This window comes from Lampris incognitus, chromosome 5 (genome assembly GCF_029633865.1).
Source record: "Lampris incognitus isolate fLamInc1 chromosome 5, fLamInc1.hap2, whole genome shotgun sequence".
Classification (NCBI taxonomy): domain Eukaryota; kingdom Metazoa; phylum Chordata; class Actinopteri; order Lampriformes; family Lampridae; genus Lampris; species Lampris incognitus.
In genome coordinates, this window is record NC_079215.1 from 25,153,824 (window position 1) to 25,283,292 (window position 129,469).

A 129,469-nucleotide genomic window follows, 5' to 3' on the forward strand; every position below is an offset into this window, starting at 1 on the left:
GCTTATCCTGCTTGGGGTCGCGGGGATGCTGGAGCCTATCCCAGCAGTCACTGGGCAGCAGGCGGGGAGGCACCCTGGACAGGCCACCAGTCCATCACGGGGCCCACGCACACACACACATTCACACCTAGGGACAATTTAGTACGGCCGATTCACCTGACCTACATGTCTTTGGACTGTGAGAGGAAACTGGAGCACCCGGAGGAAATAATAATAAATAAATAAAATTCCAGTATCCCGTGACCCTAATTAGGATAAGCGGCTTGGATAATGGATGGATGGATGGCTATATCATCTATATCCACTTAAAATTTAACTTAGGGTCACAGCAGACTACGGACCGTCTCTGCATGCATTTGCAGAAGGCAAGGAGAAATTCTGGACATTTCCAGTCCAACACACACACACGCACACACCGTTCACACATATGAGTCTCCAATTTACCTTACATGGTTGTCTTTGTACTGTTGAAATAAACCAGAGGCAACCCAAACAAATGGGGGAAAAGGGATATCTCGCAAATTAATGTAGTCAACTGATAAATCTTTTACTCATAATCGTCCAGCCCCATTAGGCCGAGGTCCAAATGGGTTGTTTGTTTTGTTTTTTTAACATGCAGTGTTTGTGTGCCATATCATACATGAGCGTCAAACAGCTCTATACATACTCACACCTGCAATTGCCAGGACAGGCTTTCAGTGACCCTTCTCCTGTTATAGTCTAGGTCTTTCCAGGCCAGCTACAGCTTACATAGTTATGTTGCATGTTCTTGAATTTTTGGTATCAGATTATTGAATTATATAGCTGATTGTGTAGTTCTCTGTCTTAAAGTTGGGTTTTACATATCTGTATATCAGTGAACCGTGGGGTCTGGCAGTGGGCCTTCAACGGCGCAATGATATTGTAATCAGCCAAATTTTTGGGCATTTTTTAATATGTGAACAGCTCCGACACACAGCTCTAACACACACACACACACACACACACACACACACACACACACACACACACACACACACACACACACACACACACACACACACACACACATACACAAAGTGCACCCAGCGCAGCACCACAGGTGAAAACCTCTGACACACACAGCTCACCTACACACACCCACACACACACACACACACACACACACACACACACACACCGCCAGTAACTCGGTGCCTCAAGATCCACCAAAATCAAATCCATTGGATATCAAATAGCCTTTGTCTCTCTCCATACTTGGAAACAATGAAAATGCACATGACATGGTCTCCGCTTCTGGCTTACAGCATCATCATGGACAGCGCTAGCATGCAGCATCATAAAACCTCTTCTTCACAAACTGACCAGACCAAGTCAAAGCAATTCATGAGCAAAGACTAGAAATAACGATAAAATCAACCTTCACATGCAGAATATACCATGAGCAAAGTCGCAATACAATTATATGCAAAATGTGCCAAACCTTACACCATAATATTTAGTATAGTAGGCCTAACGTTACATGAGCAAAGTGTGGTATTAACCAGCTATGAAGTGCCATCACAATATGTAAAATGAAGACATCAGCTTTGATTTGGAGTAAAATAAAATTAGGCAGCTTACCTTATTAGGCTACTTGAATATAAAAGCCATCCATCGTTCCTTCTTTGTGAAGTGGGCAATGGCAGCATCATGCAGTTTGTCCTTGGATTTAAGTTCCATTAGAAGGCCTTTTTCTATGGACATCAGTGCCAAAGCTCCCAGTCAATCCTGTCCCATTGTGTTTCTGGTGTGCGTCTTGATGCACTTCAGGGCCGAGAAAGACCGCTCAACTGAAGAGGTGGATACGGGGATGGTCAACATCAGACAGGTGAGGTGATGAAGCATAGGCAAGACAAGAGCGGGAGTTGGCCTTCCATTTCCAATCACTTGTTGCTTTTCCCCGAAAGCATGTCTTGAGAAAGGTAACGCTAACAAGCTAGCTACAACATCGCTCTCGTCTCCTCCTGTAGCCATGCTTTGTCTAACTAAACTAAATTTCATTGCACTCGTCTGATGCACAGACTAATTTTAGTGATGTGCGGTTCGATTGGTTTAAGTGAACCAGTAGATTTGGATCGCCAATGTGAAAGAGTCAGTCAATTACAAGTAATGACTCCTCAGCAACTGCACATTATTCTTTTATATGAGTGAGCCCGCGTCTGGATAGGTCTGGACTTCTAGAAGTCATAGGGTGATATTCTTTTGTCCCAGCAGCTACAACAGCAAACTATGATTGGCTGATTCACCTGTCATTTTCTATATAAACACAAGCACAAGGACTTCTAACAGTCCTAACCAATGAGGGAGCCAGCCAGCTAACCCTTTCTCTGCCAAGAGACAACATCAACAAAATCTGATTGGATAACTCGATTTTCATGGTTTCAGGACAGTAACCCTTTCATTACTGAAGCAAACTTGAAGCAAACTTGATAGAAACTACGGCTAAAATTAGAATTAGAAGAGAGAATTGTTATTAAATGAAATATTTTAAATAAAGCATTTAAAATGCTGACATGTTGGGCCTTCTCTGAAGTCCTAGAAGTCCCTAACGGTTCCACTCCCCCAAAAATGATCCTAAAATGGTTTTACATTATTGTGCTCAGCAATGCCTTAGATTCTTTAGCTTGATCAGTGTGTATTCTGTTTATTGTGGGTCACTGGGGAAGGTCGATAATAGATGCTGTAAATTACAGTTAGTATTTGTGCGACACCACACCTGTCAGCAATGGGTAAAATGATGATGCAGGTAGTGTCCGTGATCACTATTTACTGCTCCCTATTAAGAGTTTAACTATGCAGAAAGAGTGAAAGATGTCGCGATTTCGGATACAGCTACATTTAGGCCGGGAGCCAGGACCAGCCCTCACGATGTTTTCTGCTACCTTTTTAAAATCACCCTTTTTTCTTCACGACTACTGTGAGCTGTTTTGAGACACACCAATTCGCGGCAATTTTTTTGTTGTGAATTAGTGCTTCCGGGTGACGCAAACCACGCGCCTCTTGATTGGTTACTGCTCTGAACGCGCCTGTTTCTTTTTTCAGACTCGCTAGTGCCCTCTCTCTCTCTCGCTCTCTCGCTCTCTCTCTCTCTCTCTCTCTCTCTCTCTCTCTCTCTCTCTCTCTCTCTCTCTCTCTCTCTCTCTCTCTCGCTCTCACACACACACACACACACACACACACACACACACACACACACACACACACACACACACACACACACACACACACACACACACACAGGAATTAGGCCGGGAGCCAGGACCAGCCCTCAGGATGTTTTCTGCTACCTTTTTTTCACTATTATTTCTTGTTAGCCTATACCTTGGGCCATCAGAAGTTGATAACGAGCACCCCCAACTCGGCCCCGTTTGGCCACAGGGGGCCAAAAACCCAATTTCTGAGCCATGTTCCTGGCGAAATTATGTACATGCAAATACTAAGGTACTACAATGGCATAAATAGTCATACAAGAATGAAATTTGGCAGAGAGTATCCTGATACATAGGGGGAAGCAGGAAAATATGATTCTGGGGCTTGCTGCAACTCAATTTTAAGACATCACCCACACCATCCCCAAAAAGACAAAAAAAAGTACTGTCCGCCTGACAAATTATCATCAAAATGATTATTCTTCAGCACTTTATGGTGAATATGTATGCCTCACTTGTATATAGACAACTTCCCTAGTTCTTAAGCTTCAATTTGAGCCCAAGATGACCTTTCTATTTCAAAAATTACTCTTGCTGTGGCCGAAAGTCTTCTCTATACCTCAAATCAGAGATCATTTAATTTTTTAGTCACTAGCATTCCAAATGGGGGTAAGTGCAATTTATTGCATTTAACAATATGTTCATATGTACTGCTTACTACTGCTATCTGAAGTGAACATGAAAAGTGAATACTAAAGAACCTGTAGGAAAACAAATGCTTTTAAATGGTGTCTCATAGGCCTATAGCAATGGGCCTATAGGTCCAAAGCAATGCACTCAAGTAGAAGCCAACCACCAATAGAGTACAGTACACATTTTTTATTATAATATTTTTTTTCAGAAAACAGATGGCTTTCATTTTATTAACAACAATGAAACATTAATTCCTACCCTCTTACCCCATCCCATCCCACTGTCCCCAAAAAACTACACAAAATATAGGCAAAGGGAGAAACAACAACAGAAGAAGCCAAAAATTCACCTTAAAAAAGAAAAATAATATAAAATAAATCATAATTGGTGGTTCACTGGGATAGTGCACATACCACAACACTAGTCCCTAACGCATCAGCATGGGTTTGAATCCGGCCCACTTCCATATGCTGCGTGTCCTCCCTTCTCTCTTTCCCCACTCATGTCTCTTTCAACTGTACTATCTAATAAAGCTGAAATCCGAAAAAAATCTAAAAAAATAAAATAAAATCTAAATTGCATTTGATATCTTAATCATCCCCATATTCCTCCTCTTCTTCATCATCATCCATGTTAGTGTGTATTTCCTCAAGGTCATCCTCATCTGTCCCCTCTTCTTCCAAGACATCAACAAGGGCCTGGGGGATGATGCCACCCTCAAACCACAGAGGTTCCAGCTTGCCATCGTCATTTACATGAAACCCATGGTCCAAAGGGGATGGGACTTCTGGGTGGTTTTCATGAGCCCTTTTCCAGATTCCTACTTGGTAGTTCACTCTCTTTATGTGCTGCAAAAGGACTCGCTTGCACGGTGGAAAGGTGGAAAGGTCAATAGAGAGACCTTGTCGCAGCTCGAGGCTTGAGCCACATATTTTCTTGACCTTGACCTCTCTTGCCTCATCAACCTGCTTAACTCGAGGACCAAAGCCATAGAGGCGACAGGTGAACTCTTCGGCACCACTGAGGACAAGCTCATCAAGCTCCCAAGAGTTCCCCACTGCAGCAAAGATCTGAATGAACTTTGAATTTTGATTCAGAATCTTGATCGGTCGCACCTTTCCTTTGCCTTTGAATGCTGAAGTGCAGTCGGCACCAGTGAAGGCATGCAAGGCCAGCAGAGCTGAAACATGTTCTTGTGAATAATTGTCAGCCAGCTGGTTGATATTGATCAGCTTATTTCCCATGTCAAAGATGATGTCAACTGTGAATGATTTGGCGTAGTAGAGGAGAATGAAGAAAATGTCAGAGTCTTTTGCTCTGACTCTGACTGTTTTGATGTGAGGCATTTTGTTTTGGAAATAATTTATGTAGAGGATCACCCTCACATCAGTTTCCTCATGGTTTGAACAGATCTCAGGTAGAAGTTCTTTTGATATTACTCCAGCATGACATTCTATTTTGAAAGCTTGACCAGCCTCTATGAAGATGACAGGCCTTCTGAGGATCTCTTCCATCATATCTGCAGAGCTCCAGTGCTCGAGAAGTAAATGAATGAATGATTTCTTGTTTTCATCATTTGTGAGGAAAACTTTCCAGTCTGCAGGTCGATGAACATTCAGACCACTAACTATGAACCGTTCCCCACAACCTCTACGATCCCGCTCAGCTGATTTTGGTGAATGAAGACGGTCTGCATAAGTGTCTGTGCTGAATACTGTTTCAGCTGCAGCAGGTAGACATGTGAAGGTGCGCTCTGATATAGTCTTCATTGTCCGGGGCACATCGTTCATGTAGAATGAGGAGTTTCCATCTTGAATGAGAGCACATTGGCTAGGAGAGGGGAGCTGTGCATTCTCAGCATCTTTGATCATGTAGTTCATCCCTTGTGCCTTGTTGGTTTTTGCAAAGAAGCCATCGATTGTTGAGATGGAATATGGCGTCAGAGTCAGGGGATAGCACATCAGGTCAGAGATGCTGATTTGTGACCTTAGTAGCTGTGATTTGATGAAAATCTGAAAGATAAATCCACTTGTAGCCTTATACTGGATTACTCTCTGGTTTGATGCCATAAGCTTCCTTTTAGGTGTTGTGGAAGACATTGTCTTGAATTTGTTTCTCTTGATAGGATTAAAAAAAGGACTTTCTTTGTAAGAAGACGATCACGGATGAACTCTTCTTTTTGAGTTTAGCCATTTTTCAGAGCATTCAGCACATCAGAGCGCACCTCTTCTGGCATAGCAGCGCCTGAAGTCAAACTTGTCAAGGGTTGAGAAGTCTCAAGCTGAAATGGGTTGATGAAACTCTGAAATGCTTCTATTGTTTGCTGCACTTGCTCCTCAGACCGATTGATTTCACGTGGTCTTAGATCTCTTTGCTGCTTCTCTGAATGCTCACCTCGGCTGCTAATCATAGTCCACATGGCCTCTACAAACTCTCCTTTAGCATGGGCAGTCAGGATGTGACGTTGACTGGCTTCATAATTGCTGGTGATTCCACAGATTCCAGCTGAGTATGTTCCAGAACCCGAGTTTGACTTAAGCCATTTCATAGCTGTCTCCTCTATCTTTACTCCAATCAGTAATTCCCATCTCATAAACTGAACGCACTGTCGTCTTCATAGATTCTTGGCATGTACAAAACACTAATGTGTCTTTGTATGGGCAAGATGAGAAGTCGATACTATCTTTGAGATCAGGACAGCATTCGATTTTTAGTCTCAGGTTATGGCTTGTTATCTGAGCAGGAGCTTCTTCTCCAAATTGTCTCAAGGTTTCATTATACAAAACAGTAAGATGAGCAAGTTTCACAACCTGACCCTTTTGAATAACTTCTGTTTTTATATGAACATACACCCCATTGAAAGCTTTACCGATCATTCCCTTCTTTGTAGTTATTTCATCCGCTGAAGCTGTAGTGTCAGGCTGAGGTGCTCGCTTTACTAAGTACTGCTTGTGACAGCAGTCATGAAATTGAGCCTCCTTAGCAAATAAATCAACTCCCTGGATTTTGCACAACAAATCTTCATCACCTAGTTCCATAGCTTTTTGCTCAATATTTTTGTATGCATTTGATTGGAATTTCTGCAAGCTATATCTATTGCCAGAAGCTTGCTTCACTGTGCCACTTTTGCAGAATATGCAATAATTTCCAAACAAAACGGAAGAATCTACATGCTCACGTGTTGGTCTAGTAGCGTATTTTTCTGCTGGACAGTTTCTTACTAAAGCATGGTTAGCATTACAGAAAAAAATACGTCGACAGTTTTCATGATACCCACAATCAGCAGATAATTCATCAGGAATTGAGTCACAAACATCTGGCATGCCACCACAGTCAGACGTTTGTGTCAAAAGTTTGTTTTTCATGTCGTGGATTTCAGTAAATGCATTAAGTGGATCAGCCTTAGAAGAAAAGCTATAAACTTAACATTTACTGTCCCCTTACAACCATGCAGAATGCAATTTCCCAGAGGTGACTGGGGCGGTGGCTGTTTCTTCTGCTTTGAAGAACTCTGGCAAGGTGTCCAGTCTTCATCATCTTGTCGTCTCTTTGGCATCTTGACTGATTCATATATACTGTAACAATGCAACCATCTTAAAATCAGTATTGCAATAATGAAATAGGGAGTACTATTCAGTGTGCCAATTCACATTGATTCAAATATAATGCTTTGCATTACAATTATTTCTCTTACCACCTCAAATGTGCAGACTGATAGTATTCCAACTGTAGCTACAACACACCTCATGAATATTGCAACCTCGCTAGCTTGATTGCAAAATTGTGCTTGCTAGCTAGCTAAAACTAAAGAGACTAGCTTAAATCATGTTAAGGTTGTTAAATATCAGTTTAATAAATATTCTAATCATTGTTACAATGCTTAGTCACTGGTCTAGAACCTAATACATACCTTCAATCTGTGGTGGCCTTGTGGTATTCAGGCTCCTTCTGATACAGCCCACAGTTACCATGGCAATGGAAATTATACATATCTGCTTTTTTCATATTTGAGGTACTGTAGGTCTATAGTGAAGACTTTCGGCCACAGCAAGAGTAATATTTGAGATAGAAAGGTCATCTTGGGCTCAAATTGAAGCTTAAGAACTAGGGAAGTTGTCTATATACAAGTGAGGCATACATATTCACCATAAAGTGCTGAAGAATAATCATTTTGATGATAATTTGTCAGGCGGACAGTACTTTTTTTGTCTTTTTGGGGATGGTGTGGGTGATGTCTTAAAATTGAGTTGCAGCAAGCCCCAGAATCATATTTTCCTGCTTCCCCCTATGTATCAGGATACTCTCTGCCAAATTTCATTCTTGTATGACTATTTATGCCATTGTAGTACCTTAGTATTTGCATGTACATAATTTCGCCAGGAACATGGCTCAGAAATTGGGTTTTTGGCCCCCTGTGGCCAAACGGGGCCGAGTTGGGGGTGCTCGTTATCAACTGATGGCCCAAGGTATAGGCTAACAAGAAATAATAGTGGAAAAAAAGGTAGCAGAAAACATCCTGAGGGCTGGTCCTGGCTCCCGGCCTAATTCCTGTGTGTGTGTGTGTGTGTGTGTGTGTGTGAGAGAGAGCGAGAGAGAGAGAGAGAGAGAGAGAGAGAGAGAGAGAGAGAGAGAGAGAGAGAGAGAGAGAGAGAGAGAGAGAGAGAGAGAGAGAGAGAGAGAGAGAGAGAGAGAGAGGAGAGAGAGAGAGAGAGAGAGAGAGAGAGAGAGAGAGAGAGAGAGAGAGAGAGAGAGAGAGAGAGAGAGAGAGAGAGAGAGAGAGGGCACTAGCGAGTCAGAAAAAAGAAACAGGCGCGTTCAGAGCAGTAACCAATCAAGAGGCGCGTGGTTTGCGTCACCCGGAAGCACTAATTCACAACAAAAAAATTGCCGCGAATTGGTGTGTCTCAAAACAGCTCACAGTAGTGAAGAAAAAAGGGTGATTTTAACGACATATCTTATAACACCAGTGCAAATCAACAATCCCGTTTTCGCGGCCATGGACGAGTATGATGAGATGTATGGGATAGAGGACGACTACGAGCAACAGTTCGCCGATGAGCTGGAAGTGTTGGCCGAGATGGACGAGAGTGAGCAAATTCAGTTTCGCCGTCATATCTAACTTTAGTCGTCATTACTTTACCCGACGACTTTCCAGCGACTTGCGTTACACTCTTTCCCCTTAGTTGACCCTAATTCAAATCTTTTTAGAAGTTAACGCCGCTGCCCAGTTGTCACTTTTCTCAGTGCTTGGTGTTTTTCAAATGGTGTGCTCATCGATATGTTTTCATTCACTTGGTGTCTACATAATGCTTAAACACATGGTGTATATATATGTCTGACTGTCTGCAGTGGACCACTGCCCACCATTCAAGCGGTCAGGGCTTCAGAAGCAGAGTCAACTTGCCGAGAGTTCTCAGCCTCCGAAACAGCAAATTGATGACATCGAGCATCTGCTGAATGACGGGCTCATTGGTGAGTTCGGCGGAGTAATAATATGTTTTTTTTTTGTACAGAAAACAGTATATTTGTTGATGTAAGAATGGCTGTTAACTCTTTCCTGGTTTTTGCAGCTCCCAATGCAAAGCGGCAGAAGCATGACGCAGGTGTGGTCAAGAGGCTTTTTGAATCTCGGCAGACTGTTGACATCACACCCCCATCTTCCCCTGAGCAGTATGAGCCCTCCAACACGATCAGGTTGGAAGGATTTCAAGGGGAGGAAACGTACTTTTATTGCACGTTTTCTCTGTTGGATAGTACTATAAAATTTCTGGTACTGGGCATAGACAGATTATGATACATGGATTTGGCCACAGGTTCGTAAAAGCCCCCCTCCCAGCCACAGGTACATTCAGTCATAGCAAACAGCACAGTAATTTTGAATTTACCAGTGTTTCAACAAGACTTAAAAGGCAGGTATACTCAAAGCCAACAACACGGTAACAAAATACAGCTCGCTCAATCACAAATATGAGATTAGTTAAAGCCACCTGTAATAGTGGGATAGCCTTAAAAAACTGAAAGCAAGCTGTTATTGACACAAATTACTGAGTGCCTCTACTTTGTAATGAAACGTCAATAACAGTGACTTAACGCAGAGGCTTAAGTTTAGCCCCCCCTCCCTCCCCGAGGCCGGTGCCTTGTAGGCCCATTAGGTAATCCATCCATGATGGTGGAATTGTCAGTGGAAGGCAGATGCTCCAGCAGTCTCCACAGAGTACATCCAGTGGTGTGGCAGTCTGTCTGTTGATAGGGACATGCACAGCATTGTTCTTCTTTTGCACCATGTAAAGGAATCCACCACAAAACAAGAGTTATGAATATGTTAAATTTGTGGTTTTCAGGTCTACTCCAGCATTGTTGGACTTAAGTGGGTTTGGCACACTTTTAGAGTCCCCCGTGCGACCTGTCAGAGCAGTAACGTCACAGTGTGTGCTCAGGCGCCCCCCTCTGGAGGGAGAATTCATCTCGGTGACAGACTCATCCGGAAACCGGGTTTACCTTCGGCAAAAAGAAGACACAAGGGAAAAGGTAAAGGAAACATTCATTTGCTGCTTGCATGTTATCTTTCAGTAGTCTTAATTACATCTATCTCTAAATTTACCTATGTTTCTCTCCAGATAGTAGATCCCAGAACAGTGCGTAACGAGCAAGGTGCACTGGGGCTGCTGGCGACACCATTTGAGGTGCTGAGAGAACAAGTGGCAGAGAGGGTGAGTGACCTGCCTTTTAGATGGCTGTTTCACAAAACACATCACTTGCATTTGACAGAATATAGGTTTACCAAAAGGTTAATCACTCAACCAAAACTCTAACATATGACTTTTATAAGCCAACTGGTTGTTTCAACACATTTTTTTGGACCTGTTGTGTCCAAATAATCAGTAAAATATTCTGGTGTTTTTCAGTCCAGTCTGACCAGTTTTTCAATGACCATATCAAAGAAGGTTGAATGTAGAAGGCGTGATCTAAAAGGGATTGTAGACTGCAATGTGGTGACAGGGGAGAACGTAGCTAGGCAGCATCGGATGGTGGTCTGTAGGATGACTTTGGAGACCAAGAAGAGGAAGCGAGTGAAGACACAGCCGAAGATCAAATGGTGGAAGTTGAAGAAGGAAGACTGTTGTATGGAGTTCAGGCAGGAGTTAAGACAGGCACTGGGTGGTAGTAAAGAGTTGCCAGATGGCTGGGCAACCACTGCAGAAATAGTGAGGGAGACAGCTAGGAAGGTACTTGGTGTGTCATCAGGACAGAGGAAGGAAGACAAGGAGACTTGGTGGTGGAATGAGGAAGTACAGCAAAGTACACAGAGGAAGGGGTTGGCAAAGAAGAGGTGGGATAGTCAGAGAGATGAAGAAAGTAGACAGGAGTACAAGGAGATGCAGCGTACAGCGAAGAGAGAGGTGGCAAAGGCAAAGGAAAAGGCATATGTTGAGTTGTATGACAGGTTAGACACTAAGGAAGGAGAAAAGGACTTGTACCGATTGGCTAGACAGAGGGACCGAGCTGCGAAGGATGTGCAGCAAGTTAGGGTGATCAAGGATAGAGATGGAAATGTGCTGACAAGCGAGGAGAGTGTGCTGAGAAGGTGGAAGGAGTACTTTGAGGGGCTCATGAATGAAGAAAATGAGAGAGAGAGAAGGTTGGATGATGTAGGGATAGTGAATCAGGAAGTTCAGTGGATTAGCAAGGAGGAAGTGAGGGCAGCTATGAAGAGTGGAAAAGCAGTTGGTTCTGATGACATACCCGTGGAGGCATGGAGATGTTTAGGAGAGATGGCAGTGGGGTTTTTAACTAGATTGTTTAACACAATCTTGGAAAGTGAGAGGATGCCTGAGGAGTGGAGAAGAAGCATACTGGTACCGATTTTCAAGAACAAGGGTGATGTGCAGAACTGTAGCAATTACAGAGGTATAAATTTGATCAGCCACAGCATGAAGATTTGGGAAAGAGTAATAGAAGCTAGGTTAAGAGGAGAGGTGATGATTACCGAGCAGCAGTATGGTTTCATGCCACGAAAGAGCACCACAGGTGAGATGTTTGCTTTGAGAATGTTGATTGAGAAGTATAGAGAAGGCCAGAAAGAGTTGCATTGTCTTTGTAGATTTAGAGAAAGCATACAACGGTGCCGAGAGAGGAGGTGTGGTATTGTATGAGGAAGTCAGGAGTTGCAGAGAAGTATGTAGGAGTGGTGCAGGATATGTATGATGGAAGTGTGACAATGGTGAGGTGTACGGTTGGAATGACAGATTGGTTCAAGGTGGAGGTGGGATTACATCAAGGATCGGCTCTGAGCCCTTTCTTGTTTGCAATGGTGATGGACAGGTTGACGGACAAGATCAGGCAGGAGTCTCCATGGACGATGATGTTCGTGGATGACATTTTGATCTGTAGCGAGAGTAGGGTGCAAGTTGAGGAGAGCCTGGAGAGGTGGAGGTATGCACTGGAGAGAAGAGGAATGAAAGTCAGTAGGAGCAAGACGGAATACCTATGCGTGAATGAGAGGGAGGACAGTGGAATGGTCAGGATGCAAGAAGTGGAGGCGACGAAAACATATGAGTTTAAATACTTGGGGTCAACTGTCCAAAGTAACGGGGAGTGCAGTAGAGAGGTGAAGAAGAGAGTGCAGGCAGGGTGGAGTGGGTGGAGAAGATTGTCAGGAGTGATTTGTGACAGTAGGGTACCAGCAAGAGTTAAAGGGAAGGTTTATAGGATGGTTGTGAGACCAGCTATGTTATATTTTTTGCATTAGAATTTTGTTTTTATTCAAATGTTATACCTTCAAATTTTGAAAAGAAAAAAAGGAGTCCCTTTGGTCTCATGAAGTGCTCTAGACAGACAGATCACAGATGAGCAATTGTATTTTCTTATTTTCCAGCATTATTATTAGTTTAAAAAGATCTGAAAAGTCCTGAAATGTGCACATGCTTTTGGCTTGAGAGTAAGTAGGAATCATTGTAAATCTGATTTGTCTTCAGTGTCTGTGTTTTCTTACATCATGCAGCGTTATCAGCAAGTTCTGGAGAAATCTCGGCACCTAACAGACCTGTTAGCTAGGTAATTACCTACCAAACCACTCACCTATTCGCCTCTCCTCTGTCTATTTTATGTACACACAGCAGCTGCCTCATGATGTTTTACGTTTCTGGATGTGTTCAATGCATTGCAGCAGTCTAAATGAGGAGTTTGGTGAGCTGAATAGCAGAGATGGAGAACCGGGAGAAGATAACGATGAAGAGGAGGGTCAGAGCTCTCAACTCTGGGTTGACAGATTCTCTCCTAAGCATTACACGGAGCTCCTCAGTGATGAAGTGAGTGTCGTGTGGTAAAGTTGCATCTGTGTATACATTTCTGTAAAAGTAATGTGCCGTTCTGACATGCAAGTACTATGCGAAAGCTGCTTTAGTATTCTGTTCTGAGGTCAACTGTGTGTGGTTGTGTGCCCAGTTTACAAACCGCTGTTTGCTGAAGTGGTTGAAGCTCTGGGACACTGTGGTGTTTGGAAGAGAGAGAAAGAAGTCCCGCCCTCTCGAGCATGACAGACAAGCCACCAATCAGAATGCAAATCGCTTTAAGTCCAAGAGTCAAATCACTGAGGAGGTCCTGGAGGCTGAACTGGATCAGGATAATCGTCCTAAATTCAAGGTATATACACATACCTATTATTTTCCTTCTTTAAACCTTTACTGGCCGAGGAAAAGTCAATTCTTCATGCATGCCTTTTCCAGCATCACTTTGCCACTAATTTACAGTTATGTGTATTCCTACCTCAACGCCTCTGAGTATCACTGCATTCCTCTGTTGTTGGCCACTGAGCATCTTAACTAGAACAATTGAGGGTTCTGTGTCTTTCCTTTTTAGTCTTTCCTTTTCCACAACCTTTTGCCAATCAGTGCATCTAAGACATATCTGTACCAATATAGTTTCAATTTATTAATTTATTTTTCTGTTAATTCATTTTTCAGGTGGCATTGCTGTCGGGTCCTCCGGGGTTAGGCAAGACCACCCTGGCCCATGTCATAGCAAAGCATGCTGGATACAATGTGGTGGAAATCAATGCCAGGTTTGGCAAATTCAATGACCGATGCTCTTAATCCTTAACTTGATGTATGATGATTTTCCTAATTTTATCCTATCGTATGAGGGGCAGCATGGCTCAGGTGATAGAATAGGTCATCTAGTAATCGGAAAGTTCCTGGTTCAATCCCCAGCTCCTCCAGAGAGCATGTCGAAGTGTCCTTTAGCAAGACACTGAACCCCTATCTGCTCCTGATGAGCAGGTTGACGCCTTGCATGGCAGCCTCCGCCATCAGTGTGTGAATGTGTGTTTGAATGGATGAAATGTGAGGCATACATTGTAAAGCACTTTAAGTGGTCGGTAGACTAGAAAAGCGCTATATAAATGCTGTCCATTCACCATTATTATTGCTGGTATTGTCTCCACAGCGACGACCGCAGTGCTGAGGTGTTCCAAAAGCGTCTCGACACGGCGACTCAGATGAAGTCGGTGTTGGGTGCCAATCAAAGGCCTAACTGCCTCATAATTGACGAGATTGATGGAGCACCAGCAGTATGGCTTACCTTCTTCTTGACTGAGTCAGAATAAAATATGAAGGATTGGTACATCAGTACAGTTGTTTCACAAGTTCTTAATGCATCTTTTTCTTTTGTGATGTTTGGCAGGCTGCAATCAATATTCTGTTGGCTACTCTAAACAGAAAAGATGGACAGAGTGGGGAGGCAGGAACAGAAACTGCCAAGAAGAAAAAAAAGAAGGAATCTGTCCTGCTTCGGCCCATAATCTGCATCTGTAATGACCTGTAAGAGTGATGGTTATCTTTTGTGTACATAACCAATAGAAGTGTACATGTAGGGGAGATTTTGACATTGCTTTAGAAATTTTCACAACAGCTCTTCTTTGATTGTCTGACTTTTCTTTCAGTTATGTTCCAGCTCTCAGACCGCTGAGACAGCAAGCATTTATGCTGACTTTTCCCCAGACTCAACCTTCCCGCCTGGCACAGAGACTTACAGAGGTTGGCATGCGCAGGCACTCACTAACAATCCTGGTGTTGGGTGTCTTGTATTGTATTTTAGATGCAGCTCAACTAATGGAGCTTAATAGAACTCAGTCTTAGAAGCAACTCAGCTAATGGACCTGAATAGAACTCAGTCTCTCTCTTACTCATTCACACACAATTAGCTAAAGTAGTCTATCTTCTGTATGGGAGAGAGATGAACAAAGAAATGTGTGTTTAGTGAGGGTAGATAAGCTTGAAAATGAGAACAAAGAATTTATGAAGAACAAAAATTTTAAAGCACAATGTAAAAATGAACAACTCGGTGTTCAGGTCCCTGCAAAGCCCCCCCTCAGATGGATCATACCATTTTATACTACTATGAGCTGCTTGCAACTCTATAGTTTGTTTACTGAAAGTAAATATTAGTGCTTATCATCTATGAAATGATCCTTGTTTTTTTTCTTTAAGTTTTATTTCATCGTTATGGTGTTGTTGGGTATTGTGTGTTTTTGGCAGATCTCGCGTCAGCAGGGGATGAAGGCAGACACAGGCACTTTGATGGCTCTATGTGAGAAGACTGACAATGACATCAGGTCCTGTATCAACACACTACAGGTGGGTGACAACAGTGTAATTACCAGTGTGAGAAAGCTTCTATGTATTGATGAAGAGAATGACACAGCTGTATCGTATTTGATTAAGTATTAACGTGCGTGCGTGTGTGTGTGTGTGTGTAGTTCCTTCATGGTCGAGGCAAGAGACAAGTGGATACCAAGACAGTCCAGAGTGTGTCTGTGGGGCAGAAGGACCAAAACAAAGGCTTATTCCATTTATGGCAGGAGGTCTTCCAACTACCCCGTATGAAACGGTATGCCCTAAAATGAGCACACATACCACCTAAATTTTTTGATGATCATTGCACTTTAAAATGTGAAGTGAATTAGTTTTGTGACTATAAAAAAACAAAAGGTAATTGGCCTGGTTCACTGCATTTGTTAAGAAAATAAAAGACTGGAAAATCATAAAGGAGGAAGTTGCAATATTTTGCATGCTGACCTGTGCTCTGATTACAATGTTAATTGTCTTAAAATTGACAATTAACAATTAAAAGACAATTGCAATGGTTTTCCCTAACAAAAAATAATTTGTGAGGCTCTGCTATACTTTACCTGTGGCACCTAGATGGAGGAATAATAAAGAAGACGGGACCAGATCTTTATTGGTAGTGAGATTGGGGGAAAAGATTATTTGGCCAGACTAAGCAAAAAGAACTGGGGCAGTGAAGGTTCAGGAGGCATTTTTGGCAGTTTTGAGTCATCTGCTGCAATCCCCACCCCCCAGTTAAGTAACTGTCTCCCTCACTTGGCAAATTTGGTGTTACAGGAAGCGTGTGGGAGACGGGTTTGAGGAGGGACTGGGGGAAGGAGGTAGCGCTCAGAGGTTTCATGGCGTTCTACAATTGGCCATGTCCAGCGGAGAGTATGAGAAGGTTGCACAGGTAACACACACACCTCCATCTCCTGTCTTGAGCCTTATCGTGACATCACTTTAAGCCAGGGACCTCCTGTCTCACTTAAACAGATATTTTAAATATATCCAAGCATTTCCATTTTGTTTATTGTATGGTTCTGTTAGAGTAACTTCTGATAACACCCATCAAAGGTTTCAACTTGGACCACCCCTAGATTGCAAGATAATCTGGTTTGGATAATCTTATCTGCTATTGTAATGCACATAGCTATATTAGAATAAAATATTCACTACTGAAGACATTGTAACGCAGGTCATAAAAGCAGTACAAGAAGTGTCTGCGAGTGTTTTAAAAATTTAACATTTTAGTGAGCTGTAGACTACATTGTACTGGATTTTTTTTTCTCGTTTTCTTTAATAAAAAAAAAAGCTACTCTGCTTTTCATAATATTCTATTTATCACTATGTTCATGGTGGTTTATATTAACTTATTTTATACTATCATAACTGTTTCTCCATTGTCCTCTCCTTCTTACCCCAGGGTCTGTATGATAATTATTTGTCCATGCGGTTGAGGGACCCCAGTCTGCACAATGTGTGTGAGGCCCTGGATTGGCTGTCCTTTTCAGACCGGTTGAATCAAGTCATGTTGAAAGGGCAGCACTTTTCCCTTCTGAGATACCTCCCCTTCCTGTCTGTCACATTCCACTTCCTCTTTGCTCACACACAGGTTCCTCGCATCAACTATCCCCAGAGCCAGCATGAGGTGCGCACATACACACACACACATACATACACAATGTGAAGAGTTTTAACTGTTGAGAAAATCAATGTGGAAATGACAACTCATCAATGTATTCTTGGATCCTGTCCTCCCTAGGCTTTATCACGCTTACACAACAGCAAGAATGCTCTGTCCACCATGCTGGGTGACATCCCAGCATGCATCAGGAGTAGGATCAGTGAGCTCAGCCTAACCATCGATATTCTCACATTGCTGCTTGACATCCTCTGCCCAAAACTGCGACCTGTATGTAGAATTTTTTTTATCTTCCTATTAAATATAAAGTTTCCTATGGAATGTGAAACTGAAATGTAAAGCTTTTGTCATGATTTGATTGAGATAAGATATCAAATATAAAGGCGGCTGTTTCCTCTAATCCCTGACAATGTTGTTAATCCCATTTCAACACCAGGGGGCACTTTTTGCAGCAACACTGCCAGTGATGGGGACTTACTGAGCAATGTAGTGTGCAGGCTGAAGCCCTCAACCTGTGATTTTGACTTGACCCCAGTCTCTGCCAGCTTTTTCAGAACATTTTTGGCTGTCTATTTTTAAATATTGTCAGCCGATCCCAGCAGACTGGACATTTTCATTCTGCACTTGAAACTGCTTTTGTGTGCCCCCAATTAAAAAATAGGACACTAGACTCAGATATTCTTGGCACCTCCTGACCAGTTTCCAAGCTAATGTCTCCAACCAAAATACTTACTATAAATTAGCCTACCTTTAAAAACAAATAGTACTTTTTAGAAATTCCAATCTAGTTTCTGTGTAATGCACAGCACAGAAATACTCTAGTTAAGGTTATTAATGATGGCAAAATTAATTTTTGGGGGGGGGGACTCTGTTCTGGTGCTTCTAGATATGAGTGCTGCATTTGATACAGTTGACCGTGATAAATCCTTCTTGGTCACCCAGAAAACTGGATAGGCTACTCGAGCAGAGCTCTAAATCCGTTTCTGGCAAATGTAAAAAATTGGGCTTTCTTGGTTTCCATCTGAGATTTCATGTCAGTTAATGTTGCATATTGTTGTACCCTGACCATGGTTCATTACAGTTTTTTTTCCAATATATCTTGGTGTGTGTGTTTGTGTATCTATCATATTTTCCTGAAGACAAATTAAAAAATCTCCTGACGTTAGCCTGGGAACCAGACGAATCTGCGAGCTCATGTTTTACATTTGTTGTGACATATTAGCATATTCTGGCATATTAGCATTTGTGAAAATGTCTGGCCCCCAGGCTATCCTGATGGGATTTGGTAGTAACAAATTTCCTATACAGTTTCACCTATTTCAAGAATTTTCTTTAAACATCAAATGCATTCTTGAAATACGGCAAATTAGTGCAGTAGCATAAAGATTTGCAGTGTATAATTTTTTCAAACTTTTTTTATTTGTATTACAAAAAACTAAGGTTAAAAAAAAGATTTTTGACCCATCACTACTATAAATGACTTGAGATGAATATTTTTGGAGTCTTAAGTCGATGCCACTTTTTTCTGTTTTTTTTTTTATTTATTTTTTTATTTTTTTATATAAACTCAGATTTTTTTTTTAACCTTTTTTATTTTTCTCTAGTCACTTTTAAAGCAGTGTCTGGATTAAAACAGCTTGGGGAGCAAGATAAATTTGGTTTGTAACTGATAAACACAAACCAAATGGCTGTTTTAGACTTTAAGTTGGCAAAATATACTTGTCAGATTTCCGTGTAGCTACAGCACATTTTCTCTGTGACATAACATTAGATGAAAAAGATACCAACTACTGGAATCACATTAAATGTGTGTAGGCCACATGGTACTTACTGATCAAAATAGTGAGAAGTTTTAATTCATGTGATTATCCTAATCAGTATATGCTGTAGGCAGGCTATGAAAGACCTGGAAAGACCCGTCTATTGTTTTTAATCCTGACAAAGACCTACTCTTTGATAACCTGCTAAAACAAGCCCTGTCTTGAGCCATTTAATCAAAATGACTCTGTAGCATGGGAGCCCAGGATTACCAGATAGGATGTGCTTCATTCTCATAGGTCGAAAATAGGTCTTTCTGGGGGGAAGGGACAAAAAATGAATACATAGTGTATGTCAGTGGTAAGTGTGGAGGGCTGCATAATAAATGAAAATGAGGAGACCTCACTGACTTATATTTAGTACTGAAATGCCTGACTTGGAAGAGGCTGCAATTCTTCTATACAGATGTCCCAGGCAGCCTCCAAAATGTTTTATAGTTCTATGCAGAAGAAATCAAGTTGTCCTTTGGAGAAAACTGTTTGCAATATCGAAGCTACAAATCACACCTGTCTGAACAAAATGGTCACACATGGAGAAGAAAAGGGGCTTAAAAATCTGTCAAGAAAAATGTATTGCAATTTGTAATATTTTTAAAACCAGTGTGACTGCTAGTGTGATGTATGCTATGTTCTCTAAATTCCCTTCAGGTGAATCCCCAGCTTTTCAGCAGCAGGGAGAAGCAGCAGATGTCTGAGCTGATTGACACGATGCTGGCCTACAATCTTTCATACAGACAGGACCGCACACCAGAAGGACAATACATATATGTCCTCGAGCCGTGAGTACACGCACGCGCACACACACACACACACACACGCAGAGCTATATCTACAGATTGAGAACAGATGTGCGATTCTGTGGTGTTGAAGGTCAATGCTCATGTCCACATGGTGGGATTCTATGCAGGCTTATTTTAGTGAATAATCCCCTTAACACTTTGTGTGTGTGTGTGTGTGTGTGTGTGTGTGTGTGTGTGTGTGTGTGCGTGCGTGTGTTTCGGGGGGGGGGGGTCGCAACAGTGTATTGATGCCTGATTGGAGCAGAGTAGCAAATTCAAAAGTCGCCTGCATGGTATAGAATGGGTATAGAATGATGGAAGGATGAATGGATTGATAGATAAGACTGGATTGAGAGAGCAGTTTAAGAAACTTGGGAGACGTGAACCACTTATGAGGAGGAAGAAAGGGAAGAACATAAGAAGACCAGGCAGAGTGGAGCAAGATTTTGTTTAAACTTGGAACGTTCCTTTTTAACTTGACAGACCGAAGGATACAAAAAAATCTTCTTTTAATGTCTCTAGTTATTGAGGACAGGAGAGGATCCTATATTGGTAAAGTGGGATGGCTAACCTAGCCAAGCCATGCAGGCCCTGGCTGAGGAGAAGGGTCGGCGCCAGGGTGGGTCCTTCCTGCAGGCTCGCTGTGATGAGGTTCTGGACACAAATGACTGGTGCCTGCCTCTAGTGTTAGCCCTTCTACTACTGTTATTGGTCTATACATTCCTGTACCTGCCATCTTTGGAACACCACAACACCACTCTCTGATGCAGACACACAGACATGGGTGGAAACTGTTTTGGAAATTGGTTTGGCTCAACCAATTCAACAGTTGCAAGTGTCATGTCCAGGAGACAGTGGTGGCAACGACAATACATGGATACTCCCAGCCACAACAGGATTCTTTTATTGGATTCACGCTTATTTGGACAACACTTAAGTTTGGTCAGGATCTTGCAGAATCTCGGACAAAGCTTTGCCACCAGAGGCCGAAAGAGGCACAGAGAAAGAGAGCAAGAAAAATGGCAAGATTATGTATATATATATATTTTTTTAGAAACTAGTCTTGGTTATTTACTGACTCAAAATTTAAACCGTGCTTTCTTTAAGAACCCTTTGCCTTGCTCCTTCATGGAACATTCCTTATCTCTAAAATGTCAGAATACAGTTGTGGGATTTTTGCAGAAAGGTAGTATTGTAGGATCATTCGGAAATTCTTGAATTGGTGTTGTGAAAATGTAAGTGTGCTCATCTTACACATTACAAAACCAAGTTCAGAGATGTTTTTTTAAGAGTAAACGTAATCACATATTTTTTTACTCCAAGAGCTAATGGACATGGCTCAACTCTGCCCACTGATGGGTGTGCACCGTTTTGCGCTATTTGCAACTTAGGACGGACCATTTAGTTAGTAAGTAGCCTGTAGTTTGGTGTTGGTTAGCCCAAGTTTTGAGATCAACACCACTGGCAGCTCAGGATGATAATTCAAAAATCATCTCTTTATGACTTGTGAGTATGAGACTATGGCGTATTTATATATATATATATAAAATATACTCTTAGTGTGCCTTTGTGTATATGGATCCGTATGTGTTGGAAAGAAGGGGATAGGCTGTAAGAGGATTATGATATTAGAGAGTGACAGAGTCTGGGTTTTGCTCAGGAAAATCAAATCCATGGTAACAGTAATCATATTTATCATCTAACAGCGTACACCTCCGTGTCCGCTTGGTGTTTTTAAACTGGAACTCCCTGGGGTAATGTTTTTTTTTTTTCATTTGTTTTTGTAGAGCGCTTCTATATTTACTCAATAACATTTTTGGGGCTGTGTGTGTGTGTGTGTGTGTATGGTTGTGTTGTGTTGTGTTGTGTTGTGTGTAGGCGTGTAGAGGACCTAGTGAAGTTCCCAGGCCTGCCCCCTCGGCGCCAGCTGACCTATCAAGCCAAACAAACCATCAGCAGAGAGATGGAGCAGGAGAAGATGAGGAGAGCTGAGCAAATGATTCTGCGACGCAACCCAACAGTGGTATACACAAACACTCACACACACGATACTTTTATTTATGTGCATAAACTATACACAGTAGCTGAAAATAAGCAGCTAAGGATACAGAATAATGATGCATGTTACTCTGCAGACATGCATAGATAGTAAAGGCAAAAGTCTACTAAAGGGGCAAATAACAAATTGGGTGACTTACAAGAACTGACATGGAACATAACAGATTACGTGGATGATAATAACAATAATAATGATAATAATAATATCAATAATTGTGTGTTTAATGCAGAAGGAGGAGACAAAGCAGAGTGCTGGCCCAAAATCGGCCATGAACCATAAACAAAGGCTGGACAACATTGTCAGACAGACAACGGTGGAGATCAGGGTGAGTCAGTCTCTCTCAGAGAATTATCCCTTGTAATTGGTCAGACACACACAGCCTTCTGCAGTTGTGTCTGTCAAACTCAGATACATCTATGACCTTTTAAAGAGATTGTAAAACTTTTTTAAAGCATGAACTATATTTGTATGGGCCAAAGATGGTTGAACTGATTTTCCTTGTAATTGCCTGTTATCCTTGCGACATATGGTGTCTGGCTCGTTAGACCAATAAAATATGAGTCAAGTAGAAAGGCGATATGCCAGTGTCAGCCAACTAAACTCTCTGGATGGACTTGTGAGAAGCTGCAGTGTTCTACTACAACACGGCCAACTTCAGACCCCCCCCACCACCACCACCCTCGCTGTCCTCTTCATCTACACCCCTTTGTTGCATATTTTACAACATTTGAATAGATGGCGACAGACAAAAAACAAGTGCTTACTTAATCTTTAACTGTTTGGTTACAGATGTTTGTAGGTAGTGCCAGTAGATGGCGCCAGAGAGTGTCAGTTCAAATAAAGCATCGGGTGGATTAATACTATAAAAGCAAGGTCTCATAGTGAGGATGCTTGTCAGAAATGGTGTGAACCGGTGCCTGGTCCAGTAAAAGATTAACAAAGACAGACTCAAGAAAGTTAAAAATGAGGATAATGAGAAGCAAGGTTAAATTCCCTAACGGTGAAACTTGAAAATTAGGCTAATGACAAATTGTGTGTGTGTGTGTGTGTGTGTGTGTGTGTGTGTGTGTGTGTGTGTGTGTGTGTGTGTGTGTGTGTGCGTGTGTGTGCGTGTGTGTGCGCATGTGTATTACAGCCAGAAGTGGATTTCTTCGGTCGAACCATTGCTCCCAAACCCCAGAGAACCCATTCCATTTCAGATACAGGTAACGCAGTCTCCCTGCTGGAGCGTTGAGTGCGATGTGATCTTGTTCATACAAATCCCTTGAGAAAGGCGGTCATGCAGAAAAGTCAAATGTCATTGAAGGCGCTGAAGACATTAATACGTTTGAACTGATGATAGATATGGGTGTTTTGATGAGCCTTTGTTTGGTGCCCCTATGGCCCATTGGAGGCAGGTCTCGTATATCAAACCCCACAGCGTTATTACATCAGAATAGATTGACCAGAAATGTCATTAAATGCAATGTTTTTAGTCTCTAGTTGATGCTCTGAATTTTTCCACCTTTAAGCATTTTATTTCATACCCAGAAAGTGCCTAGACATTTTTGGATTTGCACATTTGTGTAATGTTTAAAGGCTTTCTTTAAAGGTCTTCATTAGCATGTATCAAGGATTTAGCCTTTGAATTTGTAAAGGTGTATTTGTAAAATTTGTATTTGTAAGTAGTAACTGCTTTGGGGACTTCTATGATTTTATTGACAAATAATGGCAATTTGAAGACCATTTACAGCCTTCTTGACATTTTTGGTGGGCTCAAGTGTCATAAAAACATCCTGTTTTTCCTTATAGGTGAAAAGTCTGTAGAGCTTGTGATGGGAACGGCAGTGGGGAATAGCGATGTGTGGTTCCGGTTCAACGAGGGTGTGTCCAACGCTGTCAGGCGTAATGTGTACATCAGGGAACTGCTCTAAGCCCCAACCCACCACACACACACACACACACACACACACACAGACGGACGTCACGTCATTCTTAAATGGGAAAAAAAATCATATTTTTCCCCTGTGTAAATTAATATTCACCCTCAAGTCATTCTTCATTTGATAAATTCAAAACAGTCTTTATTTTGATTTACAGTGTAAACAGCCAATAAAAACGTTTCATAACAATGCTTAGTGGTCCATTACTAACAAAAACTTTTAGACAGCTCTTCTCAGTGCTGAAAACGCACACACGCAGCCAAGTAGTCTGTCACTCATCAGCACAAATTAAATGCATTCGTGGGACTTAAAATAAATAGACTGAATTATAATGTGTGAGAGTGCATCATGATTGTGTGGGTGCAAATTTTTTTTTCGTTTTTGTGCATCCATCGTGTGTGTGTGTGTGTGTGTGTGTGTGTGTGTGTGTGTGTGTGTGACCATTAAAGGATCACACACTTGCCCTTCTCCACCCAGGGATTGGCTCTCATTAGCTCGGGGTTCAGGAATGGGTCTTCACACACACAGCCCTCAATCCACTTCACCAGCCTGCAACATACAAAGACAACACAGTCACTGACGATCAAGTGCTCAGGGGGTCAGGGTCAAAGACTTAGCTTGTGGATTTCTGTACACACTCGGTGACGGTGATAGAGGACTTCTCTCTGTTGATTGCCAGCTGGTACTGGAGACTCTCGATCTCTCTCTTCATCTGTGGAACATCTAACTCATCCATGGTGCCGCCGCTATCGATTGCACGCAATCACACACAGTGACTTGATGGTCTGTATTTTCCCTCTGGATGCCTAACAAGACAATTTACAGAGAAATATTTTATTTAAAGTTGGTTTTTTTAAAGGCAAAATCCCATTTGGCTTTTATAGTCAAGGACCAATGTGTCTACTTATCCATGCACGTTACATTATTTTATGTAACAGCCGCTTTGAACCTCAGTTGCATGAATGTCTATAATTACTAATCTGCAAGGTTTTTCGCGATCTCGTATCCGTTTAAAATCACTTCCGTTTAAAAGCCGTTCAAAGTTTACAAGCCCAAATTATATTTTACTCCTTGTTCATTAAGATGTCGTCCACTCTGAGAGCACCAGCAGCCCTGCCGAAGGAAATGCACTGAGAAGAAAGTTCAGGCTAACAGGACAATTTAATAAGACAAATGGAAAGTCTCTCATCCCGTCTTTAGCACGCACACACGACGCGCACACACACTCGTCTACTTAATGGATCTAAGTAGGTCGTGTGCGCAGCCCCGATGTCAGGTAACCGCATCTGTCAGCATCTGTCAGCCGGGTCCAGCCTCCGCTGCTTGTTTGCACCCAGCTGTTTCCTACTGAAGCATAGGCCTTCGTAATACAGTGCTACTTGCACCGGTGTCCGACAAAAAAATGCATAAAAGCACATGACCCCCCATTTCATAACCATCAGCGATCCACCGCACGGTCCACTTTGCCTGTACGAGCAAACAAAAACATTTTTAAAAAAAGCGGACAGTGACATTCGGCCCGTCTTGTTTCGTTTGCTGCTCGTATTCTGTCGCTATGGCATTTCGCCGTTTAGACAAATCGGCTGACGGCATTGGTCCGAAATACCGTTAACGGGGTTAAATAACGAGGCGGAAATGATTTCAAAAACAAAACACCAGCGCCATAAAATAAGATCGGGGTGATGTTAGCGGTCTTACCGTGGGGCCTAGCGAGGAACGCGGTGGTGTGTTCGTTCTTTGTTGCTGGACTTCCCGGACAAACCCGATGGATGGAGGTTGTGAATGGGGGGGGGCGGTGGCGGTGAGGGGGGGGGGCGGCTGCAGTTCAACGCGCAGACCTCAACATGAAGGACTCTGAGCTCGATCCGTCGTCCGCGCAAAATCCCGTAGTTTTGAACCGTCGGCGCAAACCAGAACAAGGGTCCGTGTGCGCGGTCTGTGCGCAGGTCGGGGACACTCCCTTGCGCTCCTCCCTGGTTGGTAGCGGCCCGGCACGAGGAGGCTGCGCTGCGCAGGGCGGCGGCCCGATGCTTTGTTAGTCAAACGAGCGGCGCTCCATCCGACCGGGAGCACCTGTATGGAAATCCTCCGAGTCCCCCCTAAAACACGCTAAACCGTGGCGGGGGCCACAGTAAGCAGATGAGGATATATTACCCCTAAGGACTCAAGGGTGTGTGTGTGTGTGTGTGTGTGTGTGTGTGTGTGTGTGTGTGTGTGTGTGTGTGTGTGTTTTGGGGGGGGGGCAACCGGGAGAAATGTCGTTTATCTTGATTTCTCTCTGGACCACAGGCGCCAATTTATGAAAATGACCGTGGGAGCTCATGTAAAACTATATACTAAAAACCGCTCTTGTACTCCCTCCCCCCTCACCCTCATTTCCTCCCCGAAAACAAAAAACATTTTAACTACTGTCATAGAAATAGGCCACACCCGACCCTTTCGCACACCGAAACACCACATATAGATTAATTTGTCCATGTTTTTTAATACCTATGAAAAATGTAATATTGAACATTATTAAGTTAAGTTTATTTGTACTATAGCCCAAAGTCACAAGATAGTATACGACATCCTCTATCATTGGACCCTAGACATTACTATTAGAATAACATTACCCCATTACATATGCAATGCATACAAGCTGCACTAGTGTTACTACACTATGGTGAAAGTCTTTCAGATTTTTAGGGTAGGCGAAGTTAAAATAGGGCATTTGGTTTATCACAACCAATCTAATTCCAGTTCTTACAGAGTCGGCTCCTCGGTGTGTTTTACGAAGTGCATCGCGTGTTAGGATGTCCTGTGGACACTGTAGGAAATGAAAGTTGTGACCAAGTGACTTCTGGAAAGTAAAATGACATGGTCCGCAGAAGCACTAAAACATAGCAAAAAGGAGGAATCAAACCACCAAACTATACAATAATGCCAGAGAAATGATTAAATAAATCTGGTGTATGAAAGTATGGCATGGTTAATATGTGGGCCAAGAAACTTTAAAAGATGATTGTGATTTTTGGAGCCCCCCCCTCCTTGATAATATATTACAAATCGACCACTGACTGAAAGTACAAATGCCCCGACCCAAAATCACTGAGTGAAAGTAAAAGTACCTCACTGACATTTCTACTCAAATAAAAGTATATAAGTACTTGCTCTTAGATGTACACAAATTTATATTCAGTGCCCTGATATAACAATAGCTATAGTACAACTTGAGCTAACGCATACCCTGATCACACTTCACAAAAACAATACAGCGTAAATTCACAAGGCGTTCGACTCAATGAATCATTGATAAACTCCTAAATAAGCCGTCCTTTTAGATATTTGATAAATTCAGTCCGTTTTTTTTTTACCCTGAGACAGATAATACAAGCCAAATTTACCCTTAAGAGCACAGAAGGTTTCATAAAGCAGAATATGATGTTTACTCCAAGCTGACTTAAGCTCTGAGTTGCATTCAAGCATAAGAATTGCTAACGAAGCTTAAAATTAATGATTAGACTGAGGATTTGATCTCACCCCCCCCCCCCCCCCGCCATTGACGAGATTTTCCGGCAATCCGTATTTTCACTGTTATACGGTAGGGGGCGCTGTTACGGAGCTTGTGAAATAGTACAGCACTTCTGGAAGTGAGGAGACGGAAGGATACAACTGTCAACGGTCTGTCACCGCTGCAGTGGGCGTGTCGTGTAGAGTTCGTGCTGCGGCTGCAGCTGGATCTACTTGGGCCGCTGACCGCGTCACACCGCTTCCTAACGCACAGCAAGCGAGCGAGCTCTACCGGATGGAGCGGAAGGTCCGGATATACCACGAGCGACGTTGCAGCGCGAGGGGATGAGATTTTGTTGTTGTTGCGTCGTTTGTGATTTCTCCCTCTGCAAATGAGCAAGCGTTTAAGTTGTTTATTCACAACTAACGTCATTTTCTTATGTTTTATAAAATCCCTGTCTTTTAATGAATAAATGGCTGGTATTGCAGCTGACTGGAGGGGAAACGGAAACGTCAAGGACGTCCGCGTCGATTTTGACCAATGAAAATAGGTTGGACACGTCGCTCGCCTCTTTGCCGACGCGCGGAGCAGACTAGAGCGTATTCATTGGGGAAAACGGAAACTATCGCTCGTTCTCATCGAGTCCAGTTAGGAACCGGTCTTACGCGTGCCGGTCGGGGTTTCCGGGAGCACGGCAGGCTTTCGGTGTCTCCGCGGCTCGCGGATCCCTTTCTCGGACGGCCCAGTTTGAGCGGAAGTTGCTGTCCACCTTGACACCCCGACCCCTTCTCGCTTCGGCGGACAGGGAACCATTGATATTGTAAAGGTTGTGGTAACATTATGGGGACTGTAACACTACTACTCAAATAGACTATATATATATATATATATATTATACAATTGAAGTTACCATATGGAAATGATAAAATGAAAAATGTAAATATAAAATCAATATTGTGCTTGAAAATGATGGGCTTTGACAAAAATACAATTTTCAGCTTTTTTTCTTTTTGAAAATTAACAACTTTTAAGTGTTGATAAAAAAAGAATGAAGTTAGAATGTTTTTGTGTGTGTATAAAAACAAGCTCTGTTCTTTCAACATATTAAGTGTTTACATATACATAGAATGAAATATACCAGGGGTCTTGAAAGATTAGTGAATATGATCAAAATGCTGGCAGTGGCTGGCAAGTTAATACTATGGAGGAGTATGTGTTAATGAATCGCCTGATTGGTTCCTCTTCACACATACATATAGCTGATTTAAACGAAACTTCAATGACACAACTGTGTTGGAAATACAGTGCAAGTCTAAAGTCCCCAAAGTTTAACGTACTTGAGAACAGAAGCTTGAAAAATGCAGTACAGTAACAAAGTGCCTGTACTTTACTTTCCACCACTGCCTCAAAATCCCAGAATCAGAGGCTTTAATCTGGACAGAAAACAGCTGAGCAGTGCACTGCCATAACAAATAAAAACATAACATAAAAACCAGGACTTTTGTATCCAGTTTATTATACGCACATTAGGGAATATATGTACATCTTTTTGTCTTTATACATTTCCAATAAACCAGGTAAGAAAGTTTTATCAGTTCATCTGTGATGTACCAATCTATAACTCAGTATACAAGCCATTTGTGAAATTTATCATCTTCCAGCCCATTTCCTGGTGCCATACAGAAGACTATTCATCCGACAGGCGAGTCAATCAAGGAACACAAGGAAACCAAGGTGTAAAAGTATTAAGAGCTAGGCCGGTACAAAACTTAAGACAGGAATACATTTGTTAACTTGTGGTTTGATAACATATTTGCAAGTTTGTATACACATTAGCAAATGGTCATTACACACTTCAATTTTTGCTATAGCTAGATTTGAATGCAAGTTTAACAAATATACACATTTACAAATCTGAGCACACAGCTGAAGTACTTCTTTCATTCTAAATTCCTTGGATACAGTGTTGAGTAGTTTGCATTTACTTGACGCGCTTGTCCTACAGAAACCTACAAACTACACAAGGGAACTCACAGCCCACATCAGCCAACAAGGCATGTCAGTTTATGGCTCTGGAACTCTCGTAGGAGATTTAAGTTGTTTCATTGGATAATATATATTTAGTAACGACCCAAATCCCACAAGACAATTACATCTTGAAGAAAATTACAATTAGTACTTTATTCATTTTTCATTAGTGTTGAAACTGCAGTTCCTTCCAAAACACACAGACTTTACCCCCCAGGTCTGACTTCTTGAGCTCCATGACAAATCCTCATGAGTGCATCTTTCAAATCCTTTGTGGAGATCATGAACCGTTGGGTTTGTGGTGGGGCACCTGTAAGAGATAAGCAGATTAGTGCAGTCCAACCTCCATTAAAAAAAAGACAAACAAAAAACAGACAATGTAGTTGAGTTTAGCCTCAGATCAGAGTTAGAATCAGGAGCTGAAGTCCAGCTCTCATACGAGGTGTCAGAAAAAAAAGTTTTGTCATCACTGGCTAAAACACAGGAAAGCCCCCTCTCGACAAGCATTGGTGTTACCAGTAGTTTCTGGTGATTGACAATTACCCCATGACAACATACATTTTATCCTGTTTGAAATTATCTGAAATGCTGTCAATCTATTTTCAGTCAAGGTTAACGTCCTAGAATAGTTAATCCAATTCAGATTTACGTGCAATGTTTCTGTTGCATCAGTTACCAAATGATTGTGTTACGTGTGAGAGTTTTCTGTTGTATGTGTTCCAATTGTAAAGTGATATTCGTTTTCCTGATGTCTGGATCTTTTTTTTTTAAAATATCATTGTTTTGGTCTCTTTGATGTTAATTGTCAGGGCCCAGGTCTGACAGTAAGATTCAAGCATGTTCTAACTCTGCTGAAGTCCATCTTTTGTTGGACTTAACAGTATTAAGTCATCTGCGTACAGCAGGAATTTGATCCGAGTTCAAAGGGTAAAAAAAAAAAAGAAGATATGTGTAAAATTTGTTGTGTCCAAAAATCACATTTCCTCTAGGACCACTGGTGCTATAGGGGTTTCCATTTGAGACTACCAATTTGCATGAGTAAAAACGACAAGACAAAATAAAAGCTTACTTATCTACCTTTGTACCAATGCTGTCTAGAGAGGACTACACACAGGCAAACAAAAGGCACATAGATTTTTACTGACTTACCTTTGTGTTAACTGAGTCTGGCAAAGAAGTCAGAAGGAAGATCGAGGCATTCCCCCCTCACCTTTACTCAGGTATTTCCCTAAAAAGTAGATCAAGTGGTCAACAATTTGGCTGTAAATGTAAAATATACTGGCTTCAGATGTATAAAAAACATTTGGGAGCCTCAGACCAAAAAAATAATCAGGAGCTACAGTTCAGCTCTCATACGAGGTGTCAGAAATTATTTGGTTCGTCATCAGTGGCTTTAACAATTTCATACGCAAATTGGTGAACTCACCAGCGAAACCCTCTGCTCCTCTTCCATCATCATCATCATCTCAACCCACATTTGACTGAAAATTCTGGTAGGATTAAGCGGACTTTTCTTTCAAAGTCCTCATTTTCAGACATGCCAATCTCTCCTGAAGGGAAGACAAAAATAGTGAATGCTGGTAAAAGGCACACTTCATCACTTGGGAAATATTACAAAGCCATAGAAATTATGGGCCTCATCGGTTTCCCTTTAAAAAGTCCTTTGCATTACCAAACTGCATCACTTCTGTGTCACGATAAGCCGTCTTCTAGGCAAGTGACCATTAGAATATGCTCTTTTCAGTAGACATGGAGTCGGGTCACTGCTGCAGCAACCACTCATCACCTCCTTCCTGCCCCAGAGGGAGAAAAAGGGAAAAAAAACAGATAAAGCAAAGAGATCGATAATCAAAACCAACTTCGGGAATTCTAGCAAGAGCATACATGACTTCAGAATCAGAATACTTTACTCATCCCCGAGGGTAAATTGGGTATTACCTTGATAACCTTGATTTTATATTTCGACATTTGTATTTAAACCCAGAAGAGCAGTTACTCTTGCTTATGCTCAAGAGGATAACCCAGGGGCTTTCCTGATGCATCAGATTGGGAATGTAGACGCTTGAACATGTAGACTTGGGGTTTATCAAATGGGTAGGCTACAGTAAAGCAACAGACAGCATGAACAAGCAGCCGGTCAAATGCATATTGCACGGTTAGATGGATGAAATATATATTTAAAAAAATCTTTCAAATTTAGAAATATTTCTCGAATTGTCTTTTATCAGAAACGCTGGAGGAGGTTGACCACCAGTAGTAGAGATTCAACATCTGGGAGACCAGCCTGGATTAACAGGCCTTCCGAATCAATAGCCCGGGCAACGCAATTTGCACATTTATCATGGAGAACCAGTGAGCCACAATTTATCCATCAACCTCTAATCTGTTATAATCCACGATTATACATTTTGCACAGAAAACTAATCTCAGCGTGACGTGGTTTCACATAAACCGACCCACAGAAGTCTGAACAAGCTCCCAAAATTATTTTTAATGACTTTTATCGGTTCAATAACGTCGCATTATGTTCATTAAAAGCCTCTTTACATCTGATCTAAAGGGGTTATTCACGCAGTTTAGATTGTCTTCTGCAAACAGGACGTCCACGTGCTGCCGCTGTGGCCCACGAGGTTGGGTGATCTTCGTGCAGAAACTCACCTCGTTTACCTCTCGGTTTTCTCTGAAAGCACAGTGCGACGGTCACGGCACCGGCGTTTTCAATCCCATCCATCATGGAAGTTATTTTAATCATATCTGAGATGTGACTTGAACACGACAGACGATTTCCTAGCTCCCACATGTCCGTCCACGGCAGGAAGAAAATGGACAGTCGCTGCGGGGTTGTGACGTTATATACGGAGAGCGCCAAAGACATTCACTCGTAAACCATGTGACCGGCGAGAACTTCCGGTTCACATTCGCAACGAGCGGCGCATAAATAATACGACTTTCATATGGAAAAGTCGGTTTTCATGGTCAGTTCGGCCCCGCAGACGGCAACTACAGCTACAGCGGTTAAGTTTAGGATAGCGTCGTCTAATCACGTGGTTTCTGAGAGAATGTTTATAGCGGGTTCTTTCCGAGCTGTGATGTCGTCATCCGCGGCCAGCCAATGCCATCATTTGTAGTTCTTAGTGACGAAATCCACTACCGTTACTTTCGGTTGCTCCCGTTAGGGGTCGCCAAAGCGGATCATCCGTTTCCATTTCTTCCTGTCCTCTGCATCTTCCCCTGTCACACCAGCCACCTGCATGTCCTCCCTCACCACATCCATAAACCTTTGGCCTGCCTCTTTTCCTCTCCCTTGGCAGCTCCATATTCAGCATCCTTCTCCAACTACCATAATGATGTGATGATTTAGGATCTTTTTTTTTCCACCATTTTTTTGAAGTGCTGAAATTGCACATATAAAGACAATTTAACCCCATTCAAGTTATGCAAGTTGTAACTGCAAGAGCAATTCATAAATGACGTTTGCTTACTTTTAATCTTTGACCATGTATGATCTATACAATGTTTAACTTTATTTTACATTGCTTAGACAGATGCTTAAAGTTCATGTGTAACAGAACAAAGGTAGTCTTATAAAGTGTCTTCTGCATGTGAACAAATAAAGGCCTATTGTTGACTGTTTGTTGAGAGCAGAGGAATAATGTATGGGAAACTAACAGAGTAGCAAGTCTGTACAAAGTAATTGGACAAATGGCCTTGCTGGGTATGTGAGCTGGAGATAAGGCGGGGAAGAACAGATAACTGCCATATATGAGAGACTGTACTGTATTGATCGGGGCACATTCAATTATCTAGGCTTCAATGCATCTGTTCGTGAACATATCATATCAAAGTGTGAAATACTGTAAAAGATTTTTGTCTCGCTCCTCATTTAATGTCAGAGTGAAATTAAACAATTGCCACGACGTAACCAAAAGCAAATTTTCATTTATTTTAGTTTTTTTTATTCTTGTTTAATGTAAATGATTTTAGACATAAGCTATAAACAATTTTTTAGCTGTCATACACTGTCAATCAGTTTTTCAATGCTCAGGATGTGAATTAAATTAATTTCACTATATAAACCAAGGCAGTGGTTGTGTCCTTATATTTCACCGCAATTAACCACATTGGAATCACAGATGTGTCTTTAATAATATTCTGTCGAAATAAATGAGTGGTCAGTACAGAGGATATCATGATAATATTCACATTTTCCTCAAAACACCCCATATAATCAATCTCTGTCTCACAAGATAGCATATATTGCAAATGACCAACAGTTTGTACCCATTCCCATGTGATTTATTCAGTACACAAGACACTGGCGTCATCTTGGTTTTAATTATACATTTATTCTGATCACAGCTGTACAAGAATGCATCATCACAGCAGAGACACAACCTAAACCCAACCATGGCACAACTTTCGTCACAACACACCCAAGACTCAACCATAGATTTACAGATTCATTCAGCTGACCTCCACTCAATGTTATAATTATTCTAATTATTCATATAGGACCATCTGCATCTCAATATTATATATCATTATTTCAAAGAGCATAAAAATACAAGCGAACTCTTCATTGGGATGAACATGTGTGGCTGTTCCACCGTCTGGCCTACAGGGGAACCACTGAACACTGGGGAGCCAGGGAGCAGAGCCATCTTATTACAGAATATAGGGATTTTGTTGGGTTTCATAAAAGGCTTCTCAATGGACACACAGGGCTTTGAGAGATGGCCATAAGAGGGAACATAAGAGACCTACACACCAACCTATAGGCTACCCCAGACATCGAAGACACACAAAGAGGTCAGGAGGAAATGAAAAATGTCAAACACTTTGTACGTAAAAAATACAATAGAAAGAAAACGTATTTTGATTACATAAAAGAACACAACCAAGGCACAGAGAAATGCAGATAAGCAGAAGAGAAACAGGAGAGAGAGGGGAAGACAAAATGGAAAGGGGAAGATTTGAGATGGTTCCAGTAACTGACACTAGAGGGAGCTTTAGAAGCTGATATAGCCAGGTAGTTTATAAATTCTATTTATGCATACTGGATGTACTATATAAAGAATTTAAATATAGATTTATCTTTTAAAAACACTATTCACTGCAGTAGGACAAAGGGGTACACAGCATGGTGGTGCTTGTATGTTAATTGTTGTGTGTATATATTTGAATATGCGTATAGTTATTCCAGGAAAAGCTCCTTGTGTGAATCTAAACTACAGCAGAGTATGAGAGCAGTAATCTTTGACCAATGTTGTGTGTGTGTGTATGTGTGTGTGTATGTGTGTGTGTACACATGTGCACATGTCTTTGTGTCTCAAAATTCATGGAAACACATCAATCATGTTTCTGATCATTAGAATAGCTACTGTAAGAGTGGGAAGACACCAATGTCAGCATCAGCGGGAAGTACAACGTCAACAAGAACAACGACAGCAACAACAACATGAACAGAGACAACACACATGTCAGGAAGTCCAGCTAACCACAATCCTCCACTCATATAGAAGAGAAACGTAGGCTGCCATTTACCTGGCAAATACATCATTTGACATTACCAGAGTATGACACCCTCAGCAAGGTGCCTGTCTGTGTTGGTGCTTGTAAGAAGAATCTTCTCTTCACTCTGATATTTTGTCTGTGTGCAATTTATCTTTCTGTTTGTTTGCTCGCCTGCCTGTCAGTTAGTGTGCTTTTCTTTTTTATTCTTTATTTTCTTTTTCTTTTTTTTGCAAGTCAGCCGATTCTTTTTTCTTTTTTTGTCTGTTCGTCTGGCTTATCAAGTAAACATCTCCTGGCCAAGATCTTTATGGGAAAGCTGTAGGGGAATAGGGAATATGATTGTGCTTCTCTGTCCACACGGCCACCTGAGGCCGGGCTGTGATTTGCTGGGCTGTAGAGGTCAGAGGTTGTGTGGGAGAGGCCTCACAGATGGAGGAAGACTAGAACTACGCTGCTCTGCATCTACTGCACCAGATCCAGAGAGCTTCCTTCTCGGTTACAAGGCTAGAAGAGAAGCGCTCCTCACACAGCTGGGGGGCACACGCATGCACGCACGCACGCACGCACGCACGCACGCACACACACACACACACGCGCGCGCGCGCACACACACACACACACACACACACACACACACACACACACACACACACACACACACAGCACTAGCATAGATAGAGCCTTAGGACAGTTTCCTCAATATATTCATGGGAAGCAGGGAAAAGGACCTGTGGTGGAGATATAGGAAGGAGTTCAGTCCAGCATGGCGTCCAGTTGGTCTGCTAAATCATCGAACATGCTGCCGATGTCATCCAAAATGGAGACTGTTGTCTTTTTGCTTTGAAGAGAGCTGAGGTGAAGGAGGTGGCAAAAAGTTAGACAGTAGTTAGTTGTGCATTGTGGCACACACGTTAGCAATGCAGCACATGAATGTGAATTTGAGCTTAGGTGTGCCCTCATTGTGTCTTATTTCTATCAACAGCTGGACCTGAGGGATGGGGACAGCTCAGTGTTACCTTGTTGTTTGAATTTGACAAACTTGCTGGTGTGTGTGTCTGTACTCACTCATTCTGCGAGTCGTCCTGTGTGATTTTGTGCTCCACAACTTGCAAGGCTGCTGCCAAGGAGGCACTGGTCTCCTCCAATCGCTGCTGCACATCTTCCTCTCCCTCCTCTCCGTAGCCCTCACCGTCCTCTCCCCCTTCCACCATTTTTGCACTTTTTCCAGCCATCTGTCTTTGCTCCTGCTTTGCCCTCTTCCTCTCGTCCTCTTGTTCTTTGTGCTTTTTGTTCTCCCTCTCATCTATCCTTTTCTCCTCCTCCTCCTCTTGCTCCCTTCCTCCCAGCAGGTCGATGGAGAGGCCAGCAATTGAGGAACGTGGGGGTTTGACAGGGTGGGGGGAGGGTGTGGAGGGACTTTGGGCTGGAGATGGAGAAGTGAGAGGAAGTCCAGGGGAGAGGGAGGTGGCAGTGGGGGTCTCGGGAGCTGGAAGGGGGGACGCAGGGTGTGGGGAGGAAGGTTTGGAAGCAGAGGTTGGGCTGGCTGCAGCTGGGCTGGTAGCAACAGGGCTTGTGGTAGCAGACACCACTGCTGCTTTACCTGGTTTGGGTGCTGTTGGAGGACCACGGGGCTTTGGGGATACAGGTGGAGGAACGCGCTTCCCCTCTAGACAGGAGGACCAAAGAGAATGGTGTCTTTTTTATAAATAAAAAAATTAACTTTTTCTAAAATTGCTTTGCTCCAAAAGTATTTTAAAAGGTATCTGGCCGAGAGTTAAAATTTTGAAATACCTAATTACAAAAAATGACTGGTTACGACTGTGTGTTTGTGTGTGTGTGTGTGTGTGTGTGTGTGTGTCTCACCTGGGCTTTGTGCAGTACCAGCCTGATCGGGCCCAGGTATGGGGACCCTGCGTGTTGGGGTTGGGGGGTCAGTTTGTGTCTTCCTCAGGTTGACTGTGGATGGTTTGGGTGAGACAGGGGGTTTTAGAGCCTTCCGGGCCTCCATCCATTCACAGCTTTCCCTGTTAGCCTCCATGCAGTCAGAGACCTCAGACAATGGTTTCCGCCTCAGGACCACGCCTCCGTTTTGCTGCGACTGGTCAAGGGTTTTACGGCCACTCTCTGTTTGGCTATGGCAGAGCAAACTGAACTCTGATTGGTTCATGCTGGTGGTGCAAGGCTGGATTTCGTTATTGCTTTGGAAATTTTTTTCTGATTGGTCAGTAATGGCCTGGTGGCCTGTCCAGGGTATCTCCCCGCCTGCCGCCCAATGACTGCTGGGATAGGCTTCAGCATCCCCGCGACCCTGAGAGCAGGGTAAGCGGTTTGGATAATGGATGGATGGATGGTCAGAAGTGCGTGGTCTCCTGCGAATGGTGTCAGAGCTGGTTGTCATGGTAACAACAGTGGCAGCCACTGCTGTGGTATCAGTTTCTGTTGCCACGACGGGGCGCGGCTTTCTTCTGAGTGTTGCTGTGCCATCTGGTACTTCTGATGTTGCCAGGACAACAGTGCTACGAGGTCTGGGCTCTGGACGGGGTAGGACCGATTGCCTTGGTGAGGGGTCTGGTTGATTGCCAGGGAAGCCTGCTACTGGCCCACTAATGGTCCTGCGCCGGCTAATGACATCATCTTCCTCAGAACCTAGACCACCTGACCCTGCCTGGCGTCGAAGTATGGCCGGACTCACCTGGATAACACAAGACCATTAAGTAAGAATACATGCTGTGCTAACCTTTTGACTACTAATTCACAACTGCTCTCACACACTGCTAACAGACACACAGACCCACATATTGTATAATTACCTGCAAGTAGTTGTTGCTGCTTCCCAGATTCCTAGGCAGAGTTTTAGCCCCACCCCCAATGGATGTTTCCAACATGGCTGCGAGGCTGCGGACACTCCCAGAGGTCCCTTCAGACCTCTCCAGGCTCTCTGACCCATGAGCCCTTAGAGCTGAACCAAGGCCACCACAGTCACTGGCTCGCCGCTCACGATAGGTCGGCAGTCCCAGCAGGCCCTCCCCCTGCCCCTCGACCTCCCTGTCACCCCCAGTGATGGAAGAGCAGGACCGTTTAGGAGGTGTAGGGGGCCGGCCTTTCCGACGAGGTCGAAGTGTGACAGATGACTGGCTGCGATTGACAGTGATATCATTGGAGGTAGTGTTATGGGCAGAGCTGCTGCGGCACACAGTGGTGCATCTAGTGGTGGAGTCTGTCTCAGAGGAGGAACCGCCAGTTAAGCTGTGTGTCCCCCTTCTCTCCTCCTCCTCACTGGGCAAGCATAGCATCGGCACAGATGAATCAGCTGCAGCCATCTGGGTAGAGGGGCGTGGGCGTGCCCTAGGGGAGGCATGCTGGGTCTTTATGTGCGTGGGGGTTTGTGGTGGGGTTTGTGTTGGTGTATGTGGCGGCGTCTGTGAGGGTGTGTGACTTGGGCGAGATTTGGCCAGTGGGCTGGGGGCGCTATCCCTCTGCTTCCTTCCCTCTCTCCGGGCCAAGCTGCCCTCTGAACTTGTACTTCCCCCTGGGCTGGATGGGGGTGTACAAGGGCTGAGGGGAGACTCTGAGATGCTTCCCCCTCTCTGTAGCTCTTTTAACCTCCTCACCCCTAACATCAACTTCTTCTGATGTCCTGGGTGGAAGCAGGGGTAAGTTCGGAGAAGTGAGAGTGAGAGTAATAGCAAAAATAGTTATTGAACCGCTCTTTGGCTATTTGAATGCTCTCAGGTGGAAAGAAGAAAGCAACATTGATTTAGATTGTAAGACCATCAATGATTCCACAAATATTTTAAAAGTGCCACTCATTTCACTGACCAGATGGTATAGTGTCAATGCAGTCCCAAAGCGGGTGAGCAGGATATGTGATATACAATTTATGAAGTGCATATTTTACAAAAAATTAAAAACGTTAAGGTTATACACTTATTGGAATCCAACCATAATCCACAATAATAATCCATGACAAGTGAAGGACATCAAATGTCTATTATCCTTTCTCTGCAGATCTCAGTTTCTTCTATCTTTCTTCCGATCTCAATAAAGTTACTTTATCTATTCATGCCAAGTCTTACCGAGCTTGCTGATGCCAATCTCTTGCAAGTCTTCAAGGCTGATGTCAGTGATGAAGTCGATGTTTTCATACCCATTCTGAACCAGCACCTGGTAGTACTGGCTAAGACCCAGCTGAGAAAGCCATTCTGCCAGGTTGGCCTTCACACATGCAAGTGCGTGCGCACCCGCACCCGCACACACACACACACACACACACACACACAATGCAAAAGAGCATTCCAGAATATTTTTATACCCAAATTCTGAAAAATCCATTGCATAGGAATCTGTTTGTGTGCATGCTGATATGCTTGACATGTTTATTCACATGAGAGCCTTACAGGCTTGTGATCTGGCAGCCAGTCTGTGGATGGAAACTTGCTGATCTCTGACGTCAGTTTCTTGCGGTGTCCTGGCTTCATAACCCCAATTGCTGTCAGGTCCTTCAACACAAAGTGCACTTGACCACATCAGGATGCAACAACCAATGGGGGTGTTTCCAAAAATGTTAAGCTATGCATACATTTCACATTGGTACATAGACTGCCTGTGATATTCCTCTCAGAGATATTCTGCTTCGAAAAATCTCTGTTGAGTGTCCCCTGCCCTTGGGAATATACCTCATACCATTGTCTGCTTCAGTACACACACAAACACCATACAATGTGCACCATATACACCAAAAAAAACACACTTTTAAATATACACAATGATACAAACACACTTAGGGAAAACACACAGGAGTATTAACAGCATAGATTGGGACAAACGGCCATGTTTGATCATAGGTATGTATATGAAGCAGACAGGGTATGAGTAGTGGCTGACTGAGGTTTTGGACTCACACCGGGTTTAGGTGACAGAGACAGGAGGGTCATGATGACATCATCCAGGTCAGTGGAAAGCTGATTTGACAGCTGTGCTGGGTGGAGCCTTGACAGACAAGGGGCAGCGTGAGGGGTCAGGGGTCATGACCTTACCTCAGGGGTCATGCAGCTAATGGTGTCTAGATCATATCCCGCGGTGAGGAAGTGGGTGGTGTAGAACTGCAGCTGAAAATCACCCAGCCACGCCACTACTGCCTGCTTCTAGAACACAGAACACAGTACACTGCTGCCAGCTTCGAGAGCACAAAACACAATACACCACTGCCAGCTTCGAGAACACAAAATAATACATTACTGCCTGCTTTCAGAACACAAAAGACAATACATTACTGCCTGCTTCTAGAGCACAGTACACTACTGCTTGCTTCAAGAACAAAAAACCACAACATATTACTGCCTGCTTCTAGAACACAGGGCACTACTGCCAACTTCAAGAACAAAAACACAATACATCACTGTCTGCATCTAGAATACAGAACACAGTATACCACTGCCTGTCTCTAGAACACACAACACAGTATACTACTGCCTGTTTTTAGAACACAGTATACAACTGCCCGTTTCTAGAATGCCGAACACAGTATACCACTGCCTGCTTCAAGAACACAGAACACAGTATACTACTGACTGTGTCTATAACACAGTATACTACTGCCTGTTTCTAGAATACAGTACACAGTACATTGCTGCTTGCGTATAGAACACAGTAGACCACTGCCTGTTTCAAGAACACCGAACACAGTATACGACTGCCTGCCTCTAGAACACAGAATACTACTGCCTATTTCTAGAATAAAGTACACAGCGCACAACTGTTTGCTTCTAGAACACACTACACACAGCCCTACCATCTGCTTCTAGAACACAGCACACCACTGGTTGCTTCCAATCTAGAAAACAGAACACAGAACACTACTGCCCGCGTCTAAAACACAGTACACTAATGCCTGCCTCTAGAACAGTGGGGGGGGGGGGATCCTAGAACATGAAATAGAGACCTGTGCTAAAACATGGACTAGAAACTTTTCACAGAACATGAATGAGAAACCAGGTTTAGAACACAGAATACAAGTCTCTTTCTCGAAAACACATGCACTAAAGATATTGCTGTCTATAATTCAGGTGCACAAAACAAAGTCTCTAACAGACTGTTCCTTAGACACTCAAGACAGATCAATATAGGTTTGCAGGGAACAGATCACTGCTGTTTTATTTTCTCTCCCAAAATATTCCTATTGGTCTTAATGACATACTGAGGCTAATCATCAGGTATGATCCACAAACACTGGTTCAGTAATATTGGGGATTAAAACATTTCAACTAGTAATCAAGCAAAACTCAGTCTATCAAAACTTTCCATATTTAAGTTGTACATCTGTTTAATTGCTTTATAATATTAAAAACTGGATAGAATTGAATATCTATTATGAAAGGTTAAAACCACTATGACACCCTTCTGCTACTACACAAACTTCTGTTGTTTTCTTGCATCTAGAACATGTTCAATAAGAGTTGCGTTTCCTTGGGGAATGCAATTACTGTTTGCTCCTACAACAAAAAAAGAGAGTCCTAAAATACTGAGAATGAATTAACTGATAGACACAGCACATGTCACAACTATAAGGTTCTAGAGCAAAGTGGCAGGGTGTGGGTGTCTGGTGTCTCAATGTGGTGTGAGGGCAGGGGGTGGGTGGAGGGACAGAAGGCAAGATAGCAACAGGACACCACCATGTGTCCGTCCCCCTCCCTGAGTCCATATTGACACACATACAGAACGACTGCAGTGACATGCCCATCCTACAGAAGCAGCTGAGGATGTCATCTGTTCAGCAAAACACCATCGCAGTTGAACACCACCCCTCAAACATTCGCAGCCCCACCCCTGTTGACATCCCCTCTCTCCAAACACTTGGTGAAAAGTTATAGTAGCCAGATTTGGGACATTCAAGAATGTGCCAATCTACCATCCAAACTCACTTTCCCATCATCCTCCTCTGTTTTACGCTCAAACGACCGCTGCTCATGTACTGGACAGCTGGAAGAACCTGAGAGAGTCCGAGAGAGAGAGGGAGTGGCAGAGGGGGCATTAATAGGAAAATAACAGGAAGAGAACTATGTAACAAGAGCCATGTAGGATGACACAAAGGAAAATGAATTAGAAATTCTTGTATTTCACTTTTTGGGCCATTTCCCTTGTCATACACTGCATGGCCAAAAGTATGTGAACAGCCCTTATTAGTGGGTTTGGCTATTTCAGCCCATTGCCAACAGGTGCATAAAATCAAGCACACAGTCACGCAATCTCCACAGAAAAACATTGACAGTAGAATGGGTCACACTGAAGAGCTCTGTGACTTTCAACATGATGCTCTCATAGGATGCCACCTTTTCAACAAGTCAAATTTCTACCCTGCTAGATCTGCCCCATTCAACTGAAAGTGTTGCTATTATGAAATGGAAATTTCTTGGAGCAACAACAGCTCAGCAATGAAGCAGTAGGCCACACTAGACCACAGAATGGGACCGTCGAGTGCTGAAGCACGTGGCGCAGAAAAATTGTCTGTCATCAGTTCCAACACACTCTACGGCGCAAACTGCCTCCTGAAGCAATGTCAGTACAAGAACAGCTTGGCAAAAAGTTGGTGGATGCCCGAACATCACACCAATATGTGCTTGCTGAACATCTCAATCCAAAACCACATGCATTAATATGGAGTTGGTTCCCCCTTTGCTGCTATACCAGCCTCCGCTCCTCTGGGAAGGCTTTCCACTAGATTTTGGAACATAGTGGCAGGGATTCGCTACCATTTAGACATAAGAGCATTAGTGAGCATTAGGTCAGGCACTGATGTGGGGTGAGAAGGTCTGGCTTCCAGTCAGCGTTCCAATTCATTCCAAAAGTGTTGGATGGGTTTGCTGTCAGGGGTTTGCTCAGGCCAGTCAAGTTCTTCCACACCAAACTCGGCAAGCCATGTTTTTATGGGCCTCACTTTGTGCAAGGGAGCATTGTCTTGCTGAAACAGGAAACAGCCTTCCCCAAATTGTTGCCACAAAGTTGGAGGCACATAATTCTCTAGAATGTCATTGTAGGCTGTAGCATTATGATTTCCCCTAACCAGGCGTCCGGGTGGCATGGCGGTCTATTCCGTTGCCTACCAACATGGGGATCTCCGGTTCAAATCTCTGTGTTACCTCCGGCTTGGTCAGGCGTTCCTACAGATACAATTGGCCGCGTCTGCGGGTGGGAAGCCAGATGTGGGTATGTGTCCTGGTCGCTGCACTAGCGCCTCCTCTGGTCAGTCGGGGTGCCTGTTCGGGGGGGGGCTCTTTGGGGAATAGCATGATCTTGCCATGCACTATGTCCCCCCGGTGAAACTCCTTACTGTCAGGTGAAAAGACGTGGCTGGCGACTTCACATGCATGTGGTAGTCTGCACTCCCCCCCCTCCCCGCATCGGCAGAGAGGGTGGAGCAGAGATCAGGATGGCTCGGAAGAGTGGGGTATTTGGTTGGATGCAATTGGGGAGAAAAAGGGGGAAAAATTCCCTTAACTGGAACTAAGGGGCCAAGCCCAAACCATAAAAAATAGCCCCAGACCATTATTCTTTCTCCACCAAACTTTACAGTTGGCAATATGCATTGGTCCATCAGACTACCAGATAGTGACGTCTGATTCATCACTCCTGAGAATGGGTTTCTACTGCTCCAGAGTCCAATAATGGTGTGCCTTAAACCACTCCAACTGACACTTGGTTATCTTAGGCTTGCACACGGCTGCTCAGCCATGGAAACCCATTTCATGAAGCTCCAGACAAACAGTTCTTGTGCTGACATTGCTTGCAGAGGCAGTCTGGAACTAGGTAGTGAATGCTGCAACCAAGGACAGACGATTTATAAGCTCTATGCACTTCAATACACTGCGGTCCCATTCTGTGGTCTTGTGTGTCCTACCACCTCAGGGCTGAGCTGTTGTTGCTCCGAGATGTTTCCACTTCACAATAACACTTACGGTTGACTAACTAAAAAGTTGAAAAGGTGGCATCCTATGAAAGTGCCACATTGAAAGTCTCCTCCTCAGTATGATCCATTCTACCGCCAATGTAGAATGTGGGATCAGATAAGAACATAAAGAACAGCACATACTGTAAAAATAACTTAAAAAGAAAGAAATGACCTTTCAAGGAGTATTTCGAAAATAATGTTCTCATAAAAAAGTAGAAATACACATGAAAAAAAAGAGAAGACATTAATTTGTGAATCAGTCAATTTGTGTTTGTGCTTGCATGTGTGAACAGGTGTATTTGCTATTTTCACTGGACATGAAAAGTTAAACAAGCCTACACCCATGTGCTTACGATTATCAAGAAGAGCTCTTCTTCAGTTACCATCGAGGGATTATAGCTAGAGTGACAAAGATGTCTGACAGTCAGAACAACATTTCAAACTGAGCTGAAACTCCAGGAGAGAGTCTGACTTTTAATTGCATATCTAGTAATCCATGAAGGGAGAGAAGTGGTGTAGAAGAAAAAAACTCAATAACACTGCAAGCGTTCTTAAAGCTACAATCCTGAAGATCATGTTTTTTTGTTTAACTTATTGACCCCTACGGTGAGACTGATAATAGAGTGAAGAAGTGGGTGGAGTTGGGGGGGCCTTGCCTCCTGAAGAAAAGTCCCATTTATTTTTCCCCATAGGCAATTTCACGTGACTGTCTGTTCAAGAATTGTTGGTCATCAAACTCTCCTGGTTGAATTATCAGTATAAACAATTAGCAACTCAGTTGAAAAAAAAATTCTGGTTTCTTCAAAAAAAAAAAATTAAAAAAATCAAGGTATAAGACTGTGCACATAACAACTTTAGGAGATGTCAACTACAAGTCCCAATATGCATTGCGTCCGCGCTGGTGAAGCTTTGTAGCTCCCTAAAATCTCAGATGAAATAATTCAGCAGTATTTTTAATCAATTCAACAACAAGAACTATGGTGTATTGTTTTGTTCCTGACTGCCACCACCAGTCTAAACTGCATCGATTTCTACCACTTTCCTTCAATTCACTCTGTGAAGGAGCGCAGGGTACTCCACGGTAACCATTGTTGAGGCTCACGGGTAATGTAGTTTTTGACAAACCAAACAGACTAAATAAACATTTCTCAGAAAAGGGATCGAAACCTTTTTAATTGATGGTCATGAAATTACCCTGTAGCGTTGCCTAACACGGGACACTCCCGTGTGTCTGTGTTGGGTATCATTGCGGTAATCGTAAAAAGTTAAAATTTCCACCAAGTGGATTGAATGGGAAACACTCTTCTGGGAACTAGCGGCTCCACCCACTCCTCTATATTGCATTACCAATGTCCAAACACAAAAACTATGTCTGTGGTGATAGCAACCGTTGTAAAAGAACAAGCTTGGTCTACCACATCTGCTTGTTAGTCGCAACTTCACTTCTTCTTTATACCTGCTATTCATGTTATGAGTTCTATAATTTTCCCCCAAAATAGTTATTCCTCATAGAAACCACATAGTTAAGCACAAACAAAAATTGACATTTGGATATTTCATGAATAAGCCAATATCTTAAATGCTCCAACAATAAAAAAATGTTTTTTGGACAATTAAATCTTCAGAATTGTAGCTTCAGAATCAACTCAAGGTATTGTTATTATCACTATACAGGCTGGAGTTGCCTTGGTGTGGTGGGAGTTTAAGTTTGCCTGCTTACTTGCTGATTGCTCCACAGACTGAGACTGCTCCATGAGATGCTCCTTAGCCTTTACTGACTGAGCCAGCACAGTGGCCAGGAGCTAGAACATGCAAATGCACACACACACACACACACACACACACACACACACACACACACACACACACACACACACACACACACACACACACACACACACACACACACATAATGAAACATTTACTCAAGCATAAAAGACCTGAGAAATGCCTTGGGACTCAGTGGACTGTGGGCATGCACACTGCTAGTTAGACTCTAGCTTGCTTCTCACCCTTTTCTGCCTTTCCTGTCATTTGCCCACACTATCCCAGCAGAAATGCTGCTGAAAATATTTTTTTGCAAAATATCTGTCCTTCCATAACCATAAAATTTCTCTACCTCTGATATTGTTTTTTAAAATAGTTGCTGAGGACAGACTGATGATATCCAGTGTTTTTGTTTTTTTGTTTTTTGCTGTGCTGGAGGGTGTTTGAAAGCAGGCTTCAAGGGTGCTTATTATCACAGAATATGAAAGGGAGGTTCCCTAAACTAAGAGAGACAAACAAAGTCATGTATTCAAACAGCAGAGTTCAAAATATAATCACGGGAGACCCATGTAGCCATCACCCACACTGTCTAGACTAAAGTGACCAATTTGTAGTGGGTCAGGTGATCGTGAAGTTGCAAATATATCTTCTGTTTAAAATATTGCGCTGCGTTTATTCACCACGGTTTGAGTATGAAAGTCTGGGGTAACACTTTTCAGTTCCCACACCTTAGATAACCTTCTGTATGTTCTGTCCCCTCGTGTATGGCTTCATGTACTACCAACAAAACATGTACTACCACTACTGACAGTCAGTTTGCCTCATTGGAGTTGCTTGTGAACACCTCTAAAAGACCATGCATTGGTGGAGTAAAAGAAAGCATCGAAAATAAAAGAGGTGATGTCTATTGTTCTTCTTAACTACAAAAGAAACAAACGTCAAACCTGAAACTTCATTGTGACTACATGGTGTCAAATGCTAAACAAGCCTAATACATGATGTTCTGCAATGATTAACGGGCACTTCGATATAAATACACAAACACACACACACACACACACACACACACACACACACAAAACACATTAACATGCTTCCAACATTGACACATGCACACATACGCAGACAGCAAATGACATACGAAGAGCCGCTCACCTTGACCCCCTCTGCCTGTGCGTGGAGGCCCGGGGCATTAAGGCCGTGAGTGTTGAGGCCAGGTGTGGGAGCGGCGTGTGGACTGGGTGCAGGTGTGTTCAGAACATGTGTGTTACCAGAGCTCTGCATGCTGCTCGAGGAACGAACACTTGAAATGCTTCCCACACTCCCACTGCGCTCTCCACCTATACAAGCACACACACACACACACACACACACACACACACACACACACACACACACACACACACACACACACACACACACACACACACACATGGTTTAATCGCAGCATCAAGATGTACATATGGGCTACTACGTATCCAATTTCACAAAGATTAAAGGTAGGGATGTCCTGATCAAGTTATTTCCATCTCCCCCCCAATCCCACCTGAGTCATTTAGTATTGATTACACTCTACTTGGCATCACGGAGGCTGTGAAAAGGAAAGCCATCAAGTCTTCCATGGAGGCTGCAGAGAGGGCCTCCAGAAGGCTTTGGATCAGAAGGAGTGATCTATGGGCCAATGCTGCTGGGACACAAGCCAGGGCCTGATCAACCCTGGCTGGGTCACCTGAGCGAGGGTGTATGATGGTGAAAGATCCGAAGACCTCAGGAAACATCGCTGATGATGTGTCCCAGTGCATCCTAGGATGTATCTTCGAATCATTATCTGCTGACACTGATTCCCAATCCAATACTTATATTCCTTTAAAAAAAAAAATCCCCCTTTTCTTCCCAATTGTACTTTGGCAATTACCCGACTCCTCTGAGCCGTCTCGGTCGCTACTCCACCCCCTCTGCTGATCCGGGGAGGGCTGCAGACTACTACGTGCCTCCTCTGATACATGTGAAGTTGCCAGCCGCTTCTTTTCACCTGACAGTGAGGAGTTTCGCCAGGGGGGATGTAGTGTGTGGGAGGATCGCACTATTCCCCCCAGTCCCCCCCCCCCCAAACAAGTGCCCCGACTGACCAGAGGAGGCACTAGTGCAGCGACCAGCACACATACCCACATCCGGCTTCCCACCCGCAGACACGGCCAATTTTGTCTGTAGGGACGCCCGACCAAGCCGGAGGTAACACAGGGATTCGAACCGAAGATCCCCGTGTTGGTAGGCAACAGAATAGACCGCTACGCTACCCGGATGCCCCCAATACTTATATTCTAATATATCATACAGCCGCACAGCATGCACATTAAAGTTAGTAAACCAATCCGGTTTAGATAAAATATGCCTGACAATTTAATATCTCTGCATAAAGAGAAAAACAATATTTCTAAAATAGGATTTTTTTTTTTTTACAAAATAGCAAAGTAAACAAACTATTAAATACAATAGCATGAAAGTAGCTCGGTTACCACCACCTCAGCAAACACTGGTATTGCACACATCACAAGTGGCCATTGGGCTGCTCTCATGTTTCACTTTAAAGAAGATGAAGACATTTTAGCCGCATGTTGTCACCTTTTTAGAACAGGCCTCATTTGTTGCACATTGTGGATAGTGTCAGTTTGTGACACCAAGATGGAGCGTGATGGGGCATTTGGGGCATTTACGACACCTGTATGACAGCTGGTGTAGATGGAGTGCAAGGGGATATAAAAACAACAACGAATTTGATCAGGCTTAACATAGTCGATACCAGTCAACTAAAATAAGTCTTGATCGGCTCCGATACCGATCTCCCTAACCAGATCAGGATGTCCCGAGTTAAATAAACTTCTTGGGGGTATCTGGGTAGCGTAACGGTCTATTCCGTTGCCTACCAACATGGACATCGCCGGTTTGAATCCCCGTGTTACCGCCGGCTTGGTCATGCATACCTACAGACCCAATTGGCCATGTCTGCGGGCGGGAAGCCGGATGTGGGTGTGTCCTGGTTGCTGCACTAGCGCCTCCTCTGGCTGGTCGGGGCACAAGTTCAGGGGGGAGGGGGTTCTGGAGGGAATAGCGTGAGCCTCCCACGCGTTGCTTTCCCCTGGCGAAATTCCTCATTGTCAGGTGAAAAGAAGCAGCTGGCGACTCCACATGTATCGGAGGAGGCATGTGGTAGTCTGCGGCCCCCCCCCCCCCCCCGGATCGGCAGAGGGGGTGGAGCAGTGACCGGGATGGCTCGGAAGAGTGGGGTAATTGGCCGGATACAATTGGGGAGAAAAAAGGGTGTGTGTGTGTGTGTGGGGGGGTAAACTTCTTGGTTTACCTGCTAGAGGTTTGCGGAGCACCCAAACGTCCTCACTGGTCCCGCCCTGGTGGCTCAGGGTGGGAGAGCCCTGGGGACTCGGCTCGGATGCCCGCTGGCCTGTCAAACACACACACACACGGTAAAAATAATAACGGAGGCATTATAAACATTTATCACCCGTAGTACTTGTTCTAAATCATCAAAATTATGGATATAAACTAACTGCAGCTTTTTTGCTTTGTTTCATATGTATCTCCTAGGCAGGGCTGTGATAAAATGTGGCTGCTATATAAATAAAATGTACTCATCTTTTTTTATATCAATTCACATATACCAACAAGTAGGCCCACTCAGACACATTTACACACCCACATACTTTTAGATACACAAATACACAGTTTTACCTTAATTATCTCCTAATGACTGGGCCAGCTTTAAGCCCTGTACTATTCTGCTTTCAAATGTCTTATTCTCTTCTTTCAGCACTCTATTTTAACACGTGCTATATAGATAAAGATTATAATTATTATTATTATTCTTGTCATCATTATCATTGTTATTATTGTCATTGATGACATCAGTAACGATATTAACAACGCTATATAGCGCTACTTGAAATTGATACGTCAGTATGTACCTGTCTGACTCTGCTGCTCCTGAGAAGTGGAGAGAGGGGGGGGCGGAGGAGCGGAGAGATGGGGGGGGGAGAGAGGAAGAGGAACATACCCAAAGGAGGAGAAGAGAGGAAGAGACTGTGCACTGGGGTTGAGGGGAGGAGGAAGGGGCAGATGAGAGGGGAGGACTTGGGAGGGTGGGTATGACTGTCCGTTGACTGAGGCAATAGGACAGGGGTTGGGCCTGCGGAGCAGGAGGGTGTGGCACTGCTGGGAGGGTGTGTGGCCTGGATGCAAGCCAGAAGGAGGGAGGTGCAAAACAACAACAACACAACAACAACAACTCATCAGTTAACTTAAAAGAAAACAAATCTAACACTATTAGAAAATGTATAAAAGAACACTGACCAGGGCCAAAATATGACAAAAGAAAACATACATATATCCTCAGTGGAATATATCACCACAAATAAAATTATGACAACTGTGTAGTTTTAAAGCAGAGTAAAAGATGAACAAAAGCATCACAAGCTAGAGGAATGTGCAGACGGGTGGGTTAAGGAGGGAGAACAAAGTTAAAGAGAGGGAAAGACAACAGCTGATGGGCCGGTGGGAGATAGTGTTTGGTCAACAGAGACGATTGACAGGTTGGAAAAACAAACGGGCTGCCCAAAGTAGTGAATGAAGCTGCGACTAACTACAAGTAATGATCAACTATAGCTACAGAGGACAACTGCTAACTGCGCACCCAAACGTGTGCAAATGCACATGTACACATGCACACACACACACACACGCACACACACGCGCGCACGCAAGCACGCACACAAACGCACCCATGGACGCAAGCATGCACATACAAAGACACACTTGCACACAAACACACAGAGCGATGATGTGGGTGGTCACCTGCCCTCTTGATGACTTCCACCATGTTGGAGGGGAAGTAACCGACACGGTCATTCCCAGTCCGGTTGTCATGAATGCAGCCCTTCCATCGGCCATCAGAATGCTGTTCCAACACCTGTATACACAAACACGCACTACGTTCCCAAAACAAATTCATTTCTAAAGGACAAAAGCCACTACATAAACTGCCCCCGTCTTTTAAAATTGATTACAGGTAAAAATATCACTGTAATGTGAAAGTTTCGGAATGATGGCAGTGCTCGATTTCGGGCTTGGTTGCGCTTCCATGTACCGTGATAATGTCTCCAGCTTTGATGTTCAGACTGGTGAGGTCGTAGTTGTTGCAGTAATCCTTCAGTGCTCGCACCTGCATCGCAGCTGACGCATCTACAAGACAGGATTACAGTGTGTGCAGCAGGGGGGTGTAGATAAGAGCGGAGTGAGGAGAGCCAGGTGGAGAAGAAAAGCCCAGCAGAGGCCCCCCCCGGCAGTGGTAAAAAACAAACAAACAAACAAACAAATGAGAGTAGAAAGGTGCGCAGAGGACTATTAGTGAAAAGACAGGGAGCAGCAAAATCAGCCCTGACAGCCAGAATCGGGGTAAGAATTAAAAAAAAAATTGCCACGAATGTTTTAACATACACGTAATTTACAGTCATGATGGGACTATACCGCAGTGTTCTGCTTTAGATGTAAACACTGTCTATGCTATCTAAACAGATGGTGTGAGATGGCGTGAGAACAAACTACACATTTTGCTTTGTAATTGCTAATGAGCATTTTTCAATACCGGCGGGCTTACTTTTTCAAAACTCCCCCATCAAACTCTCTGAACCAATAGTTCAATTCATGCCCAAAATGAACCGTAGCTATCAAAACACTGCAAACATGACTCAAAAGCATCTCATTCTACCAGAAAACCAGCATTAGATTTCTCCCAACAAGAACACTTGTTCACTCATAACAGCGACACATGGGTTGATTACTGAATGGGCCTACTGGGCCCAGGCCCAGACCCAGGGGCCCAATGGCTCAGTGGTCCCCTAAACCAGAGCCTCTGCATGAAGACACCATTATTAACTTTGCATTTCTTGTTGCCTAGTCAAAAGGCTTAGTTATTCATGTCTATAACAAAGCCCCAAAAGTCCTACTGAAAAATTGAAGGAAACTTCAGGTAAATGTATGTCTTGGTTAATATGCTGTTGGTGTTAATTGGTGTTAACCCTTGAAGTGCTGTAAATCCTGTTGAGGTACAGGTAAATTTAGTTATTATGCTGTTAGATGCAAGTCAGTGTACCTGCCCTGCAGGGGGGGGTGTCTGCGCCCAGGGGCCCATTTTCTCATGATCCGCCTATGACAGCGATCTAGAAGACGCTTACCACAGTTAGCATTTTGGTAGATGCACGATTTTATATCAGCCTTTGAAGAAGTACAAAACAATTTCTTTGGTCTTTTTGTTATTGTTAGTATTGAGTCAATTCAATTTTCCCAACAGTAAAGAGAAACCCAAAACATGCCTATGGAAAAGACTTTACTGATTCAGTTTATATATGACTAGAATTTCTGATTAACGTGTTTTCACATTCTTCTAACTGTTTGGCTGTAGCTGGGTATAATATGTAATCAGTAGATGACACGTTTGTAGTTTTGATGTCAATACTTTTTTATAGGAATTTTATTAGAAAAGAATGCAGAACTTCGATCAAAAAGTGAGTTTGGGCTATTTGGGAAAATTGGTCTAATTCAAAGGTTGTGTTAGTTGTTTTCAGAAAATGGACCTCAGTTTGGAGAAATGTGTAAGTACTACAAGTAATAGGTACAGTTATGCTTGTTTTAGTCTTCCCCGGCCTACTTCCTCGATACTGAATGCTACCACACAGTTGTACTCTCACTGGGTCCATATTGACCCAGCAGGACATAGCGGGTACATCCATCCATCCATCCATTATCCAAGCCGCTTATCTAAATTTGGGTCGCGGAATGCTGGAGCCTATCCCAGCAGTCATTGGGCGGCAGGCGGCGAGACACCCTGGACAGACCACCAGGCCGTCAAAGGGCCAACACATTCACACCTAAGGACAATTTAGTATGGCCGATTCACCTGACCTACATGTCTTTCTGCAGGTACATCCACAGTAGAAATAAAGAATGACCATGAAATTGAAATATCCTTCAACACCTAGGCAGGTCTCCAAATGAGATGGGAATTAGCTGTGATTGGTCCACTTATATAACTATAACCACTCTCAAAACTGTTTTTAGGCTTTTGAATGTATTTCAACATACATAGTATTTGTGACAGCCAATTGCTATCACTGAATCTCACGTTAGCATTTTGAACATAAGTGCATCCGTTTTGAAATACAGTATATACGTACACACATGCAAAAGTGGACTGTAGAAATACATAGTTTTGCTGATCGATTGAGATTGAGTGAGAAATGAATTCAAAAACTTTGAAAACTGTGTTCATTGAATGCTTTTTGTGACCAAGTGTAGTGGGAGTGAAAGTACCCGCATGTTGATACATTGAAATCGTCAAAATGTTGTGTTGTTGTTCCCAAGGGAGCAATGTTAGTGACCTTTAACTGTATAGACGTTTTGTTGTATTCCTGGCATTATCTTGTGGTGTTGGTTGGCACTGGCTGTAATCACAAAATGCCACTGTGACACACACAAATGTATGGTCACATTTTGTGTTTAAAATTAGTGATGTGTTTTTGTTTGTGTGCACCGGATAACTGTGAAACTATTCTTCCTACGTCCGCCACAAGGGGGAGCTCTGAGTAAACAGTAGCGCTAGTTCGTAAAGTTGGGCCAGCCAAGCTTCCGTTCTTCAGAGAGAACAGCCTGATTGATGTGAACACTAACGTCTACTTTTATCTGTTTAAAACAGGTTAGTGGTGTATATTACGCTCATTCAGTGCACTAAATGTAGATTTAACATGTTTAACTGTATTAATCTCGAATTTGATGTCGTATTGAGTTGAAAAAATACGTGTTTACTGATGTAGCAAACATATCGATGGACGTTTCCCTCCGTCCAATATGGATGGAAGCTAGCCTGAAAGACAGTAGGCCAGCGAGGAAATGGCGTTCGCACCGTCTGTATTTCCTTTTCTTATTTTTATGGCTCCTTGAAACCTTTTATTTTCAGAAAACAGTGGAAAATAAGTTATGTTACATACACATGGAAAACGTAATGTCAGAAGTTTTTTGAATGTTTATTAGCTTACATGTCATCAGATTCAGTTCAATAACCTTTGTTTACACTTGATTGATTCACAATAGCCACGTTCAGAAGGGTGATTTGTGGGGGTACTATGTCTGAACTGAGAATGTGAATTTAAAGTTTTTGCCTGTGGTTACATACCTGCAATTCTTCTATTATTGTGTTTTGATTTTGTTTTAAATAAGTAGGCTGGTTCCATTATAATTATAAATGTTTGTTTAAATGTTTAATAAAGACAGAGAACAGCCTGATTGATGCAAACACTAACGTCTCCTGTCTCTCGACTTTTATCTGTTTAAAACAAAGGTTATATTCTGTCTCCACGGGTACCAGCCGGTATCTGTAACACCACTCGTGCTTTTTCTCGCGATCGGGCGAGCGAGAGGGGGAGAGCGCCAGTGTGCGAGGGGGTTAAGGAAGTGAGTTTGGAGAAATGCATTGGCTTCTTTGAAAAAGTAATGCCAGAAGTTTCAAGTAACGTTCATACCAATCTGTGGACTATTTCCTGGACTGTCAACTAGACATTCTGCGACGGGATGATGTTTGCGTGTTTCATGAGCAGCAGATGAATCCGACACGGGAGTTTTGTGTAACGCTAGCTAATTAAGTAGCACAGTAAACTATACAGTGCATTTATTGGCAGAGTGAACGGACAGTAGGCCACCATTAGCTAACAAAGCTAACCAATAGGAATCATAGAACATTTTTAACGAGGAAACGCCAAGGAAAACTAGATAGCACCCTGAGCTACCAGGCCGCTCAGAGTTCTCTTGGCCACGGTGGAGTAAAGGACGCAGGAGGCTCATCTCTTGTTGCTCAAGGGTTCCGTCAGCATGCACGGATATTGACACCCGGTTCCAATAGACGTTGACTGACGGACGCAATAAAAACACGTGCTTGACGAGTCCGACGCTTGATGAGTCATTTACTGCTGCAGCCTGACGAGTCATTTGCTGCTGCACAACACACAGACCAGAGACGAGGGGCTACACAAGCAATGGAAACAATCATTTGTGGTTTGGTCCACAAGCAGTGCTGCTGTGCCGACTAAGGAGAAGAGTTCTGAAAAAGTGAATTTGGAATTGAAAAATTATTGTTGGCAATTGTAAAAAAAAAAAAAAAAAAGAAAACAAAAAACAACCCTGTAATAACAGCAGGAGAATGGTTCTGAGTGCAAACAGCTATGTCAAAAGAATGATTTCATATTTACAGAGCATCATACATTCATTTGTGGAAGCATTTTAGACGCATCATTTCACATTTGTTTATCACATTGTCACTGTTCAGCATTTCAATTTACCCTCTCTGCATTTGCAAATTTTGTCCATTCCCTGGTGCAACAAATCTATATAAGCAATATCTTCATCTATACTCCTTGTTCATCATTCGTATTTATGTCCATTTACAGAGCCGCTGTAGCAGGAAATGGTCAAAATTCACAAAAGTGCAGAGTATGACTCTGAAATGTCAAACGGTGGAAATGTGTTGCACAAATGCAAAAACATCAGCTTCTATGTAGAATTTATCTACAAATAAATGTTACAAAAGATTGACGAATGTGATCAAATCAGTTTTTTTCTGCAAACCTTTGTTTTAAAAATGGGCTAATATCAATTTGTATTTGTTACCTTTCAAAGTACAGATTTAAGGAAAAGTGTGGACAGTTCTCTGCAGATTATGTTTACAAAAGTTATAAAAAATTCTCCATAGCACCTGCTCCTTATGGATTTCCTAATCTACTTATGTTCTCATGCACTTGAATTTGGATATATGTGCCTTTTCCTGTGTGTGTGTGTGTGTGTGTGTGTGTGTGTGTGTGTGTGTGTGTGTGTGTGTGTGTGTGTGTGTGTGTGTGTGTTTTGCGTGTGACAGCGAGAGTGCATGCATGTGTGCATGCAAAACCCCTCACCTCTCAGCAGCTGTTTGATCTCCCGGCTGGCCTGTGTGGTGGTGAACTGGTTGACGATGTCCAAAGCTGTCTGACAAAGCGTGTTCCTCACCCCCGCACTGATACCACTCTGGATGGAAAGAGAAGAGGACAGTGCTGGTGATGTACACAATAACGCCCACGTATGGGAGGCCGATTAGGGTGAAAACATTTAAATACATGGATATTCACTGTAGGCGCGTTTCCATTGCAGTTTTGTGCAAAATAGAAGCGATTTTTTTCAAAAGAGGTCGACAAAACACAAGTGTGTTTTTAAAAAAGTAAATATATCAATTCTCTTTTGCTTGGAAGGGCTGTGACAATGTATTCTGCCAGATAAAACTTGCCTGTAGGTGTGGGGACGTTAGCATAAAAATCATTCAGAATATCATTAATCTGCCTTATTGAGGCAGTGGGAAGGTGTGAGGGTGATGCCTTTTTGGGCACACCTGCTGAAACAGCACAATTTGTCTTCTTTTTTTTTTTTTACTGTGGATTTGTTTCTAGTTGATCACATTCATTCTTGGACATGGCTGCGTCTTAAGAGAGCTAGATCTGATTTACCAAATTTTATGATGTGATATCCTTCTGTTCAGGGTTAGACAACCAAAAAAGGAAAAGGGCTACGGTATTTTCCGGACTATAAATCGCTGGGGTTTTTTTTGGGGAGTTTTCTTTTCTTTTTTTTTTTTTTTTTACTCGTCTGGCTGGTCTTGAGACTTATATTCCAAAGCGATTTATACAATGTAATTTTATAATTGTAATGTAATTTTGTAAAAATTGTCCCTAGGTGTGAAAGTGTCGGCCCTGTGATGGACTGGTGGCCTGTCCAGGGTGTCTCCCCGCCTGTCGCCCAATGACTGCTGGGATAGGCTCCAGCATCCCGCGACCCGAATTCGGATAAGCGGCTTGGATAATGGACGGACAAAACACAATTGTGAATGATCTGTGTTTCCATTGAGTGATGTTAGGCGATTAAAGCTGGGTTTTCTCCTCTCGTGATATGGCGACAGCTCTCCAAGACCTAATAAGTGTTGGCAAGGTGATTTCTGTTGCATGCACCGCAATAGCCGTGGTAGTGTTTAATCGAAGGTGACAAGGGCATGTGATGCACGCAGTGACAGAAAGGCAAACCCCTTATACCTGGCAATGGCCAAGTATCGGATTTAAGGGTGGTTGGTCATCGTCTGCAATGATTTTACAGAGGTCCTGTGGATCCAAAACTTCAGAACGGCCCGCTTAACATTTGATTAGTTATGCAGCAATAGGACCCCTCTTGGTGCCTGCCGTATCATGCCTGAGGGAGCCAGTTCCAACCAAGATGCTCATAGCTATCAAACTGTCTACCTTGACTTAAATGTAAAAAATGCGTTTCCATTTCAGTTTTGCAAATGTTGCTTTGTCGAATCATCTGAAAAACCACCTCCTGCAAGCATATAAACTTTTTTATTTTTTTGCAATATTTGAGATTTTTTTTCAGAGATTCACGTGTTTCCATTAGTTCGCAATTTCTAATTGCGCATTAAGCAGGTTAATGGAAACCCAGCTTACAGTGTGCACACATGCACTGAAAATATACACATAAGAACTGAAAACATACACATACACTGAACATTTTCACACCCCAACACCTTCGGCGGGATATAGGCTGCTTGTTTCAGTGTGTGTGTGTGTGTGTGTGTGTGTGTAAAATAATTTCAGTGCACCTGGAAGTTGTTTCAGTGTAACAGGAAAGCACACTAATGGCGTGCGGTGGACCACCAAGTTCATTGGAGAAAAAAAAGTCTTCGTGGACCGTAGCAGTCAGTCAGAGGAGGCTATCAGTATTTTGAGGAGGCTTCTTTGTTCAACAGACCTCATTAACTGTCTTGTGACTGGCTGCCTGCCATTGCTAGTCCATGAAGATTTTTTTTTCTTTATCCAATGAACTTGGTGATCCACTGCGCGCCATCAGTATGCCTTCCTGTTACACTGAAACAACTTTCGGGCGAACTGAAATCATTTTACAGACACACACACACACACACAAGTAGCCTATCACGCTGTGTGTAAAGGTGGTGGGGTGTGAAAATTTTCAGTGTGTATGTGCATGTTTGGACTGTGGGAGGAAACCAGAGCCCCTGGAGGAAACCCACGCAGACACGGGGAGAACATGCAAACTCCACACAAAGGATGACCCGGGACGACCCCCTAGGTTGGACTACCCCGGGGCTCGAACCCAGGACTTTTCTTGCTGTGAGGTGACCGCGCTAACCATTGCGCCCCCAGGGTGTCTCCCCGCCTGCTGCCCAATGACTGGTGGGATAGGCTCCAGCATCCCTGCGACCCTGAGAGCAGGATAAGCGGTTCGAATAATGGATGGTTGGATGGATGTGCACATTTTCAATGCGTATATGTATGCTTTATACAAATGGACAGACTGACATAGTGTGGGAAATAATTTGTTTTAAGCATTCACAATCAATAGGTTTATTTGTATAAAATGTATGATTATTTTTATTAACCAAGAATCAAATGCTGGACTGGTAATTATTGCAGGCAATCAATTATTTTTATTAAGATATGGAAGAACTGTGGAAATAATGGAGTAAAACATGGTCAATACCACTAGATGGCAGTCTCTATAAAAGGCCACATTAGGCCACATTGCCTAAAAAGATTGAGACACCACTAGAGTCTGGAAACCAAAACAATGTCTCGATAAAAAAATAACGGTCTATAGTGGGATGTGATCTGGAGTCAAAGGTGTGGTCTAAGGTTAAGCTCCACAGTAGGTGGGGTTAAGCTACACTGCTTTGGACAGGTTGCTTCAGTTGTTCCATGGACCAGCTCAGTATATTGTTGTACCCTTTTGAGAATCATTAACAATAAACCTCACAAAACCTACTCACATCAGACTTGTAAGTATTGGACATTGATTGATTGACTCTTGGACTTCAATTGATTGACTTTGAATAACAGTGTGTTGAGAAGAAATTCTCCCCATTGAAATGGCGAGCCAGCCAGGAGAGGTTGGACATCTGGACAGCGAGGGCTGTAGCTCAAAACAGCAGGGCCCAGCAAAAAAGAGAAAGCAGAGCCAATTTACAAAATGTGCATTACTGGTTGTTTCTGAGAAGCAGTGTGTGACTGCCCAGATTAAAGCATTCTTGGCCTCTCCTCTAAAAGAACCTAAAATTGCTAAAAATTGGCTAAAGTTGTTAAAGAGTCAGATGTGATAGTGTGAGCATGAGGGGAAGAGATAGGCAAGGCCAGAGCAAGTTCATGTGAACGGGGGGGAAGAGATAGATGACTGAGCATGTGATGAAGGTGATGATAGTTGGGTGGTTCTCTGTGCTGTTTGCTGGAGGACCGATACATTTGGCCTTGAAATATTACTGGCAGTAACATCAGAGAGGATAGATTGGCTGTGTTATGTTGTGTTGTCTTGTGTTTTCTTGTGTGTGTGGAAAACTGTAGATATATGCTTTTAGCCAGTGTAACCCCCTGTGGACACTGCTCTCTCTGAGTCGGGGAAGTGAGGTTCCCTGACTGGGATCGAGTGGGCAGACAAATTACTAAGAAAATACCCCTATGGGCACCGTTCTCTCTTTGTTGGGGTGGCCCTGATTGGGATTCGAGCGAACTGCTCTCTCTGTGTTGGAAGGCATAATTCCCTAACCAGGATTGAACGGGTAGGTGGTATAGACCAGAGAATATAGCTCTTTTAGATACCGCTCTTTTTGTGTGACAGAAAGAGGCCTGAATGGGAAGGTAGTTGTTTAATAAGCAGAATAATGTTGGACTTGATGTGTGTGTATGTGAGTCAGCCCAAATTCACGTGTGGGAAACTAAAATTTAAGAGCGACTGGGCAAGAGCTGAGCATACAGTAATGATACATTTGGCCTTGGAGCAGTGCAGGCAGAGATAGGAAGAATAGAGGGAGAACAGGGTTGTGTTGTCCTAAGTCTGTGTGGAAAAGTGACTTTTGTGTTCTGTTTGTGAATAAATGTTTGTTTGTAAAGAAGAATAAACTGCAGAAATACTGCTCTATTTGTGTCAAGGAAGTGAATCAAGTAGGTACTAGGAGTACTAATGACACTGGCCAGAAATCTGAGGAGTACTGAGAACAGAGTGCATGTAGAGTGAATGTGCTAGCAATTGTATGAATGGAAAGTGAGTCTTATGTGTTGAACCAGCTGACTAATTGGATATTTGAAACACTAAATTGGGATAAGGAAAAAGTGTCAGCCTACATTTGGAGTCATAAAACAAAAATAGTAGCACATGAGAGGGAAGATTGTGGGATAGGGGTTATTTCTGTCACAAGAGTGAAGAATGAATTTAGGCTAATTTGGGGGGCGATATTGGAAAAATCAAGAGGGAGGAACAAAATACAAACAATAGTGTAGAGATTGGGGTGATCTGTGCCGATCAATAGAGTGGAATGGATGAACACCAGACAAAAATCTTCATACCTCAGCTTTATTTTTATTGAGGACAGACATTGTTGTGATAGAGGTCATGGTTCCAGCACCAAAAAGCAGATTATTACAAAAACTGGTGACGACGGTTCACATGAGCGTCTACCCAATACCACAATAAAACCAGAACTTCCCCCTCAACGGAAGTAATACGTCACAAAATGAACGCCTAGGCAGTGATCATTACATACCCCCCCTTAAAACAAGGGCCGTCCTTGGGCTTCACTAGACAGGAGGGACTCAAATGCCTAGACTAAATTTAGTGTTTTGATGAAAATAAAACACTTCCACAGCACAAAGCTCAAAACCAGTATCCCCATATTCAACACTCTGCAGGTATACATACAGCTAAAGGTTTTTTCCTCTTTAAAGGCTTATAACAAAAATTTCAAAGAAAACAGCACAGTAAAAATGCTGAAATTGCTCACACTTTAAACTTAGTCGGCTGAGCACCAGACAAAAAAAACAAACAAAAAACAAAACAAAAAAAACTCGTGGTTAGATGAAACCCCTTGTGTGAAAACAGGTCCTTAATTAGAACAAAACAAAAGACAGTGAACCCCAGTAAAAACACAAAAGAAAACGCCCTCAACTCACAAATCAAACTTCTGAGCAATGAGTATTAGGAGGAGTGAGCGTGAGTCAGTGAAGTCAACAGTGTACGTTCCTCCAGATACGTCTCCACTGGTGAGGCACCAAGGCTCCCTGACTGTTCCGGCATTGCCGGGGGCTCCTCACTTTCCCCAACCGGAGGGCCAATGTCTTCCCCATTGCCAAAGAGGAAGTTAAACCTGTATTCCCCCTCCTCATCATTTCTCCAGCCGTCCGACTCACCACGGTCAGTCTCTGCTGCTGTTGGAGAAGAATTTTATGGGGATTGTGCATCACCTCCCCAAGTGAAGAAGGGTAGGAAGTTGGACACTTGATGAACTCCAGTGTTGGAATTGTCTGAGACCCTAGACAACTTGTAATTCAAGTCTGACATCACTTGATCAACCCTGTAGGGACCCTTGTACAAGGGGGCCAATTTGGCAGTAAAGCCGGCAGATGCGTCAGAGTGTGGATGAGTTCTCAGCTGAACCAAGTCTCCAATCTCGAATGTCACCTGTCTCCTTTTCTTGTCACAGTGACACTGCTGTGTTTCATGACTGGCTGTCAAAGACTGGCGCACATGATCATACGCATCCCGCAGAGCAACAGACAGATCAGACTTGTAGACTTCCATAGTCTCTGGAACAGGTTCCAGCTCAGGTTGCATCTACAGGTTTAGTGGCATTTTGAGATCCCTGCCGTACAGGAGGAAGGCAGGTGAATTACCCATGCTCTGATGAGGAGCCGTTCTCAGTGCAAATGAGATAAGTGAAAGTTGACGGTCCCACTCCCTGTATTTAGATCCAACATAAGCTCTGATTGTGGTCTTTATCATCCGATTCACTCTCTCAGTTTGGTTGGATTGCAGGTGGTAGGCTGTAGTCAGCCTGTGGACAGTCCCCAGTGCCGCAACGACTGATTCGAAAATGTCGTTGACGAACTGGACACCCCTATCCGACACCAGGTGTTTTGGTGCGCCATGTCTGGTGAAGACCTCAGAAAGGACCTTATCGACAGCCACATGAGCAGACGCTTCCCGCACTGGGCAGATCTCAACCCACTTAGTGAAATAGTCTACGAAGACTAGAATGTATTCATTGCCCCTTGAAGACCTTGGCAGGGGCCCCACAAAGTCGAACTCCCAAGGGAAAGAAGCCATCACTGGTTGTAGGAATCCTCCAGGCTTACAGTTTGATGGCTTGCTGAACTGACATGTCGTAGAAGTCAGCACGTATCTCTTAACATCACCTCTCATGCCAGGCCAGTACACCCGTTTTTGGAGGCGGCCCTGGGTCTTTGTGATCCCAAGATGACCTGCCGTAGGGTGGTCATGAAATTATTCCAGCAGGGTGCCACGGAGTGAGGTGGGCACATATAGATGGAAATCATTATAGGGATGTAGACGACATGAGGATCACTTGTCTCTGAAGTAGACAAGGCCATCCTGAAGACAGAATTCAGACGAATCAACACAGGCGCAACTCTCCAGGATACCATGTAGTGAACTGATGGTAGTGTCAGTGGTCTGTAGGGTATGCAACTGCTTCTTGTCAGTCAGCACCAACAGGGGTTGGCTCCTGAGGTTCAGGAATCCTACTGTGGCATAGCTGGGGAGTAAGTCAACCACCTCATGGGGTGAGACTGGGTTGCGGGGACAGTGCATCGAGGAGAGAGTTTGCTGCTCCGGGTTTGTGGATAACTTCGAAATCAAGGTCTTGAAGTCGAAGGTACCACCGGGCTGGCCAACCTGATGGGGTCGGCCATGACGTCAGCCATCGCAGACTGTTGTCTGTCACTACTGTCACATGGGTCCCCTCAATGTAGGGCCGGAAACTTTCATCAGTCTGGATAAAAGCTGCACCCAAACCAACATCGCATGCATCTGTGTGAACGGCAAACGGTTTCTCAAAGTTTGGGAGAACCCAAGACTGGCGCCGTACACAACTTTCACTTGAGGTCATCTAGGGCCAGCTGGCAGTCACTAGACCACTTGAATGGGGTCCCTTCCCTTGTCAGTGCAATGAGGGGTTCCGCAACCTTCGCATAGCACTGGATGAATCTATGGTAGCAGCCAGTCATGCCAAGGAATTGTTTGACTGTATGGGGCCTTGGGAAGTCTTTGATGGCACTGACCTTGTTCTCATCCGGGCTTAGGCCTTCCTGAGTGACAACGTAGCCCAGGTACCAGAGGGAGGGTTTCCAGAAGTTACACTTTGAAAACTTCAAAGACAACCCAGCATCTGCCAGGTGAGTGAAGACTTTGTTGAGGTCCTCCAGGTGTTGTGAGAAGGTAGGTGAAGCAATGACTATATCATCCAGGTAGACCACACAACATTTGTAGGTCAGACCAGCTAGGACTGCGTTCATCAGTCTCTGAAATGTCACAGGGGTGTTCGATAGACCGAATGGCATCACCTTAAATTGATATAAGCCCATGTGACAGACGAAGGTGGTTTTGGGGCAAGACTCAGGGGCGATGGCCACTTGCCAGTATCCTCGTGCGTGGTCCAGAGTTGAGATGTACTTCCCCTGAGCTAGAAAGTCCCGCGACTCATCCACTCTAGGGAGAGGATATGAGTCTTTGACAGTGGCCTTGTTCACTCTTCTGTAGTCCACGAAAAAGTGTGGTTCGGTGTTTTCGTGACTCCTGTCTACGATGACAACAGGAGATGCCCACGGCCCATTAGCAGGCTCGATAACACCATCAGCCAGCATCTTGGAGACTTGCTCTCCAATTATTCTCCTTTTCTTCGGGGAAGTGCGGTAGGATGGTAGGCACACTGGCTTAGCTGGGCCTGTATCCACAGTGTGTTCAGCCAGAGAGGTGTGGCCCAGTCTACTGTCAAACAGTGAGAGAACTCTTCAAGACATTGCGAGAGCTCTGTTTTCCCCTTCTCAGATAGGGCAGCGTCCACCACTTTGTCACAAATGCCCACCATTAGTTCACCATGGCTCAGGAATGCAATATAACCATCTAAGTCTCTCAGCTCCTCATCAGTTAGCTTTGGAGCTGACATACTGTTTTCACCTAGCCATACTCTCCCCATGGCTGGGTGCATATGTACGTCGGCTGGTATCATGAAATCAGTCCCCAAAAGGATGGGGCAGGACAGATCAGGGATAACTGCCAGTCAGACAGCTAGCTCTACAGGGTTAAAGTCCCAAGGTCTCACCCGGTCTTCTGATATTCCACATTCCACCAGGATTGAGAGGTGCACTGCTGAAATATTGGCTCCCAAATTCATTATGGCTACCAGAGGGATGTCTTCAACCAGAACCTGTGTTTTGATAGGCTGACTCAGGCTTGCAGGTTTGTGCTGCACAAGTTTGACTGTGGGGCTACTATCAGAAAGGTCTCTGCCGCTGTTAATGTTAGACCCATTTATATTGTTGTGATTGTATTTTTTGTATCTGCGTGGCCGGGCCCCTGGGTCCAATTGAGTTTTTGTCCCATCATCACTCACATCGAGGGCAGGGGTCCTCTCAGGCTCACGAACAGTGAAGGCCATTTGATTTGGCTCTATCCTTAACCCACACTGCTCTTGTCTGCAATTCATGCAGTTATGAGTGGTCACTCCTAGGGTCACGCATTTAAAACAGTACAGTCTTTGATGTGATGAGACTCAGGGACTGGGTTTGGGCCTTACTGAAGACATTGGGCCTAAAGCCGAGTGCAATTCATGAGCTTTTGAGTAGCAGGTCAGAAATTGACTCTAGAGTGGACCCATAGAGGGCAAGTCTGTATTGGTCTGACACATGCTGGCGTAAAATCTCAATCTGTTTAGACACAGGTGGTAGCTGTTTCAAACGTTTGAACTACCCCACCAGGTGTGTCACAAAAGTTGGAAAGGGTTCGTCAGGCCTCTGAAAGCTATCTAGAATACCTCCCCATATCATTTCCTGGTTATCCGAAGGAAGGAAGGCCTTGCGAAAAAGGTCAGAGAACTGAGTCCAGGACGACAGGTGTGGTCGCATAGCTGTGAACCACTTCTTTGGTTCCTTTACCAAAAATCTTGGCATCTCCACAAATAGCTGGGCGTCAGACAGGCCACAAGCTTCCTTATACAGGGCCACCGCTTGAAGCCAATCTTCTGATGGCATGCCGGTATCGCCATCAAATCTATCTGGGAGCAGCTGAGACTGGTGCACAGATGAGTTCAAGGTCATCTCATTGGCATCATGTCGGGGATTGAAAATTGTGGTGCAGGGGTAGAGGGCTGCTAGTGTGAAACAGATACTTTGGGGGGGGGGGGTTAGCCTGTCTTTCTAAGTGTTAAAGTAAACGCCTGCCAGGGTGGCACCTTGCACACTTTATCATGTTTCTCGGACCATTTGCGAGCAGTGTGTGCGGTGTTGGGGGCGCGTTGTCCTGCCGGGGGGGGGGGCGCTGCCATGAAGGGGTGTGCCTGGTCTGCAATTATGTTTAGGTAGGTGGCACCAGCTTGTCTTCCCACGGTGCATCCTTTTGATGTCGCTTTCCCGGGTTGACGGCGCGGATGTGCACGGCTACCAACGTGGTGTGGGGGAAGATGGGACCGATCGGACCGGGCTGCCTTCTTCCACTGCTCTGGGGTCCCTGTTCGGGCACCATTTGTAGAGATTGGGGTGATCACTGCGGAGTCAATAGAGTGGAACAGATGAACACCAGACAAAAACCTTCATACCGCAGCTGTAGTTTTATTGAGGACAGACATTGTTGTGATACAGGTCATGGTTCCAGCACCGCAAAGCGGATTATTACAAAAATTGGCAATGACGGTTCACACGAGCATCTACCCAATACCACAATAAAACCGGAACTTCCCCCTCGACGGAAGTAATACGTCACAAAATGAACGCCTAGGCAGCGATCATTACCAGTGCAGTTATGGTAGTGTGTGTAGCAGCAATTCGGTGGATAATCAAATATAGATGGGAGATATAGAAACTCAAGGGATTAGAACACACTTTTGGTTAGAACGCACATTCAAAAATTCAAAAGGGGAAGAGGATTGGCCAGACGAATTCTTAATTAGGTTGAAACTGTGGCAGAACATCCGTTGGGTTAATTTAAACGGATTCAAACTGAATTCCGACATACAGTGGGAAAATTTTGCGACAATTGTGGACAGTAGGAACATTGTGGAAAATATTAGAATGCCTTTGCCAGAACCCAGAGGAGGAGGCAACTCTCCCATTGAATTTCTTTTTTGGTGTCCCTGAGGGATACACAATAGATGGTCCAAACAGACAGTTGGTGAACCCCAGGCTGGTAATCAGCATAGTCCCTAAGACAGTTAAGAGGGAAACAGGAAAGTGGGGAGACATCACTAGGAGGAAAAGACCTGACCGCTCACAGGACTTCACGCTAGATTTTCACAATAGTAAGTAGTAAGTAATAAGTAATAGTAATAAGATTGGAGTCACAGCAGAAAAGATAATAGTGTTGGTCAGGACATGGGAATCAGACGAAGAGCCAGAAATCCCCAGGTCACTAGCAAGTAGCGCAAGACAGGGCTACATGGGAGCAAATAAGAGTAAAATCCAAAAGGCAGCGAGGGGCACAGTAAAAATCACCCCAAAGGAGGTGGTGATAAAACACCATCCAGAAGGTGAGAAACAAATTGAGCAATACATGACAAAGTGGAACAAGAGAACTAAAGGGGCATCACAATGGCCAAGAGAGGGCACTTTTGATCTTGCCTGCTGTGAGGAGGTAGAAGCTAGTATCAAATGCCACAAAAGCCAAGATACTGGAGACAAGCAGGACGGAAAAAGGGCAAAGGAAAGAGAAGTGTTAGGTTGGTTAAGAAGGAGGGAGAACGGTACAGGCAGACAAGCAGAAAAATAAGAAGTGCATTGAATGAGAATCAGGAAAAGCAGGAGAAGAAGAAAATGAAACCATTGCCAAAGCGAGAACCAGAGTGGTTGGGACCCATGCCAGACCCTCCGTCATATTCAAAAGTTAGAGCACCACAAAATACAAGCAAGTACCCAGTTGTGAGCCAAGACTCAAGCAAACAAGACAAAGGTGAAGGAAGGGACAGACTGAACTTGAATCAGTGAGAGGAACAGTCAAGATGACTGACAGCAGCAGATTTGGAATCAGGGGTAAGAGAAAGAGAACAGACAAAGCAGGAATGGCCAAAAGACATACCGGACATGCGAAAAGATGCAACGTATGTACCAGGAAATGCACTATACTATGTGCCAAGTGACTCTTCATGTGGGGAGAGAGATGGAGTATAAAGAGTTTGTGAAAGCAGTGGAGAAAATGGAAACAGAATATCATGACAAAATGTTAGAGGATTTACAGGAAAGAACTAACCAAGACAGGTTCTCAACCAGACAGAATTTCTGACCCCAAGGCAAGAAGATATAGTGCTATAGTGCTATGTAGCTAGTGAAAGTGAGGGAGAAGGTGCATCGGACACAGATCAGGAAATAAGAGGTAGGGTGCATATAGGGAGTAGGACAAAGGCCCGCGGAAGGAGAAGAGATGAGAAGTGCAAGAGCATGGTAGATTGAAGAAGAGATGAGAAGTGCAAGAGCATGGTAGATTTATCGCAGTAATGGGAAGACAAAGATGGGCTAGGAGAAAGACAGCATTGGCACAGATCGAAGGCTAGCCTGTTACAAGATGTCATACCAAGACGAGGGCTGACGGAATATTGGTTTGAAAAGGAGGGAATAAGACGGGAGCTAGAAGTGGCAGAAGAGAGAATAAGGCAGGAGTGAGAAGTAGCAACAAAGAAGCTGGAAACAATGATAAAGGTACTGGGTGAAAGAGAAGTGGGAGTGCTGCATGATGAGGTGGGCATGTTGCTGAGAGATGGTAAGAATGTGCTCAACACATCAACCCATGTTGCCCCTGATTGCCAAAGCAGGGTGAGTCCAGTATGTCCAATGGTCATTCATGGACATGGTTGGGCTTGCAGCAAGATTGCCAGACCTCACAGAAGGGGCAGGAAAATGGATCACTGCCTTGGAAGAGAATACAGGGGGAGTGAGACTGGCATTAGGGGACATCAAAGCTCTGTTGATGCATGTGGCAGGAAAGTCCTCAACTGAAACGATGTTCACGGCAGCACAGTTACCAGAAGTGATACAGGGGTATGCCCACGATGGGGTGGGGTTCAACAATCACAGAAACAGAATGCGGGCAGTACTTCGACAACAGTATCCAGAATAAAATGAATCCTTCAAAACTGAAAGGAGAAGTGCTGAAAGAAGATGAGTGTGGGGAGAAATTCCTGCACACATTTCAAAGAAAATGGAAGGAGGAGACGGGATGTGTGTGGAATGAGAATGCAGCCATGCAAAGCATAATTAAATTGATGGTCAAAAAAGCAATGCCTCAACCTGTACAGAAACATCTGGATGGAGTTGTGGGGCAAATGAAAATGGAGTGGCCAGTATTCTCTGAGCATCTAGTGCATTATGTTGATCGCTACAGGAAAGTGAAGAAAGACGCAGATGAACAGAGAAAACAGTTGGCAAACAAGCTCATCCAACTACAGTTAGGAGATTTATCTAAATTAAAAAAAGACAAAGGAAAGGTTCAGGCTCCAGTTATGACGGTTGAAACACAGGCTCCAGCTCCAGTCACGGCTCCAGCACAAGTGCCGCAAACACCAATTCCAGCCAGCATTGATGTAGTGACTCCATCAAATGCAGGACCCCAACCAGTGCCACCCATACATATGTATGTCAACCAAGCAGGAGGTGGTTACTGACCACAACTGGGTAGAGGGCAATACACAAGAAGAGATGGCTTGACATGTGGAAATTGGAGGGCTCCACCATACGGACAGCCACCTCAGTACCCCAACCAGGGACCGCAGACATCGGTCTGATGGGATGGTGTGTTGGGGATGCAGTCAAGTTGGCCATTGTAAAGATGTCTGTCCTACCAGCCCATGGACGGGTCCGGCCACGGATTGGCAGCAATGGGGGTGCACAGAGAGGCCAAAGGGGGAAGTGATGCCACCAATGCTGTCAACACAAGCACAAGATGAACCCACCATACCAATAGTAATCAACCAGCAGGAACATCAGTTTATAGTGGACACTGAGGCAACATATTCATGCGTTGGAAAGAAAGGTTGTGGCCTCCCCCTCTCTATTTCATCTGTTAAGACTGTCGGTTTCTCTGGGGAAAACACAAGTGATACCATTAACACAGCCTATTCCGACGCTGATTGTGGGGAAAACTGTTGTTGCATCCCTACTCTATTCATCTCAAACACCAGTCAACCTATTAGGAAGAGACATATTATTTTCATTGAAAGCCAACATCATGTGTACACAAGATGATCTCTATGTGGATTTTCCCGAAGATCCACCAGATAGTATGATGTCTGTGTTGTCATCGCAAGAAGACACCAAACTAGTGCAACCAATGGCATGTTGGTTGCATTTGACACCTCAAGAACCAATGTTGAAACAACAATGGATGACATGGGGACCGTGGATAAGTGCTCAGTTGGGTAAAGCCATGGAACCCTAACTACCACTGCACTGCACCCTAATGTTTGATGAACATCAAACACAAACAGACTATGAGAGACTCTGGGATGAGCTGGTTAACAGGCAGCAATGTCAGATCACAAGTCAAAACATTTACACTGGTCCACAGGGCGTGGCATCCACAGTAACCCTGCCTCCTCTCATGCAGCAGTGGTTCCAAGTTGGGAATTCCACAACTCATGTGACGCCATTGATAGCAGAGGGCCATGAATCACATGAGCTAGGACCAATGGTTACGGCAGCCTTGCATATTCAGGAATAGAAACCAACAGCAAATAAACACATTCATCTCTCTCCTGACGAACAGCTCATGAAAATATCTATTACAGCATATGATCAAGGACTGGCTGAAAAGGTTCTAGTAAAGAAAAGAACACCATCAGTGATGCCTCTCACAACAGACCAGGAAATCCTACTCTGACTGGTACCAGAGGTAGTGTGGTCTAAACATAAAACTGATGTGGGGTCTATTAATCAGTGCAGCCAGTGCGCATAACACTGAAACAAGGAATTAATATAATATCAAAGGCAATATCCCCTTCGGCAGCAGGCAATAGACCCACAATCGAAGGCCTACTGCAAGCAGGAGTGTTGTAAGAAGTAGAAGCCCATGCAATACACAAATTTTTCCAATCAAAAAGCCAAACGCGAATGACTATAGGCTGGTACAGGATCTGAGAGCTGTTAACACCATCGTCAATGCAGAGACACCAGTTGTTCCAAACCCACATACACTGCTTTCCAATATTCCACCAGGGACATGGTCGTACACAGTAATTGATCTATGCTCAGCCTCTTTCAGTGTACCTCTGCATCCAGACTCACAGTACCTTTTTGCATTCACATATCAAGCCCAGCAATACATATACACCAGAATGCCACAAGGTTATTGTAAAACTTCATCAGTGTTCAACAGAGTGTTGAAACAGGATTTGCAGCATCTAGGCATACCAAGCATTCTGATCCAGTATATGGGCGATCTACTGGATTTGTAGTCCCACAAAAGAACAGTGTGAGGTAGATTCAGTTGCAGTACTGACAGCTCTAGCAACCAGGGGGCACAAAGTTAGCAAAGACAAATTGCAGTTCTGCCGACAAGAAGTTAAGTATCTAGGCAGACAATTGGGTGGGGATACAAGGTGAATTGCACCCTCACAAGTTGACTCTATCGTCAAAGCCCCTAGAACACAAACAGTGGGACAGATGCTCTCCTTTCTGGGTATGGCAGGGTACAGTAGACAGTGGCTCTGTGACTTTGCACTCAAAATATCGCCGTTATGCACAATAATTAAGGCAGCAGGCCAAGCAAATAATGCGGCACCATTGCAATGGACCGAGGAGGCTGAAGGGGCTTTTCAAGCGTTAAAAGGTGACCTGCAAACCGTCCCAGCATTGGGTAATCCAGATTTTAGCAAACTATTCCATCTATATGTTTCAGAATGTGCAGGTGTCATTAATGCAGTACTGCTGCAAGACACTCCCACAGGAAAAAAACCAAAAAACATTGGCCTATCACAGCACAAAGATGGACACAGCGGCACAAGGTATGCCACCCTGTTATCAGGGGCTGGCAGCGGCTGCATTTGCATACCAGAAAGCCTCCACGTTAACGATGGGACACTGGGTAACCCTGTATACCTCCCATCAGCTAGATGCATTATTCACACTGTTCTACATCACACCAGGAAAACTGACTATGAGGTGATAGTGTTGGCACCCGAACTTATCATCCAGTGGTGCAATACCGTTAATCGGGCAGCCAGAATGGTTTTGCCTGTGAATGGCACGTCACATGATTGTATAGAGCAAACCACTGCTTTTCTGAAAGCACGGGATGATCTGCACAGTCAGCTAATACCAGAACTTACATTGTTTGTTGATGGCTCATGTTACAGGGACAAGAAAGGTAACTATGCTGAGTACGGCATCGCTCAGTTAAACGACAATGGCACGTCCTTCTCGACAGTACAGACAACGAAAGTTGTTCAGTCATGTTCTGCTCAGTTGGCAGAAATCAAAGTTTTGACTGCTGCATGTAAACTGGCAGCTGGCAAGCGGGTCAACATCTATACTGACTCGGCCTATGCCCATGGTGTGTGTCATGTGTATGGTACAATGTGGAAACAAAGAGGTTTTCTAAGAGCGGATGGCACAGTTATTACTCATGGGGAAGCAATCGCACAACTGCTAGATGCAATGCATTTACCTGTAGCAGTTGTCATTATCAAATGCCCAGCACATCAAAAAACAAACACCCTTGTAGCCAAGGCCAACAATTTGGCTGATGACTTAGCACACCAGGAAAATGGGATGGCTGAACTCATTGCACCAAATTTAGGTGAAGACCCAAGTCCCACCGGTGACTTAGAATCTCTCATTCACGCACAAGACAAAGCCAGTGTGTATGAGAGAAGTGTTTGGCTAAAAAGGGGGGCAATCAAAAACACAGCAGAAGGCCCACACAAGGGGTTATGGAGAGGCCCAGCAGGACATTTTGTGGCACCCACTTCATTAATCCATACTTTGATCTCAAATGTGCATGGTCAAGACCATTGCGCAAGGGGGGAAGACATAAAAAGGATTCAAAGGGCATGGTGGTCACCTTATTTAGCATGGATGGTGGACCATGCGCTACACAATTGTGAGATATGTGCAGCATATAACAACAGAAAGGCCTTTTCAGCACCAACTGAACACATTCCACCGCCTGATGGACCATTCAGACATCTCGTGATAGACTATGTGGACATGATCACACCAGTGCAAAATAAAAGATACGTGCTAGTGGTTGTGGACAGATTCAGCAGATGGGTGGAAGCCATACCCACCGTCAAACCAGATGCAGCATGTGGCAAAACATTTGTGCAAAGAGGTGTTTCCCAGATTTGGCATACCAGACAAGATCAGTTCAGACAATGGAGCACATTTTGTAGCAAAAACAATGGCAATTGTCACAAAAGCATTGGGGAATTAGACGACAATTTGGATGTGTCTACCATCCACAGTCACAGGGGATGGTGGAAAGGGCCAATGGCAGCCTAAAAGCAAAAATAGCCAAAATATGTGCAAACAGCAATAGCAAGCTTAATTGGGTAGAAGCACTGCCTTTGGCTTTAATGATCATGAGAATGCAGACTAACAAAAACACGCATCTAACACCGCATGAAATGCTAACGGGTTGACCCATGCTAGTACCATACCTCAGAGGTCCATATAATGGACCTCCGTTTAAGCAGCTCCAACATGAGTTGACTAACTGTGTGCAGCATCTAACCTCAATATACAAGGCTATATTGCAACAGGTGAAAAGTGCCACTGGGGGAAGGACAACTGATATCCCAGAAAATCTTCGAACAGTAAGTCCGGGAGACTGGGTTTACATCAAGGTGTTCAAGATAAAGTGGAACAAGAACAGGCGTGAAGGACCCTATAAGGTGATCCTGACCACTCCCACTACACTCAAGGTTGAAGGTAAGACTGTTTGGTATCTTCTCAACCAGTTTTGCAAAGCTGAGGAACCAGGACGAACACTAAGGGACGTTAGAGAGGATCTACAAGGAGGAGCAGAAGGACAGGCTGAGGAAGTTATACCTCATGAGGATGAAGACAGTGAGGAGGCAGGGCCAAGTGAGATCGTGGCACCCACTCCGTAGGCTAGGATGCGGCCTCCGAGAAGGCATGTGTGTGCTATTTGTAAAAGGTTGGATAATTGGCTTACCAATAATATTTCTATCACCTGAAGTACATCCCACCAATCGCACCAAGTGAAGCCCAGTTGAGAATCACTATGAGCCCAGTTTAACAGAATTGCAGCAGAATTATTTAATGCAACAGAACTTGTGGCAATATGCTAACTTTTCAAAAGGACAAGTGTCTAACAAGTCCTGCTGGGTTTGCAGGGCCGCCCAACAAGTTACAGGTGGTTCCCCTACCATACATAGCAAGGTCCTGTAATGCCGAACAAGCAGCCACCACTGGTAACAGAACTTGGCACCACAGGAACAGCGAGTATACCCTCACTCAGAAACCAATATGTGAATGGGACTACATGTTAGCCAAAGGTACCAACATATCATTAACAATTAAAAATGTATGCCCCAGTGTCCCCATCAGGCATGGCCTGGCACCGAAGGTGTCTCCACTGATTTGGCCGTCAGCAAGCTTCGAGTGCTTCTATCACAAATATGGAGAGAAATCGTTGGGAAAATTTTACTCGCAATTGCTTTCACTTGTTTGCAATTGAAAGAAATGGTGCAGTAATGGCAAAAGGTTTCAATATGACAATCCAACATGACACAAAGGACACAATCACCGGCACAAACACAAGTATCAGGAAGCTCCCAAGAATCTGCGTGTACAGCATAGGTGTCCCTAGAGGCATACCGGATGAATACAAGGCCCAAAATCAGGAAGCAGCAAGCTTTGCATCCTTTCTCTTATTCATAACTCCAAATAAAAACGCAGATTGGCTTAATTACCTGTATTACAACCAACAATGATTTATTAACTACACCAATACTGCGCTAAAGACATTAGCTGAGCAAGTCCACACTACATCACAGATGACATGGCGTTGGATATGCTGCTGGCTGAAAAAGCAGGAGTCTGTGTACTGTTTGGTCATGCTTGTTGTACATTCATCCCGAATAACACTGCTCCCAATGGCACATTCAAAAGCAATGGCCCGGCTTGAAGGTCTGGCACTAGAACTCAAAGAGAATGCTGGTCATGGTATGTGGGACATGGACTGGTTTGACAAAACATTCGGCGGACCTTGGGGTGCACTGTTTTCCAAGATAGGCATGGGTATAGTATTGACAATAGTGGTGTTGATGAGTGCTCTATGTTGTTGAGCTCCACTGCTCTCAGCTGTGGTTAAAAGAATGACGACTGTCGTGTGTGGATAGTTTTTTAAGTCTGGACAATTTCATGTGACTCCAGCTGTCCCCATGGCTCCCTCTATGGAGGGCGGTCTGATTGACTTGGATGTTTATGCAGGTATAGGGGACCACATTGTTGACTATGCCATCTGCAAAATAAGACACTGACCTAAGTGGAACAACGTATGGCATACCCCTGCCTCTTTTGTGAATTTCATTATGAATAGTCTGGCCATTGTCATCAGGGGTGTAGTGGTGCTTTAATTTTCACCTGACCAGACACTATTTTTTGATGATTTTGGAAAAATGGGAGGCAGACCCCCTTCGTCTACTTTTTGCCCCTACCTTAATTGTGGACTACATTTACTAGAACAATTACTAGAATTAGTGTTGCTGTAAAAGATGAAACTGTTTGTACTCTTGTTGAACTCACCTGTCCCTACACTGCAATAACGTATACTAAGTATCAGTTGAAGAAAGAACTGGTTATTCAGCCCTTGTGTTATCCCAAACCCATGTGGATACTTGCGTCTATGAATGAGTTTACAGGTCGTCATGCTGTAACTTTCACCTAAACAAAGATGGATGCTGTGAACATTCTGGTAGCTGACGACATCATGTGGCAGGACATCCCCTACAGCTTGCATCGGAAATTGGATGGCCTTCCAGGGCAGACAGGAATCCGAGCCACTGTGCATCGAATGTGCTTGTAACCTCTCCACAGTGGTGGCTCTCAATGATGTGTAAAGCATCTGGGTTGAAGTGCAGAAGATCTTCTCTTCCCCTCCAGTATTCATCTCAATTATATTATATTCATCGTGATTATATTATAGTCATCTCAATTATGTTATATTCATCATGATTATGTTATATTCATCACATGTTGTACTAACTTTGTTTACCAAGCCTGGTCTTTTAGTAAGTCTGTTTTGATGTAATTTTGACTGCACTTTGATGTAATTTTGATTTCACCTTAGATTTCTACCTGATTTTAGCTTGCTCAAGCACATGCACAGCATTTAGCAATTTTTGAAAACAAGTATAAGTATTTTGACCTCATTGTGAGTTTACATTAATATCTATGCAATCACTGTACCTACAGGTTGTAGGCTTTTAAGTGGTTGCCCTATGTATGGACGGTTGGCAGTGGGGGGCCGTGGGGGAATTTTTCCAGTATTACAAGGAGACATAGCTGTACTGGGTTTTTCACCCTCACCTATGACTGTGTTCATTTTGATTTACTAATGAGATTTTCATGTTTGATGAATGTAGTGAATAGGCCATATTAAATTGTCCCTATGTATGAATATGTGCGTGTGTGTGTGTTGGCCCTGTGATGGTCTGGCGGCCTGCCCAGGGTGTCTCCCTGCCTCCCGCCCAATGACTGCTGGGATAGGCTCCAGCATCCCCAGGACCATGACAGCAGGATAAGCAGTTAGGATAATGGATGGATGAATGTCCCTCACTTATGTTTTTGATTTGGACACATTAACTCTGATGTGACTTCAAAGTCACAAAGGGGGGAAATGTGGGAAATAATTTGCTTAAGCATTCACAATCAATAGGTTTATTTTTATACAATGTATGATTATTTTTATTAACCAATAATCAAATGCTGGACTATAATGGTAATTATTGCAGGCAATCAATTACTTTTATTAGATATGGAAGAACTGTGGAAATAATGGAGTAAAACATAGCAGGATAAGAATTGTTGTATACTGTCAATACCACTAGATTAGGCCTGTCTGTGTAACAGACAGGCCATATTAGGCCACATTGGCTAAAAAGATTGAGACATTATTAGATTCTGGAAACCAAAACAATGTCTTAATAAAAAATAATGGTCTATAGTGGGATGTGATCTAGAGTCAAAAGTGTGGTCAAAAGTTAAACTCCACAGTAGGTGGGGTTAAGCTATGGTATAAAAGAGTGTGCTTTGGACACGTTACTTCAGTTGCTCCATGGACCAGCTCAGTATATATTGTTGTACCCTTTTGAGAATTATTAACAATACTGATTGACTCTTAGACCTAAATTGATTGACTTTGAACAACAGTGTGTCGAGAAGAACTTCTCCCACAATAGACAGACAGCTAGCTAGCTAGATAGATAGATAGATAACTCACGTCCAGCAGTAGGCGCACAACCTCTGTCTTCCCACAGAGGGCAGCCTGGTGCAGTGCTGTGCCAGACTCAGACTGTCTGTTAATGTCTATACCAGCCTGAATCAGCAGCCTGCGCAGACAAACATATTGCACTCAAACACAAAGACTTCAGTTAGGCTTTTGGAAAACTACAGAGGTTTAATCTCCTTCATTTCATAACAGATGCTTAGATTATAATTCTGAACCCATGGCTGATGCTAGATCATGTCTAGGTTGATGTCATTGTGGGTCTCAATTATAAACAACAGACAGAAAACAATTGGGCAACAAGGCAGATGTAAAGGTAGATGGGAGGGTCCCGGACAGACAAAACAATGACATTGAGAAAGACAGGCAACCAGACAGATAGACGGGCAGTTGTACAGAAAAACAGACAATTAGCCATGCAAAAAAGATGAATAGCCATTCAGACAGGCAGGCAGACAGATAGGCACTCAGTGAAGCTCTCTGAAAGGACAAATGATTCTGACCGTATGACATCAATGTGCCCATTCTTTGCAGCCAGGTGGAGAGGCGACACTCCATTAGGGTCAGAGGGCTTTGGCTCCAGCATGGCTGCACACATGTTACTACTGAGCAGGAGCTGCACCACCTAGATAGATAGATAGATAGATAGATAGATAGACAGACAGACAGACAGACAGACAGACAGACAGACAGACAGACAGACAAATACACATACATGTGCACAAACACACATAAATATACACAGTGCACTGCATATACACTCACCGGCCACTTTATTAGGCACACCTATCCAACTGCTCGTTAAAGCAAATTTCTAATCAGCCAATCACATGGCAGCAACTCAATGCATTTAGGCATGTAGACATGGTCAACACGATCTGCTGCAGTTCGAACCGAGCATCAGAATGGGGAAGAAAGGGGATTTAAGTGACTTTGAACGTGGCATGGTTGTTGGTGCCAGACGGGCTGGTCTGAGTATTTCAGAAACTGCTGATCTACTGGGATTTTCACGCACAACCATCTCTAGGGTTTACAGAGAATGGTCCGAAAAAGAGAAAATATCCAGTGAGCGGCAGTTCTGTGGGCGAAAATGCCTTGTTGATGCCAGAGGTCAGAGGAGAATTGCCAGAGTGGTTCGAGCTGACAGAAAGGCAACAGTAACTCAAATAACCACTCATTACATCCGAGGTATGCAGAAGAGCATCTCTGAACGCACAACACGTCGAACCTTGAGGCAGATGGGCTACAGCAGCAGAAGACCACACCGGGTGCCACTCCTGTCAGCTAAGAACAGGAAACTGAGGCTACAATTCGCACAGGCTCACCAAAATTGGACAATAGAAGATTGGAAAAACGTTGCCTGGTCTGATGAGTCTCGATTTCTGCTGCGACATTCGGATGGTAGGGTCACAATTTGGCGTCAACAACATGAAAGCATGGATCCATCCTGCCTTGTATCAACGGTTCAGGCTGGTGGTGGTGGTGTATTGGTGTGGGGGATATTTTCGTGGCACACTTTGGGCCCCTTAGTACCAATTGAGCATCATGTCAACGCCACAGCCTACCTGAGTATTGTTGCTGACCATGTCCATCCCTTTATGACCAGTGTTCCCATCTTCTGATGGCTACTTCCAGCAGGATAACGCGCCATGTAATAAAGCTCGAATCATCTCAGACTGGTTTCTTGAACATGACAATGAGTTCACTGTACTCAAATGGCCTCCACAGTCACCAGATCTCAATCCAATAGAGCACCTTTGGGATGTGGTGGACCGGGAGATTCGCATCATGGATGTGCAGCCAACAAATCTGCAGCAACTGCGTGATGCTATCATGTCAATATGGACCAAACTCTCTGAGGAATGTTTCCAGTACCTTGTTGAATCTATGCCACGAAGGATTAAGGCAGTTCTGAAGGCAAAAGGGGGTCCAACCCGGTACTAGCAAGGTGTACCTAATAAAGTGGCCAGTGAGTGTATATCATACCTATATCCATGCATGTGTGTGCGTGTGCATATGTGTGTGTTTGTAAACTCACCCCAACACGTCCGAATTCACAAGCAAGGTCCAGAGGTGTCTTTCCAGCTGAGTCTGAGATACATGGATTTGACTGGTGCTGCAGCAACATCTCTGACTGCAACACACACACACACACACACACACGCACGTATGCACGCACACGCGCGCACACACACACACACACACTCACATTATTTGGCTGTGCGTTTGCTGGCTTGTGACCAAACAAATGACTCATGCGTCAACATCCACAGCAAACACAACACACAAAACAAAGACACACTACCAAAATACACTTTAGAGCACACGCACAAACAATCACACACACAGAGTTACCCCATCGTAGTGTCCATGCTGAGCTGATAAGTGGAGAGGGATCTGGCCTTCGTCTGACTGGCCATTGACCGATGAGCCTGCCTTCAGCAGCATTTTCATTGGCTCAGTCTTCCCCTGCCACGCAGCATAATGCAGAGGACGCATGCCTACATAAACATCAACATACATACACAAGCACACAAACACGCGTACACAACCAGACATATCACCACATAGGACACAGACATACACAGACATACACAATATCACACAAGCACATGCACACACAGATGAATACAAAAACATGAATGCATAACTGCAGTTCAACACGCGAGCAACACAGTCAACTCAGTCTAACTGTTCCATCACACAGTCAGGATGTGGGCGCACACAGCTCAGGATTCGAAAACAGACAGGAAGCGCTTTCATTAGTTTCAGTTTTGGACTTTCAGGGAGGACGGACTCAGAATCCCTCAGTGTGACATTGTTCTCTCCATCTCGCTCTCATCGCTAATGCTGTGTGTCCCATTTAAGAATCAGTGTAACCTGCAGTGTAGGACAGCAGCACTTTGTTTTATAGACTGATGGCAACAACTGGACTCAAAGTGTTCAATCACCATTCCTTTTTGTAACTGTAGTTCAATGTTTTGCAAAGCCTAAAAGGCCTATTCTAGCTAAAGGATACAGATGCAATTAAGGCTCTCCACCTCCAGAGTTGCTGGAATGACTAGACATTTATTTTTAATGCTAATTAATTCTGACTAGATTTGTGCTGTTAATAAGCACTTGATGATATAATGGTAAGTGTTTTCGCATTCTCTTCAAATTAATCAAAATGTACAGCTGATTATTTTGGAGGATGTTCATGAGGGGCCAATTTGCATGATCTGTCCTCGTGCATTAACAATTTGACAGAGCATCGTCAGTTTGATGCCACTTCCACTTGTAAGAGGGGTTTATTTTGAATGACTGGTTGTTTTTGGAAGAACTTTTTTGATAGCTCTTGATAGACACAGTTACAGGACAGAGGTGTGTATCAAAACCCCCTCGAATAAACCTGAGTTGGAAAAATCCTCTCCATCAGCTACAAATTTAAAAGGGTTACCTAGACCAGCCAGCTGTCAATCCAGTAACCTTGAGGCATGAAAGCAGGAGGAGAACTTTACCTTATGAGCGGTTCCCCTTACCAATAAAATACCATTATATACAGTACAATGGGATGTTTTCATTTTGCAATGATTTTCAAGTGGCCCACCTCCGAGTGCAATCTTGCACCAACTTCCATTATCCATCCATCCACCCATTATCTGAACCTCTTATCCTGCTCTCAGGGTCGTGAGGATGCTGGAGCCTATTCCAACAGCCATTGGGCGGCAGGTGGGGAGACACCCTGGACAGGCCGCCAGGCCATCACAGGGCTGACACACACACACACACACACACACACACACACACACACACACACACACACACACACACACACACACACACACACACACACACACACACACACACACACACACACATTCATACCTAGGGACAATTTAGTACAGCCAATTCACCTGACTTACTTGTCTTTGGACTGTGGGAGGAAACCGGAGCACCCGGAGGAAACCCACACAGACACGGGGAGAACATGCAAACTCCACACAAAGAGCGACCCGGGATAACCCCCAAGGTTGGACTACCCCGGGGCTCGAACCCAGGACCTTCTTGCTGTGAGGCGACTGCGCTAACCACTGTGCCAGGGTGCTGCCCCAACAAAAAAATAATTGCACCAAAAAAAAAGAAAGAAAAAAAAAAGTTAATTTCCCTGTAATATTTCTTTTGGGACATCTAGTGTGTCATAATTTCGTTGTGACATTTTAATGACCTTGCTGTACTTTTTGCATGGCTTTTTTTTTAATTCTATGGCATTATTATAACATTCATATTAAAACTTAGGTGTGCCTGTGGTTTTTACCTTTGTGATCCTTCATATCAACTGCTGCCTGGGCCTCTAACAGCAGGGAGATCAGCTCCTTGTTACCACTCAGGGCAGCATGATGCAGCGGCGACAGCCTATGCACACACACGCACACACACGCACAGGATCGTATACACGTGGGTGTTGCGTGAATACATTCATAGCAATTTGTATACATTGCATAAAATCAGAGCACAACTTCACCCAGATAATCTCCACCATGCACTGCCCCCCCCCTCCTCCCCGCTCTCTGATGGGGGAGGGAAAGGGCCAAATGACCTACTTCCATTAATAAGCAATCTCTCTGCCCTGGAGCTGCGCACACAGAGTTTGCCTGTGTGTGCGTCTAATGGATCCCTGATGAATATGAGGGCTGCCCCCTCGAGTCAAATCAGCGAATCATCAGTCATTAGGCAAGGAGTTGACTCCAATTATCTGATCCCAATCAACATGAAACCAGATCTTTTTTCGTTTGAAGGGACCAAGTCAAATGGAAGCACAAACCGAGCGTGTGCACATTAAAAGCTTTAACAACATTAGTCTAAAGATAGACACAATTCATAGCTGTCCATTTGGAGTTGGCAATGAAATTGTTTTGCGCAAATTAAAAACTGTTTAATGGCTTGCTCTCCTTTAACCTAACTCTTAGACATGAATGTTGAATTGTTAGGCTAAAGACATTTCTCAAAGGCAGATTGCTGACAGACAGAAAACTCATAAAGGTGATTACTCCATGATCCCCAGAGGGGGAATCTATCTATGCGGCTTGGCCCTTTCAGAGTGTAGGGTCAACAACCGAACAACACCCTTGGATCTGATAGAGATTAAAGCTGAACTGTGGAGTTTAAAGTGGAAGTAGACAACATTTTTGCTTTAACTATGACGTAAATGTTGATTGCACAGTGTAATGGTGATACGGCACAGGGAGTGCATCAACCACCCAGTAGCAGGCTAGGCAATGGCGGACAGTGGAACAACCGAAGTAACTGTGGAAACTCCCCAGCAAAAGAAAAAGAACCCAGTTGACTGAGGAGGCAAAGAAAGTGAATAGGGAGAGTGATAGAAGACGAGGTATTCACTTAACGAAGAGAGCTCCGGGACTTGAGAGCAGGGTTCAAATTACAATAGGGCCCAGACAAGTCTGTCACACCCCTTGAGGAAGCAAAAATAAAATGTCGGGGGGGGGGGGGGGGCTATTAATACTGATAACTGAACTTTTTTCATGCACCTACACCAGTTAAAAAAACATCTGAGAGCATGGTTTTGTCTCTCATGTCTATAGGCTGTAATTATCAGCCACGCCAGAGAGGCGCTATGCACAGAACAAGCGCGTTTTTTCTAATTTCAAAGAAAATTGCCAGTCACCGTTGCAGAGGCGGGAATGGTTTCATAACGTTACGGCAGGCAGTTGCACATGTTGCTTGCTTTTACTTTACCCATGCAAATCGGCAACACTATTAAATAGTGTAGCAAATATGTCAAAGCGAAAGCAAGTCGACCTAGGGAAGTTTGGTTTTACTAAACAACCAAAAAAATAAATAAAAGTCATCAAATGACAGAGCAGCCGAAGCCGAGACAACCAGTGCTGCTAGTGCTAGCAGTAAGCATGTTAGCACCGACTGAGAGCACAGTCTTAAATCCGTACTCTTTATGGACATCAGTGGGCCTCCGCTGGACAAATTCGACCCTGCCCTATTCGTGAAGTCCTGGATCGAGGCTGGCCATCGTTCGTCTAATTCATGGAGACAGGACCACAATCACAGAGCGCTGCCATCAGGCCATTGTGGTCTGTTTTATTCTAAGGCAAACTCTAATACTTAATGTGTTATTAAAAAAGTAAACTGTCGCATAACAAGGTCTGTCTGTATAAATATGAGGTAGAGTAGCCTATAGCTGACCTACTAAGACCCATAGTATCAATGTGTGGCTTCCCCCTAGTGGCTGTAAAGGAAATGCAGTGAACAACATATAAAGCTGATATCAGTGTGACCGACATGTCGGTAAAGCGATGCTCGAGTTCTGTCTGTCTCTGTCCGAGATTTTGCTTTACTAAAATCTTTGATTTTGGGGTCGGGCCCTGTTTTATGAAATGTTCTGATGAAATACACATGTAGGGGGGGTCTATGTGTGTGTGAATCTAGGAGGGATATGTGAAAAGAAAAATTCTAATGACCTTGTGTGAAATGGCCAATAAAGTTCTATCATATTCATAATAAGCTGCAACCTTTTTCTATTATTATTATTATTATTATTATCACAATAGTGGCATATGTGGTATATGTTATTTTTATGCTGATCAGCCACTTCAATGCGTGACATGTCCGTCCATCCAATTTGTAATATTATTTGTTTTGTTTTGTTTTTTTGGGGGGGGGGTTGGCACCGGACATCGCACTGTAATTCGAACACTGCTTGAGAGGGTTCCAAACCGACTTTCAGTTGGCATTCTTTCTACTGGATCAGTAAGTAACACAACATGCCTACTTATTAATACTACCGGATCTTTTACTCTGCCTTTATTATAGCACTGAGATCTGGGTTTCTAGTTCAAATTGGGATTCTTGTGGTTGTTTGTTGCTTTGGACAGTAGCCAGGCTGTTAGCGGTTAGTCATGCTGTCAATGCTACCGCTAGCTAACGCTAACAGCCAGAAAACGAACCTGGAGCTCAGTGCTATGATATAGGTAGAAACAAACAGATGAAACAAATATGTTTGTGTCTGGCTGTTAGCTAGCGTAGCGATGGCTGGTTGTCTTTGCGACGGTGACGCAAACAAGAATACCGCTTGGAAACACTAGGGGGGAGGAAACTTGAAAAGTTGTCTACTAGCACTTTAACATGTATACGAACACGGCTTAGTAACACTCGTATTTTCCCTCATGCAGATGTGGAGTATGTTGTTAGACCCCACTGACTATGGGACAATTATTCACCTTCAAAGTTGGTCAGAAAATCTATAAGCTTTAACATTTAGAAGGCTCCGATGTTTACATCCGCATTTCAGAACAGGGGCTTGAGGAGCACGCTCCATCTCCTTCAGTTGATTGACGGCCCGAATTCCAGGCAAGTAACAATACCAGCTTTACTTAAACAGGTAAATAATGAAATAGATAAATGAATAAATATATAGCTAGTCTTGTCTGTGATTATTTTCTGTATCTGGGTTTGCATGCTATGATATAAAATTCATAAGGTAACGCTAGATAATCTGAAACTAGCCGCCTTACGCAGTATTGTATCATTTTATGGGGCTGTATGCTCCCATGAACGTCCCCTTCCAGTAAGTGGACACTACCTCCGCCATTTTTTATGTAATCCTTTCACCACCTTCACGTTGTTTCAGCGATCATACATACGTTTCTATGTTTATTCGGTGTCTCTATTCTCTCCTCAACACCACAGTAAGGTTTTCTTTCTCTCTCTCTCTCTCTCTCTCTCTCTCTCTCTCTCAGAAACTGAGTTGTACTACCTCTGTTTTCTGCCATAATTGTTATAAGCTGAGACGAAACACAACCTGGTACAATGCGCAAGCCCCACTCACCATTTAAGCCTCCGTGCTAATGGCATGTGCATACATCATCATGCGCGCTCGAAAATCACATGATGTGAGTGTTTTCGTTCTAGCACAGGGAACAATTTTGCTCAGCGGCGCTACTAGTGGCCAAAACTCTACAGTTCATCTTTAAGTGTTTTGAGAACAAGTCACATGGGTTGAGATGGAAGGACAGATGCTTGCTGCAATATGACTTAACTGCCTGCTTATGTTAACATATGTCACCCCTCTGCTCCTTTTTTTTGGTGAGCAACAAGCTTTGCTGCCACAGAACACAATTTATTTGTTTTGCATGCTCTACATTTGGTATGCATCATTAAAAGTCTGTACATCAAACTGATTCAGGGTCAACAATTGAAATTGTCCAGCAGTCTAGTTGATTTGCGTGTAGTGAACTCTATAGTTTTCAGTTCCGTCCTTCTTTGATAGAGAAGGAGGGAAAGAAGGTAGAATTAAGAAAAAACAGAAGGATAATAGATAAACGTAAGAAGAACATGAAAAGGAAGCAGGGAAGGGAGCAGCAGAGTCGGGTGGAAGTATGGGGGATGAATTTCAGATGGAGTACTAGCGTCTCACCCGTCTGGATCCTGGATATTGACATTCACCCGCTTTGCTGCTCCAAGTAGCTCTAGAGCACCAATACACATACACATATACACGAAATACAGAGTGAAAAAAAGAGAAATAAGTAAAACAGAGAGAAAATGGCAGAGCGAGAGGGTGAGAGAGCAAGAAGGGAGAGAGAGATTGGTGGGAAAGAAAGAGAGAGAGAAACTATTAATTCAATAATTCTGGAATACAACAGCAACAATGACTGCAAAGTGGCTATTGGGGATTAAAAACATCACAGCGGCTTCAATGGAGTCATTAATTCGCAATAAATAAATAAATTTTGAAGTTCAGTGCCACATATGAATGTATTCCAACCACTCTCGCCTTGTGGCATTTTCTTGACCTCGGCAACGGAAGTGCAGCAGAATTTCCGGGAAAGGGGGGGAAAAAGGCAACAGAAATGGCTAATAGAGAAAAAACGCCTCCGTGCACATAACATTCAAGGGTTAGACGTTAAAATTATGCCTGGTCCACATATACACCAATATTTTTAAAATGGGGGGTTTCCTCCTTCGTTAAAAAAAATCCCATTCACACAAGCACTGTTTAAAAACAAAAAAAATCTCCGTCCAAATGAAAACGCAAACCACGCTGGAAGCGCTGTCAAAAGCACGTCAAACCAACAGGTGGCGATATAACCCTAATCTAACTATGTAACCTAATTATGTCTCAGTGACCGCTGTAGTGCAGTCTGACGCCTCTGTTCCTCAATATCGTGGAAGAGTAACGATACGTTTATATGTAAACGTGTAAAAATTCCTGTTAAGATCAGAACCGCACTATTTTGGCCACGTCCGTCATTGCACAAAATGTTGCTTCGTGTAAACAAACGAGATGACGGCGCACACTCTGACGTCACAAGCCAACGACTCCCTGTCTACAACGCAAACGCTGAAAACAGGGTTTCTGAACATCTTCACCCTGGAAAGTTTTCAAAAAGGTCCGTGTTCCGTAACCTAAAACACAGTTTGCGTGTGGACGAAAGGCCAAAACGCGCAGAAAAAGCTACGTTTTTGAGAAAAAATACCCATGTACGTGTGGACTAGGCCTTAGTGAGCATTTGTGCATGTGTGCATGTTTAATGTTTTGAATGCGTTTTGGTGTGAAGAAATTCAATAAATTCTTGTGTTGCAAACACATTTTTCCTTCATAACGTAACCATTCCCAATCCTTAATTCGGTAAGTGTATTTGATTTGGCAAAACGAGCGATATAGAGCTAAGAGTAGAAGATATGGGGGGAGAGAGACGTCGTAAGTGGTCTTTGATGGCTTCGTCATGTGCCTGACACCATATATGGACATGAAAACAGTGTATGTGTGTGTGTGTGTTTGAGTGATATTTGGCAGGGCATCAGAAGAAAGAAGAAAACAAACAGTAGGAAACCCAGCTAGGAGCATACAGTCATACATTTATGCAGACACCTACATGCCCTCCACCACACACACACACACACACACACGCGTGCACACACACACACACACTGCCAAAGCGGCTTGTTTTTCTCTTTTTTTTGCTCAAACCCTCATAATCCACTGGATGTAATCTGTAGCTGGTCTATAATCTGGGGAAAAGCTTCTCCTTCTCTCTACAGCAACCCCCCCCCATCCTCGCTCTCTCACTCTCTAATTTTCTCTGTAATTTGCTAAAGAGAGCACGTTGATTGGTAGTTCAGAAGATCTGTTTATACTCCACATCTGACATCATTCCATTGTCTGTGTGTTTAACTGTGTGTGTGTGTTAGTGTGTGTGTGCGTGCATGTGTGTATCTGATGATAGATATCTGTGTCACCATCAGTCTGTCAAAGAAACAAAGGGAGCGAGGTGCGAAAGTTATGAAAGAGTCTTCTTCGTCCCAACAAAGTAGTTGCAAAGCCACCGCAGAGACAGCCCTCCTTATCTTCACATCGCCGATTGTGTTTACAGTGAGGTGTTTGAAAACCCACAAGTTTTCAAGCAGATGTCACGTCATATCGGAGTCAGAGGGGCTAAAATCTAATACGAACTATTCAACCATCAGGAAGTTGTTGTAAGTCACTTTCATCACTGAGTAAAGTAGTCTTTACAAAAAGAAAAAGTTTATAAAGCTATAGGGGGAAAATATCATGACATCTAGATATTTTTCCCCCCGAGAAGTGTTCTCGCCAATCAGTAAAATGATGTCGATAACAGTCGTATTCACATAGGCAGGAATTTTCAATAACAGAGCAAAATAGAAAGACATAACCAAGCTCCATATCTGCAGTACAGGAAACACTACCTTGATGATAATGTCTGCAATTTTCTGTTTTCTAGATCACAATCATTTACAGGGACTAATTTTTATGTCAATTCTCCGTGTTTTGGTCTTTCTGCAAGTAAATGCTAAATTGTCCCACAAGACACACTGTTTTTTGTAGCCACATGTCTGTGTACCCTTCGCCCACATACTAGAGTACTATCAGACCCTCTGTCCACAAATCTTTGCTTGGCGGATAATCAGCTATGTTGTTACTTTGAAAACTATCAAGCATGCTAATGACTCGCTGTGTTGAATACTTTTATACTCGGTGCATCCTACCCTTTAAAAAATTTACTGATTTATTTGCATATTTGTATATATCAATAATTATATACACCAATCAGCCAAAACATTAACACCACTGACAGGTAAATGAATAACATTGATTATCTTGTCACAATGGCACCTGTAAAGGGGTGGGATATATTAGGCAGCAAGTGAAAAGTCAGTTCTTGAAGCAGGAAAAATGGACAAGCGTAAGGATCTGAGAAACTTTGACAAGGGCCAAATTGTGATGGCTAGATGACTGGGCCAGAGTATCTCCAAAACGGCAGGTCATGTGGGGTGTTCCTGGTATGTAGTGGTCAGTACCTATCAAAAGTGGTCCAAGGAGGGACAACCGGTGAACTAGTGACAGGGTCATGGGTGCCCAAGGCTCAGTGATGCACGTGGGGAGTGAAGGCTAAACCCATCTGATCTGATCCCACAGAAGAGCTACAGTAGCTCAAATTGCTGAAACAGTTAATGCTGACTATGATAGACAGGTGTCAGAACTCAGTGCATCACAGCTTGCTGCGTATGGGGCTGCATAAGTGCAGACCAGTCAGAGTGCCCATGATGACCCCTGTCCACCATCAAAAGCATCTACAATGGGCACGTGAGCGACAGAACTGGACCATGGAGCAGTGAAAGAAGGTGCCGTAGACTGATGAATCACGTTTTCTTTTACATCAAGTGGACGACTGGGTGCGTGTGTGTCGTTTACCTGGGGAAGAGATGGCACCAGGATGCACTATGGGAAGAAGGCAAGTTGGTGTGTGCTGCTCTGGGCCATGTTCTGCTAGGAAACCTTGGGTCCTGGCATTCATGTGGATGTTACTTTGACACATGCCACCTACCTAAACATTGTTGCAGGCCAGGTACACCCCTTCATGGCAACGGCATTCCCTGATGGCAGTGGCCTCTTTCAGCAGTATAATGTGCCCTGCCACACGGCAAAAATTGTTCAGGAATGGTTTGAGGAACATGACAAAGAGTACAAGGTGTTGCCTTGGCCTCCAAATTCCCCAGATCTCAATCAGATCTTGCATCTGTGTGACGTGGTGGAAAAACAAGTCCCATCATGGAGGCCCCACCTCACAACTTATAGGACTTAAAGGATCTGCTGCTAATGTCTTGGTGCCAGATACCAGCGAACACCTTCAGAGATTTTGTGGAGTCCATGCCTTGATGGGTCAGAGCTGTTTTGGCAGCATGAGGGGGACCTACACAATATTAGGTAGGTGGTTTTAATATTTTGGCTGATCGGTGTATAACTGTACAGTCACTGGACAGAGCAGGGAGCCAACTTTAATGTTCAAGAAAATAAATTAAGGCTACTGATCAGCTGGTTTATGACACAAAACGTGTAAGCAAAACAGAACAAAACAAACAAGAAGCACCCATATCTGCAAGTTCGAGCTGAGATTATAACAAGGGGAGAAAAATACCTTACAGATTTAGGAATGAACCTCACCCGAGTTAGCTGTGTGAGCATGCATTGGCCTCTACGATTTGCTTACTCTTATTCTTTTTACATCAACATCGTGTCAGCGCCTCGTCATCTCTGAATCTGAAATATTGTACTCAAACTGCAGAGAATTGATTTGATCATTGAGCGCTAATCCACAGGACGACATATACGTATGTGGAGACGCTGCTGAAGTGGAAGGACCTCAATCCTACCGTCCCGCAGAAGTACATACGTGAAGTTGACAGCCAGCTACATGAGAAATGACCACAGGATTGTGCCGCCACCCATCCATCTAATGACATTACATAATAACAATGCCATTCTGTTAACATGAAAAAGAAGTGAGCAGCCACTGGACTTTGTTTTCCCCCCGCAATACACCACATGAGTTGACAGAATATGGAACATGACTGTACTAATACAGATTTAGCCAAACACATGACCATCACCTTGTCTGTAAATGTGTTTGTCATTATATATGCTGTGTGTGTGTGTGTGTGTGTGTGTGTGTGTGTGTGTGTGTGTGTGTGTGTGTGTGTGTGTGTGTGCATGCATGTGTGTGCTGAGAGGGTATAGATATTCTTTAGCCAATAAGATTTAATTATCCAAAGATAAACCTGGTTTCATGCAGCCACTCACATGCACAAAAACAACTATTCCACATTCACCATAATGCTGTGCAGACACCTCGCTCTACTCGCCTTCATCCATTCCTCTTCCCTCTGCCCTTACCCCCTTTCGTTCTTTCCTTAATGTTTTTTTTATCCCTATCTCGACCCCACAATCCCAGCCCTTTTGCGTTGTCAGTGTGCAGTGGACTAAATACTCAGTGCTGATCTTTTCTGGCATTTGAGGAGAAGCATTTTTCTTTTCCATGGCACTGCTGGAATGTTAACAGACAAACATACACACATCGGCACAGTCATATGGAGGGAGGAGGGATAGGGAGGGCAAGAAAAGGAAGATGGAGGGAATAAGAGGAGAGGAGAGGAGAGGAGAGGAGAGGAGAGGAGAGGAGAGGAGAGGAGAAGAGAGAAGTAGAATGAAATGGGAGAGGAGGAGAGCAGTGCCAGGGCTGTAATTGAAATCTAATTATCACCTCAAGTCCCAGCTGACACCAAGTGAAACACACACACACACACACACACACACACACTTATACATGCAAATGCTAACAGGACACAGGCATGCAAATGTCTGTGCATGTACACTTGCAATCACCACTAACATCTGGCGTCTTCATACACCAATAATCTCTTGTCCCAAGAGCAGTGTAGGACCTTAGTGGGCTGTATTTCCATCTCTCGCTCTCGCTCTCTCTCTCTCTCTCTCTCTCTCTCTCTCTCTCTCTGTGTTTTACAAACACATTCTCCCTTGGATACACACGTAATCACTGACTCTTGCACTCTCGGATACATAACTAATCTGTATCCCTGACATCATTACCGTCTATCAATACTTTTTGAATGTCAATCTTCGTCAATGACACAATCCAAAATCACTCAAAACACCATTTTCACACATGTGCAACGTCATCACTATCAAAACCACTTAGTGTCCTACCACTGAATACATGCATGCATGCATGCATGGATCCCCCTAAACACACACACACACACACACACACACACACACACACACACACACACACACACACAGATCACATCACGTCAGATTTTGGCCTACCCCGTCTTGACCTGTTAATGATGCCGTTGTGCAAGCCTGCGTGCGTGTAGGCCTGTCTGCGTGTGTGTGCGCATGTATGTGTGTGTGTGTGTGTGTGTGAGAGAGAGAGAGAGAGAGAGAGAGAGAGAGAGAGAGAGAGAGAGAGAGAGAGAGAGAGAGAGAGAGAGAGAGAGAGAGAGAGAGAGAGAGAGAGAGAGAGATGGAGGACAACTGACTAGCTTTTCCCGGCCGAGGTCTTTGCAGGAGGCGTTGCGCTGTCAGCAAGTCCTCGGTCTTAACCGCCTGGAGCAGTTCCTGGTCCTTCCCCATGTCCCCTCCGTCCTCCCTCTATTCCCCCTCTTCCTCTGCGAGTCTCTCTCTCTCTCTCTCTGTCGCTGTCTCTTCCGTTAATCCGCGGCTACATCCTGCTGCCGCGCCAGGCCTCCGAGCTCAGGCACGGAAGGATGCCCGGATGGGGGACCCTCCTGTCCGGACAGGAGTAACTGGCTCGTCCGGCGCGGTGTGAAGAGGGAAAACCGTCAGAGCGGCTTTGTCACGGCGCTGTGCAGCCTCGCGGGCTTCGCTTCGCTCGCTCGGCTCTATCCGCGTGACGATCCCACCGGTCTGCGTGCGCGCGTCAAGACGGCAGGACTCGTGCGCCCTCCCGTACGCAGGGTCACGCTCAGCCCGAGCTGCACGAGCTCCATCCGCAGCGTCCACGCGGGCGCGGAAGTGTTTTTTTTTTCAATTCTTTTTTTTTAACGGGACCGGTGATGCCGCGGTGGCTCAGCTCGCCCCAGCGGGCACGGTCTTACATAAACACAAACCAGCTGTGCGCGAGCCGCTCCAGTTGTAATCCCCCCCCCCCCCGCAGGGAGTAAGGAGCGCGCCTGTGTGCGCGTGTGCGTGTGTGTGTGTGTGAGAGAGACAGCGAAAGAGTATTTAGCCAAGTGTGTGTGCGCGCGCGTATATAGTTGTGTGTGTGTGAGAGACAGTATATAAGTGTGTGTTTGCGTTTGAGTGTGTGTGTGTGTGTGTGTGTGTGTGTGTGTGTGTGTGTGTGTGTGTGTGTGTGTGTGCAGATACACTAGTGGAGAGAGGTCGTTGTAGATTGTAGTACAGCCAGCCGCGTGCAAAGGGTGCACTCTGAACACAGGACAGAGGGGAGCAGCGTCCGGGATCGCGCAAGGCAAGGGACACTCAGTGAAACCACTTTTAAGTGGCCTGGCTGGCTGCTGTATGCATGGAAAGGTATAGACAGATGAACAGATTAGACAGACAGATAGATAGATAGATAGATAGATAGATAGATAGATAGATAGATAGATAGATAGATACGTACATATGTACATACATGCATAGACAGACAGACTTGGGTATACATGCATTTCATGTATGAAAGGCACAATATAAATAAAGTTGATTGTTATTGTTATTTTTATCATTATGATCAACATAATCATTATTGCTATTGTTATTATTATTATTATTACTATCATTATTACTTATTGAAAGCCATGGCAGGCATGTCTCTTATTTGTGGGGCAGTATTCTTTAATACAATACGACTATAACATCATTATGCTTCTATCTCTATTTAAATCAGGTAGGCAAGAAAAGTTTGATGACTTAAAAAGTGTGTGTGTGTGTGTGTGTGTGTGCGTGTGCGTGTGTCCCTGGTGCAGGGCTAATTTAGACTAAAGGGGCCATTGCCTGTCAGATTTAGGACAGCAAATGGAACAGATGACAGAAGCGTGACTGGTTCTTTTTCCACTGGTTTTGTATGCGCTAACAGACAGATAGCTTTTCAGATGACTCAACCTCCAAGCTGACCACATCAGCTTTGAGGTTGAGGGGGAAACCCCCCCCTTTTTTTTGGCTGATTGCAACACCAAACTGTGATAAACCGTCACTCAGTTCTGGTCTGTTATGTGTTTCTTTGACCCCGTTTACACCTGGCATTAACTTGCGTCTTGGGTGATCCGATCACAAGTGGACAGCTCTTAAGTACAAGTGTGAATGCATCCAATGCATCCTCAATGTGTCTTGAGATCCGATCGCTCAGGCCACATTCGGAGGTGGCCCTGGGACGCATTTGTCCACGTCGCATTTGAAGTTAAACGCACGTGTCCCATGTCGCACTGAAGGACCGCCTAGTCAACTGACGTCCTCTGAGTTCGCGCACCAACTTCATCATAAAAGTGCGAAACAACAAGGAGAAGGCACAACAACTTCTCAAAAGAAGAAGAGAAGCCACAACAACAAAAGGCAAAATGGATTCTTGTGGATGGCGTAGCGGTGAAATATGCTGTCTGATAGCAGCAATTTGGGCCGAAGAGTCAGCACAGTGCAAGCTAGATGACTCACTGCAACCGGGCAATTTATGAGGAGATTTCCAAGAAGATGGAGGGGAATGGCTACAGTTCAGACGTCAGTGGCAGCGAATGCCAACAGAAAAGTAAACACCTCAAGAGTGCATTTAGAAAAGCCAAGGACCCGAACAGCAAGTCCGGTAGTGATGGGATAAGCTGTCCCAATTACGAGGACTTGGACAGGGTGCTAGGAGACCGACCGTCATTGTTGTTGTGTCCATATATACATACATAGTGATGCATTGTGTTCCGTTAATGCTATTTACGTTGGAGACCGCTAGGGGGCACTACTGTAAACTACTAATAAGACCCACTGGCCGATCGACTACGGAGGCTGACCCTTTAGTCGAGCGGTTAGTGATGTCGCCTTGTGGTGCAGTACACCCCGTATCGAATCCCGCACCGGGCAGGTAAATATTCAGTTATATTGGTGGCAGCGGTGGGAACGGGAATTGTGCAGATCCTCTGAAGTCTCTTCGGAGCGCGGGAATAACCAGGGCGAGGGCGCGCTTCCGGGAGAGGGTGACGACTGTAAACTACAATTAAGACCCACTGGCCGATCGACTAGGGGGTCTGACCCTTTAGTCGAGCGGTTAGTGATGTCGCCTTGTGGTGCAGTACACCCCGTATCGAATCCCGCACCGGGCAAGAAAATAACCGGTTACACTACTATGGTTTATATGTTCCAGGTACTGTGAGTTACGCATGTGAGTAGAAGAAGTAAAACGTCTCGATGGAAAAAGTGCTAAGTTAAGTACATGCTCCCCTGTTCCTCTGCTTCGTGTGTTGATGTCTGATACTGAATCAACTACACAACAAAGTGGCGATGAGAGTAGTAGTGACGAAGAGATGGCTTTGCTCTCTTTGCAACCTCCTGCCGTGTTCCTGGAGTGCCCAGGTGAACCGAAAACCGCATTTGCTGCGTGGAAAAAGTTGTTCGACAATTACTTACTTGCTATCGGGGGAAGGGATTTCCCTGCCGAGAGAAAGAGAGCCTTGCTAGTTCACTACTTGGTGTAACAGAGTTGAAAATGACCTCACTCAGATAAAGTGAATTCTCCCAAAAATTGTATTTTAACATGTTATTGTAATCCAATGCTTTCTGATGGTTTGTGTAAACCCCAGATGTTGTACCGCATTCACTAAGGTTAAATATGAGGCTGCGCGACTGTTTGTCTATTTACTCTCACTTTGACACATTTTGGGCATTTGCGCTATCCGTACCTTAGAGCTAGACCATTTCCGCTGGAGGTAAGCAGGCTTTGGGAGCGCTCCGTGAATAATTTGATATTTTAATAAATGAACATGTTTTTCTTTGCAAACTATGGGTTGGATATAAATGTATATAAGTTGTACTAACTAATGCTCTCGAAAAGTAACGATAGAAAGTGATTTGTAAGTGTTTTAACCGAGTTAAAGTATAATTTTGGCGGCAACCCCGCTGCGCTGTGCGTTATGGAGAGAATTGTTCTTATTTTGGTTTTTATGCTATTTTAGACTTGTATGCAGTCGCGTTGCAGCAGAAATCTCATGGATTGTTGTTTTATTTGTGAATGCAGGTACGTGGTTTATGTATAATGTAAATGTGTAAGAACTTGGTTATGAATATTGCAAGAGTCAAGCATTTCTATGTTAAAACTATACGATCACTCAGTGCGCTATGCCAGTGCTGTCTGTCCTTTTGTTTGGTTTGTTTTGTACTTTTGTTTACACGAAGATTAATGAGTTGTGCATTTTGATTTCCATGTAAGTTTAGTATGCTATGCAACGCATGAGGTTAGCCAGGAGAAACATTGTTTGCTAGCTCATGCACGATAGAGCTAGACCATCTCCGCTGGAGACTTGTATGCAGTCGCGTTGCAGCAGAAATCTCATGGATTGTTGTTTTATTTGTGAATGCAAGCAATAAAAGCCACTGTTAGGAACCCCTGGTCTGAATCTCTATCACGAACACCTGCACAAGTGTAGCACACTTGATAAGAATGACACTTACAAGGGCTGGTGTTTTTGTTGTTTTACTCCATCTGTCAAATAGACATTACAGAGGACACGTTTTCAGAGCGTGGCTCACTATACGAACGGCAACACTCATCTGACGATTCTACCCGAATGCCCCAGAGTGCACCGCGAGAGCCAGCACTGCGTCACACAGGCTAGAAGCAATTAACCTGCAGTGCCCTCCTGTGGCGAGAACCGGCTATCACAACAACACAGCAGACAATTCTCCTCTTTACTAGTAGTGAGTGGTCAATGAAGGTAAGTATATGAAATAGAAGGTAAGTATATAAAATAAAAAATAGATGGGGGGCTACTAAATCCAAAGTACCCCACACTCTCCCCTCAAAAAGATAATGGCGTCCCGACATAACAAATCTACCAGTCCACATTGCATAACTTTTCATTGAAAAGATAGGTTATTACTAAGCAGGAGTCAATCTGGATACTGTACTGTAATCAGTCATAACATATAACACACATCTCCTATTAATGGTATATATTTGCAGTAAATAATGTGCACTTGAATCCACTGCTTCGTCCGTCTTGAGGCCGGGGAGCTATAGTATCTGACTAAAAGCAAATAACTTTGTAATAGTAATATCCCTGGTGGTAACAGGTGTGCTCTAAAACACCAATGCTACAGTAACTCTATGTCTGGTGATCACAGGACAACTAAAATCACATAGCTATAACAATTGTAACATGTCAAAAGTTTTTTTTTTTTGTGGTTTTTTTAAAAAAAAAATTTTTTACATTTATTTATTTATACTGACTTGTCTGATTTGCTTATCTACCAGACACACTAAGCTGCCCTAGTCTGTGATAAGTAAACACTGGTGTAGGTTTTCTATTTCTCAAAGGATATGCTTTTTCTCTGGCAGGCTGCACAGCTTCCCCTGGAGGAGGCTGCAAAGCATCTTCTGGTGGAGGCTGCAAGGCATCTTCCGGGCTCTTGTCGTCATCGGGCTCATCCTCTTCTTCAGCTCCAGATGTCTCGCCATTCTCTGACACTGTCCCATTGTCCTCTATTGTTGCAGGCTGCTCCGCAAAATCCTCTTCATCTTGACCGTCTCTTTCCTCCGGATAGAACTCCAAGGCGTCTGGGCTCAGCTGACTCTGGATCCGCTCACTGGCTCTGACTGTTGGTCGTCCCACGATGCATCTCCAGTTATCCTCATCATCTGAGTCACTGTCCTGTTCCTCGTTCCACTGCATTTGTCTGTCTGTCTTCTTTCTCTCCCGTCTAGGTTTCACAGGTAAGTCCTCTTCTCTTGGTTCCACCGGCAGGAAGTCGCATGGCAGAAGAAGGTTCCTATGCATGATTCTGGTTCGTCCTTTTCCATTCTCCGGCTTCAGCTCATACACAGGGCTGTCGGCGTGCTTCCTCTGTGTTACTACATGCACCTGGTCCTCCCAGAATGGTCTTAATTTCCCCAGTCCTCCTTTCTCGTTCAGGTTGCGGATGAGAACCCTGCATCTGGGATACAGCTCTGTCCCGTGGGCCTTTTTGTCGTATAGTGTTTTGTTTCTGGCCCCCTCCTTCTGTGCTGTCTCTGATGCTAGGCGATAGGCGTCATTCATGCGGGCCTTCCACTTCTCTGCATATTCTTGATGGGATAGTGCCTGGTCCTTTGCTCTAAGGCCAAACATCAGGTCAATGGGAAGTCTTGGATTTCTGCCGAACAACAGATAGTAAGGTGCAAATCCGGTCGCTTCATTTCGGGTGCAGTTGTATGCATGTATCACCTTTGGGAGTGACGCTTTCCAATCCGTTTTCGCAACCGCTGGCAGGTTTCTCAGCATCGCCAGAACTGTTCTGTTGAAACGCTCGACCTGACCATTTCCTTGCGGGTGATACGGTGTTGTGTGAGAACCCCTGACTCCACTGTACTCCTGCAGCTTGGCGAAGAGCTTGTTGTCAAACTCCTTCCCTTGGTCATGGTGCAGTGTCGCCGGGAAACCAAATCTCAGCACAAAGTCCCCGAATACCTTCTCTGCGGCGGTCTTGGCAGCTTTGTTTCTGCATGCATAGGCTTGAACGAAACGGGTAAAGTGGTCCATAACCACCAGTATATACTCGTACCCTCCCTTACACTTCTCTAAGTGTAAGAAGTCAATGGAGACCATCTCAAATGGGTGTGTGGTCACAATGTTGGTGAGAGGGGCTCTGGTTGGTTTGTTGGGGCGCTTGGTCTTCAGGCAGCTACACACCTGTGTGATGTAATGTTCCACATCTTTCTACATGTGAGGCCAATAGAAACGGTCCCTCAACAGGTGCAACACCCTCTCCACGCCTAGATGGCCCAGGTCTCTGTGCAGTTCTTTATACACCAGCTCATGGAACTTTTTCGGCAGGACTAGCTGAGTTCGGGTAGCTGTTTTCCGGCGCAGGATGCCATCATCATCAAGGCACAGCCGATGCTTCTCTCTCATGAGTGTCGCAACACCCCTGCTCGCACACTGTGTTTTTCCCCGAGGCCACTGATTGGAGGTTATGTACTTCAGCACCTCACCAATGACAGCATCCTCCCTCTGGGCGTCTCTCACCGTCTGACTGGGTATCTCTGCCACAGGTGATGTATGTTCCTTCTCAAACTCGGCTACTGCTGTGGCTATGGTTACCGGACACATCCAAGGCTCAGCTCTCTCCAGCTGTACTGACAGCGCCTGGGTCACACTGTTCATGACCTCGGGGTGTACTTCTTGTGAACAGGTCTGCATGTACTGCTCCATAGGCATGCGTGAGAGGCCATCTGCGTCCCCATTGGCTCGTCCAGGCCGGTACTTGATAGAGAACTGGAAATCGGCTAACTCTGCTACCCACCTGTGGTGGTCGCATTCAGTTTGGCTGTCGTGAGCACATAGGTGAGGGGATTATTGTCTGTGTAGACAGTGAATGATGGAGCATGGTAGAGGTAATCTCTAAATCTCTCACATATGGCCCATTTCATCGCGAGGAACTCCAACTTCCCTGAGTGGAGATGGTAGTTCTTCTCAGGAGTTGTCAGTGTCCTCGACCCGTACGCGATGACTGCCAGCCCACCCTGTGACTGTCTTTGATACAATACTGCCCCGAGGCCCTCTCGTGACGCGTCGCAGTGAAGGATAAAGGGCTGTTCAAAGTCTGGGTAGCCCAACACTGATGGCTGGATGAGGAATTCAATCAACTGACAGAGGACCTGTTGGTGTTCAGCTGTCCACTTAACTGGGTGAGAGGAGGGCAGATGGTCTCGGGAGCCCTTCCTCCCCTTGTCCTTTCTCTTTTGTTTGAGCTTCCCCGCTGCTGTCTTCTCTGGGGTGAGGAGGTCATAGAGAGGCCTTGCGATTCGGGAGAAGTTAGGTATGTAGGGCCGGTAATACGAGATGAATCCCAGCATCTTCCTGAGCTCTCCGATGGTCGTAGGTTCTCTCTCCTTCAGTGCCTGGACCGGGGCCACATCAGCGGGGTCCATTGTGTATCCATCCTTGGTCACAAGCCTTCCCAGGAACCTTACTTGGTTTTTGAAGAGTTCACATTTTCTTGCCGTCAGCTTGATTCCATGGCTTCTGTAGCGGTGCAGTACTCTTCTCAGGTGCTGGAGGTGTTCGTCGAATGTGGTTGAGTGGACCAGGTTGTCATCTAAATACGGCTGACAAATGTCGTCCCTCAGCCCAATCAAACATTCCTCCATGGACCTCTGGAACTCTGCTGGTGCTGAGGACAGTCCGAAGGGAATTCTCACCCATTCATATAATCCCCACGGGGTGATGAATGCAGTCAGTGGGCGGCTGGACTCCTCAAGAAACCCCTGGTGATATGCCTTCCCCTGATCCAAGACAGAAAACCAGGCACTCCCCTTCAGGCTGTCGAGCATATCCTGGATGCGTGGTATTGGATGGTGGTCTGGGATGGACCTCTTGTTCAACTCACGGTAGTCACAGCAGAGGCGGAGGCTCCCATCCTTTTTCCGCACACACACGATTGGGCTTGAGTAGGGTGATTTTGACTTAGTTATCCAGCCTCTGTTCAGTAAATCCTCGAGGTATTCCTTCACTTCTTTATGAAGAGGCTTTGGGACTGATGTGTATGTCCGCTTCACCGGTGTGGTGTCACTCAGGTGGATCTTGAGCTGGAGTGATGGAATAGTCCCCACATCATGGTCATCGCGTGCGAACACACTACTCTCCTCCCACAGTAGCTCTCTCACCTGCAGTTGTTGTTCAGGTGTCAGGTGGTTCAGAGGGACAGGCGGATCCCATAGATCTTCCTCCTGGTGTTCCGTCTTGACATCACCTGGCCCTTTCAGCTTTGTTGTGTCTCTAATCACAGGTCTTCGTTCTGTACCTGTTGTGGAGGTCCCTGGGATGACTGGGTTCACTGTACTAGTCCCATCCACATCCAATGGCTTCACGGCGGCAGGGTAGATGGCTCTAGTTCTTTGGGTCTGCCCCAGGGGAGTCCGTGGCGGCAGTGTGATGCCATGAGCTGTGACGTTAGTCACTGGGACAGCGATGCGTGACCAGGTTCCCTTCTGTAAACATACAATGTTTTCATCCACCTTCAGGCCCTCTGGCCACTTTGGGTTCACATTAGGCTCAAAGAGGACGTTCTGGTCTGCTTGGAGTGGCCCTGCTCTAACACCACACTTAACAATCTTTGTCTGGCCCACCGGAATAGTCATGCTTTCTCGGCCCACTTTAACCATCCCCTCACCTTCTATATCATCTCGGCTCTTTATCAGCTTCACGAGGACTTCAGCCTTCTTGTAGTCAACCGCGAACGCAATGCTTAGTGCCTTTGTGATTACACTTGATGGCTGTCCAGCTCCAGACTCTAACAGGTGTTCAATTACCGATGATCGGTTCTTCTGCGGTGCCCTGGTGTGTGGTTACTAGTATTGGCACAGTGAGTTCCATTGGTGGGGTCTGAGTGGTGCTATTCGGTGCTAACTGGACAGTCACTTCCACCCATCCAGAGAAAGGAATGGTTATCTGGTTTGCTGCTTTACCAGTCAGGGTGCCAGGGCCAAGGATCTCTTCTGTGCTTCTCACCTTGGTGTGTGGGAGATGTTTTCTCCTCCATTCTTCACTGATTAGGCAGACCTGCGACCCGGTATCCCACAATGCCTGTGTGGCTACACCGTCAATGTAACAGTTTATCATGTATTTCTTTCCAATTAGGTTCAGCAGCTGTGACTGGCGTTTTGAGGAGATATGACTCACTGTGGGTGCTTGCTGTTCCCGCCCTGCCTCGCTGTCGGGCAGACACTCTGGCTTCTAGTGGCTGAATACTGTCGTCGATGAGCTTGCTGGTGACAGTACAGCTAGATGTGTCTACCTGCTCCGATTTTTCAGGCCTCTGAGCTCTACACCCTCTTGAAAGATGGCCACTCTGTCCGCATTTGAAACAGTGGTTGCACTGGTCGCCCCTTTCACTGTCTTGACAGGCTTTGCATCCGCGCTTCCTCACAGGCTGCTGCTGACGAGAGGGTCTTTGGCCAGAGGAGTGGTTCATGGCTTTTCTCATCTGTTCCATTTCTCCTTTCAGCTGTTGGATTATCTCGTAGAACGCAGACTCCTTTTGGTTCCCTGCCTGTGTCTTAAGGGCTTTCACACTCGCGGATGTTGATGGCGATGACTCCTGACCCCCGACCACTGCAGCTTCCGCTCCTAGATACTGATGTGCCTCAGCTCGCACTTCCCGCACTCTGGTTTCCTTACTGTGGGAGCTCTTCTTGAATTTCCGCTGTCTCTCTGACTCGAAACTTGCGGCCTCTATCATCTTAACAATGAGAACATCATCAGTAGTTGCTTGATCATCGAGATAGCTCTTGAGCTGATATTTTACCTGGTCACTCACTAGCCCAGTTCTTAGGAACTTCTTCTGTATCAGTTCAGCGCTGTATTGTTCATCAGAGCCAGGCTCTCTCGCTGCTGCTAAGAGTCTCTCTTTACATGCTATGGCTCGGAACAGGAAGTTCTGTGGTGACTCCTGACTGTCCTGTGTGATGTTGATTAGTCGGTGATATAGGTCCACAGAGCTATCCTCTTTTAAATGGCCTTTCAGAATGGTCCTCAGCTGAGGGAGGGTGAGTTCAGTTTTGATCTCTAACAAGTCACGGAGAGTCAGCCCAGGGCTGATGGCTCGGATTACAGCCTCTATTATCTCCAACTCGCTGTGGCCTTTTCTCACCCCCATATCAATCTGATGCGTAAGATTTGTATAAGACAACTTGTCTTTCTGCCCCCGTTCTCCTATTTGGCCATTTATCTTAAAGTCTCTGCGTATGGTCACTTCAGGGGGTTGGATTACTGACGGGGTTGGGTTTGAAGGTTGACTAGGTCTACTGGGTTCTTTAAGACTTAGTTTCTCACTGAGGCGTGATATCTCTTCCTCAAGCACTTTTGTGGATGCAGTAAAGCTGGACTATAAGGCCTGATATTGTTCATGTAAGCTTGCCAATTCGGCAGCATCCTTGTTAGTACTGTCTGCACCTGCACCAGTATGTGACTCCGCCCCTCTCTGCTTCATTTCACTAGAGAGGTCCACTAGTCTGGACAGAAACTGACGTGCTACCTCTTCATCCTCCTTCTCAATTGCTTCATCCACAGTTTCACTAATAAGTCTGATCAGCGCATGCCTCTTTGTCTGGTTTTCAGTGGGGACTTTAGCAATAACACACACCTCTTTTAACTGGTCCCACCCTAACTGCAGGAGGGTCTCACTCAGCCTGTCTTGCAGTTGCTCAAGCTCCAGTTCCATTGTTGGTCACGTGTTCTCACTCTGCTTCCCACTTTTTCTCCTGACAATGGTGGCAATGGCGCTGATCCCGGGTTTCGGCACCAATATTTGTAGCACACTTGATAAGAATGACACTTACAAGGGCTAGTGTTTTTGTTGTTTTACTCCATCTGTCAAATAGACATTACAGAGGACACGTTTTCAGAGCGTGGCTCACTATACGAACGGCAACACTCATCTGACGATTCTACCCGAATGCCCCAGAGTGCACCGCGAGAGCCAGCACTGCGTCACACAGGCTAGAAGCAATTAACCTGCAGTGCCCTCCTGTGGCGAGAACCGGCTATCACAACAACACAGCAGACAATTCTCCTCTTTACTAGTAGTGAGTGGTCAATGAAGGTAAGTATATGAAACAGAAGGTAAGTATATAAAATAAAAAATAGATGGGGGGCTACTAAATCCCAAGTACCCCACACAAGTGAGGGTCGTTACATTAGGAACAGAGGGACAAAGAATCTACAGCACCTTGCCGCTCACGGCTGATACCTACGATGGATCTGTGCAGGCTTTGGAGGCGTATTTCACCCCGAAACTGAACGTTGTCGCCGAGAGGTACCACTTTAGGGAACGAGCTCAAGCTGTGGGTGAGTCAACGGATCACCATGTGGCAGCGCTTCGCGAGCACATGAAAAATGTAAGTTTGGCAATAGGGAAAGTGAAATCCTCCCAAAAGTCTGTTAATGAAGTGATTGTGCCTGATATTACTGTCTTAACTGTTAGTTCTACTACTGAAACAGCTGCTAAGCTAATGTGTATTGCTGCTATTACTGCACCTGCTACTACTGCACAAGCATGCACTGTTGGAATTACTTGTTGATACAGGGGCTGGTGTTTCTATACGGCCTGAGTATGTTTACAGTGAATATTTTGGTTCAAGTAAGCTAAGTGAACCTAGAATGCAGCTTGTTACATATTCCAGAGAGAAGTTGCATGTGCTAGGATGTCTTAAAGCTGACATTACTTACTATGACAAGAGTGCCTCCACAGACTTTTACATAGTAAAAACAGGGACACCTATACTAAGTATGGACCTGGTGACTGCTCTCCAGCTACAGATCAAAGGAGGACAGTTAATACCTGAGACTGCCAATGCCTGTGCGGCACTCCACTAAACCGAAGCTCCGCCCACTACCAGCAAACAAAAGTGAGACTTCAGCTGCGTTTGGATGTGCAAAGGACTTTGTACACAAAGTGAAGGTATGACCAGAAGTGAAGCCGGTACAACAAAAGCTTCGACGCTTACCACTTTCAGTCCGTGATGCCGTTTCCGATGGACTCAAGAACCAGGAGGAAAATAGGATTATTGAGAAAGTTGATGCATCTGAATGGGTATCCCCAATTGTAGTCACTAAGAAGAAGACAGGTGGCATACGCATGTGCATTGATTTGAGGGAACCTAACAAAGCAGTAGTCGTTGACAGCCATCCCTTACCACTGATTGAGGACATACTGTCTGAGCTGCGTGGATCTGTCATGTTCTCTACCCTGGATCTCAAATCTGCATACCATCAACTGAAGCTGCATGAAGAGAGCAGAGGGCTCACCGCTTTCATTACGCATGAAGGCCTACTGCAGAGTTCCTTATGGACTGAGTTCTGCCCCTGCTACATTTCAGAAAATGATGACAACGATCCTCAGTGGCCTCAAAGGGGTGCAATGTTACCTCGATGATGTAATCATCTACGGATCCTCAGAAGCTGAACATGAGGCCAATCTCTGTGCTGTGCTGCACAAAATCAATGAAGCGGGACTAAAACTCCATGTTGACAAATGTCAGCTCCGTCAAACTACTCTGAGCTTTCTTGGCCAAAAGATCAGTACAGAAGGTCTGCAGCCAGATGACTCTCATGTCACTGCTATTCTGAATGCCCCACCCCCTACTGATCCTGCAACCCTGTGCTCATTTCTTGGTTTGAGTGCATGGTACAGCAAGTTTGTGCCCAACTACACAACTGTTGTTGAACCTATGAGAGCTCTGCTGCGAAAGGACAGTTCATTCCAGTGGAATGATGCAGCTCAAGCAGCATTTGACCAAGTCAAGAAGATGATTGTGAATAGCCCTGCTCTAGTGCTGTTTGACCCCAACAAGCCTACCATAGTCTCTACAGACACTTCAGACTATGGGCTAGGTGCCATCTTGACTCAGCTGGACAGTACTGGTGAGGAACAGACTGTTTCTTTTGCATCTCGCAGTCTGTCGGACGCTGAGCGAAAATATTCCATTGTTGAGAAGGAAGTGCTGGCCTGCGCCTGGTCTGCTGAGAAATGGCGTACATGGATCTGGGGAAGGAAATTCCTGTTACGCACCGATCATCAAGCACTTACAACACTCCTGACTACCAAAGGCAATAACCGCGCTGGTCTCCGGATAGCCAGATGGTCTGCTCGCCTGATGGAGTTCGACTATGATGTTGAATACAGAACTGGATCTTTGAACTATGTCGCTGACTGTCTTTGTAGACTCCCACTTCCCGAGACAGACACTGCATGTGCAGAGAATGTGGAATCCGTTGCAACCATTCTCACTGATCTGAGTGCTGTGTCTGTGGATGACTTCCAGTCTGAGTGCTGTGCCTGCCCGGTGCTCGCAAAGCTCCATGCACAGATACGGAAGGGCTGGCCCTCACGAAAGAAAGCAACTGATCCTGACTTACAGCCATTCTTCCTGATCCGCCATGAGCTTGCAGTCATGGATGACTGTATTGTCAGAGGTGCTCATCGGTTGCTGGTGCCTGAGTCATTGCAGAAAAGATATCAAAAGGAATTGAATCATCACCAGCCAGTCAGACTAGCTTGGTCTAGTCAGAAAGGCATGAACTGATGAAGCCTCTTGGATGAGAGGCGAAATGTCTTTACGGATATATACCAAGTCCAGTTGCACTTGATTCAATTCCTTTGGATAACCATGACCTGGAGGAATGAGAACATTCACAGACATATTGCAGAAAAGACTAATTAATACCGCTCATGAAACCCACCAAGGCATTGTGCGCACTAAACAACGCATCAGAGAACTGTATTGGTGGCCCAAAATGGACTCCCAGATAGAGACATTGATTAAGAACTGTACAACCTGCAGACAGAATGATAAGTCGACTGTAACCCATGATGCTCCACTCCAAACCATTCCCCTACCAGCTGCTGCCTGGAAAAAGGTTTCCGTGGACATCGTAGGTCCATTTGAGATAGGACCTGCTGATTGTAGATATGCCATAACACTGGTAGACTACTATAGTAAATGGCCTGAAGTAGCTTTTGCTCCCCGTGCTGACACAGCTACTGTCATCCAGTTCCTGATCACTGTTTTCTCTCGAGAAAGGAATCCAAAAGAACTGGTCAGTGATATTGGACCTCAATTCCTCTCCTTTGAGTTCTCTGACTTTCTCAAAAAGAGGGAAATCAGACACCTGAGATCTTCAGTTTATTATCCAAGAGCCAATGGAGAAGTTGAGAGATTCAACAGAAGCCTTAAAAACTGCCTACAGACCGCATCAATCCAAAGAGAACCATGGAAATCATTCCTGAGAATTTACCTGATGGATTACAGAGCAACGACTCATTCTACGACTGGAGTATCCCCTTCAGAACTGCTCCATGGTCGACTAATGAGAACAAAGCTACAGGTGATGGAGATGCCTGTACCTCCAAAAGATGGACAGGCTGTGTGTGAAAGAGTGAAGCAAAAACAAGTAAAGATGAAAGAATACACAGATGCTCACAGATGCGCTAAATCAACTGACTTCCAGTCCGGTGACAAAGTACGGATTAGGAAGCCATGGAAAGTAAAGAAAGGAGAACTGAAGTTCACAAAACCAAGGACTGTTGTGACAAAGAAAGGACCAAACACTTACTTGTTGGATGATGGAAGGATCTGGAACGCCTCACGCTTATCTGCACTGCCAGAGTTGATCCCGGATACTGACTCTGACAGAGCAATGGACTGTACTAAACCAGAGACTGATAAACCACCTGACTCTAACTCTGATAACCAGCTCAGGTTTACCAGGATTAGAAATCCACCTAGCTGGACCAAAAACTTTGTCATGGGAAAGTGGGGAAAAAAATACTGCTGACTAATGTGGGGAGGAAAAAGAAAATGTAAAAAGTGAATGATGTTATTGGGTTACATACATTATTCAGAGTGTAATAATGTCAGTTCTAATCTAAGGTACTAGAAATAGTCTTTGTTCAAAAGGGGAAGATGTTGTGTCCATACATACTACATAGTGATGCGCTGTGTTCTGTTAATGCTATTTACGATGGAGACCGCTAGGTGGCACTACTATGGTTTATATGTTCCAGGTACTGTGAGTTACGCATGTGTAGAAGGAGTAGAAGAAGTAAAACGTGTCGATTGAAAAAGTGCTAAGTAAAGTACATGCTCCCCTGTTCCTCTGCTTCGTGTGTTGATGTCTGATACTGAACCAACTACACAACAATTTTGTCCCGGTGAAGGTGAAGATTTGGACTCTGAGCTCGATTGCTGCCACGAAGAGCCACTGAATGGAGATTCTTCAAACTTCACAGGAGCACTGCTCCTGTGCAAATGTAATGATTGTTCAAATATGCAATTATAACTGAATCACAGTTCAAAATTCTTATGAATGTGTGGAACATTGGACATGTTTGACATCACCAACATGAACTATAGAGGCTGATGATAACAATAATATTAAAAACAATGTTTATAAAATAGGTGTATTTGTATTGGTTGTTTATGATATGTCTCATCATTGGGGGGGGGGGGGGGCACAATTTAGGATCTTATAACCAAGACTGAAAGAGTTTTTTTTTTAAGTGAAGTATGGTCTGTAAATCCCAGAAAGTTGAATCAGTTCATCTGGGCACAACTGTGTCAGTTTCGGTCATTATGCAACTGTAAGGGTGGGGATTCCTGCAGTCAGCTGAGACTGAAGTCGCTTAGATGAGTGATGAAACATTTCTCCCACTAAACGTTGTGTTCAGATGAACCGATTAAATTTTCTTGGATTTCCTTACCTGGATTATTGAGCATGCATCAAGACTTACGTTCTGTAAATTACATGGGAAAAGTTTCTTCCTTGAAATGGCCAAAAAAAAGAAGAAGGTGAAGACTGTCTCCATCAGCATTTTGGCATGCATATTAGGGAACCAACCCTTGGGTATTAAGTTTAGACTCTCTACATATAATAAAAGATGCAAAGGGATATTGTTGATGTTTACAACATGTATTTCTAAAATAAGAACATGAATTCTAATTGTAAATTAGATAAGCAAGTTACAAGTAATTACAGTTTAAAGTTACAACATTGCATTGCCTCTTGGGTGTGACAATTTATGTATGTTGGATTCTTCAGCAAAAATATGATCTTCATCACCCAAGTCATTGCATAAATCCCAAAACAACCCAAAAGGTCATTTTCCCGTGCTATGCTTTCCAATGCAAGTGGTAAAGGATGTGACAAGTATTTCTTGATATGGAAATGATAAACACCTTAGCTAGGCTAATGAAACACTCTTCATAAGAAGTAAACAATTCATAACAGGAATATTAATTTAATGTGTTTAAAAAACAATCCGCAAAGCACTAGTGGTGTCCAAGCTGTATCCATCAGCACCAAGTTATTAATCTACTTAAAAAAGTCAAGTCAAGTTTATTTGTATTGCCTAAATTCAAAGGGTAGTACCAAAAGGCTTCACAATCAGTACAATATACAACAATATATAACAATATACGAGATACGACACTCTCTATTATATATATATATGAGGATAAACTCCATCAGAAAAACCTTAGCAGGAAAAAAACATGGGAGTAAAAAGGTTTCAATTCCTTGGGGTCAAACATACTTGAATTGTCAGGGCCCTCACATGCCGTTTTGTCATGGGGTCCTGTGAAAATGAATGGCAGGCACAGCAGCACACAACACTCTCAAACTGTTTAGCACGCTTCAGACTGAGTAAAATAAGAGTACCGTATTTCCTCAAATAAAAGCCAGTACCTAATTAAAAGCCAGGTCTTCGATGATGGCCGGGGGCACGGTCGACACGAACAGATAAAGGCCGACCCCAAACACAGGGCAGGGACAAAACAAGGGTGGATAAACTCCTGGTGATTATTATATTATGTAACGTACAAATGCCACAAGATGGCAGCGCTACATTTGAAGTACCATATGGGACTTGTGCAAGTGACTGAATTTTCCACAACACAGCAGAGATCAAACTTGAGCAGCAGGGCACTCAGATGGAAATCTGATGTCAAATTCAAAGAGATAGTTTTGCAGTATGCAGAGGAAAATTTCAGGAGAGAAAGCTGCTAGGCACTTTGACATTCAGTCAATCAATCAAGTTGCATTTTTTTATAGCAATTTGACCCAAAAACAATCAGGTACTGGAAAAATAAGAGTTTTTATTAACTGCATAATGCAGTAACCAAACATAGCAGAGCAAACAGAATCGGATCATAAAACAAGGAAGCTTTGTACTAAAATATGAGCAAATATACTTATCAAACAGAAGGAATTAGAGATAAAGGCCTCCCTCTAATAAAAGCCTGCCTCCAATAAAGGCCTGGTGCCCTCTGCAGTTCGGGTAAATAAGGGCTCCAGCCATGATTTGAGGAAATACAGTACATTCATTTGACATTAAGTGACAGTTCACTGAAATTAATCACTGTGGACTACAACTGGGCACAGTGACTTTTGAGGGAGAGCACAAGTCAGTGGCATACACCCTACACATACCTTGAGATGTGTTGGTACTAAGAAAAAGTCACAATACTTTGAAGAGCAAAACATTGGCCTGCTTGTAGCACTAATGTACATCCACCCATTGATATCCACACCAGTTTAATCCAATTCAGGTTTATGGGATCCTTTCCCAGCTGGTACTTGCAAAGCAGGCAGGGAGATCCCACAGACATGTCTCCATTTAATTTCAGGGAACGTACACACAGTCATTTACACCTATAGGCAATTTAGAGCCTCCCATTCAACAAATTTGCATGTCTCTGGAAACCAGAGTACCCGGAGGAAATGCACACAGAGGGAGAACATGCAAACTTAACACACATGAGCTGGAACTGAATTGAAACCAGGTGCCTCTTGTTGTGAGGCAACAGACCATTAAAACTCTATGGAATTCTATCATTGTACGCTAATAGAAAACATTCCTTTTCAGTAATTTTAAAAATACTTGCTGCCATAATACATTGTCTGTGCATGTATGTGTAGATTTCTGTGCAAACACTTCTATATGAAATAGGGGTATGCATGAAGATAGTCTTTTGCTGGAGTGCTGAGTATGGGTAATGTGCATATACGATCTGCTCCATATATGCGGATCACAGCCCTCCTGCACATCTGTATCAAGAGTTCAGGCCGCTTCCTGCGATAGGGCAGCGTCAGTTTACAGGAGGATCCAGTATAAAAACTGAGCAGAGCAAACAGTGACGCAAAAGTCTTGCGGCTTCCATTTAAGCAGAATAGCTCATTGGTCAGTAAGATGCGAACACTTGTCGGGCCATCATCGCTTTGGTAACTTAGAGTGAAGAAGACATCCGTTTGGCCGCTGTCCCTGAGGAGACAGCATTACATGGAAATTCATTTTACTGCTATAAGAACAAAAGTGATAGTGTTGTCTTCTGGTGGTATTGTTCCTAACCTCAACGTGAATTGGCTTGAATTCTCCATAGAGATTTTTAAGAAAAAAATGTCTCAAGCTATGTTGCAATATTAAGGCAGCAATGCTATTTAGACATGATTAGAGCCAACCTTTATTGATTCGTATTATCTTTGTTCTGCTAGAGACAAGATATACCTTTTTTTTAAAATTTATGTTTGATAGATTTTCACTTTCTCTCCTTATATAGCAAACAGTGTGTGGTTTGAAAAAAAAGTGACATGTTGACACCTTTCAGATTACCTGATAAGGAAGGTACCCTGTGGTGTTTGTGCAAGAATGTGATGAGCCTTCTCCATGGTCACAGGTCCCCAGTAAAAGCCACTGTGGTGGAGCTGCAAATGGGTATGTTTAACCAAATGATATTCTGCCAAGCCTCTGAATGGCCGGAAGTGAGTGGGCCACCTGTAGTGGTCAGATAGAGCCGCTGTCGTACAGAGCCGCTGTTAAAATAAGCAGTGAAAAATCAAAATCATTAAAATGTTGTGGCCGTGGGTACACTTAGCAAGGTAAAATAAAGTCCATTATGTACTTAACGCCTTTGAATTGACAGTTTTATTCATAGCAATAACAACTAGTGCTGCAGCAATAGACACTTTATTAATGAGTCCCCAACACTACCTACTACTACTACTTTGGCTGCTCCTGTTAGGGGTTGCCACAGCAGATAATCCGTTTCCATTTCTTCCTTTCCTCTGCATCGTCATCTGTCACAGCAACCACCTGCATGTCCTCCCTCACCACATCCATAAACCTCTTCTTTTCCTCTTCCCTGGCAGCTCCATATTATTATCATTCTCCCAATATACCCAGCATCTCTCCACTCATGTCCAAGCCATCCCAATCTTGCCTCTCTTGCTTTATCTCCAAACCGTCCAACCTGAGCAGTCCCTCTAATATAATCATTCCTAATCCTGTCCTTCTTCATCACACCCAATGAAAATCTTAGCATCTTTAACTCTGCCACCTCCAGCTTCGCCTCCTGTCTTTTTGTCAGTGCCACTGTCTCCAAACCATATAACACAGCTGGTCTCACAACCATCTTGTAAAACTTCCCTTTAACTCTTGCTGGTACCCTTCTGTTGCAAATCACTCCTGACACTCTTCTCAGCCCACTCCACCCTGCCTGCACTCTCTTCTTCACCTCTCTTCTGCACTCCCCATTACTTTGGACAGTTGTCCCCAAGTATTTAAACTCATACACCTTCATCACCTCTACTCCTTGCATCCTCACCATTCCACTGTCCTCCCTCTCATTCATGCATAGGTATTCTGTCTTGCTCCTACTGACTTTCATTCCTCTTCTCTCCAGTGCATACCTCCACCTCTCCAGGCTCTCCTCAACCAGCACCCTACTCTCACTACAGATCACAATGTCATCCGCAAACATCACAGTCCACGGAGACTCCTGCCTGATCTCGTCCGTCAACCTGTCCATCACCATTGTAAACAAGAAAGGGTTCAGAGCTGATCCTTGATGTAATTCCACCTCCACCTTGAACCCATCTGTCATTTCAACCGCACACCTCACCATTGTCACACTTCCCTCATACATATCCTGCACCACTCCTACATACTTCTCTGCAACTCCCGACTTCCTCATACAATACCACACCTCCTCTTTCAGCACCCTGTCATATGCTTTCTCTAAATCCACAAAGACACAATGCAACTCCTTCTGGCCTTCTTTATACTTCTCAGTCAACATTCTCAAAGCAATCATCACATCTGTGGTGCTCTTTCATGGCATGAAACCATACTGCTGCTCGCTAATCGTCACCTCTCCTCTTAACTTAGCTTCTATTACTCTTTCCCATATCTTCATGCTGTGGCTGATCAACTTTATACCTCTGTAGTTGCTACAGTTCTGCACATCGCCCTTGCTCTTGAAAATCGGTACCAGTATGCTTCTTCTCCACTCCTCAGGCATCCTCTCACTTTCCAAGATTGTGTTAAACAATCTAGTTAAAAACTCCACTGCCATCTCTCCTAAACATCTCCATGCCTCCACAGCTATGTCATCAGGACCCACTGCCTTTCCACTCTTCATCCTCTTCATAGCTGTCCTCACTTCCTCCTTGCTAATCCACTGCACTTCCTGATTCACTATTCCACATCACCCAACCTCTCTCTCTCTCTCTCTCTCTCTCTCTCTCTCTCTCTCTCTCTCTCTCTCTCTCTCTCTCTCTCTCTCTCTCTCTCTCTCTCTCTCTCTCTCTCTCTCTCTCTCTCTCTCTCTCTCTCTCTCTCTCTCTCTCTCTCTCTCTCTCTCTCTCTCTCTCTCTCTCTCTCTCTCTCTCTCTCTCTCTCTCTCTCTCTCTCTCTCTCATTTTCTTCATTCACCAGCCTCTCAAAGTACTCCTTCCACCTTCTCAGCACACTCTCCTTGCTTGTTAGCACATTTCCATCTCTATCCTTGATCATCCTAACCTTCTGCACATCCTTCCCAGCTCAGTCCCTCTGTCCAGCCAATCGGCACAAGGCCTTTTCTCCTTCCTTAGTGTCTAACCTCTCATACAACTCACCTTACGCCTTTTCCTTTGTCTTTGCCACCTTTCTCTTCGCTTTCCGTTGTATCTCCCTGTACTCCTGTCTACTTTCTTCATCTCTCTGACTATCCCACTTCTTCTTTGCCAACCTCTCCCTCTGTATACTTTGCTGTACTTCCTCATCCCACCACCAAGTGCCCTTGTCTTCCTTCCTCAGTCCTGATGACACACCAAGTACCTTCCTAGCTGTCCCTCTCACTATTTCTGCAGTGGTTGCCCAGCCATCCAGCCGCTCTTCACTACCACCAAGTGCCTGTCTTAACTCCTGCCTGAACTCTACACAGCAGTCTTCCTTCTTCAACTTCCACCATTTGATCTTTGTCTCTGTCTTCACTCGTTTCCTGTTCTTGGCCTTCAAAGTCATCCTACAGAGCATCATCCGATGCTGCCTAGCTACGTTCTCTCCTGTCACCACCTTGCAGTCTCCAATCCCTTTTAGATCGCGCTTTCTACATAAGATATAGGGGTCCCCAACACTACCAACAGTGCCATAATACTCTAGCATGACTCCTGTTACTAAATAATGGCAATATAAGAGTGGAATACAAGGAAAGCATTCTGTTGTTGTTGTTGTTGTTGTTGATGTTGCTGTTATTGTTAGGTGTGCAGTTAGCATTTGAAGTAGGTGGGGAAGGAATGCCACATGCAGTGTGAAAATGGAGACAAGTGACACTTCATGGAGATGTCAGTTTTCAGCCTATGGGAGACAATTGGAAGAGATTTTGTTGTTCTGTATAACTCTAGTAAATTATTTCTAACAGCAGAAAAACCTTTGGAGGATATGTTTATGTGAGGTGACAAGCAACTGAAGAGCTTCAATCAAAAATGATTTAGCCATCATTTGAAAAAAAGGAAACTAGAATCTGCTCTTACACAATGATCGCAGAGGCATTTTGAGTGTACTAAAAAAAAAAGAAGAAGAAAAAAACAACTTACAAATCATCACAAGATCTTTGCTGACAAAGAAATTATATTTTGGAGGAAAAATATATCTGTGTTGTTGTTTTATTTAAATATCAACCCAAAAAGGATTTGAAGTGGTTTACAATGGCAAGGCAAGTTTATTTATATAAAATGTCATACACAAAATCAATTCAAAGTGCTTCAAATAAAGGCATAAAAAGACATTGAAAAAATAAATGAAACCACTAATCCTAATGTAAATTTATGTTGTGCCTCACCCACAAGATGTTGAAAGTAGGGTCAGGGTTACTAAACTGAACTAGTAAACTTAAATCAGGGCGATGCCTTAGCCATACCTGGTCTGTCCAGCCCTCGGGCACTTCCTCAGAGTTTTTCTGGGTAGAGACCTTTTCCCAATCAAACAGATCTTGCTCCCTTTCCTGTGATTTTTGGGTCTCTGGCTCCTCTCTGTTTGAGCTCTGTGGTCTTTGAGATCCCAGGGCTCCTTCAGGAGGTGGACTTTGGTTTTGTAACTTGGCTTGGTGCTTCTGTTCTTGTTTCTGCTCTGGTCTATCCAGTTTGCCTCTGACCATTCTACAGCGGACTTCCCTCCACCTGACAATCCATCACATCTTTCTACTCCACTGGAAGATTTTTGAACTCCTTCATGTAGCTAATCTGTCACTCTGATGATATCCAAACTCTTCATGAGTCAGTCCAATGCCAGAAATTATCATCAAGATCCTCAGGATGAGTCATGAACTCCACAGACTGAAGAACTGGGTTACACACAGAGAACTGGTCATCCAATGGTCATCATTGAATGGAGGTGAAGAGCTGAAATAGAGGGAGATATGCATTGAATAAATGTAGCCTAATGTTCTACCCCAGAGCCAGTTTAGTCTTAGTGCTGCTGCATTGCAATCTAGTAATCTGTAATTTCCAGTTAAATGCAACAAATCTTGAGCAAGTCACCTGCAATTCGATTAAATCCCCAACAAATAAATAAATGGCACTTGACAGTTGCAACCTGATAGTATCAAAGGTACTTTCACGTTCTATATTAGCTGAACATCTGAAATGATACATTCTTTTCAGCACCCTCCTCATTTCACACTTTAAATACAAACACCACTAACCACTTTTAGTGAGATTCGGGTTTAATGCAGATGGTGTCATCGTCAATAATAAGATGAGATGAAGGTTTCCACAAATTCTGTTGCATTATTGTAATTTACTCTTGCACATAGACATTGGAAGTAGGGTATTGACAGCTTTCCTTTACTAGAATTTTTTTTCTTTTAATAAAGAGTAGTGCTTAAATTTGTCTAACTTTCATTTTTGTCTTTCATATTTGCCAACAACAACAAAAAAAGCTTTTATATAACCTTGTGATGTGATTGTCAGAAATGATAACACTGTGTCCTGCTCAAAGCACTTCATGTGTCTTTAACTATATAAACAAATAGCCAGGCCAGTGTGGTTCACATCATCTTGAGCCAAGTAGGGGTCCTCGGCAACCTAGCAAGAAAAACTGCTGACACATGTTAACAAAGTTTAATGCTCAAGTAAAAGTCAAAATTACCATTTGAGAAACAAACGCAAGTAAAAGTAGAGAAGATCCTGTTAATAGTCTATATCATAATCAATCCAGCTGACTCAGATGTTTATACAGTTTGTAGCCTACATTTGTTCTTCGTAGATTAGATATGCTTTTGATACGCCTCTAATCGAAAATGAAAGTATTTCTACTAAACTTGAAAGCGCACTGCAGGCTGGAAACCAATACGGTCCCCAGTGGCATAGTGTCTGTACAGTGCTGGATTTGAGTTACATAAATACACACATACACACATGACAGCTCATTTCGGACAATGCATACAAAATGTATGGTAGATAATAGACTAGTTGTAATGAAGGTATAAATAGCAAATGTTAAGTAAAAGGCTAAAAAAATACTCGAGTAAAAAGTAAGAGTGCAGTTCTGCAAAGTGTCCAAATGTGCAAGGTTTCATGCACCAGCTGGGATAACTGCAGGGACCTATTTTTATATTTTCGGCCATTTTCGTTTGGCCTCATGTTCCATTTCACACAATTTATTTTTGAGATGTATACGGAATAGCCTGTCAGCCTTCATTCAGAAGTGGTCTCTTATTCAAGTAAGCTATAAATATTTGTACCTTCAAAGGCTTATGATTTGACTAATTTAATTTTGCACTTTTTATTAAAAGATTTTATTAGGTTTCATAAATTGATATGAGTATGGGTGACATAGACTATGCCTCTTTGTATGAATCATTTTTATCGTCATCAATCAATCAATCAAGTTTCGTTTTTTTATACCGCTTTTCTAGCTGCAACAGCCAGGTTAAGTAGTCCATACCCACCCCATCCCCCCCATTTACAGCACACCGCACCACCCCCACCCCCCGCCCCTAGAAAATAGTTCCAACGTCCCTGCTCTTGAGTTAAAGATAAACTTAATGCGGGGCAGGAAAAAAAGCTGCCGGTGTTCTGGCGACTTATGCTGCCTTGCTGAAAAATGCTACCGCAGCGTGAACCGATAGCAGTCTAACCCCTAACCCTAAACTCGTCCAGCCGAGCCCATTCTCACTCCCAACTCGTCACATATGGACGGGCGCTTGTTGAGAACGACCTCATGCGCAGAACCTCTATGTAGCACGTCTGGACACAGAACACCGGACCAACAATCAGAAACATGTAGTAGATGAAATTGATAGACTTGTGAATGACGGCAGGGCGGCACTTCACTCAAACAACGGGAGTTAATACAAATGAAGATGCGGGAAGAGCGAAAACCGTTCAACAGCCAAAACAAATCAGATTGTGCCGTGCAATTACCTATGTCCGCGTTTCCCAACCCAGTCCTCCAGGAACTCCTATCCTGCAGATTTCCATTGTAACCTTGCATAGGTAGCCCTGCTTGTACTTACTCAACCAATCATCTCACAGCACTTAATTATGCAAGGTTGCAACAGCTGACATAATTTATTGCCGTTTGGTTGAATAACCACAAACAGGTTGCAAAGGATAGGGGTTCCTTGAGGACTGGGTTGTGAAACACTGACCTATGTGATCCCAAATGCAGATGCAAGACAATGCATTTCAATTCAACGGAGTCTATATGGCCGTTAAACTTAAATAACTAGCAACATTTTGTCGCTAGCTAATTTTGAAAAACAAAAACAAAACTTGGTTTTATTATAAACAGTTTTGAAGAAACATTTTGAAGAAATGTGCGGGGGCAAATTAATTTGCCAACAGAGCAGAAAGGTCGCATCCTTAATGTTCTTTTTTTAAAGATAAATTTATTTCTTATCCCACCCGATTAACCCAATGGCATACGGCCGGAACTCTTGTCGATTAACTCCCCTGGCTCACATTTCCACAGGAAGGAGATAGTCATAACACCAGTTTCCTTCAAACTCGTGTCGGCTGCTCTCGCTGTTTTACACGCTGAAGCCTCGTATGGATTGCATTACCGTCAGGCCGCGAAGGGGACGTACGAAGGGAGAATGCTTTCGGTTGCTTGGCTGCAGGCGCCCGGATGGGCCAGAGAGGTCGCTGGAGAACGACGAGTTCCCGAACGCTACACCGATCTACACCCACTATCCATCGGGTAAGGGTGGTTTAATGAATGCCTTACCCCGTGGACGCTCTGGCCGTCACCAGTTACGGCGAGTCTGGGATACGAACCTCCCAGCCACATGACGAGCAGGTTGCAAGAACGGCGGTTTATCCCGCTCGGCCAGCAGAGCGGCCTCCATCCTAAATGTTCTTAAACATCTTATTCTGCCGATGGCCCATCTTACATTTCCTTAGATTTTGTAAATTAAAACATCAAGGGCGGCTACCTAACTAAGAAAATGCGCACAGAGCGAAATATTAACACGTCACGCTTTGAGTCTAACAATGAAAGTAAACAATTCAGTATTTTGCATTATTGTATCTTGAGTGCATTTTTAGTGCATAAAAAGTGTACTTGTAAGTACAGAACGCTCAAAGCACCCCCCCCCCCGAGGATTCCCTGAGCACACATACCTGTTGAGCTTTCTTTGGGGGGGAGCACTTGTTCCTTTTCTGAGTCATTTGAAACACACACACACACACACACACACACACACACACACACACACACACACACACACACACACACACACACACACACACACACACACACACACACATTGAATGAATTCATGCAAGATGATGTGTCACTTACGGTATTTCATTATCTGCTCAATTGCTCTAACGGAAATATTAAGCGGTGTTCCACTCACCTACTCTTGTCATGAAATAAAGGAGGCGCAGTTGGTCAGGATCGTTCTCTTAAAAAAAAAAGAAAGAAAAAGAAAGTCACGCCACCCACTGCTACGGGACAACCTACTTCCAAGGCAAACACTTTCACTTTCTGTTGCTTGCGCTGTTCTCTGAAATCACGTGATCTTCCAGCAGCCTTACGCTTGGTGCAGTAAAATATATATATATAAAACACTATATCTATGTATGTGTGTGTGTGTGTGTGTGTGTGTGTGTGTGTGTGTGTGTATAACTTTGTCAAAAGAAACACTCAACGGTAGGGGAAGTGCTCAACAAATAAGGAGTAAAAAACAAAAAATACGCACATTCATTTATTATCCTAACCGTTTATCCTTACTCAGCGTCGCGGGATATACTATATACAGAGGCCGGTATTTTTATATATATATATACACACGCACACACGCACGCGCGCACACACACACACACACATATATATATATATATATATATATAACCGGCCTCTGTCAACTGGAATATACTAATCTGAGCAACACTGGGTATATATGTCTTTGTTTGGATCTGTGTTCCGATTTGATATGTGACCTGCAAAATGGCTCCTCAAACAATGGATCCCTGGGCACAGATGACCCCCCCCCCCCAACCTCTACCCACAGTACAGAAACCAGAAAATTAAAAAAAGAAAAAAACTCTAAAAAAGGTGATCAGTTAATGTCGGGCCGAAATCAGTCATCAGATTTAACTCTTCATTTCTATTTGTAAATAATGAATACTCAAAAGACTGAGGGAGTGGGCGCGTCTCGTTAATATTCATAAGCTGATCTTTGAGTGACAGCCGCGCGCAGCGAGCGTGTTTCATAGTCTTGACGATTTGAAATGAATGCGTCTAACGACGTCATGAGTATCAAATACATCGGCCGACGAGCAAAAACGTAACGCCTTTTAAACGTTTTTAGCAGAAAGAGACGTGCGAGACGACTTCAGTAAGAAGCGATGTTAGAAAATCATTGGCGTTTCAATTTCAGTCCGACTTTAAAGTCGCCTTTAATACCGGCAAAGAAATAGCCCAAAAAAACAGATGGCAAGCTGTTGTTGACACAAATGAACTTGAGAAGCCCTTCAAATTTGCCGGCGAGGAATGAAAAGTTAATGACGACTTCACACGGAGGCTCTTGTTTTAGGGTCCCCTAGTCCAGTGCCTGGCATTGGCTCATCCGGTAATCCATCGATAGGAAATCTGCAGTGTCTTTGGAGGAGCATGTGAGTACAACGTGGGTACAGACTTCTCTTTGTATTTATGCGAACACAGCTTCACCCTGCTTGTGTCGTCAGTGTACCTGCGGACTATTCAGGGTTCCCGGCACAATACAAGCTTGTCCAACTAGTCGCCTTTTCTCATCTGCAGTTTTTCGGTCGCATGACGTGTCAGTTGACTCAGCCAGGCATGATTGGATGCCTGAGTTTGTATCGAGACGACCGGTGTGACCAGATGCGGATAATGTCTTGGTCGTGTGGGAATGGAGAAACCAAGGCCTTAGTCATATATATTCAACATAGGGGGTAGGAAGGGGTGAGGGGTGTGTGTGTTGATGTGTGTGTGTGTGTGTGTGGGGGGGGGGTGATATGTTAGGGACTCCTTCCCCAGAATATGTTCCAGATACACAAAACACATTTCTTGCAACTTTAAGATATTAATAAGAAAATATGAAATACAGTTCGAGTTCAATTTTTAATGAGCACGTGGCCACAGTAATATCTTAAGAGAAGATATTAAGTCGACTCCAAATGATACCATAAGAGGATTCAGGATACTAGCTATCCTGAAATGAAAAAGAAGAAGAGAGTAATCCATGGCCATCCAGGATGGATCTGAAATACTTCCATTTCTAAATGCTTTTGGTGCTGAATGTAAACAAGACTTTACGCTGCAACAGCAATAACAACAGACACATCCATCAAACCTATGGTAGAAGATGGAAGTAACATTGATTACTTACAAGTATGAGTGATAGGGACTGTTTTGGACTGTTGTCAATGGTTAATTGCCGTGGAATAGAAAAAATAATAATTACAATCATTACCCTTACTATTCAGGGTGATTTATTGATCATATGGGATACATCCCCTACAACAAGGATATTAAATTATGTGCCAAGTAGGTTTGTGTGTGTGGAGGTTTTCATTCAAACTCAACACTACAACAATTAATTTCATTAATCAGTCCTCCTGTCTGGTTAAAATTGTGTTAATCAGTAAAATCAGCTGGTGTAGTGTTTGGTTGGAAAGAAAACCCGCATTAAACACAGACCTCCATGGCACATAATAGATTCACTGCCCTACAACGTGTGCTACGTTTACGGCCTTGGCATTTGATGTATGTTATAATAGCATTCACCAAGATCCTCATGAAACTGTTCTCACAAAGAATACATACACCGACTTGGAAGAATAAGAATTAAATTGAAAGAGTCAGTCTTAAGTAATTTATGAAATGAAAAGCCACAATTTTGAAATAATGCACACTCACACTCAAAGAGGTGAGCAGAAGTTTCCAACCGTCAAGAGCCAAATGTTTGCAGGTTTTCATTCCATGTAAACACCATACCAGATGATTGCAATTAGTGAATTAACCTCACCTCACCTAGGTCGTCTGTCAGGACGCCCCTTATAGGGTTTCGGTTGCACGTTTGCTTAAAGCATGGGGCGCTACACCATATGCAGTTCTATGGTTCTCCATTAACTGGAGTTTTTGTGCCTTTCCATTGTCAAGATGCATTGATCATCTGCAAAGCCACGCTGTCCCCTGGACCATAACGTCAGTCTATCGATGAATGCACCTAGGACTACTGCTACCCATAGGAATAGCAGGATTTATTATCGAGGTTTACTCCTCTAGATCCGCCGTGTTCTGCTCTGTTGTCACCTGACAACGTTAACAGGATTACCACGAGGAGGGTGTGGCTTTTCACCACGCATGGATGGTCATTCATCATGGAGAGGCTATATTTTGCGCTTCACATGATGCTGGGGTGTATGGAGACCAGTCTAGGATACCACGAAAGGCCATCTAGGAAAGGTACTACTCCTATACTTAACCCCTTAAGCCCAATGAATCAAGTGAATTAAGGTGGTTTAGTGAATTAAGGTAGTTTAGTAATTGTATATAATGAAAACCTGCAGTCACTTGACTTCTGAAGGCTCGTGATTGGAAACCATTGCAATGATGGAACTAATATGATAGGCCTCACTGTGAAGATGAATAGGAGGAGGTAGGCTAACACCATGTGGTTCTACTGTGTTACTGCAGCAACTCTCTACAGAAGTTGCTCTATTCGCCAGTGAAACCTCATGATGGGCTTAAATGACAAAGCAGAGGGGTCCGCGGTGGTGTAGCGGTCTAAGCATTGGCTTTGTGTCGATGCAGTTGCCCACTGGGGACTGGGGTTCGCGCCTCGGTCTCGTCAGATCCGACTATGGCCGGACTCAATGAAGCAGCAATAATTGGCAATGCTGTCTTCGGGAGGGGGGCGGAGTCGGCTTGTGTTCATCACGTGAATGCGTCTCTGTGTGTGTCGGAAAAAGCAGTGGTTCGGCCTGGAGTCGCCTTGTCACGAAAGTGGCGAGGCGTCTCCTTCGAGACTGCCGGTCGGAGAGATGCAGTTGGCGAACGCATGCAGTACAAGGGTGGGAGTTTGAACTAAAATAGGGAGCGATTGGCCACTAAATTGGGAGAAAAAAGGGGAAAATCAGAAATAAATTTAGAAAAAAAAAGACAAAGCAGACAGAGATGAATATTTATATATTAAGTATGTATTCATGTACATAAGCGAGTAATCCTTGAATCAGTAAATATAACGTTCACACAGATGTCGTGTCAAATATTCCCTTCCTGCAAATCATGCTTACTCAATGAAACATATCTGAATGGATTGATGGAGGATGAATAAGAGAGATCAGTGTTCTTCAGGTAGTTGAGCTGGATGTCTGCCTTCCCTCTTTGTTGCGACTGTGCATAAGGTAGGCAGCAGCTGAGAGAACCAAAACCCCATAGGTAGCCAATACACACTGTAGAAGAACATAACAGATGCATTTCTGACTGATGATCACAGCATGTATGTATTCATCAACGGTAACATCTGCATTAATGTGTGTGTGTGTTGGTGTGTGTCCATCATACATTACGTCTCCCTTGCAGAGTGTAGCTGTTAAAATATTTCCTCCATCCAGTCAGCTCCACAGCAGCTGGCGCCTCAATGCCAAACAGCTGTCTCTGCAGAAATTAACACAAATACATGGTGATAGGGTAACAGATAGACTGGCAGACATAACCTTACTAATAATAATGCCACATTTACCAAACTTCAGTTTGGTAACTCTAACCCAGTAGGCCTTTAAACCTAGTTATTTCATCATCGCATCGCATCGCATCTCATCTCATCTCATCTCATCTCATCTCATCTCATCTCATCTCATCTCACCTCACCTCATCTCATCCCATCTCATCTCATCATCAGCCGCTTCTCCGGGGTTGGGTTGTGGTGGTAGCAAGCTAAGTTGGGCACTCCAGACATCCCTCACCCCAGCAACGTCCTCCAGCTCCTCCTGGGGGATCTCAAGGCGTCCCCAGACCAGATTGGACATGTAGTCCCTCCAGCGAGTTCTGGGTCTACCCCGGGGTCTCCTCCCAGTTGGACGTGCCCAGAAAACCTCCAAAGGAAGGCGCCCAGGAGGCCTCCTAATCAGATGCCCAAACCACCTCACTGGCTCCTTTCAATGCGAAGGAGCAGCGGCTCTACTCCAAGCTCCCTCCGGATGTCCAAGCTCCTCACCCTATCTCCAAGGCTGACCCCAGACACCCTACAGAGGAAACTCATTTCAGCCGCTTGTATCCGCGATCTCACCCTTTCGCTCACTACCCAGAGCTCATGACCATTGGTCATTGGCCTAAGGAGCTTTGCAGCAACACAACATCCTGTCCTTAGACCCTTCGCATTGGATAAGGAACAACTCCCTAAAAAAAAGAAAAGAAAAAAGAAACCCCTAACAGGGGGGAAAAATAGAAAGAAACCTCAGGGAGAGCAACAGATGAGGGATCTCTCTCCCAAGATGGACAACGTGCAAAGGATGTCGTGTTTACACAATTTACGTAATACAACAATTGAAAGAGGATAACAGAATTATAATGGAATTATAAAATACATGAAGAATATGATGAGGAGAATGCCAAGCAGTGTCCAAATGCCACCGGAACAGCCCAGGACCCACCATAAACGTGCACACAAGGGAGATTCACATCACACCATTCACACACAGAAGAAAAGAAAGGAGAAGACATTATTCAGAGAGAGAGAAATGACACGTGAGAGAAGAGAACAGTTTGCTATAGTCAATAATCTATATGCTATAATCTCATGAGCAGAATAGTGCTTGGTAAATTCATTGAGACAGAAACTGACCCGCCATGCAGTACAAGTTGTGAAGCGCTCAACTTAAAGGCAACTAATTGCAGGCTAAGGCAAAACGATGAGTTTTAAGTTTGGATTTAAAGGACTCAACAGGCTCTGATTGTCTGATGACAACAGGCAGGTTATTCCACAAGAATGGGGCCCAATAGGAAAAGGCTCTGCCACCAGCTGACTTCTTAACTTTGGGTGCACACAGGAGCCCTGTATTTTGAGAGGGACGAGCTCGAGATGGAATGTACGATTTAAGGAGATCAGACAGGCAGGATGGGGCAAGCCCATTTAGGATTTTATAAGTCCGCAGAAGCACCTTGAAGTCTGATCTAACATGGATAGGAAGCCAATGAAGGGAGGCAAGAACTGGTGTAATATGGCCAAATTTCCTAGATTTAGTTAGGATTCTAGCTGCAGCATTCTGAACCATCTTTAGACTTTTAGTGCTAGCATGTGGCAGATCTGAAAACAGAACATTACAGTAATCAAGTCTGGATGAAACAAATGCATGTGTTAGAGTCTGCATCAGGGTGAGGGTTGGAACGAAGATTGACTGGTAAACTGAGAGCTTTGCTTTCCGGCTCAGCTCTCTCTTCACCACAACGGTCCGGTACAACATCCGCATTACTGCTGATGCTGTGCCAATCCGCCTGTCAATCTCCCGCTCCATCTACTCATGAACAAGATACTTGAACTCCTTCATTGAGGCAACAATTCATCCCCAACCCGGAAGGAGCAATCCACCATTTTCCGGTAGAGAACCATGGCCTCAGACTTGGAGGTGTTGACTCTCATCCCGGCCATTTCACACTCAGCTACAAAAACCGCCCCAGTGCACGCTGGAGGTCGCGTTCTGATGAAACCAACAAAACCACATCACCTGCGAAGAGCAGAGATGCAGTTCTGAGGTTCTCAAAACGAACACACTCCTCACCTTGGCTGCCATATATATATATAAAGATAGATGTAGGAAAAAACTTTAATACATTGCAGTACAAGCTTGTTTCGTGCATTAAATATGTTTTTTTCCCTACATCTATCTTAATATTCAGCTCCTCATTTATTGAGCACTTTTAGCAACACCATTGATGGTTTCTGGGGGAAAAAAACACACTATATATATAACTTTGAAAAGAAACACTCAATGGAAAGGAAAGTGCTCAACTAATAAAGAGCAAAACAATCCAGTGAGTCAAGTAAAGTCTTTATGAGACAGCACAAGCCTGTTTCATACCATAAGGAATCATCAGCTGTCAATAAAGCTACTCCCTAAGGAGTAGCTTTATTGACATTTATTTACTTATTTGACAGCTGATGATTGCTTATGGCATGAAACAGGCTTGTGCTATCTCAAAAAGAATTTACTTGACTCACTGGATTATATATATATATATATATATATATATATATATATATATATATGACTCAAAGAACAATTTATTGACTAAAAAACATAGAAATAAGACTGTTTGGGTCCCAAAACTGTTGATTCACTGTCACGTTCAGTCATGATCAAATCTTTCAAACCTAATAAAGTAGTCTTAATCTTGTACTTGCTGTCAACTTTCAGCCTCTCCAGATGTAAGAATGCAACCAACACCCTTCCACAGCGCGCTTTCCCACAATCTAATGTCCAGTTCCGTAATAATTGGTGGCATTATTTTAGTAAAGGATACCGGCGGTGTAACCACGTTGATCAATATTGTAAAATCGACATCCGGCTCCCACCTCGAGCAAAGCACAGTTGGAAATACGACATTTGCAAACTTCAGCATCTGCACAGGTGTCTTGACGCATGCTGAATGCATCTGTGCAGGTAATCTCAGTCACGGTCAGCCCCAAGTGACCCTACAAATTGCTCGCTATCCAAAACGTCCGACTCACCTTCACCTCCGTTATGAGATGGCCAAAGCTGGAGAGAGGGATCCTGCCCTTTACTGGGGACGTCGGCATGACTGGAGAAACAGTGTTAAACTCGGTTACAGCGCTCCAACTTTAATGTTTATATCCCGAAAAGGCATACCCAAGGTTTGCATTAACACCCACTAGCCGAAGGCCACATGTTTCACTTACACAATCTTTTTCATACATGTTACATATGTTCTGGGGGTCACTGATGGACAGCTTGGCTCGGCCAATGACGTCCTGCCATGCGGTGTATCAGCCAATAGTCTGAGTGGGCGGGCATTAAAGGTATGACGTACAGATGGTCTGACCCCCCCCCCAACGTGTGCTATTCTCCATGTAGACTCTAGAGGGCGCAAAATGCAAGTTTATAGCGGAATTCATCTACCCGCATCCAGCGCAGTAAGGAACCCAGATAGTTAACAGAATGATAATCAACATGAACCTTTTTTTACATTAACGTATATATAATAAGATGTGGTTGAATGTAAAGTATAATCAAGCGAAAACAAGGGCAATCCAACACTCAGTGGAGTGTAAATGAATTTGGGCTTGAACCAGGATGCACCCAAAAGCTTTCCACTAAATCTGCATCCCCCCCTCCCCCGCCCCCTAGAATATCCAAATACAAATGAACCCCCCTTTTCAATCAAATCAAAATATTTTTTTGTAACAATATGGCTGAAGAAATGTGTTTAATGTGCCAACTTGAATGTGTTAAACCACAGGTTAAGGGCGTTTACATGTACAGTACTGCAACTGTAAATGGCTTATCACAGTATGTTTCCTTGTTCTAAACCACATCACACCACCGTGCTAACAACAGAATACCAAAGGATCTAGCTGTAGCTGTAGCTGTGGCAAAAAAAACAAAACCAAAACAAAACAAAACCCCCAGAAACAACACTAAAAATGGCACACAGTCACGGGCAGGAAGGGGTTGATACGTACAAAATAATTTGGTTGAGACATGTTACATTAGACTTTAGGCCCAGGATTCATAGAATTTCACTCCACAATGCAACAACGTATGAGTCCAAGTTATCCCTTGAAAGAAATCTATTTTTTTCCCCAGGAGGACTTTGGATCGCTAATCAGGAGTTCCCACAGAGCCATCATTTACAATCATCTACAACCCACGTTATTATTATTGCTCTACTAAAAGGCAGTAAAAGGGGATGGCTTTCTGCCTTATGCACTACCAGATTATCAGGGATGCCCCCTAATAGATGTAGTGTCGCTTCACCAGTTTTTGGGTCTGTTAAAATGTTCTTACCATTATCTTCACGAATTGCATCAAAATGTCTTTGCTGGTGGAAACTGTTATAGCTTGTCAGGGCCAAAAACTATTAAATGAATTTGACTTATCAAGTTGTAGCTCACTGTGTGCAGATTTCATGTCAGCTGATACGAACGATCAAGTAGTTCTGCATACTGAGGTCAAACAAAAGATGAATTAGCTAGTCTGTGTCTTAGGGACAAGATATTGTGTTGCTGTAAAGCCCCTTGAGAAAAATTTGTAATTTGTGATATTGCGCTACACAAATAAAATTGACTTGACTGGACTTGACTTAGGGACAGAGAGGCCCCAATGCACAATAAATATTACAGTAAATACATTGCTAACAATCAAGGAAATAAAGGAACTTACACTGTGAATAAGGTGAAAATACATTTCTTATAAAAGTGTGGAAATATTTGTTTCCAAAAAAAGGGGGCGCATGATCAGAGAGAGAGAGAGAGAGAGGCTCCAGCATCCCCGCGACCCTGAGAGCAGGATAAGCGGTTCGGATAACGGATGGAATGGATGGATGTGTGTGTATATATATATATATATATATATATATATATATATATATATATATATATATATATATATAGTGGCACGGTGGCCCAGTGGTTAGCACTGTTGCCTCACAGCAAGAAGGTCCTGGGTTCGAACCCCAGGCCGTCCCAGGTCCTTTCTGTGTGGAGTTTGCCTGTTCTCTCCGTGTCTGCGTGGGTTACCCCCTGGTGCTCCGGTTTCCTCCCACCATCAGAAAGACATGCATGTTAGGGTTAATACTCCTGTCTATACCCCTGACCAAGGCAATGGAAAGAAGAACTGGAGTTGGTCCCCGGGTGCTGCAGCTGCCCACTCCTCCTATATAATAGGATGGGTTAAATGTCTGTCATCGTTGATGTGTCACTGTTGCAGTGATTTAGCAGCATTTCCTTTATATTACCACGTATGCTGTTTTCACTGTAGGTTGATATATTGCATGCTCCCAACCCTTTGCCCCTTAACATAAACTGCCCCCCCCCTCTCAGCACATTCTCTGCCCATCACCAGGTTCTGTATCTCTACCATACAAAAGTATACACACACTTGGCTATGTTTTTGTTTTTGTCCCTGTTCTTGTTCTAGTTGCAATCTCTTCTAGTTTCATGCAAATAACATTTCGATACCAATGACAGTGTTTTTATTTGTGCGGGGTGTCTCACACAGACTTTATCATTTCGGGGCGTGTGTATTGTCATGTGAAGAGGGAAATTTGAAACACAACAGAAGAAAAAAAATGTTTCTCCAACATCTGGAAAATAATAGGTGGAAATAAATGAAATACTGATATTTTGCGACAACACCACTCAGACACAATTTGCATGTCAAATTATCACCATCATGTGACACTGGATGAAAGGCTAGTCCTCGATCGAAGTGTTTCATGTGATAATACTATATTCACACTGTGTGATATGAAAGTGCAAGGTTTTAGTGACACAGTGTGGGCTAATGACATGCCTCCAAGGACACATAGAACCTACAAAATGTTTCAAAAATGACAACACTTGGAAAATAAAACGGCATAAAGAGGACCCCGAGAGATGACTTGTATGGGACAAGCTTCTGCTCTTTTGTTGGACCTTTTTGGAAGATCTTGACACTGACATACTGTAAACCTGGCCAAAATTATTGATTCCCCCGTTGCTTTTCTTCTTTCCATTAATACATTAAAATGAAGCGAAGATATTTAGAATTCTGTTTTCTGAGTGTAGAAACTTCTACCACTTTCCCTCTGCTTTATTCATCTTTTGTAAAGCAATTTTACACACTTAAATGTACACAACGCACCTTCGCAAACCGACATTTGACATCATTTTTTTGTGTGAGAAATCTCAGAAGCTCTCGCGTAGCTTTTTTGGGGGGGGGCGCTTGTGCGGTTGTTGATATGTACTTGGTATTTTCAACATAATCATGTATTTTTTTTACACCGTTCCATAAAATGTCACTGACAAAGACATACACCGATCAGCTAAAACATTAAAACCACCTGATGCTTCTGCCATCAGGGAATACCGTTGCCATAAAGGGGTTCAACATGGTTTAGGTAGGTGGTACGTGTCAAAGTAACATCCACATGAATGCCAGGACCCAAGGTTTCTCAGCAGAACATTGCCCAGAGCATCACACTACCTCCACCAGCTTGCCTGCCCCCCATAGTGCATCCTGGTGCCATCTCTTCCCCGGCCGTCCACATGATGTAAAAGAAAACGTGATTCATCAGACCACATCACCTTCTTCCACTGCTTCATGGTCCAGTTTTGACTTTCACATGCCCATTGTAGGCGCTTTCGGCGGTGGACAGGGGTCATCATGGGCACTCTGACCAGTCTGCAGCTATGCAGCCCCATACACAGCAAGCTGTGATGCACCATGTTCTGACACCTGTCTATCATAGCCAGCGTTAACTTTTTCAGCAATTTGAGCTATAGTAGCTCTTCTGTGGGATCGGATCAGACGGGCTAACCTTTGCTACCCATGTGCATCAATGAGCCTTGGACTCCCATGATCCTGTTGCCCGTTCACTGTTTGTCCTTTCTTGGACCACTTTTGGTAGGTACTGATTACTGCATACTGGGAACACCCCACAAGACCTGCCGTTTTGGAGATGCTCTGACCCAGTCGTCTAGCCTTCACAATTTGGCCCTTGTTAAAATTGCTCAGGTCCTTTCACTTGCCCATTTTTCCTGCTTCCAACACATCAACGTCAAGAACTGACTGTTCACTTGCTGCCTAATATATCCCACCCCTTGACAGGTGCCATTGTAATGAGATAATCAATGTTATCCACTTTCGTGTCAGTGGTTTAAATCTTTTGGCTGATCGGTGTATGGGTGCTGGTTGTACTGAAGGGGGACTGACCTCTCTGTGACATTCCCAGCACTGAACCTGTGAGTCTTGTGCTTGTGCAAGTACAAGGCGATATCACTGATTTAGTTCGGTTGAAATGTTTCCTTGTAGGACATACCAAGCAGAACGAGCATCAAACAAATTATTATTTAATAACTTCATTTCATATCTTAGGACAAAGGTCAGACTTGATATCCAAGCACATAACGGCTAGTGGGCACTAGAACCCTTGCCTCATTTGCCTTGCCACTCGCACATTACTCTTCTAGATTGCATTCTTTGCAAATAGGCCTGTGAATTTCTAATTTGATTCACTGTCTTGTTCATTCGTTAATCTATTTTGTTCATTTCATTTCACACCAGGTTATCAGCGAGAAATGTTGATGATGATGAGAAATCTCAAAAAGGGCCATCGCACAGCGGTGCTCTCTGCAGCTTGCCTGTGCTCCAGGCCAGAGCTCCATCTCCCATGGGTCCAGAGCCGATACAGATGTTACCAGTTACAGTAATTTCCCTCAAGTACTATTACACAAAGCAACACACATTCCTTGCCAGGAGATACACTTTTATAGTCCTCTCGAAGCAGCTGTACTGTAAACTGTGGCAAGACAATAAGCAATGTTGTTGTTTTTTTTACCGTTAGTCGACAGTGTAGTATAACCGTGACTGTCTTTGGGCCCATCTTTAAAATGAAACCATAGAACTTGAGCAATAGTGTAGTTTGCTGCTAACCAGCGGACTCATTAAATCAAACACAGAATGGAAAACCAATACTGCCAGCTCCATAGCCTTGAGCGCAAAAGGCAATATCAATATCAATGAGTCCTCTTAAAAGACAATGGGTTTTGTATTTTTCTTACCCCGGTTGCCTTGCTCAATTATTTTATTTGTTCAATGGGAAGTTCCATAAGAGAGATGTTTACTGTTTGAGATAAAACTGGTGCTTTTCCAGAACACGGTTGCCAGCTTTTAACCGATGCACAATTTTTGATAAGGGACATGCTTTTCTAGTGTGTGCGCGCGTGTGTGTGCGTGTGCGTGTGCGTGTGTGTGCGTCCTGTCGTAATTTGAACTGGGCTGCAAATGATTATTGCTTTTGCAAGTGTCAGTAAAGATTTTTCATTTTTACGCACGCAGAGCATGGTAGGCTTTTTTTAAAAATTGGGAATCAACAGTGGAGAAGTGGTGAGTTG

The 129,469-nt window shown here is 43.9% G+C and overlaps 5 protein-coding genes, 1 long non-coding RNA gene and 2 other non-coding genes across 8 annotated transcripts; 1 reads left to right on the forward strand and 7 right to left on the reverse strand.

Annotated features, from left to right (window-relative positions):
- Positions 1 to 8,859: 8,859 nt before the first annotated feature.
- On the forward strand, positions 8,860 to 24,128 carry chtf18 (CTF18, chromosome transmission fidelity factor 18 homolog (S. cerevisiae)). Its single transcript, XM_056280440.1, has 22 exons — positions 8,860 to 8,950; positions 9,213 to 9,335; positions 9,434 to 9,557; positions 10,205 to 10,391; positions 10,481 to 10,573; positions 12,865 to 12,917; positions 13,030 to 13,171; positions 13,308 to 13,505; positions 13,826 to 13,923; positions 14,307 to 14,430; positions 14,544 to 14,680; positions 14,803 to 14,896; positions 15,398 to 15,496; positions 15,619 to 15,749; positions 16,265 to 16,379; positions 16,893 to 17,117; positions 17,232 to 17,381; positions 19,577 to 19,707; positions 21,586 to 21,730; positions 21,996 to 22,091; positions 22,902 to 22,971; positions 23,558 to 24,128. The coding sequence occupies exons 1-22, from the start codon at positions 8,860 to 8,862 to the stop codon at positions 23,677 to 23,679; spliced, it is 2,748 nt and encodes a 915-aa protein (XP_056136415.1). The 3' UTR covers positions 23,680 to 24,128.
- Positions 23,857 to 25,844, reverse strand: LOC130112855 (guanine nucleotide-binding protein G(I)/G(S)/G(O) subunit gamma-13-like). Its single transcript, XM_056280368.1, has 3 exons — positions 25,387 to 25,844; positions 24,327 to 24,494; positions 23,857 to 24,237 (listed from the first exon to the last, which is right to left on the reverse strand). Exons 2-3 carry the CDS (start codon positions 24,422 to 24,424, stop codon positions 24,132 to 24,134), a joined length of 204 nt encoding a protein of 67 aa, XP_056136343.1. The 5' UTR covers positions 24,425 to 24,494; positions 25,387 to 25,844; the 3' UTR covers positions 23,857 to 24,131.
- A 2,608-nt stretch (positions 25,845 to 28,452) lies between these two features.
- LOC130113172 (uncharacterized) lies at positions 28,453 to 32,035 on the reverse strand. Its single transcript, XR_008810273.1, has 5 exons — positions 31,868 to 32,035; positions 30,882 to 31,002; positions 30,636 to 30,759; positions 30,359 to 30,437; positions 28,453 to 29,519 (listed from the first exon to the last, which is right to left on the reverse strand). It is a non-coding gene; the product is annotated as an uncharacterized LOC130113172 (long non-coding RNA).
- Positions 29,600 to 29,684, reverse strand: LOC130113572 (small nucleolar RNA SNORD60). Its single transcript, XR_008810337.1, has one exon. It is a non-coding gene; the product is annotated as a small nucleolar RNA SNORD60 (small nucleolar RNA).
- On the reverse strand, positions 30,517 to 30,602 carry LOC130113573 (small nucleolar RNA SNORD60). Its single transcript, XR_008810338.1, has one exon. It is a non-coding gene; the product is annotated as a small nucleolar RNA SNORD60 (small nucleolar RNA).
- Positions 32,036 to 35,423: 3,388 nt separating the features above from the next.
- On the reverse strand, positions 35,424 to 90,504 carry si:dkeyp-9d4.3 (caskin-1). The gene is made up of 23 exons (XM_056280826.1): positions 90,411 to 90,504; positions 84,463 to 84,514; positions 80,332 to 80,429; positions 78,390 to 78,535; positions 78,073 to 78,168; positions 76,538 to 76,659; positions 76,029 to 76,137; positions 55,439 to 55,547; positions 50,590 to 50,684; positions 50,298 to 50,412; positions 49,412 to 49,675; positions 48,793 to 48,891; positions 46,590 to 46,774; positions 45,388 to 45,469; positions 41,644 to 41,711; positions 39,760 to 39,867; positions 39,121 to 39,222; positions 38,800 to 38,938; positions 37,534 to 38,360; positions 37,069 to 37,415; positions 36,587 to 36,897; positions 35,789 to 36,389; positions 35,424 to 35,573 (listed from the first exon to the last, which is right to left on the reverse strand). The coding sequence occupies exons 1-23, from the start codon at positions 90,502 to 90,504 to the stop codon at positions 35,477 to 35,479; spliced, it is 4,266 nt and encodes a 1,421-aa protein (XP_056136801.1). The 3' UTR covers positions 35,424 to 35,476.
- Positions 90,505 to 108,560: 18,056 nt separating this feature from the next.
- On the reverse strand, positions 108,561 to 113,046 carry LOC130113436 (suppressor of cytokine signaling 1-like). Its single transcript, XM_056281038.1, has 3 exons — positions 112,799 to 113,046; positions 109,234 to 109,433; positions 108,561 to 108,885 (listed from the first exon to the last, which is right to left on the reverse strand). The coding sequence occupies exons 1-3, from the start codon at positions 113,033 to 113,035 to the stop codon at positions 108,561 to 108,563; spliced, it is 762 nt and encodes a 253-aa protein (XP_056137013.1). The 5' UTR covers positions 113,036 to 113,046.
- Positions 113,047 to 120,534: 7,488 nt separating this feature from the next.
- On the reverse strand, positions 120,535 to 124,261 carry LOC130113464 (ATP synthase membrane subunit K, mitochondrial-like). Its single transcript, XM_056281076.1, has 3 exons — positions 124,085 to 124,261; positions 120,922 to 121,014; positions 120,535 to 120,809 (listed from the first exon to the last, which is right to left on the reverse strand). The coding sequence occupies exons 1-3, from the start codon at positions 124,151 to 124,153 to the stop codon at positions 120,708 to 120,710; spliced, it is 264 nt and encodes an 87-aa protein (XP_056137051.1). The 5' UTR covers positions 124,154 to 124,261; the 3' UTR covers positions 120,535 to 120,707.
- Between the last annotated feature and the right edge of the window lie 5,208 nt (positions 124,262 to 129,469).

What these genes read in the sequence shown, in the direction of transcription:
- chtf18 (XM_056280440.1), top strand. Translation starts at nt 8,860, where the DNA reads ATGGACGAGTATGATGAGATGTATGGGATAGAGGACGACTACGAGCAA. An exon ending in CCTGTATCAACACACTACAG is followed by an intron (nt 15,497 to 15,618) that starts GTGGGTGACAAC and finishes GTGTGTGTGTAG; the next exon opens with TTCCTTCATGGTCGAGGCAA. An exon ending in AGTATGAGAAGGTTGCACAG is followed by an intron (nt 16,380 to 16,892) that starts GTAACACACACA and finishes TTCTTACCCCAG; the next exon opens with GGTCTGTATGATAATTATTT.
- LOC130112855 (XM_056280368.1), bottom strand. Translation starts at nt 24,424, where the DNA reads ATGGATGAGTTAGATGTTCCACAGATGAAGAGAGAGATCGAGAGTCTC. An exon ending in TCCTCTATCACCGTCACCGA is followed by an intron (nt 24,238 to 24,326) that starts GTGTGTACAGAA and finishes TGTATGTTGCAG; the next exon opens with GCTGGTGAAGTGGATTGAGG.
- si:dkeyp-9d4.3 (XM_056280826.1), bottom strand. Translation starts at nt 90,504, where the DNA reads ATGGGGAAGGACCAGGAACTGCTCCAGGCGGTTAAGACCGAGGACTTG. An exon ending in GCTCCGCAAACCTCTAGCAG is followed by an intron (nt 46,775 to 48,792) that starts GTAAACCAAGAA and finishes GTGCTTGTATAG; the next exon opens with GTGGAGAGCGCAGTGGGAGT. An exon ending in GTCTGTGGAGCAATCAGCAA is followed by an intron (nt 41,712 to 45,387) that starts GTAAGCAGGCAA and finishes GGACTCTCTCAG; the next exon opens with GTTCTTCCAGCTGTCCAGTA.
- LOC130113436 (XM_056281038.1), bottom strand. Translation starts at nt 113,035, where the DNA reads ATGGTCAGAGGCAAACTGGATAGACCAGAGCAGAAACAAGAACAGAAG. An exon ending in CCGAGGGCTGGACAGACCAG is followed by an intron (nt 109,434 to 112,798) that starts GTATGGCTAAGG and finishes TTATTTTAACAG; the next exon opens with CGGCTCTGTACGACAGCGGC. An exon ending in CAGGGTACCTTCCTTATCAG is followed by an intron (nt 108,886 to 109,233) that starts GTAATCTGAAAG and finishes CTGTCTCCTCAG; the next exon opens with GGACAGCGGCCAAACGGATG.
- LOC130113464 (XM_056281076.1), bottom strand. Translation starts at nt 124,153, where the DNA reads ATGCCGACGTCCCCAGTAAAGGGCAGGATCCCTCTCTCCAGCTTTGGC. An exon ending in ATCTCATAACGGAGGTGAAG is followed by an intron (nt 121,015 to 124,084) that starts GTGAGTCGGACG and finishes TAATTTCTGCAG; the next exon opens with AGACAGCTGTTTGGCATTGA. An exon ending in CTCTGCAAGGGAGACGTAAT is followed by an intron (nt 120,810 to 120,921) that starts GTATGATGGACA and finishes GTTCTTCTACAG; the next exon opens with TGTGTATTGGCTACCTATGG.